The following is a 144179-nucleotide window of genomic DNA, read 5'->3' as shown; positions in this document are numbered from 1 at the left end:
TAGAATGATAGGAGAGATGCCCGCTAATGCATTCTTTCTTATTCTTAGGCAGAGGTTGTAGTGAACAAAGATGAGATCATTCATCTTCTCCATAGATAATCTATTGCACCTCTTGGAGTGTATGTGCTCAAGCATACTCCAATTACGCTCACAACCAGATGCGTTGCATGGTTGTCTTAAGATGCGAATGGCCAACTTCTGAAGATTTGATGCCATTGGGTCAAAAAAGCTCCACAAATTATCTGAGTTTGAAATGAGAAAAATAAATAAAATCAGTCTCACTCATAAACTCATTTAACAATATACAATTAAACTAAAATTAAGCCTTACAATTTATTTTTACCTGGCATCATAGTTGTCCTACTTTATTTGGCGATAGGACAAGAGAAGGTCTTCCCTTGTGCATTTGAGAATAATTGAAGCTCTCAAATAATCTATGTCCGAGTAGAACCAGCAGGTGCCATCTTATCCATGATTGAGTATAGCCCATTAAGGACCTCCACATCAGCCTTGGAAGTAGGGCTAAAATGGAATGTCGGATTCAGATAATAGGTTGTTGCATGGATGGGCCTATGAAGCCGATGATGCCATCTCCTATCAATGATATCCCAAATGGGACCATACTTCCTCTCATCTCCTCCATAGACAATTTGATGCCCTCCTTCACCCTATCCATGCCCTCATATATGTAGCCCATTGCAGGCTTTTCTCCATCCACAACTTGCAAGAGAACCACCAAGGGCTTAACAAACTGCAAAATTGAAAATATTGTGTAATTTAGAAAAATGAACAAATAAGAGAATATGATGAATAAGTAATAAAACAAAAACTTAAATTGCAGAATTTATAAAAAAATTACCTTTAGTATCTCATCACAAGGGATCCAAAAGTCTCACTCATAAAAAATGCAGTCTGTCATATCTTTTCCTGTAGGGGTGGCAGCATAGGATGAGGAAGACTACTGCTCACCAATAATCATACGCCTTAAGGCCGACTTACAACAAATCATGGACTGTGAAGTGATGAAGTTTGTGGCAAATCTTTTGATTCCTAGATGAGCTAACTCCTTCTACTCTGTGTATTGTTTCATAAGAGCCAACACCCACAAATGATTATAGACAAATTTGCACACATTTCTCGCCCTTTCTACACATCTCTTGACCCATGGGAGTTTTCCAATATCCTCCAACACGAGGTCAATGCAATGGGCGACACATGGAGTCCAAACTATAGATGGGTGCCTCTCCATCAATAGTCTACCTGCAACAACATAATTTTTTGCATAGTAATTAATGAAGTTACAAAATAGTAATTAATTTGCAAACAAAATTAATTTGTAATCAAAAGTTTACCTGCAACAACATAATTTGTTGCATTGTCGGTCACCACCTATTCCACATTCTCCTCACCCACCTCATCAATCACCTCCTCTATTTGCTCACATAGGTAGGTGACATTCTTGCAATGGGCAGAGGTATCAATGGACTTGATGAAAACGGTGCCCCCTGAAATAAAAAAATAAAGCAAGATCAATGATCATTCAATAAATCATTAAATGAAAAAATTAAGAAAATAATGACTAAATGAAACTAAAATTAATCAATCACCTATGAAGAAACAAGAAAATTAAAGAGAGTTCTATTTCTCCTATCTTTCCAACCATCAATCATGATGATGCAACCTTTAGTGCTCCATATCTGGCATTGTTCACCTAATTCTTTCTTCACATCATTCACCAATTGAGTCAAAATGGGTCCCATCAAATCAAACTCAGAAGGGGATTTGAACCCCGCCCCGCATATGGTAAGGGCATCAACCATTTCTTTCCAATAAGGAGGCCTGTCACAAATAAATTAAATGAGATAAGTTAAGTATGTATGTGAAAAAATAAAATGAAGAATCAAACATAAAACATTCACCTGGCTGTAAAGAATGGAACACTGTCGTAGACCCAAAACCTGTCAACTGTCATTTTAGCGGCATCATGGACCTCCTTGTTCCAACCCATGCTCTCAAGCGACTATTGGGACCCAAGATTAGTGTGAGGCACAAAGAAGGTATCCAACCTAGATTTACTAATTCTAGGTCCAATGCTAACACTTCCACTATCATTGGTAGTGGCACCTGCAGAAGCAAAAGCACTAGCACTAGCAATAGCATGGTGAGTGGGACGATATGGAGGCATGGAAGAAGGCCCTCCAACACAACCTAAATTTGTCCCACTCCTAATGGCCACAAGATCATCCTTTTGCTTCCTTTTGTTTTCAATTACTTCAATCGTTACATAGCACTCACATATGGCCTCAATCATTGCTTCAATGCATCGATTGAAATCATGCCCATGCACACCAGAAATATGGTATTTTAATCTATATATGCCTCCATGGAATATCGTTTTGCAAAAAAAAAAACACTTTGTCTACCCCTTTTTTTGCCCTAGAAAATCCTCATGAAATTTCCAAGCAAGGTCCTTTCTAACTGGGGGTCTAGAAGAAGACATTGTATGCTAGTTTTGTAAAACTTGAGGCAAATAAGAAAGTGAAGGTTGCTGCAATAAGAGTCATAAGACATTACAAATACAAAAAATAATAGTACTTTCATTCTCATTGTATATTTTTTTCAAAAAAACTAAGGTAGGGTTTGTAATTTTTTAAATTTTTTTTAAATGTAGGGTTTGAAATTTTGAAATGTAGGGTTTGATCAAAATTTAAAACCCTACTTTAAAAAAAATAAAATTACAAACCCTACATACTAACATACAAAACATTTTGTAAAAAAATGTAAAACTTTCAAAAGAAATAAATAGAAAATGAAATTTTTGCATACAAGAAACACAAAAAGCTCAAAAAATCAATCTTACCTCTTACAACAAGCTTGAAATGAGTTGCAAAATCCTCTTTTCCAACTGTTGATGCACCAAATCAAAGTATAATGCAGCCCCAATGTGATGAATGGATGAAATCTTGAGCTTCCTCCTTGCTGGTTTTTCTTCACTGAAACCTTGTTTCTCTTCACAACTCACTTTTCTCCTCCTATTTTACCAAATGAATGAAATGAAGTTCACCTTTAGGGGCATAGGATAATAAAACAAAAAAAAAAAACTTAAAAAAACTTTTAAAAATGTGTTTTTTGTTGCCTTTTTTCATGCCCAACGCGACCGAGTTTGCACGACGGGACTCACCGAGTTTAGGCAAAATTGTCGAGTTGGTGAGTTGGGCGAGTTTACCCCTAGACTCGGCCAAGTCTGAGTTTGCTAGACTCATGGGGGGTGACTCAGACTTGAACTATAAACCCTATACCCTAAACGCTGGGGCATAAACCTTATAACCTATATGCTTAACCCTAAAACCTAACTTTAATAATTTAATATTAAAACATAAATAGTTAGATCTTTAATCTCTAGAACCTCAACTCTCAACTCTTTATCATAAGTCATAAACCATATTCCCTACACCCTAAATCATGAATAATTTAAACACGTTAAGGGGAGAGAGAGAGAGAGAGAGAGAGAGAGAGAGAGAGAGAGAGAGAGAGAGAGAGAGAGAGAGAGAGAGAGAGAGAGAGAGAGGGGGGGAGGGAAGGGTAGAGAGGGACAAGATTTGATATGAGAGATAAATAGGCATGTATAACCTAGACCATTTATCATTGATCATAAATCCTACACCCTAAACCCTAAACACTAGGAGATGAACCTTGAACCCTATACACTAAACCATAAAACTTTACATTGATAATTAATGCTAAAACCTTAACCCCTAACAATATACTCTCAACCATCAACCCTAAACCCTCAACTCCAAGTTCTTCACATAAATCTTCTCACATTAGAGAGATAGATGGAGTGAGAGAGAGGCAAGGAAACATAAAGAGAGGGATGGAAACAGAGAGAGAGAGAGAGAGAGAGAGAGAGAGAGAGAGAGAGAGAGAGAGAGAGAGAGAGAGAGAGAGAGAGAGAGAGAGAGAGAGAGAGAGAGAGATGTGAGCACATTATAACATACTTCCACTCTTGTGAAGATGAATTTTTTAGTGTGGGGGAGACATTTTATTCCTAGAAATGTGAGTGCATTATAAATTATAGATAGACATTGAGAAAGATAGAGAATCAGAGAGAGTTAGGGAGAGAGGTGAAGCAAGAGATTTAGATAGAGAGAAAGAAGATGTTAGTAAGAGATATAGAGAGGGATGGTTAGGTAGAGGGAGAGAGATACAGATATACCTATTGTAGCATTACAAATTGTAACCCTACATAATTTACACCACCTTTTGTGCCCCTACTTTAGTGTGTCCCATATTAGCTCTCCCCCAAATATATTTTCTGCCCTTTTTACCTCAAACCCAATGTCATTTGTTTGCATTACGAACTAAACCCGTACCTTGGGTTATGCACTCTGCTTTCCCACTTGTAACATAACCTAATTTGAACATTTTGGTGCACTTCCCCTCCCTAGTGATTTTAGTTCTCAATGTCTTGATTTGACCGTTGGAGGTCGACCTAATTGGTAAATTACCTTGGGAACCCTATATAAGAGTATCCTTTTGATTAATTTTCACAACTCCATCTACACCTATCATTCATGTGTCTACATCAAGCATCTTCAAGCATTCGAGGCATCATTTCATCCCACCATATTCTTCAAGAATTTCAACATCATAGAGCGACAAATCTACATCAATCTTCTTGCAAACATGTTTGTTTGATTAGGTCATTCATATTCATTTCATGTCAAGCCATGTTATTGCATCAACACTTGTGATTACATTCAAAGAGCATTATATCATCATCCATATTCAATTATAATAGATCTGAGGTATATCGTTCAACATTTACTTTAGTATTTCCATTTCCAATTTTAATTCAATTCAAGGGTTAATTTCAAAGCTAGGGTTTGACTTAGGGAAACCCCTATTAACAATACCACTTTCTTTATTTCTATGTGTAGGTGACAAATTCAGAAGCCACAAATGAAGATTCCAACAAAGAATTTGACGATGATCAAATCCACCTTTTGCAAGAGTATAATTCAAAGGACCAGGTTGCCCAGAGCCACACTGCCCCATGAATTTCCAATGATCTTTTGGGCACATATTTGGAGTGACATTTTTCTTTCAAAACTTTCTTATTTTTCACATCTGATAGTTGGAGGACCAACTCACCCAGAGCTTTCTAGTCCTATACTTTCAAGTTGAATTTGTTGTCACATGTGCCTCTTTGTTCATTCTACTCATATTTAGCGAGTTGTGTCTACATATTGTGTCTATCGCTTGTTGTTCATGTTATTTAAAGTCAAATTTCTATCATTTACCCTATGATCTAGCCTTTAAATTACATCATTTCAATTGCATTTTCAATTAAATCAAAAGGAACCAAAACTCAATTTACATTCAACCCTTTTCCTAATAGAATGAAGGTTGGATCTCTTGGGTTCATACTCTCCCTTTTATGTCTTGTATGGAAATAAGTTAATTCATACCTAAATTTGTGAACTCTTATTTCCATACTTCGCATTTTAGTGAACCCGATGCTTCTAATATTTGGCATATTTTGTATATAGTATTTTTCAGATTTGATTTGTCATAATTTTATTGCATACATTGAGAAAACATTGATTTGGTTATTGTATAGATTTGATAAATTAAGTTTTTATCTTGCTATGCTAATTCAATTTCAAATTTAATCTAAGATCTCCATAATTGTTCCCACCCATAAAGATCATTGGGTGCTAGGGGATGATATTGTGGCTACCTTTCCTAGTGATGCCATACCTACTTTTCATTTCGATGAGCTTCCCTCTAGAGATTAAACATTGATGAGTTTTTGTACCTCCCCTAAAATATATTTATACCATGAGGAAAGAATCAATACTTGTATCAATGATGTCTCCAAAGGGGAGACAACATTAAAGAGTAGCATTGAACCATCCTCTTCTCATAAAGATACTTTAGAGAAAGGGGGCAAGGTAAACATGTTATGCATAAATCATTCTAGATCCTCCTTATTCTCCTAGAGCTTATCTTAATTACAAGGTAAGATGATGTTATGCATTTTATTCATGACCTATCTCCTAATATAACATTGAGCAAAGATGAAGCCTAGGATGATAAGGATTCTCCCTCCCAACCTAACAAAGTGGACATGAATAATGATGATAGAAAGGATAATCTTTCTACAAAGGATATAATTACCCATCTATTCATCCCTTTGGCCCTTCAACATGTCCTTACGCAACAAATTTCAAAGAAATCCATAATGAGAGTCCTCCTTAAAAATTGGAAACATGTTATGAGGTTGGCTATGGTCTTATTTCAAGACAAGGCTATAGTGGACAAGGACTTGGAAAAATGGAACAAGGAATTAAAGTCCTATGTGAAGGAAAATCGAACTCGAATGTAGAAGATTGAAATACCTACGATGACAATCAAGCAAACACAATTATCTCAAACACCTCAAGATTAGGATGTTGAAAAGAAAGCAAATGAAGTATAAAAAACATACACAAAAGAATGAAAACTCCATTTTTGATCTTTGATTTGATTGTCCCATGGTAATATGTGTGCTCATTGATGCAATAGTTGCTCGATATTGCTCCATGATGTGATTATGGTGATTGGATTCAAGATACGAGGATTGGATGGTATGACGTGGAGATGAAATTGGGCATTATGACAATATGGATGTGGTAATGGTGAGAAAAATCCTGCATTATAACGATGTATTTTAAAGAAGGTGGAGGATTTGATTGAAAAAGAGGAGGGATTAAATAGGAGAAGGGAGGAGAGGAAAGGATTGGGAAAATGCAACACTTGTCCTCAAGGATAATAAGTGGCAATCCTAGGAATGACAAGTGGAACAAGATTCCACACTTGTCCTCAACAAGTGGCTCAAGAGGGAAAGACAAGTGCCCAAAAGAGGGACACATGTCTTGGGGAGGAATGACATGTATCCTCAAGGACACATGTCTCTAATGGGAGGAAGCCAATAGGATTTAATTTCCTAAAATTAAGGAAATTAGGGAATGTGTGTGTGCACACACATGTGAGGGGAGGTTAGGATAAGGTTAGTTTCGGGGGATAAGGTTGGTTAGAACCCATGGGTTGGGTTGGAGGTTAGGTTAGAAGGGGGTTAGTTAGGTAGTTATATGTTAGGAGACATGTGACATATTGAATAATTATTTAATTATTTAAATGAGGTGAGGGAAATTAATTAATTAAAGGGATTGGAGGGGGCATTAATTAATTAGAAATTAATTAATTCAAGGATTGGAAAAGGGTGAATTAATGAATTAATTTAATTAATTCAAGGAATTGGAAGGGGGAATTAATTGATTAGATTAATTAATTCAAGGGATGGGCTTAATTAATTAAGATATTTAATATTTTTACTAACATTTTTTTGCGTAATTAAGATATGGCTCTGCAAAATTTCGGATCTGTTGGGGCTTCAAATTTACAAGTAATTTCAAGCACCCTAATAGTGAAAATGGTGGTCACTTCATGGAAATGACACATAATGGATGATTAATGATTTGAACACCTAGAGTAAAGGAGTATATGAATAAATTAATTCCAATGGACCCCATGAAAGACTAGTGTTTTTGATCAGTAGAAAAGATGATATGAACAGAGAATTAAAATGAATGAAACATGAAAATATAATAAATACCCATTTTAGAAAATCAAGTTTTCAAGCTCTAGTAAAAATATTAGATCTGTACAATGTGTTTTTGGCTATAGACCATACAAAAGACTGTAAGAAGGCTTAAAAGCCTGTTATTTCGACCTTCATGAAAGAAGATGTCGACTTGGAATGAAAATGTATGCAAATGTCAAATCTGATGAAGACCCATTTTAGAAGTGAATGTTTCCTACCACCTAAAAAAATTTTAGATTCGTATCTAAAATTTAAGGCTGCCTACCAAATGAAAACCCGAAAGATAGCTTAAAGCAAGGTTATTGACTAACTAGTTTGCATATTAATTTCAAAGGGTTTTGTCAATTTTAATGTAAAATGGTGACCTTTCACCCCAAAAGGGGTATGGTGCCCATTCAACCACATATATAAGTGGCTAAAAAATGTAGATGAAAGAAGAGGAAATAGAAGAGAAATATAATATAAACTCTGGATAATACTGTATTATTTTTGAACCATCAATTCAATCAGTTGTTTTCCTTCGCATATGTGTTGTGGATTATCTCATTTTCTGTAGGCAGTTGTTTGTGATATTATCTAAAGGAGATAAGGTTATTCATATTCTTACAGTGAAGTCTATGTTCCTATGTTATAAATTTGGATTAAATAGATCTACTCGTGGATTGTAATTGTTCCTTGTAGTTCTTCCTTGAATGGTCCCTTAAGGTTAGGGTTAAATTCATTTAGGTAGTTTATGATATAAACATTTAGCAGATCTCATAAGAAATAGTAACTGACAGATTTACCAAAGGGGGTAAGTTTAAAAACTGTCTCATAAATCATACATTAAGTCCTAGACAAATATAAGACTCTATAGCCCAAATAATAGGAAAGACATTGGTCATTCACAAATCATAACTTTTTATTACCTTTACTTTAAAGCAATAGGAATAGTTGAGTAGGAAATATTGAATAAACTAGCAATAGTGTAAATATATAATTTTCAAGTGCAAATATTGAATAGCTTTCACAAATAACCATCTTGAACTTATCTAAAAGCTACATATCCTAGGAACCTATGCCATTCTGAGACAAGGAAGAACTTAGATCAAGACACACAATCTGCTATAAAAAGCACTAGTCATCGAAAGCCACTAATGAGTAGGTATACCCGCCTAGGTCTTGCAGAGCCTAAAGTGAGAGAGTTAGTAACCAAATAGGTTCACTCTATAAGTTGGCCAAGTCAATTGGAGGGTTTGATTATAGGAGTTGGCATTTCCTTAGAACCTATCCAATCTGTTGATTTGAGATCCAACAGGATCCACGAAAAGTGGAACACAGAAAAATGCGACTGCAAATTTAAAAGGATCAAGGCAGAAGAAAAATCATCGAATCACTAAGCGCTCCCCATGGCAAGCAGAAAAACCTCAAAAAATCTCCCATAGTAATAAGGTGGGGTCTGCAAATAGATTCGAAGCCCTAAATACCTACGCCACGGGAGCAAATTCCATCCCAGTTTCTCTGAATCAAAGATGCAAGGAGGCGGTTAGAGTTCCAAGGGGACCTCCAATCAATATAGAGATCTTGAAATCTCAAAAAATAACCCATGCATCTACCACAGGAGTCTCTGGCTAGTATGGGAAACAACAGAACCCTAGACCAGCTCAAGGTATCCATAATAATGCAAAAATGGGGAAGGTCAATAGGCGGCCTCCACAAAAGTCATCTCCTCCTCGAAAATTTGTCACCACTAGTGCGAATTTGACAAAATTAGACGAAAGACGGAATAGGTTGAGTCTCTGTCAAAGCTTCCAGTGAACCCTCCTCAGGTTAGCATCCCTGAAAATAAAAGACTAAAATATGAAGGGGAGCAACAAGCAACAAGTTATTCCAAATCGAACCAAAAAATAATTATTATCAGCAATCAATACACAAATAGTCTTTGGGAAGAATATATGAGTCGGGGGCTATTTGGAAAATGGTGTGGATATGGCGCCTCCACCTCAGAAATCATCCAGTGGCTGGTATCAGCCACCAAAGGACAGGTAAGTATCACAACCTTAGAGGAGAATTATCTATTTATTCTTTGTAATTCATCATAATTAAGGGAGAATATACTTAACAATCAACCTTGTTTCTTTAAAGGTTGTATACACATAAAATTGGCTATGAGTGATTAAATAAATATTATATATTCATTTCATGTTTATTCTTCTATAAAATAGTTAATTTGAAAAGATTAATTTATTTAATTCATTTTTCATGTCTTTCTATTAATTAATTAATTTATTCTATTCCTCTAAAATAATTAAATATCTAATATTTAATTATTCCTCTAACCAGGTTAATTAAATATCTAATATTTAATTATCTTCTCCAAACAATTAAATATCTAATATTTAATAGTTATTCTCCTATCCTATAGTCTCAAATATTAAATAATCTCTAAATTATTTAAATCCCTTTTCCAACTCACCTTCCATCTCCACTTCATCTTCCCTTTGCCAACTCATCAAACATGTGGCTAAGGAAATTAATATTTCTTAAATATTAATTCATCATTTATCTTCAACTTCCAAACTTAATGAATATTGTGTACGTACACATATTTCATAACCATCTCCTATATTCTCTCCAACACCCCCTACATCTTAGGAAGGACTTGAGTCCACTTGTCCTATCATGCCTAAATCTTCTCTAACCATCCCTAGATTCCCTCAGTCAGCAACCCAGTCAAGGTGAGATGAGTGACACATGTCTTCTCCTTCTCCCTTTCTCCCAACCTTCACCTTTGCTCACAACCATCCAAATCTGTAGATCTGATCATGACTGTTGATCTAAGCCACATCATCTCATCCTCTCAAAGTCTATAAAATCAAGAGCTTAAGTTGAGAGAGAGTTAGACTTCAAGAGACTTCAAGTGAATTTTTAAGCAAATCATTTGTAAAAATTATGCATCCGTGAGTTTTTAATCTTGAAGCAAATAGCATAATCATTTTAGCATAATCATGTATTGTTGCATATCATAGTATCAGTTAACTACCAGTTATCAGTCCATTCTTCATATGCCATCTTGGAAGCTATCAATGCATTGTCTGAGAGCACACCATCTACAACCAAGAACAGTGGAGTTAGGACACAATAAGACATAAACCATGAAGGTAAAAATAATGTTTTATTTTAATATGTATTTCATGTAATTTCATTGGTTGAGTTTGGATTTCCCGTAGCATTTCCATTTGTATTTTGTGAAACTAACTTGTTCCAATGATCAGGACTTAGCCATGTACCTTAATGTTGTTGAACCCATCCCACTTAAGATATCTTCCATTGCAGAATCAAGTGATATTTCTCATAGTCAGGAGAATGCCAAACTTTCCAATCACAAAAGTGAAATAAAATAAGGAAAGAGACCTATTATTGAAAACCATTTCATGGCAACACTAGATCAATAAAAAGAGAAAACAAAGGACGTATATGATGGTGAAAACCTCTTTGAGGCACCAGAAGATGTAAAGTTTGACATTTTTCATGCATATTTTTCAGGAGAGATCTACTATCCTGATAGAACCAACAGAAGCAGTAAACATTGGCACATAAAAGGATCCTACAATACTTCATTATGTTGCCTCATCATCAAAAAAAGAGAGGAATGAATACATGAAATTCTTTAAGCAAAGGCAAATAAATGTTGCTTGGTCCTATGCAGACATGTCGGGACTTAATCTAGATCTTATCATGCATCATCTTAATGTGGATTTAAAAGCAAAACCAGTTAAGAAGAAGCTAAGAAAGATGCATCCGCACATTGCTCTTCTTGTAAAAACCGAGCTGAAGAAACTATTAGAAGTGGGTTTTATAAGACCTGTTGCTTATCCAGAATAGGTTTCAAGTATTGTACCAGTATCAAAACCAGATAAAAGCATAAGGGTCTGTACAGATTTCAGAGATCTGAATAAAGCATGTCCAAAAGATGATTTCCCGCTACCAAACATTGATATCATAGTGAACTTATCAGTAGGGCATGAGATGTTTTCATTAATGGATGGCTTCTCAAGATATAATCAAATAAGAATTGCACTTGAAGATTAAGAAAAGACAACTTTCATCTGTACATGGGGAACATATTGCTGGAATGTTATGCCATTTAGGCTTAACAATGTAGGAGCGACTTATCAAAGGGCTATGACAACAGTTTTCCATGATATGATGCATACATTTATGGAAGATTATGTCGATGACATACTTGCAAAATCTCATACAAGACGAACATTTGAACATTTTTTTTTTGATAGGTTGGAAAGATATCAATTGAGATTAAATCCAAAGAAATGTGCATTTGGGGTAACCTTTGGAAAACTCCTTGGCTACATTATATCAACTCATGGAATTGAAGTAGATCCTAAAAAAGTCAAAGCTATCATGGAGATGGAGTCACCTAGGAACATAAGTCAATTGGGATCTTTACAAGGAAGATTGCAATCAATCAGGAGATTTGTTTCTCAGTTAGCAGATAGATGTCTTCCATTTACCCATGTTCTACATAAAAATGTTCCATTCAAATGGGATCCAAAATGTGAAGAAGCTTTTTTGCAAATAAAAGAATATCTTATGAGTCCTCCAGTACTGATATCACCAACCAAAGGGAAACCATTGTTGCTCTATATCTCAGCAACAAATGTATCTTTAGGAGCCCTCCTACCCCAACATGATGATGAAGGAAAAGAAAGAGAAGTTTATTATATCAGTAGAACGCTTGTTGGCTATGAATTAAATTATTCCTCAATAGAAAAGGCATGTCTAGCAGTTGTATTTGCAACTCAAAAGCTGCGACATTATATGTTGATTCATTATGTGAAACTAATATCAAAGATAGATCCTCTCAAATATTTGTTGAGCAAGTCAACATTTATAGGGAGACTAGCCAAATGGGTTATGATACCGAGTGAATTTGATATAGAGTATGTTGACCGGAAAGCTATCAAGGGACAAGCTATCGCTAATCAATTGGTTGATGCACCTTTACAAAATAATATGCCTTTGCACATTGAATTTCCTGATGCAGATATCTTGACAGTAAGTACAAACTTTTGAGAATTGTACTTTGATGGTTCTTATACACAATATGGATCAGGCGTAGGCATCTTTTTTATCACACCTCAAGGACACACAATTCCCAAATCATATAGACTGTGGTTTCCATGCACTAATAATACTGCAGAGTATGAAGCATTGGCTATTGGGCTTAAAATGGCTATTGAATGGAATGTCAAAGAACTACATGTCTATGGTGATTCACAACTTATCATCAACCAAGTAAATGATGAATATAAAACAAAGGATGATAAGATTATGCCATACAAATAACTGGTGGAGGAGTTTAAAGGACACTTTAAAGAAATATCATTCACCCAGATTCCAAGAAATGAGAATAAAGCAACAAATGCAATGGCTACAATAGAATCTCTCTTGCAAAATAAGGAGAATCAACAATGTTTATGAATTTCTCATGGAAGATATCTTAACCCCTACCATTCAATCCTAGCATACCTACCGAATTTGCCTTATATCAGGAACTAGTCAATCCTCATATGGTCAAACTTATCAGTATTTAAAAGAACATATCCTTGACTTATCTCGCAATCAAAGAAGGAATTTTATTCACCAATCCTCTCGCTATACTATAATTTCTGATATCTTATATAAGCATGGTCTAGATGGTACTTTATTAAGATGTCTTGAATAAGAAGAATCTGCAAAAGTTCTTGATGAAGTTCATGCAAGTATTTGTGGCACACACTCAAGTGGTTTAACATTGGATAAGAAACTTCTTCGTATGGGTTACTTTTGGCCTACTATGGAGAGAGATTCATTCACATATGCTATAAAATGCAAACAATGTTAGATCCATGGGAATCTCATTCATGCGCTAGCACAAGAGTTATATCCTATGATAGGATCATGGCCATTTTCGCAATAGGGCCTTGATTTGGTAGGAAAGATAAATCCCTCATCTTCTAATGGACATAAGTTTATTCTGATACCTACTGAATATTTTACTGAATGGATTGAAGCAGTGCCTTTAACAACAGTGATAGGAAAACAAATATCATCATTTATTTTGAATTATACAATATGTCGCTATGGAGTTCCTATGACCATTATCACTAATAATGGAAGACCATTCAAAAATCAAGATGTGAAGGAGCTATGTGAACAATTTCATATCCAACATAGGTTTTCTACTCCATATTATCCAGAGGGAAATGGTCAAGTTGAGGCATCAAACAAAACTATCGTGAAAATCTTAAAGAAAACAATCAATAAAGCTGGAAAAGACTGGCACATTTAGCTAAATCCTGCTCTTTGGGCATACCGAACTAGCATCTGCACTCCAACAGGGCCAACTCCATATTGTTTGGTCTATGGATCAAAATCTATATTACCTATAGAAGTAGAGATACCTTCTCTATGAGTATCCTTGCAAGGTCTTATACCAGAAGAAGAACAATGAGTCTCTCGACTCCAGAAACTAGAACTGATTCAGGAACGTTGCCAAAATGCAACAGATCATTTGAAAGTATATCAACGAAGAATGGCAAGAAGCTATAACCACATAGTCAAGTCGTGCATTTTTCAGATTGGAGATATAGTTCTAAGGGAGAATCCAAGAAATCAACAAGATCGAGAAAAGAAGGGAAAATTTGAACCAAATTGGCTAGGACCTTTTGTCATAGTAGCAACATATGGATCAGGAGCATACAAGTTATCTACCCCTGAAGGTGATTAGTTTGAGGAACCTATCAATTCTATCCATCTCAAGAAATTCTAATATAAAGACCTGAAAAAATCAACAAAAAGCATATAAAGTCTAAAAAAAAATCAAAATATGAAAAAAAAAATGCAATAAATTTAGATAGTGAAAACTTGGTAAATAGGCGCTATCTAAGAATTAAGTTCCTCCATCTATGAGATCGCTTTGCGCACCTATCTACTCCATCCTATCGTATCTATCACTTCCATATATCGTAGCTTATCCATTCCATCTTTCGCATCCATTTGCTCTGAACCATTTAGAAAGAAATATGCAGCTTACCAACAATTATCAATCTTTGACATACTTGTTGTAGTCATTGTCTTAGATTCTATCAAAATCAATCATATCTGCATTTGTATCCCGCCATGGTTTAGATCTTGATCAATTTATACATCCATAATAATTTTGTTTCCACTGGGGGCAAAATCCTAATTCCTTTTGCTAAGGTGGTCTTTTGAATATTTGAAAATCCCAAAACATTCAGAAAACTTAGAAAAATCAAAAACACCTAGGATTTTGAAATAGATAACGAGCAACAAAGCAATGAAGATCAAGGCATTTCATCAATAACTGAATCGTGAAACTCAAGAAAATGAAGAATCGATCAGCAAGTAATAAAGGATTATCAAAGATCATTCATCAAGATGATTATATCAGTTAATGACCATAAGAACATGTGAATGACATGGAAGATTCATTGTTTATATCTTGATTTTATTGCTAATCATGTACTCTATTCGCCTCAAGGATGTCCATGACTAGAGAAGCTATGATGGGGCATGATTATTTTCTTTGATTACTGGTTGTGGTTTATCTCTTGCTATGGTATGAACTTGTCTTAGGATATGATCGGCAAAAGATCAAGGAGGACGTTCCAAGTCATGCATGAAAGGAGATAATCCTTGTCTGTTCTGCAAGCAATGCTCGGGTCAACTTGATCCATTATATCAAGTTGCTTGTATTAACTTGCTATATCAAAATCCATGTAAGGAATACTCAGGTCATCTTGAATCATTATGTCAAGTTGCTTGTATTTTCTTACAACATTTTAAAGCTCAATGATGAAATCAAAGCACTGTTACAAGATAGCATATGAAGAATGGCAGTATCATTTTTAGTTAGATCATTTCATTGGCTCATTATTCGTCTGCATTATAAGAATTCATTGTCGGTTACATTATAAGCATTTCATTTCATTAACAAATCAACGGTCATAAATAAAGATTGAGTATACTTGGACAAACAAAAACAATTTGCATTTAATCATTATAGGTGCATTCATTTTTAGAATCATTTTAATAATCATCCATTTCATTTAGTTGCATTTTATCATTGCATTAATTTGCATTCAATTAAGTGCATTTCATTCATCATGTAGTGTATCATCATTATTATTTGCATTATCATTCCATTAACGATCATTTAGTTGCATCTTTGCACTTAGATTCATAAACATTACATATAAAATAAAAAACATTTCATATAGATCATTTGCATCATCATAAGCATTAAAGCAATCATTCATTTGCATTTCCATATAGATCATTGCATCTGCATCATTTACATATCATTTAAGTTAGTAATCATTTTCATTTGCATCCAAGATCATCAAAATCAAAAATCAACAAAAGCATTTATCATTACATCATCATAAAAAAGAGTAACATGCATAAATAGCATCATCCATCTAATCATGCATCTATATAATCATCATATAAAGCATCATCATCAAATAGAGTAACATGTGTAATAAAGATCATCATCATATAGAATCCATGTCTACATATAGATCATCATAAAAACAATAAAAGTCCAAGTATACAATGATATCAAATAAATAATACAAGTGCCTCCAAATCAAGTCACTGTTGTCCTGTACCACTACCACCTAACTATGTCCGTCTCTGTGGCTATGGGTGAGAAGATCCTCCAAATGCTTGTCTCCCATGATCACCACTCCTCTGAGGAGGTCGCATGACCCCACCACTGCTAGTATCCATCAACACGGTGGTATGTTAACTACCTGCTCTCTGGCTCTCTGCAACTACCTCCTCATATCGTTGTCACCAATGGGAAGTCTCCTTCCGGGCCCGAACTAATTCTCTAACCGTGTTAGCCGAGAGAGTACTTGATCCAACTTTCTGAATATGATCAAGAAGGCCCTGAGTATCCTGTTGTCTCCTAACAGCTCTATCCCTCACAGCCATAAGAGTTTGCACCTATGCTCAAAGCTGATCAATCTATGCTCTAAGACTATCAATGGTCTCCCGCTCTGGCACATCATGCTCTAGTGCATCCTGCTTTGGCATATCATGCTCTGGTGCATCCTACTCTGGCAAATCCTGTTGTGGTGCATGAACCCCAATCCCCTCCTCACCACCACTCTGTCTAACTATTGGAATCTTCATCTGAGTAGCTCTCACAATCCATCATCTAATAAGGGGAACATGATCCTCTGGATCCTCATCATATCCACCATGAGCTGAAATAACCCTAGGGTCTGGCTAAATCTGTCTAAAATCAATGCCTCTCCCGCAACCCCCATCCAGTCCAGTCACCCTGCCTCCTCCTATCAATGGAAACCCTCTCGGTGAACTCATACCTACCCTGCCATGCACCCTCCCAATCCATCCAACATCCCTCCCACCCATAGGACGTGGTCTCCCAATCCTGCCAACCGGTCCAAACGGTCATCCACGAACTCTCAATCGACCTCCTCTCCATCCAGGTCTCCTACCACCACCACCTCCATCCCCACCCTCATCTCCACCTCCCCCAGCCTCCTGAGCAGCTCCGAGGTCTCATCTTTGTCTACGTCTCCTAACACCTAGATCATCTGAATCATCATCCTCATCTCCTGAGCTGGGAGGAGGATTTGCTGGATCAGTATTATGAGGAAATGGATGAGCTAGTATGTACTGAGCATAATCTGCAGTAACCCTAGGATCGAGAATGTGTAATCTCATATCATAAGCCACTCTCAGAGTAGCAAGAAACTCTGTGCGATCAATCTCAAATGACAAGGAAGGTCCCCAATCTTGTATATCTTTGTACCACTGAGCATATATCGTCACACCAGTAGGCATAGACTGGATGATACCAAATTGTCTAAGAATGCGACTAATCAACTATCACTCAACAATGTAAGGAGTCTGACTAATGAGATATCTACTCTGCATGATAAATGGTAATGTCCATGCCTCATCCATCCATGGCTCACAATCAACATATGGTCTCCAAGTAATGTTATCCAATGAATCAAGCACCCAACGCCAATACTCGATCTTACCCAGCTTATGCTGAGTAAGGATACCTGCATAAAAATACATATATGGTTACCTCTCTCCACGAACTCTGTGATGGATAGGCTGAGTAATAGCAATGTGCTCCCAGCACCAGATCTGCAATAAAGTGAATCTCGTAGACAAACTAGTACTCTCATTATACACCACCTGATGAAGATCATGATATAAATGTGCCAACATACAAACACCCTAAGCATATCAAGTACGATGTTGCATCATACTCAGGAGAATCTCACCCCATCCAATAGCAAAACCTCATGATCGCCTATCAGGACAAATAAATCCTCTAATCAAACCAGCAAGAATCACAGGGAGAGTCTCGTAATACATCACCATGTCCTCCCATAGGATCTCTCCTCTAGCGATGCTATCATCAGCAAAAACGGCTCTGCAAGCCTCTATCCCAACACGATCCTGAAAATCATACTGCACTAACTCGCCAGTCACTGGGATGTGCAAAATCTTATAGACATCCTCGAGCGTCACACTAATCTCACACGTGGGCAAGTGGAAAGTGTTATGCTCACTGTGCCATCTCTCGACTAATGTCGTCAATAATCCTCTATTATGCGTAATCTCAAGCATATACAACAGATGACGTAAACCACAGGCATCTATATGTCTAACCTCAGCCTGTGTCAGCTCTGGCACTAAATGACATACTGTAGGTAATTTCTGCCGACACTGGAGAACATCAAGTTTCTCCTATTTATCAAGAGAATTAGATTAATCATCACTTATCTATCTATCAAATCAAAGCAATCACTAATCTATCTATCTATCAAATCAAAGCAATCGTTAATCTATCTATCTATCAAATCAAACTGAAGCAACCTATGCTATCAAATCAAACTGAAGCAACTTAAGCTATCAAATCATTTTAAAACCTATCAATCATGGTTTTCTGTCAATCACTGAGTTCAATCAAAACTCTACTAAGCTCTTGCATCAGAAATTAAATCGGTTCTTAGAGCTACTCTATCAAAACAAATCAAATCAATCTATCCAACAACTTCAATCAATCAATCAAGTCCTTATTCATCATACATGCGCATTAAACACGTTAAATATAATCATCAAAGTGATTTTAGCTTTTGCATTTATCAAAAACATCAAATTTTGAGCATATGTGCTATCCTATTGAGCAAAAGCGCTAAACTATAGCATTTGCGCTATCTTATTGCGCAAAAGCGCTAAATAAAAGCATATGCGCTGTCTTTTTTATCAAATGCGCTAACCCTATGAACATATGTGCAAAACAAAGCAAAAGTGCTAACTTTAGTTGCAAAAGTGCAAACAACCAAAGCAGAAGCGCTATCCTATGCATATGTGCTATCATACTTAACATATGCCCTAACAAAATGATCATAAGCACTAATCTATGCATATGCGCTAAATAAAAATCAAAATGTGCTAACTTAATATCGAAAATCGTGCAAAAAATTCAAAATTGCACAAACGCGCCTAAAACATGAAAAGTTGCATGACAAGTTGAAAACAAAGCTCGGGATAAGATACATACCGGATACCCATACTCAGGAGGTCACTGATATCGTCACACACGCTCAAATCGATGGTTCTCCACAGGAATCACCATTTCGCCACCTCACCAAGAAAAATTTCTTCACAAAGCTGACAAGGATAATAATGAAGTTTAAATTAGCCCTAGTTAATTTTATATTTACTATTTGAAGAGTAATTATTGCTACTTAATGGGGCAATTTAATTTGTTTTTTACAAATTAATTTAATTGACAAATTTTTTATCAAATGTCATGAGATCAATCGTTCAAACCAAAGTTTTCAACAATTTCACGATCAATCTCCTGAGGGGGCACACAATCAGGATTTTCATTTTCATCAGGCGCATTATCAAGACTTGATTTAATCTTTGAAACAATGTTGTCTTGACATTATTTCAAAGAGGGGCAAAATTTATACACATAAAATTGGCTAAGAGTGATTAAATAAATATTATATATTTATTTAATGTTTATTCTTCTATTAAATAGTTAATTTGAAAAGATTAATTTATTTAATTCATTTTTCATGTCTTTCTATTAATTAATATTTTATTAATTCATTCATTTATTCTATTTCTCTAAAATAATTAAATATCTAATATTTAATTCTTCCTCTAACCAAGTTAATTAAATATCTAATATTTAATAGTTATTCTCCTATCCTATAGTCTCAAATATTAAATAATCTCTAAATTATTTAAATCCCTTTTCTAACTCACCTTCCATCTCCACTTCATCTTCCCTTTGCCAACTCATCAAACATGTGGCTAAGAAAATTAATATTTCTTAACTATTAATTCATCATTTATCTTCAACTTCCAAACTTAATGAATATTGTGTACGTACACATATTTCATAACCATCTCCTATATTCTCTCCAACACCCCCTACATCTTAGGAAGGACTTGAGTCCACTTGTCATGTCATGCCTAATCTTCTCTAACCATCCCTAGATTCCCTCAGTCAGCAACCCAGTCAAAGTGAGATAAGTGACACTTGTCTTCTCCTTCCCCCTTTCTCTCAACCTTCACCTTTGCTCACAACCATCTAAATCTGTAGATCTGATCATGACCGTTGATCTAAGCCACATCATCTCATCCACTCAAAGTCTATAAAATCAAGAGCTTAAGTTGAGAGAGAGTTAGACTTCAAGAGCATTTTCAAGCAAATCATTTGTAAAACTTATGCATCCGTGAGTTTTTTATCTTGAAGAAAATAACATAATCATGTAGTATTGCATATCATATTATTAGTTAACTACCAATTATCAGTCCATTCTTCATATGCCATTTTGGAAGCTATCAATGCATTGTCTGAGAGCACACCATCTGCAACCAGGAAAAGTGGAGTTAGGACACAATGAGACATAAACCATGAAGGTAAAAATAATGTTTTATTTTAATATGTATTTCATGTAGTTTCATTGGTTGAGTTTGGATTTCCTGTAGCATTTCCATTTATATTTTGTGAAACTAACTTGTTGCAAGTAGCATTCTGAGGATGAAATTCAAGTTGACACAAAGGTTACTGTTTTTCTTTTTTTAAATGGAGGCAAAATTTCTCCCCTAAAATGTTTGAGAATTGCTTAGTTCCCAGATGGGTAGAACTGCCAAATCTCCCAGTAGAACTTCTTAATGAGCACTGCCTGGTTAGAATAGAGGATTCACTGGGAGGTTTCGAAGGTTTTGAAGAAAATTATAGAGATTCTGCAACAGCCAGAATAATGGCTAAACTGCATATAAAGGAATTAAGCTTGGAACCTATTAAAATAATAACTAACCATTCGATGTATATGGTAAGACCAAAGATATATAAGGGAAGTGTGGAACAAATTGAAGTAATCTTACCATGTCCAACCCTTCCCAGCCCTAAACAACACAAAAAAGATCAAAAAATACCCTCTGAGGATATGGTAAACATCAACCTGGAAACATTGGGGGAGATGAACTCTACCATCACAGATTCAAAAGAAAAGGATATAAATTAAATGCGCAAACCAGATGCAAAACCAACACCTAGTGAATTTCCAACTCTAGAATTGGAGGAAGGGGAAATTGATTGCAGCAGTGAGGGCATATCCGATATTCCCTCACTAATGGACCAAGACATCCCGATGCCTCCCATGTGGGACCAAACCCTCTTAAATTGGAGTATGGGGGATCATTCAAAAGAAAAGATAGGTATGGATTGTTCTAAGGAAATAAAACAAATCCTGGAAAAGGATACCCAACCAGATACCAAACATAATAACGATGGCTTTGAGTCATCACCCAATAGTCCCTTTACATTAGATACAAAGGAATCAGAGGAGGAGTTTGCCATGAGGATCACAGAGGAGAATAAAATCATTTTGGAGTATGTGGGCAATGAAACAATTAATGATTTGACTAACTCCTTTATAAATGAAGTGGCGGATGATGAGGAACTTGCATATCAGAAAAGACTACTAATGTCAGGTCTCTTGAAAGGGAATATAACAAAGGCTAAAATTCTAGAAGTAGAGGCTTCTTTGGAAAAAGGAGATGAGGAGTTGGGATTAGCTAAAACAATGGATATTATTGAATCCCCACACTGTGCAAGAGAGATAAAAAGAAGAGGAAGGAAATCAATATCATAACTCATTAATAAAGCAGGCAAGACGGAGGGCCAAACTACATTGACAAATCTCTTTTATGCAGGGAAGGGGAAGGACCTTCCCAAGGAGAAATGAAGCTCTTCACATGGAATGTTAGGGGCTTGAATGCCCCTAACAAGCGGCATATTTTAAAACGTTGCATAACTAAATTTAACCCAGATATAATTATGATACAAGAGTCTAAATTAAGTAAAGATGAGTTAGAAATATTTGACAAAAAATTGGGAATAAGGAGATTGGAAAGCTCCCCTGCCAAGGGGGCTTCGGGAGGAATAGCAGTAATATGGGACCCTAGGTTAGTGGCCTTTAACCTACTTTCTAAGTCCCCTAACTGGATGTGTGGTAGGGTCAATAATATTAAGAGCAATATAAATTTTGTCTTATTCAATATCTATGGACCTATTTAGAATAAAGATAAAAAGAAAACCTGGGATGAGATAGAACAATTTCTTACCTCTGTCCCAAATCAGATATGTATCATGGGAGGTGACTTCAACGCTATTATTGATCCATCAGAAAAATGAGGGGCTTAAAAAAAGTCAACCAAGCGACCATTGATCTCAAAGAATGGATATTCAATTGTAACCTCATGGAGGTTAAAACATAAACACTCTTTCACATGGAACAATAGAAGGAAAGGTTTATGTAACATTGCAGAAAAGTTGGATAGATTTTTCATACAAGGAAATTTGGCCAACGTATCAAACACCTTTGAGGCAAAAATCCTCTCTCTCTCTCTCTCAGGTTCAGACCATTTCCTGGTCCAACTTTCTATCTCTAAAAACATTCCCTCTACTAAAAGCCCTTTTAGATTTGAACTAATGTGGCTAAGAGATGAAAACATCTTAAAATTAATAGAAAAATGGTGGAAGGAATCTGGAGTGATAGGATCTAAACCATTCATAATAGTCACTATATTAAAAATGATAAAACAAAATCTAATAGCTTGGAACAGAAATCATTTTGGCAATCTCTTTAAGAAAAAAACATAAATAGAGGAAGCTCTAAAATAAACGAATGAGGAGGTCATTAAATTAGGTATGGACAATAATCTCTACATGAAGGAGAAATCCTTATTAATAGAATATGAGGAAACTATGGCTAGAGAAGAAATCTTTTGGGAAAAAAAAGTCTAGAGAAAATTGGTTGGAGTCTGCAGATAAAAACACCAAGTTCTTCCATAATAGCACAAAGCAGAGGAGACTAGTTAATAGAATGGCTAAAATAAAAACCAAGTCTGGAGATCTCAGTTGTAACCAGGAAACCATAAGAGCAAAAGAAATTGATTGCTTTAAGAACATCTTTAACAATCAGGAAGGTTCTAGATTAACCTCAAGGAATGAAGTGCTCAAATGTATTCCGAAGATAATAAACAAGGATCAAAACCAGTTATTAAATGCTAAATTTTCTAAGATAGAAATTGAGAAATCTCTTTTCCAAAAGAATCCAGACAAGGCCCCTGGGCCGGATGGATTCCCTGCCTCCTTTTATCAGCAACGTTGGCACTTCATTGGGGATGAAGTCACAGAGGCATTAGAAGGAATTAGGAATTCAGGGAAGATCCTTAGAGAATTAAACAATGCATTCATAGTTTTGATACCAAAAAAAGACAAAGCTGAAAGTTTTGAAGAATTCAGACCTATAGCTTTATGTAATACATTATACAAACTTCTAACTAAAACCATTGCAAACAGACTCCACAACCTACTCCCCCTATTAATTAGTGAGGAACAAACAAGTTTTGTACCAAGATGCTCAATCTATGATGGAATCATTATTGCCCAAGAAGTGATACATACAATTCAAACTAATAAAGACCCAAGTATGCTCATCAAACTAAATATAAAAAAAAGCCTATGATAAGGTTGACTGGCACTTCTTATGTAAATGCCTTGAAGCTTTTGGCTTTGTTAGACAATGGATCAATCTTATATATGAGTGTATATCAACACCAAGAATGTCAATCCTCGTTAATGGGTCTCCTATTGGTTTCTTCAATATCTCCAGGTGACTGAGTCAAGGGGATCCAATCTCTCCCTTCCTCTTCATACTAATGGTTGAGTCCCTCAGAAGACTATTAAATGCTACAAGAAAACAATCATCTATTCAGGGAATTAAAATTACTAGTGGCTTGGAAGCAACTACACATCAACAGTTTGTGGACGACACCATGCTCTTCAGACATAGTGATGTTCAAGAAGCCAAAGCTATTAAACAAATTCTATAGACCTACTCATTGGTGTCAAGACAAGAAATTAACACCACAAAATCAAATATTTTCTTCTTCAATACTGAAGAGAAACTAGTAGACAAGATATGCAGAACCTTCAAATTCAATAAAGGCATAATGCCATGCATATACTTGGGCATCCCCTTGGACAAAGGTTGCAGATCCTAAAATTTGTGGGATCAAATTATATCAAAAATAAAAAATAGAATTAGCTCATGGAGCGAGAAATGGCTATCCTCAACTGGCAAGGCCATTATGATAAAATCAATACTATCTGCTAATCCCATGTACCAACTCTCTTGTATAGACCTTCCTTTAGTAAAAAAGAATAAAATAAATAAATACATTAGGACCTTCTTCTGGCAGGGAGCTAGTGAGAAATTCAGAATGCCTTTGATGGCCTAGGAAAATATCTGCAAACCTAAAGAGAAAGGGGGTTTGGGGATAAAAGATATGATTCTACAGAGAAAAGCCCTTGGGGAAAAAGTTGGTATGGAGAATGCATAACAATCCCCATTTAAAATGGGCTAGGATCATATACAACAAATATCTCCATAATAATGATCCAACCAGCATCTTTAGAGTACTCTCACTCCCCAAGGGATCCAGAATATGGAATTTCATGATGAACTGCAAGGAAATAGTATCAAAAAAGCTAACATGAAATCTAGGGAATGGCAAGAAAGCATTATTATGGTTAGACTCATGGGGAGGTTACCCTGTAATAGGCAAAGATAACAAATTTGACACTTCAAGGGTAATCCTGGAAAGACTATGGGGAGATAAGGTTGCTGACTATATTGAGGAAAAAACAGTGGAGGTTATAAAAGCCTGGAGGTGGAAATCGTTTAGAAATTTGGGTTTACCAGCCAATGAATTAAGAGAACTGGAAAAGAAACTGTTGTCCAGGAAAATTTATTTTGGTAAGGATGAGGATGGAGTAATCTGGGCAGGGGCTAAAAATGGTAGGTATAGCATAGAAGAAGGATACAACATTCTTATAAAAAAGGGGCCTGATACTGCTAAGGACATTCCATTAAAACTTTGTTGGGATAAGAGATGCCTTCCCAAAGAAGGGCTATATGCTTGGCTGGCATTACATAATAAAGTCCTAACTGCTGACATATTCAGAAAAATGGGGTATGAAGGCCCAAGCAGATGCACGCTATGTGAGAAGGAAGAAGAGTCAACCAATCATCTCTTACTTACTTGTGAATACTCTCATAATTGTTGGAGGTGGCTTAGAAAACAAATGAATTGGTACTCCCCCATCCCAGACTCAGTCATGCCTATGTTTTAGGCATGGCCCATCAAGAACAAAGGGAGCATTTATGATGGGCTTTGGGTGGTAGCTCCCTCAATGCTTGTATGGGAGATTTGGAAAGAAAGAAATAGGAGAATTTTTAGAGAAAACAAGTTGGGATGGCAGCAACTCACAAACAAGGTAGAGGCGGCCATATTAGAACTAATCAATAGTCACTCTATGAAAGACCCTAAAAACATGGAAATGACACAGTGGGATGATAAAAAACATGGAAATGACACAGTGGGATGATAAAATGAAATTAAAATGGACTGGCTTAAAGATTCCCCCATTTATTGGGGATGGTCCTATTAGAGCTATTCAAAAATGCAAACACTGTAAGTGGATGCCCCCAACTGAGGGTTGGGTTAAACTCAATTTCAATGGAGCCTCTAGAGGCAATCCAGGTGTGGCGGGCATTGGCTGATACATACATAACTCAAAGGGAGAGGAAATAGCTACTCTAGCCCATCCTTTGGGAATTAGCACAAATAATGAAGCTACTTAGAGCTCTTGAGGAAGGAATTAAATTATGTAAAATCCTGAAAGTTGACAAAATTAACATAGAGGAGACTCTGCCATCATTATCAACACCCTCAAGAAAGGGGATATGCCCAATTGGAAACTCAATTCAATCCTAAATAACATTCTTAGTATGGTCCAATCCTTCGAAGGAGTAACCTTCAACCACATATATAGGGAAGGTAACTCCAGGGCAGACCATCTTGCAAACCAAGGTGCAAATGGAAAACCTAGTATCTACATAAAACCTAGCCACACACCTCTAAGTTGATCCTCTTAACAATCAATAATAACAAGGGATTACTAATAGAACCTAAAATTGCTAATAGAAACTACAAAGTAATTCCTTTAATTAAAATAAAATTAGAATTCTCACCAAAAGAAGTATACACTACATAATTGGCAATCGGATTGTAGTTAAGTAACTACGAGGCCCCTTCTATATATAACACCAAGATAGCATTTAAACTCAACACATGTTATGATACTCATTAATGGATAATATTTACTTCACCACAAAAGTATAGTTTCGAGGAAGATGAGGTGTCAATTAATTACTATGTCGGCCTCACACCATAAGGAGTAAGAAACTGATCTTATTAACACCCTACCAAGATATGGGAAGATGCACTTATATGATCACTTTTTTGGCAGATGGGAAAGATTTGTCTTAATAATAATTATGATTTGACATCAAAGGCGTGCCCATTAATTATAGCGGTATCTAGAAATTTCACCTCTATCTTAAAAAAGCAAGACAAAGCCATCTTCATTCATGGTAGACGCTTGCTAAACTATCTAATTCCCTTTGATAACAACTTCTTAAACAAAAACCATGGATACCCCAGTAAGACTGAAAAGCCTGAAAAGACAAATGGCCTTCGTTGGGGAAATTTCAAGGGATAGGTTGAAAAGGATCATCAAATTTCCCCATGAGTTGGTGATGGATGCGATGGAACGCATCCTTGCCTGGAAATTCTTAACTAATGAAGATCGAACTAGAGCCAACAATGACATTGTGGCCATGCTCTTAGCGGTCACGATGTATATTGAAAAGGACAGAGATATTACGATAGGCATATGTAGGGCAATCTTCAAGGCTTTAATTCTGGATGAATTAGATAGGGTTATGGTCAATATCAGTGATGAGATGACCATTCCCAGACCTTCACACTATGACACTCTAATTATAAACAACAACCCAGTTCCTAGAAAGCCAATATTGGTTATTGAGGACCATGAGGCCTTCAACACCAAGGTAGAAGAGATACAAAGAAGCATTGAATTTCTCCTCAACCCATTCCACCTCCGCGCACCTAGGAAGGTGACGTGGTTTGAAGACTACCTCAAGCTACAGGGCATTGAGCTTGAAGGGGAACCCGACACCCTGGAATCTACAAAAGAATGATGATATACCCGAGGCGGGCCCTCTTTCTTTTGCATTTTTTTGGTCATATATAGTATAGCTAGGGCTTATTGTTAACTCTGCATAGTTTATAAACTCTCTTTATACTAAAATAGAGGCATATTATAGCTAGAAGAAGATCATCCCAATAGACTATTATACATAAGATGCATGTGTATTCAAACTGAGACAATTAGCAAAGTTTTAAAAATCTCAGAGCAAGGTCTGGGTAAACTCTGAATTTACAATCTGTTTAATATAGGCTAAGGTTATATAGTGTTTATTGCAGTGTGGACATATGCAGTTTGAGGCAAGTGTTTGTTATTGTGCCCTGTAACAGGCGATAATGGTGCATTTTGCAAGCGTAACCTTAATTGTTCCGATAATTCCAGTTTATGCTTAACTATATAATACTCAATGTAATTTTGTTAACCCTCTCTATAGAAATAATTCCTTGCATTAAAAATAAGAAAAATGTTATAAGCAAGTTGTTTCCTGGATAATCACTTGCAAGGGATCCAACAGGTAAGGTGGTGTATCCATAACAGGTAAGCTATTGTGACACATTTTCATACTATGTGTTCCCGTTGATATCTGAATACACTATCATATTTATAAAAAAATATAAATATTGTAACTAGGAAATCAGGAAAAACATCAAAGCAATGAACATTAGCTAACCACAAAGCTAAATTGCAATGAAATAAAATCCTATTACATTTAATGAAAGAATTGAAGATAAGATATAAAAAAGAAATGCAAACCAAAGACACTCTCCTTCAATTGACCTCCATTGTTCTTCTTTCTCCTTCAAATTTCTGGATGCCACCTACAAAGCAAATGTGTTGCAAGCAAGATAATGATGAAATTGACAGCATAAGGATACTTGAGATGTGGTTGAAAATGATGAATAAAAGAGTCCAATTTATAGAAAAATTGGGGATTGACTGTATGGACAAGATTGATTCGAGACTGAAAATAATCAATGGACAAGATTGAGTGCACAACAGAGCTGCCATTCAGGAAAGGATGAAAATAGAAGAAAGCAAATTGAAAGATATTATGAGAATAAATAATAAAATCTTAAATTATCTTCTCATGAATACCATATTAGAAAGTTGAAAATATCTCCTCACAAAAAGCAAATTTTTGGAGATGCATACCTCATTTTTGAAATTTAAAATTAAAATTAAAGAGATATTGCCAAAAAGATTAATTTTTGAAAATCAAGGAAATATATATGTTTCCAAATTTGAAAATTAGGAGGATTTATGAGAATATTTAATAATTAAAAAATATTAAATATCTCCACATAAGAGGATAAAATGGAAGAATAAAAAATTAAGAAAAGCAGGAATTAAAGATGAATTAATAAATAAAATTTATTAATTATCTTTATTTTGGAGGAAGATAAATATGATAAATTAATAAAATGATTTATTAATTTATTGCTCATATTTATGAATTAGTTAATTGAATAAAATGAATTTATTTAATTAATGGACAAAAGGGACAAATAAATAAATTTTTAAATTTTATTTATTTAGGACTTAGAAGAATTATTAGTAAAAGGGGGTTTAATTAATTAATTAAACCTAAGAGGCACTATGTGCATGATATGTTAAAAATAGGAGACACATGTGTTGACCATTTTTTAGTGTCTACATTTTTCCCCTCTTTGAGGCAATGCGATTTTGAGCATTGTTTCAAAGAAAACTGAGAAAATGATCATGCCCCAGCAAACTAAGGAATGGAGGTAGGATACCCCTCGAGAGATTGTTTATGTATGAAAGAAATATATGATCTCTTGAAAGAAGAGAAGAATGGTTAAACATAAGTGAAGAATGCTAATTGATTGTAGACAATGGATGATTGATATCAAATGAAGAAATTCTCAATTGATCAAAGAGAACAATAATTGACTTGATGAATAGATAGAAGGATTCATGAGATAGAAAAAAATGTTAGCCAAAAGAAATTCAAATGAGAAGTGAAGAATGATTAATGTGATGAAATATTGCTTTCACAAATGCAACTAATAGGTGAGATCCTTTATTTGATATGGAAAAATGGATGCAGCGCACCATGGCAATGAAGGTCAGGGCGATAATGCAATCTCTTTGCATAAGACAGACATGTTCACAAACAAGGAATAGTTCAAAAATCCTAAGACATACTTGCCCCAGAATGTTATGAAACACTCCACAAATAGAAGAGAAAACAATAAAGGACCATGAGCCATCCCAACCACTCTAAATACTTAGTGACATCATCGAGGAACATAGGAACATGGTCGAAGCCAAAAATAAATCAATAAAAATATAAGACTCGCAAATTCAAACAAGTCAAACAAACATTCTGATCTTCGTTGCCAAAGTGATAGTGTCGTGATAAAAGGATGATCATGTTGTCTAGTTTTAGGGAATGCAGTACCCCGTTTAAGACAGGACACAGTCTGGTTTCGAGTATACCACACCCTATATGAGACCCATGATAATATTGACAAGGACAAATGATATTGATGTTGATTGATTGACATGACAATTTTGATCAGTTTGAATGTTTGGTTGGATTGAAAAGTTCATCTATTAATGCATGATTTGTTAAGCGCAGTGTTGTAACATGTTATCTGTTTGTCTATGTACAAAAGGGACAATTATTGGTGAAATGAAACAAAAGCGATTGTTTTTTAATTTTTAATGTTTTGAAATTTTTAGGGTTTTTGAACATTTTGATTTTTAGGACTTTTTTTTCAGGACATTTTATGAATGTTTTTGAATTATTTGGGGACATTTTTCGATGTTTTTGGATTATTTCAGGACAATTTTGAATGTTTTTTTAATTATTTCAAGACATTTTCTAATTTTTTTAGGTTTTTTTTTAGGACTTTATTTGATTTTTTTGGATTTTTATGATTTTGCCCCCAGTGTCTAGCAATGCATTGAATATGACAGGTGAATAAATAGGCTTGTTGAAATGTTGGTGGATAGAGGGAAGACAAAGGTCTTTTATTATGGAGACAAATAGGACAAGAGACTGGATATGACAATGTAAAGCGGTGGCATGGCATGAGGGACATGTCAAGAGGTTTTTGAAACCATGTTTAAATTTTGCATCCTTATGTCAGATCAAGATCAAGGAATGAAAAAAGAGTGTATGGATAGTGATAAGATATGGATAGGATAAGCAAGACCAAGAATGGATAAGATATGTATATATGTATATATATATATGTGTGTGTGTGTGTATATATATGTACATATATATGTACATATATACATACATATATATGTATATGTATATATATATATATGTGTGTATGTATATATGTACATATATATGTACATATATACATACACACATATATATATATACATATACATATATATGTATGTATATATGTACATATATATGTACATATATATACACACACACACACACATATATATATACATATATACATACATATATATGTATATATATGTACATATATATATACATATACACATACATATATATGTATGTATATGTGTGTGTGTGTGTGTGTGTGTGTGTGTGTGTGTGTGTGTGTGTGTGTGTACATATATATATGTGTGTATGTATATATGTACATATATGTACATATATGTATGTATATATGTATATATATATATGTACATATATATACATATACATATACATATACATACACATATATATAGACATATAGATATAGATATAGATATAGATATAGATATATATACACAAATATATTTTTTATATATTTATATATATTCATAACTATATATATTGACATTTCCATTTTTGCTGCCCCTTCGTGCCTGGCGGATGATTATTTTGGTGTCTTCTTGCCCGAGTTGTTCCAATGGCAGCCTCTCATGGCTGAGTACTCCCCTCATGGGTATTAACATTATGATTGGAAGGGCATTGCTAAGGAGGATAACACTAATGATTATAAGATAAGACTAAATCTAGGCATTAAATATTCATCATTTTAAAGATAGGCCAACTTGTCAGAAAATTGTCAGAATAGGACAAGTCAGGGCCCTATTTTCTGCTACTTAAGGTCTTCATGCTAAGACTCCCTATCAAAAATAGGAATGGGTCATTTAGGGCTTGTGTAAATTGACAAGTATAATCCATGCAGGATATGGCTTGTAGGGGGGCTCGTGGTGTCTATTCTATTAACTCTCAATAGAGCTTGTGAATGTTGAAGGTTGTTATTTAAGGCAAATGAGTTCTGAAGGTTTTGTGTTCCTTATCATATAGAATGCTATCTGTTTGTATTGGGTGAGCTAAACTTCATGTTTTTCCTTAAATACAAGCACGTGATATAGCCTCAGGCATTAAAGGGAAGATATGAGGTCCTTTTATTCTGAAGTCAACGCAAACCAGACAAATCCTGCTGGGTTGATTTCGGGATACAAGACTCTATATCCTCCCCTCTGAAATTACTAACCATTTTTGTGCAGCTGGGTAGGGAGGTTAGTAGACAAATTTATGATTGTCCTATTTTCTCTTATTAGTAAATGTTGTCCACCTTGAACAAGCACAGAAGTATGCTAAGAAAGTATCTATCTCACCATGGTACATGAATGTCTTAGATGTATGATTAGTTATGCATTTTTCTGCAACATTTGAATAGGTTTCATTGATATTTATTTGCAAGATCAGGGGTGTATGATCCTTTCACATTGAGCATATATATGATAAAATAATTGCATATTCCCAGGATATTGAGGAGGAGATGGTTCTAACAAATTGTATTTGATAGATGGATATGTGTTTTGGTGTTGTGGTTTTTGCTATGTGTAGGAGGTATCAGGAAAAAGAGGAAATACATAAGGAACTAAGAGTACCAAGAGAGGTTTAATAGGCAAGCACCATGGCACTACTCTAAAGCCATATAAATAATACCACCACAATAGTCTTGGTGAAAGATTTAACACAATAGGTATTGTGTATTTATGTAATCGGTTGTACAAGCCTAACTGTAAAAACAAAGCATGTTTCACTAATGTACGGCAATATACCAACCCACCTGGAATTTTATGTAAACTTATATGCTAGGAAGAAATTCCTTGGGTGAGACTGGAGGTTTTCTTGCCTCAGTTCTTTCCTACCAGTGCCCACACTAAACCGAGGTATAAATCTTAAAATTCAATAGAAATATTGCGCCTACGGCCTATTACCTATCAAAAAAATAATAAAAAAAATTCAGATATTTAATTAATTAAATTGCTAAAGTAAATAAATTTGACTAAATTGATTAGCCAAAATTAAGTGCCTATATTTTTCCCCTCTTTGTGGTGGCATTAGAATAGCATCGATGCGAAGACAATAAGACACTTGCAAGGGAAGAAAAAAAAAGGGGGAGTGAGAAAATGCCCCAAGGAGACGAAGGAATAGTTAGGGATGCCCCCTCGAGAGGGTGCACGAGGAGAAAGGACCAAGCAACGTCATGAAAGAAACATTGCCCCAACAGACATGATGGAAATCAAGAAGCACAGAAAGAGGAGATAATGTGAATGCAGTGAAGATGAAGATGGAAACATCATGAAGCGTGAGCACCTGCAAAAACAGGACGTTATGTAGCACTTATTTTGATTTAGCAGTGTTTGTGAGTCACCAAGGTATAAGGAACTAGGGTGGAATTTCACAACCAATGCATGGACTGACACATATAAACAAACACATAGGCTAATCTAGCACCACACAGAGTTACAGAGACCCTGTAGGCAACGGTGCTAGAATAACCCCAAGCAGAAGATATGCCCCAATGTAACATGAGATAACAGAGACCTCATGAGGGTACAACAAGGAACACATCCAAAAGACACACCAAACAAAAATCAAAAGCAACAAGATCACATCCTGAGCCTTTTCATTCTCAGCGCACCATGATATAAAGGATTGTGGTGACCAAGAGGAAATAGGACCCAAGGACCTTAAAAAGATAAACAAAGATAAAAAAGAATCAAAGCCAACACAAGTGTCCCAGATATCTTTTGTCAAAAGATGATGATGATTTGATGATGTTTGGTTTCAGGAAGGATACATCATGTATAAGACAAAAATGATCAAGATGTCTGGTTTTAGGAAGGATACATCATGTATAAGACTAAGATAGATCAAAATGTCTACTTTTAGCAAGGATACATCCTGTATAAGACAAATGATGGGTGTTGGTGAGAAGGATACATCTCAGAACAACACCAGGATAAAAGATTAATGATGATTGACAAAGGGATTTGATAGGATCATGATGACCAAGATGTTCAAGGATAATTGTTTAATAACCAACTGATAGGACATGATCTTGAAGGAAAGGATTGATGGACGCCTATGTACAGTGACACCTATTTACAAGATGTACAAGAGATAAGGATGATGGAGGAAGACCGAGGGACAAGCCTAATGTTGCCCTAGTCAAGAGGAAAAGCGATGACAGATTGAGGATGATAATTGGGAATGATACATCCTGATGATGATGAGAAGACTGCGATTGAGGCCTATAGCAAGGCTGGGAACAAGACCAAGGATGCGATTCGATGATTGGATTAGCGATAAAGGATTGCAACGAGGTTGAGAACATGACAAAGAAAGCAATCAAATGATTAAATTAGCATTTGACCTTGGATAGCTAAGGAAGATGGATAAGATTTGCATGAGATGGCGGATCGTGAGGAGTAGATGGATTGATTTGGATGGACTGCCATTAGATTGCGTGAGGGTAGCCTAGAGCTAGATACCAATGACAAGGGATGAAAGAGGTGATGGAATGATATGATGGGAGGAATGATGGGGGATAGGATGAAAAGGATTTCGAAATAGAAGCACCATGGAAGTGGTTGGGAGATGCAAGGATGAGGGACGAAGGGATGGAGGATAAGATGAAAAGGATTTGGAGATGGAAGCATTGTGGATGGATTAGGTTTGGAGATAAAAGGATGAAGGATAGTTGGATGGAGGTAAATGAGGATTGGGAGAGGAACCAAGTTATGGATAAAGGGATGGATGAACAGGGAGATAAGGATTCGTGGAGGATCAAGTGATGGATGAAGAGATGGAGGAACGGGGAGATCCAAGGATAGGTGGATGGATCAGGTTACAGATGAAGGGATGGAGGAACTGGGAGGTCCAAGGATTTGGTGGATGGATGGATATGATAAGATGACCGAAAGAGGGATAGGAAGCCGAGGGAAGTGGATGGAAGATAGGGTAATGGGTGGACATGGACTATGAAGGAAAAGTGTGATAGAGAAACGAAAGCCAAGAGGTGTCCAAAGCATGTATACACAATGGCCTTTTCTTTTATCAAGATCCAAAGGAGGGTGGAGGAAGTGAAATGGATTGGATATGATTGATATGGTAGGTAAATGGAGATGGAGGAGGAAATGGCTAGATGGCCAGAAGAACTTTCCCCTAAGTACGGAGAGCAAAAGGATGAGGGGAATTATGCATGACACTTGTTTGCTAGGTTTTCATCATGGTACTTGTCCAAGGCACTCGTTTGTCAAGTTTTCACCAATGGACGATTTTTTATTTTTGGGGGGGAATTTTTTTATTTTTTGGATTTTATGATTTTTGGGAGGAAATTCATGGATGGAGCTAGATGAGGATAAGTGGATTTGGAGGATAGATGAATGGAGGACTCGAGCATCAAGTTCCATATCAAGGTATCAGGATCCCATTTGGAGTGATCACTGGATGTTGGTACAACTTTATTAGGAAGGAAGGAATTATGCAAAGGCTTGGATTAGATGGTTTTGATGGGAAGTGTGAGGGATATGGTAGTGGAAAGTGTTTGGATGGAATGTGGGAAAGTGAGCGTGATGGGGAAATGTTGTCAGGATCAACATTGGCACATGTTGTGGAGGAAGTGGAATTAGTAGAGGGGAGATGGATGTAGCATGTGGATATGATGAAGGAGTTGTGATAGGGAGCTTTGGGATATAGGTACCCAAAATAGACTTAGGAGATGAAGGAGGAGAATGTTTAGTAGGTGGACTGGAAATTTTGGATGCCATTGCAGGTATTTCTTTTGGATGCACTGCTTCTTTTTGCTTTGCTTCTTTATGCTTTAGAATCCACATTGTTTTTGCTTTTGTTTTAGTGGTCTTTGGGATTCATTGCATTTTTGTATCATCTTTTGCACTATTGGAACATGTATTTTTGAGTGGATATGGTCATCTTTATATTGTTGTGGATGTTTAGCTTTATGCATTTTTTATTTGGCATCCAAATTTATGCCAGTAACCTTGGAAGGGGTGTGCAGAGGTGTAGGGGGTGGAGGAAATATGGATGAAGTGATGGATGTAGGATGTTGGATGGAATGCGGGGATATGTGCCTTTGTTGATCCTGATTGGGAATGAAAGGAGTAGGAAAAGATGGAGGATGGTATTTTGGGATATAAGGGCCCAAAATGGATTTAGCATGTGGGGGATATATGAAGGTAAATTTTGGGTTATAGGGACCCAAAATGGATTTAGAGGACGAAGGAGGGAGATGGATAGTTTTTTTAGATTTATATGATGGGGGAGGGAGAATGGCGATAAATGATTTGGTCGAAAAATGGGGAGATGCAATGGTGTGTTTGGAAGTATGCTTTGATTTTTCATTAGTTGCACCAATATTTGTGGATGAAGTGCCTTGGGATATGTAACCGAGACCAGGAGATCCTAGATGTGCTTTAACATGGATGGGCTCCAAAATACCTTGCTCATGTAGGCCTAAGCATTTACCTTGATAGTTCATTTTTTTTAGAATTTTATTTAAAGTAGGATACTTTTTATCTGGGTAACAAGATGCGAGTCCTTTATTAGATGGAGGAGAATGGGTGGTGCATATGAGGTGTTCTTCTGCTGTGAATGAACTGCCATGGACAAATGTAAGCGAACCAAGGGGATAAAGTAATGATGGTGGGATGGTTTGGATAGGAGGAAATGGGGGATCAAGATGTGGAGTATATGTGACAGGAGGATCTTGACTTAGAAGAGGAAGTGGCAGGGGATCTTGAGATGGAGGAGATGGAATGGTAGGATCTTGACTTGGAAGAGGGGATGATAAGGGATCTTGAGATGGACGAGATGGAATGGTAGGATATTGATTTGGATTAAATGTGCTTTGAATATGCTTTGGAATAAGATCTTGGCATGAGGGGATTGGGGCGGATGGTGTGACGAGAGGTGAGTGGGTAGACTCTTCAGGGGGAATGGATGGAACGATGGAATATTCAATGACTTGGGTGGATGGACTAGATGAAAGGATGAGAGATTCTTCAATTGGGATAGATGAAGTAGATGGAAAGATGGGAGATTCATCAACTGGGAGAGATGGAGTGGATGGAAGGACGATAGGTTCTTCAAATAGGAGAGATGGAGTGGATGGAAGGATGGGAGATTTATCAGTTGGGGGAGATGAAGTGGATGGAAGGACGAGAGGTCCTTCAACTGGGAGAGATGGAGTGGATGGAAGGATGAGAGATTCATCAACTGGGAGAGATGGAGTGGATGAGAGGATGCGAGATTCATCAACTCAGAGAGATGGAGTAGATGGAAGGATGAGAGGTTTCTCAACTGGGAGAGATGGAGTGGATGAGAGGTTTCTCAACTGGGAGAGATGGAGTGGATGAAAGGATGGGGGGGCATTGGATTGAGTTTGAATGATGATAGGAGTGGGTGATGGAGATTGCGGTTGAACGACCTCAATGGATAGGATAATTTTAATGGTGTTAGGAGGAGGGTGAGGAATGAAAGGTGCAGGAGTTGGAAGTGAAGCTGGAGGATTGAGATAAGATGGGGTGGATGAAAGTGGACTGAGATAGGAGGAAGTGGATGGTGGAGGATTGAGGTGAGGTGAAGGATTGCGATGGGTGCCACGTGCTTGTTCATGAATGTTCATCACAACAACATGTGAAGGCGGTGCCTGTAGATAACTAAATCGCGATTTTTAAACAATAGGCTATGATGCTACTTGAGTTTGATATTGTGGAGCACTGACAACTTGTGGCACTGATTGGACGGGTGAGGGCACAAATGATAATGGAATTGTGTAATTCATGCCCCCAATCATAGCTTGAGTGACAAATGATGGCGGATTAGGATTAGACGAGGGATTGAGATAGGATGAAATATTAGAATCAGATGGAGAATTTAGATAAGATGGAAGATTAGAACTAGATGGAGAATTTAGATAAGATGGGAGATTAGAATTGGATGGAGAAGTGAGATAAGATGGGAGATTAGAACTAGATGGATAATTTAGATAAGATGGGAGATTAGAACTAGATGGAGAAGTGAGATAAGATGGGAGATTAGAACTGGATGGATAATTTAGATAAGATGGGAGATTAGAACTAGATGGAGAATTTAGATAAGACGGAGGACTATGATTAGGGATTGTGTAATGAATTTGGGGATAATGAGATGGTGGACTTAGATTAGTGATGTAAGCGGAAACAAATGAAGGATGACCAAATCCATCATTATAAGATTGCGACATGACTTGGACATCTATCTCATAAGGCTGATCAACCATACCCTCATCATCATCGACATAAGGTGAAGTAGAAGAAAACGAGGAATGACCATACTCATCATAGTAGAATTGAGACATGACTTGGATATTTGTATCATCAGGTTGATCAACCATATCCTCATCATCATCAACGCAGGGTGAAATGGAAGAAAATGAAGGATGACCAAACTCATCATAATGAAATTGTGACATGATGATTAGTTGATGAGTTTGATAGATATGAAAGACGAGAATGGACGATAGACCAAAGCTTAAAATGAGATGAATGACAAGATTCGACTAGAATAGGGACTGACTTTGAGGAAGTCGGGAAGAGGATGAAGTTTGATGTTTTATTTGGGAGGTTTGATTTTTGGAATGATGACCTAGGAAGAAGGCAACGATGATGTGAATCAGGAGATGAGAAATGATGATGGATGATAATGATGACGCAAGCTAGTGAGAATCGATATCTGATTAGCGATGTTCAATTGGAATGAGGGACCAAAGTTATGACTTCTAATTAAGATGATAAAAGTTTGATTATGTAAGTCAAAAACCTTAGAGGATGATAGTAACGATGCAAGATTTGGAATATATGACAAGGTAGTGACTTAGCAATTGTGATGATGAAAGTTTGATTTCGCGAGTCAAAGACCTTAGTAGACAATAGTGACGACACAAGTTTGAAATAGATGACAAGGTAATGACTTAGCAATTGTGATGACAAAAGTTTGATCATGTAAGTCAAATACCTTAGTAGATGATAGTGGCAATGTCTGATTTGAAATGAGACCAAGATGAATTGTTTTGACACTTGACCTAGGTAAAATTTGACAACGTAACGGGACAGTTGACACAAAATTGATAGATCAAAAGGACAAGTGTTGAAGGATGAGACCAAGCTAGAACCTAGTGACATGAGATTGTTTGATGTTTTGAGTTGATATTTGACAAAGATTATTTCGACACCAAACACGGAAAACACACAAGTATGATAATGAAAAGAAAATATGCTTTTCCTAGGACAGTTAAAGATGATACTTGTTGAATCCCCTAGCCATAAAATACCACATCTAATAGGATAGATAGAATCTTGAAAGCACTGACTCCACCCTCGACACACACTTCTAGAGCATGCCAGGCTTTGAATTTCTAGAGATCTAAGGATCTAGAGAAATTTTCTCTCTCTAATTGGGGGGTAAATGAGGGGTGTCTTCGACATGCGCGTATCACAATGCCCGAGCCAACAAGTAGAAGGATTAGGCCATTAAAACATTGGTTCGTCGTAAATTTTCAATGGGTCTAGTCCAACAACGATTTTGCGAAGCAAACCACTTAAGGCTCTAATTGAGCTTATCGGTGTAGAGAAGGCCTCCACATACGATGATTTCACTCAACACTTTGGTCGTTTAACCAGGTATTTGTATAGCGGCTCAAAAAACACCACTCGAGGTCGTGGTGGGAGAGATGTCATCCCCAACGTGCCCCTATTTTGAAACACTCCCTTGAGGTGATGAGGCCCCCAAGAGGTGATTCTCTAATAAAGATAAAAATGGGTGTCGTTAACCACCTTTCTCATCACCCAAGTTCTATGAAGGCAAGGGGAGAGGATAATAGGTGTAACTATTGGTCCACCCTACGAGTGCACAAGTGTGCCAAATACGAAAGACACAAGATTCATTTTAATCCCTATATAGAAGTTGTTTACTCTAAAAAGAAAACACACTCCTAAGTTATCCCTGCAAAACAAACTGTTAGAAGTTTTTCAGATTTGTCTTTGACCGCTCGTAACACCCCTACAAACAAAATGCTTAGAAGTTTCAATGTAAGTCTTTGGCCGATCAAAACGTCTTTGTTATCCTTGCCACATGTTGTAGACAAACCATTAGTAGTATAAGTCAAAATTACAACATCGATTTTTTTTTTTTTTAATTTAAAAAAAAAATTCTAAAATTGAAACCTGCTAAAAATGGAAAACTGCCAAAAATGGAAACCTGCTAGATTTAGAAACCTACTAAAAACAAAAAAAATGCTAAAATTAGAAACTTGTCAGATTTAAAAACCTGTTAAAAATGGCAACCTGCTAAAAATGGAAATATGCTAAAAATGGAAACCTGCTAAAAATAACAACCTGCTAAAAATGGAAACATGCTAAAAATAACAATCCACTAAAAACAAAAACCTGCTAAAAATAGAAACCTGCTAGATTTATAAACCTGCAAGAAATAGAAACCTACTAGATTTTATAAACTTGCAAGAAATAGAAACCTGCCAGATTTAGAAACCTGCTGGAAGTAGAAAACTACCAGATTTAGAAACCTGCTGGAAATAGAAAACTACCAGATTTAGAAACCTGCTAAAAATGACAACCTACAAATATGATTAAATTGACTCGTGAAGTGGGTCCCATCGACCATACTAGAAAATGTGCATGCGAATACTAAGGACTAAAAAGCAAGCTAATTAATCAAACAAACACAATACATCATACACCTCAAGATTATAATGATAAAACCAAACCAAGCATAAAAATGATAACATAAAATGCAAACCAAATGCCCGCTTCAATTTGATTATTCTACGATTGGATGTGTGCTAAAGACGTAGCTAGTGCTCGATATTTCTCCATGATGTAATTATGGTGATTGGATTCAAGATACGAGGATTGGATGGTATGAGGTGGGGATGAAATTGGGCATTATGACAATATGGATGTGCCAATGGTGAGAGAAATCCTACATTATAATGATGTATAGTAAAGAAGGTGGAGGATTTGATTGAAAAAGAGGATGGATTAAATAGGAGAAGGGAGGAGAGGAAAGGATTAGGAAAATTGAACACTTGTCCTCAAGGAGGACAAGTGGCAATCCTAGGAATGACAACTGGCTCCAGTTTTGGAAGGTAGATAACTTTGGATAAATATTTCTTCCTTTGTGCATCCCTCAAAACGATCCCTTTACACAGGTTGCAAGATATCACTTTTACAACTATCTTTTTCTTGCTCATAAGAGTTATCCCTCTTTAGCTTGGAATTATGCATACATTTTTTCTTAAAGGATATCCTCATAGCGATGAAGGTGTGTGTCCTTATTTTGATCTTTCTGCCTGAAGAGCTCAACATATAGGTCTATGTTGACATCTTAAGGGGGGGCATACATCATGTTCTCCTTGTTGCAGATTGTGTTGTGTATAATGCTTTACTTGGTTATCCTTTTCAAATTCAAGTTGTTGATTGCTTTGCATACAATTCTTTGCTTATTTATCATTTTTCAAATCCAAGTTGTGGATTGCGTTGCTTACAATAATTTGCTTGGTTATCCTTTTTCAAATTCAAGTTGTAGATTTCCTTGCATACAATTTGCTTGGTTATCCTTTTCAAATTCAAATTGTGGATTGCCTTGCTTGGTTATCCTTTTTCAAGTTCAAGTTGTGGGTTTCCTTGCGTATAATACTTCACCTAGTTATCCTTTTCAAATTCAAGCTATGGATTTCATTATAGGCACTAGGCTTTGCGTGGATATACTTTTTCAATTTGCATCTTTTTTTTATGAGTTGACTAGCATAACACAACTTTCTAGACCTTTCAACTATTCCTTTGGGATAGGTTGACTAACATAACGCAACTTTCTAGACCTTTCAAGGCTTATTTTTCAATTCCTTAGGGTGAGTTGACCAGTAATCCACAACGTGTTAATCATTTCAACTCCTCCTTGATTTTTAGGATGTGTGGAACTAGCATAACACAACTCGCCACTTCGACTATTCCTTCCCGCATGGATCATATAACAGAACACGACTTGTTGTCTCATGAGAATCTATGATTCTAAGGATTACCTAGCATAACACAACTTGTTGGCTTGTAAAATCCATGTTCACTCTTACCTTTTCCCATGGATCACCTAGCATAACACAACTTGCTAGCCCATGGAATCCATGCTTTTTCCTTCTCTTCCCCGTGAGACCATAAGAATAACATACCTTGCTAGTTATTAAATCACGGCTCCACACTTGATGCATGTTCCTACTCTTTCTATGTGATCACTTGTGCTCTTGTAATAGCATTCTGAGAATGATATTAGCATTTGAGGCATTTTGACTATTGAGTTCTCTTCAACTAGTTCACTTGGAGCCTTTATTTTTAGTACTAACCCTTTTTGTGTATTTTTTTTTGTCTTTGTTTGTCTTTTCAACATTTTTTTTGTCTTTTTGTCTATTTAGTGATGTCTTATCTCTTTGTGATTTGTTTTCCAGTTGCTTATATCTCTCTCTTTCTCATTATACTACTTTATCATGAGTATAGGCACAAGATCATACTCTTGCTAAAGTGGGGGCTAGATGTAGCATTGTAAATTGTAACCCTACACAATTCACACCACCTTTTGTGCCCCTATTTTAGTGTGTCCCATATTAGCTCTCCCTTAGGTCTATTTCTATCCCTTTTTACCTCAAACATGATGTCATTTGTCTGCACAGAGAACTGAACCTGTACCTCGAGCTATGCACTCTACTTTCACACTTGACTACCATGTTTTGGTGGACTAGGGTGCCTAGGGCATCCTGGTCCTCTTTAAGCATGACCTAATTTGAACATGCTGGTACACTTCTCCTCCTCAATGATTTTGATTCTCGATGTCTTAATTTGACTGTTGGAGGTCATCCTAATTGGTAAATTACCCTGGAAACCCCATATAGGAGCATCATTTTGATTCATTTTCACAACTTCATCTACACCCATCATTTGTGCATCCACATCACGCATTGTCAAACATTCAAGGCAACATTTCATCACACCATATACTCCAAGCATATCAACATCATGGAGAAACAAATCTACATCAATATTCGTGCAAACATGTGTGTTTGATTAGGTCATTCATATTCATGCCATGTCAAGCCATGTTATTGCATCAACACTCGTGATTACATTTAAAGAGCATTGCATCATCATCCGTTATTAGTTGCGGTAGATATGAGGTACATCATTCAACATTTACCTCAGTATTTCTATTTCCAATTTTAGTTCAATTCAAGGGTTAGTTCCAAACTTGGTGTTTGACCTAGGAAAACCCCTATCAACAACATCGTTTCCTTTCTTTCTATGTGCAGGTGACAGATTTAGGAGCCACATACAAAGATTATAGCATATAATTTGACAATGATCAATTCTAGCTTTTGCAGGAGTGAAATTTGGAGGACCAAGACACCTAGAGCCACACGATGCCAATAATTTATTACGAACTTCTAGGAATATATTCTAAGTGACATTTTGATTCAGAAAGTCTCTTGTTTGTCTGCATTTGATAATTGAATGACCAAGTCACCCAAAGTCTCTCGATCCTGCACTTTTGGGTCAAATTTGTTGTCACGGTTGCCTCTTTGTTCCTTCTACTCATATTAGCTTTGTATATTTACACTATGTATGTAGCTTGTTGTTCATGTTGTTTTATGTCATTTTTTCATCATTTCCCCGATATCTAGCCTTCAAATTATATCACTTTAATTGCATTTTCAACTCAATCAAAAGGGAACGAAACTCAATCTACATTCAACCCTTTTCCTAATAGATTGATGTTGGATCTCTCGGGTTTATATTCTCCCTTTAATTTCTTGTATGGAAATAAGTGAATTCATACCTGTTGGTGTAAATAAATATTCATTTTGGATATTATTACACTTTACTTAAGTTAACTTAGGATAATGCATCTCTTCGTAGTTTGGATTTGAGACACTTAGGGAAGTGTGCACATAGGGATAGAGCTTGTCGGAGAAATTCTACCTTTTGTGGTCTTATTTTGTTGTTACACTCCACATTCGGTGGGTCATCCACCTCTTGTGGAATATTATATTATTTCTCCTACCTACCCCTAGTATTTCTTACCTACCCTTGTTTCTCATTGAGCCACATGTCATAATTGTGTGCTCGTACATCCATATGGCCTTGCCTATATAAGCAGGCCTGTATTCATTGTATTGGTTAATCCAGTTGATCATTTGCATATTGATGAGAATACAGTTTGTTCTTATCATTCTATTGTCTCTCTTTTTATGCTTTTCATTGTGCCCTTGATCTTGGCAAAATCCTACATGGTATCAGAGCCATTGGGGCTTCATTGATTGGTTTTTGGAGACATCGTGGAAGGCTTCAATTTTTGGATTTGGGGATCTTCATTTTTTTTTTTTGGGGGGGGGGGGGGGGTGTCGTACAGCGATTTGGACATCACCGTTGAATACGAGAGGCCGTTTCCATGAATTTCGACTATAAAGTTGACTTATTTTGGTGAGAAATTTTTTTTCCCCATTTTGGCTATTATTGTACGGATTTCAAAAAAATTTTAATATATTTTGAAAAAAAACAGCGATCAAAAAAATTTGAAAAAATAAAAATAAAAATAAAATTATTTTTTTGGGGGTCCGCAGACCCCCCGTACCCCGCAGTATCCTACAGGTTGCAGGTTGCAGGGTCGTACCTGCGCTGTCGGAGCCGCCGCCGCCGCCGTGCACCTTCCGCTGCTACCGTGTACCTCCTGCGCCGCCCAGCCTCTACGTCGCCCAGCTCCCGTGCTGCTGGGACCCGCATTGCCAAGACCCCGCCGGCCGCCGCCCACACCTTCTGGCGACGCTTCCCTCCCATCGGCAGTTTTTAAACTGGTGACCCACGTCTGCCACATGGTAGGAGGCCACTGGCCCGTGGACACATAATCTCTGCCACGTCAGATCTGTACACCACATCTACCTGCTATGGTACGTCCGCCACATCAGTGTGCACAGTCAGCATGTCCGTACGGTACGAACGCCACACAGGGGGGAGGTGAAGTTTTGTGATGGCCAGACGGGCATCAAATTTAAGCCCATCATTTGCTGATGTTAGCACCACATCAGCAGACTTTTGAAATTTTTTGACCCCCTCTCCATTGAGCTTTTCAGTTTTGCAGTCCAACTTTGAAAGGCCATATCTTGATCATTTTTGCTCCTTTTTTGGTGCAATTTTTTTTTAAATGGGCTAAAATTTCATGATCTTCATAGTGGTGTGGTTATTTTCTAATTTTGGTGCACAAGTTTTTTAGAATTTTTGGATTCTCTCAGTTGTACCTGTCCAATCCTCAATTCTGCAACTTCAAAGGCCTTGTTTGAGCTCATACGACCTCCTTTTCAGGTGCCATTTTTTTTGAAAGTGCATGTTTTTTTCGTCTACTTTCATAATCTATGATCAGATTTCGAAGATTTTGAGTGGAAATTGTACTTTCAGATATTGGTCTTATTTGGCCTATTAGGTACTTGTAAAGTGCTTGGATCTTAGTTTCGATCTCTTGCATTATTAGTTTGAGTCTCTTTTGGCCTTATTGAGGTAGTTGTAAAATTGTAATCAAAAGCCCACTTTGCCATTTTTTGCAAGTGGCCCATTGTATACGCACTAAGTATAAAGTGCCAAATCATCACTTTTGGGGGGGGGTTCTTTGATTGAGTGAATTTGGGGGGGTGTCTTGTGTGATTGTGCCTCTCTTTGTGCTCTTTCATTTTTGTTGCAATGAGTTCTCATAAATTTCCACCTTTAACTCCACATAATTATGCATCATGGAAAATTAAAGTATGGAGTAAATTAATGGAAAAGGGTCTCACGCATTACATAGATGGAACAAGAATAGCACCACCTAGTCCTAAGGCTGATCCTAATGCTCAGTTAGAATGGCTCACTAAGAATTGCATGGCTCTTGGAACTTTGTGCAAGTATGTATCAGATGACCTCATTTTTCACATTGAGAAGTGTACAACAATCAAAGAGGCTTGGGATATGTTTCAGAAATTATATGGTCAAGTTGATGAAATTAGAGGTTATAAGATTGACAATGAGCTCACCAACTTGGATCCCAAGAGTTTTGATACAATCCAAGATTATGTCACCAAAGCAAATGAGCTAAGAGCAAAGCTTAAGGATTGTGGAATTGACAAAAAGGATGCTCAGCTGATATTCAACTTGTTGGACAAGCTTGCACCAGAATATGTAACATTTGTGTCTAGCTTCCAAACTCATCGTTTGACAGTGGGGATTTCCTATGTTATGCCTTCATTTGATGCTTTCACAAAAATGTTAATATTGGAACAATCTAAGTTGTTGAACATGAGACTTCTCAAGTCTTCAAAGTCCAAGGCTTTGGTGGCAAATCAAGGGAATCAAGGAAGTCAAGGCAAAGATTCCAACAGGAAGAAGAAGCACTCTAAGTCTAAGCCACAATAGGAAAAAGGACATTCATCCTCTCCATCACAAGGCGATTTTTCATCCTCTTCCACGAAGGGGACACCACCTAAGAAGGATAAACCAAATTGTGCATATTGCAAGAAGTATGGTCATGATGAGCATCGATGCCACACAAAGCAAGTTGATGAGTTAACTAATCTTCTTAAGAAAAACAACATCAACTTGCCATCTACCTACACAAAGAAGGATTCATCTCCTTCCTCTTCCTCACAGTCTAAGGGAAAAGGGCAAGCATTTGTGGCTATAACAGGTTCTTCACAGCAATGTATACTTGACTCGGGTGCCTCATATCACATGGGTTCTACAAAGGAGCATTTTTCTTCATTGGAGCCATCTAAGGTACCTCACATTTACATAGGTGATGATACTCAAGTAGAGGTTGAAGGGAAAGGTTCAGTTGACATGGATGATGGAACATTTGAGAATGTTCTCTATGTTCCTAACTTGTCTACCAACCTTCTCTCTATCTACCAAATCACTCACCATGGGAATGGGAAAAAGGTTGAGTTTACACCAAATTCAGTTGTGGTAAAAGAACTTGATGATGATGCCTTGGTAGAAGTGGGACAAGTCAATGACAAGTCAAGGCTTTATTCATTCTCCCACTTTGAACCAAGTTCACCTTCTAGGGCCTTGCTTACTCATTCAAATTCAGAAAGTAAGCTATGGCATGAGCGGTTTGGTCACCTCAACTACTGCTATCTTCAGCAGCTCAACACTAAAGACATGGTCACAGGTCTACCTCGAATCAGTTTTTCAGAGGGTGTATGTTCAGGTTGTTCCATGGGCAAGCATCCCGAGGAGAAGTTTGATAAGGGGAAAGCTTGGAGAGCTCTGGAAGTTCTTCAACTTGTTCACAATGATGTAGCAGGTCCATTTCCATCGCCTTCATTTAGCAAGGCCTGCTATGTCCTCACCTTCATTGATGACTACTCCCGTTTCACTTGGGTCTACTTTCTTATTCATAAGAGTGAAGTATTTGACAGATTTCAGGACTTCAAGACTCGTGTGGAGAAGCAATCAGGGAAAGTGGTCAAGATTCTTCGCACAGATAATGGAAGGGAATATGTGAACAAAAGACTTGAGGATTTTTGTACATTTGAGGGGATTGATCTTCAGCATTCTGTCGCATACACTCCACAGCAGAACGGGGTTGCAAAATGCAAGAATAGAACTCTCAAAGAAATGGCTATCTGTATGATACATGCATGTTCTCTTGATCTTGCCTTTTGGGCAGAGGCTATCAATTGTGCCACACACATCCAGAATTGGGTTCCTCACAAAGCTTTGCAAGGTATTGCTCCTTTTGAAGCTTGGGCTGGTAGGAAACCGATTGTGAGACATTTCAGAGTCTTTGGGTGTCCAGCATGGGCTCGCATACCTCCACAGAAACGCAAGGCATTGGAACCTCAGAGTCGACCTTGCATATTTGTTGGATATCCTGAGGGTGTTAAGGCATATAGATTGATGGATCCTGAGACACACGAGGTGTTCATTGAGAGGAGTGTTCACTTTGAGGAAAGCTCTCCTAGCTTCGCCTCTCTACCTCCTCCACCTTCCTCCATTGTGGATAGTGATGTTAGTGATTCAGATGATGAGACTCCTTCAACTTCGACTCGTAGGGTTACACCTCCGCAGGGTCCACTTGCAGTTGAAGAGCCTCATTCTCCACCTCCACCTAGACCTCGTTGGGCTCGACAGACACTTGAGTCCATGAGTTCTCTTGTTGGGGATCCTTTAGATACATGGAGAACTCGATCACAGCTTCAGGATCTACCTCATGCATTCATTGCTACCGCTTCCGATCCACAGACATTTAGGGAAGCATCAGGGGTTCCTGAGTGGGACCAAGCTATGGAGGAAGAGTATAGTTCCTTGATGAGGAACAACACATGGGATTTAGTCCATCTCCCTAAGGGGAGAAAGATGGTTCGATGTAAGTGGATCTATCGGGCCAAGTTTGCAGCGGATGGTAGTGTGGATAAGTATAAGGCTTGGCTTGTTGCAAAAGGTTTCTCTCAGGTTGCAGGTGTTGACTATACTGAGACCTTTGCACCTGTAGCCAAGATGAACTCAGGGTTTCATCCAGGATACTTCCTTGGTTTGCAGACTAAGGAAATCTCTCTATGGCCTTAAGCAGGCCCCCAGGGCTTGGTACGCCAAGATGGATTCCTTTCTTCTCTCCGCAGGGTTCACCAAGTGTCATTCCAATCTGAATGTCTACATTTTGCAACAGGATGACTCTCACTTGATACTTGTGCTCTATGTTGATGACTTGATCATTACAGGGAGTACCGCATCCATCATTAGTAGGGTCAAATCTGCTTTGCATGACAGATTTGCTATGACTGACTTGGGTCTTTTGCACTACTTTCTTGGGATAGAGATTTCACAATCATCTTCCGGGATTACACTATTGCAGCCCAAGTATGCTCTTGATCTACTTGCACGCTTTCATATGGCTGATTGTAAGCCTGTCCCGACTCCCTTTCTTTCAAGAGTCAAGCTTGAGGCTCAGTGTTCTTCTCCACCAGTTGATGCCACTTTGTATCGTCAGCTTGTGGGTAGTCTCATCTACTTGACTCATACACGCCTTGATATTTCATTTGCAGTTGGCATGGTTTCTCGCTTCATGTAGGAACCACATGAGCTTCATTGGAAAGCCGCCAAACGCATCCTTCATTACATCCAGGGTACACATCACTATGGGATTCACTATGCAACAGGCACAGGACTTCACTTGGTTGGTTACACAGACTTCGATTGGGCTGGCGATCTTGATGATCGTAAGTCTACTTCTGGTTACAGTTTTCACCTTGGTTTGGGCCCCATTTGTTGGCAGAGCAAGAAGCAACATGCTATTGCTCTCTCTTTGACTAAGGCTGAGTATTGAGGCACTGTTAACGCAGCAACTGAGACCATTTGGCTCCAACAGATTCTCACAGAGTTTGGATTCACCACTCCACGACCGACAGTTCTACATTGCGACAATCAAAGTGCTATTGCAATCTCGAAGAACCCGGTCTAGCACCAGCGGACCAAACACATCGAGATTCATATGCACTATATTCGAGAGCTCATTCAGGAGCAGGTCATTGATTTGCAGTATTGTCCTACAGCAGAGTAGGTTGCTGACATATTCACCAAACCTTTCACTGAGAGTAAGTTCCAGCAGTTGTGAGCTCTCTTGGGGGTGCAGGATGTGTCATTAGGGGGGGTCAGCTGACTTCTCCTTCCTCTCTTATGGGGGGGACTTTTTCCTCCTTCAGGTTTTGTCCTTCTTCTTTGAGAGTCTTTTGTACATTCATCTCTCTTTTGGGGGGGAGTTTTTTCCCACTGGGTTTTCTCCCTTTCTCCGTTTGTGAGAGATTGCATTGCATAGTTTTGCTTGCATTAGCATATTGTACATGGGTACCTATCATGGCCTAGTAGTCGGGACCCATCTTGCATTGTTGACTTGAGTCTTCATTCCCCTAAGTTGCACTTAAGGGGGGGTGTTGGTGTAAATAAATATTCATTTTGGATATTATTACACTTTACTTAAGTTAACTTAGGATAATGCATCTCTTCGTAGTTTGGATTTGAGACACTTAGGGAAGTGTGCACATAGGGATAGAGCTTGTAGGAGAAATTCCACCTTTTGTGGTCTTATTTTGCTATTACACTCCACATTCGGTGGGTCATCCACCTCTTGTGGAATATTATATTATTTCTCCTACCTACCCCTAGTATTTCTTACCTACCCTTGTTTCTCATTGAGCCACATGTCATAATTGTGTGCTCGTACATCCATATGGCCTTGCCTATATAAGCAGGCCTATATTCATTGTATTGGTTAATCTAGTTGATCATTTGCATATTGATGAGAATACAGTTTGTTCTTATCATTCTATTGTCTCTCTTTTTATGCTTTTCATTGTGCCCTTGATCTTGGCAAAATCCTACAATACCTAAATTTGTGAGCTCCTATTTCCATACTTCACACCTATGAGAATATAGTAGAAAAGCAAGGAAGGAGATAGAGAGAGAGTTAGATATTTAAAAATAGGGAGACAGAGATAAATGTGAAAAAAGAGTACAAAGGGGAGGAGGGAGAGAGGGAGAGGTATGAGAGAGATATAGATATTTGGAGGGAGGGAAAGGAATAAAGAGATATAGGAGGAGGGATGAAGGAATAGAGGGAGATATTGATGTTGGGAGAAGTAGAGAGAGTTGGGAAGGAGAGGGAGGGAGAGAGATCTAGAAAGTTATATTCATGAACATGATGCATTTGGTGTATGGCAAATGCAAGTGCATGTTGTGGAGCTCATAACTTGAGCACATTTTTGGCATCCACAAAACTCACTCTTTTTGGCTTGCACTAAATGTGAGCATGTCTTGGATTAGAATTAGGCTTGGATAAAATACTTGTAGGCTTATATTGTTTATTTTCCTCCTTTTCACACAATTTTTCTCCATTCCCATTTCTCAACTTGCATGTCATTAGTTTTAAACATTGCATAATGGGTTTTATTAAAATTACGACCATAATTTCACACGTCTTCTAAGTTCTCTAATCATTTTTTTTTTCGATTTGAAGTACATTAAAATATATTTTTTGAATTTCTTTCACCAATGTTTCCATAGTTCTCAAAGACATGTGTTGACTTTTCTTAATAGCTTTTGACCAACTTTCCAATTTTTTTTAAAAATATATAATATTGCTCTACACTTCATTCTTTACACATTGGGGAATTTTATTATTTTTTAATTATTATTTTGTTTCAAATTATATGATGTACACACTCAATGATGTGATTTTTCAGGATGCATCCTGTAGACACATAAAAATAATTAAATTAATATTTAATTAATTCCCCTATGTCGCATAATTAATTTAATTAATCATGTTAGTCCTTTATTATTCCTAAATTAATTAAATTAATATTTAATTAATTATCACCTTCCATCCCTATATATTTATTAATTAATTGTACATGTGTCATTTCCTTTAAATTTTGGTTTATTTTAATAAATCAAACACAACCTTTAAACAATATCTCAATCTCCCTCCTAATCCCAATTAATTAAATTAATTCACAATTAATATCGTGATTCCTACAAACCCACCTTTTAAAATGTTACACAAGTCCACACGTGACTCCACATGTGACTCCCCTCATAAATTACTTGCATGCATGCACAAGTCACTTCCTCTCCACCTCACCTTTGACCCATGGGTGCTCACACATGTGTGAGAATGCTCTTCCCCATGGAGCCACCCTACACCTTTCCCTTTTAGTCTACATGTCATAACCCCCCTTCCTATTGCCCTTACACTTTGCTAAAAGTGTTTCCACTTGTCAGCATCATGGTCTTTACAAGATTTTCTCACACGTGTGAGCACATCTTGCCCTCTTCCCCACGACAAGTGCTCTTCCCAGGAGGTATTCACACATGTGTGAGCACACTTTTCCCTCTTCCCAAAGTCTACCCCTTGTGACACTTTTCACAAAGCTACGAGTCAAATCCAACTCATCTCCTCACCTTCAATCTCAACCCTTCATTTAGCTTCCGATCTTGACCATCCATTTCGAATCCCCAAATCCTATAAATTAGAGTCCCCTTGCTTTGAAAATCATCCACTTCCATTGCATTCTTAGGTTGTCAATTTGATTACATAAGTCATCTATCCATCGATCCACATCCCTCTTACCATGTCAAAATCAACATCCATTCATCTATCATTTCTTATGCAAATATGAGAGCAATCCACATTCTTTATTCTCAACTATCTCCAAAACTTCATTTGACAATTTTGCATGCAATGAGATTGTGAAGAGGAGGAGGACAAGGAAGAACAAATGGCATTGGGAGCAATATGAGGGAAATGTATTTCATGTATTTGCTTATTTACCGTATTTGGTAATCTTCCTTGATATGTTGTTAAATGAATTAAATCCATAGGTTTATGGTTAGACTTAACTATGGATTTATATTGATTACTAACACACCATTTTAATAAACGTCATTTTGGCACACTCGATTATATATATGTATGTATGTGTATATGTATATATGTATATATACATATATATACATACATATATATATATATACATATATACATATGTTTACATATACATATACATATACATACACACACATACACACATACACATACACATACACATACACATACACATACACATACACATACACATACATATTGTATATGTATATGTATATATATGTATGTACACACACACACACACACACACACATATATACACACAAAAGAGCTCAGGGAGATATCTCACTTTGACTAGTTATTATAGGGAAGAGAGAGTCGAGGAATATCTCTTAGGGTTTCTATTCCTTTGTTGTAATGAATAGTAGATATGCAAAATATGATGCCACAATCAACTATGCTAGGAGATGAGAAATGAAGCACACATAAACCCAAAATGCAGATTTTGTCTAAACTGAAACTAAGATACATAAAGTAAGTCTGAAAAAATGGACTCAGAGGTGCACCTGATGCAGATTGGGTAGGACCGAGGCATTGGGCGCCTTGGTCCTTCTGTTGACAGAAGGTTGGATTTTTGAATTTGAGGTCCTAAGGGTCTGAGATGCAGATTTGGCACAAAAAACTACAAAACCTTGGGGAATAGGGCACCACGCGCCTGTCTCTATGAGCCGAGATCAAATTCTGGCACTAAGACTGTCTCTATGTCCTCCGTTGGCCTCAAAATTCGTGCATCCACCTAATTTTTGTACCTACATCTGCAACTTGAAAAAGGGTGTCTAGGTGGCTATATAGGGTTTTTCCTTAGTAAAACCCCTTTCTTTGGTGATTTCCACCTCCACAAATAGCCGATAATATATTGAAAATGTGTGTGCAAGAATTTTGTGTGTATGCAAGATACTAAATGAGAGAAATAAAGAATTTAGAGTTATACCCTACGCTTTGGAGAGCAAACCCTAAATGCTTGTAAATGTAAATGTAAATGCAAATGCAAATGCTTCAAATCACAAATGAATTAGAGATCTAAAGCATGGATGTAAATTTGAAAATGAAGCTCATACAAAGACATGAAAATAACATGAAACCATACCAAACCCTAAGGGAGAGGTACAAGCCAATCAGTAGTTGGTGATCTCCTATTATTCTTCAATATCTTCAAAGCTCCTAATTGTTGTTGAAGATGATTGATGAAGGCTTGATAAATATTTGATGAATGTGTTGATTTGTTGTTGTAGACTTCACATAACCTACACTTTCACTTCATAAGAGGCTCCTTCAATCTCTAGATCTTAGATCCTTAGATTTATGTATGAGACCCTAACTTTGTTTTGAGTTAAAGGCCAACCTAGAAATAATATTTGCTGCCAATCTCTTGGATTTGAATATTAAAATACCGCTAAAACATGCTCCCGAAATTCGGGGAGAAAAATTTGGGACCAAGTAGGTACCAACTTGGTCCGAACACACGGTTCGACCAACTTTTTGCCAAATTTTAGGGGAAGCAATATATTGTGAATTTAGAACAAATTTCAAGAGTATATGGGAATTTGAGATGTCTAGATATGCGAAATCGAGACTTGAAGGTCGAAATAGGACATAATTAGGCTACTTGATGAAATGATTTATTGAGAGAATAAAATAAAAAGGGCACATCTAATGTAAAAGGGCCCAATTTTATGATGTGTAGAGGGATAAAACAAGACTTTAGATTTAATTAAATGAATTAATTAAATATTTAAAGTGAATTTTAAATGCAAGATGCAAACACACTAAGGTGGGTGCTAACCTAAGTGTGGAACTATATGTGTGTGTGTGTGTGTGTGTGTGTGTGTGTACACACATACACATACACATACGCATACACATATATTTGTGTGTGTGTGTGTGTGTGCACACGCACATACACATATATATACACATACGCACACACATACACATGCACATGCACATATACATATACATATACATACACAATTAATTAAATATTTAAAGGGAATTTTAAATGCAAGATGCAAACACACTAAGGTGGGTGCTAACCTAAGTGTGGAACTATATATATGTGTGTGTGTGTGTGTGTGTGTGTGTGTGTGTGTGTGTGCGTGCACACACACACACACACACACACACACACACACACATCTGTGTGTGTGGGGGTAAAAGCACAAAATTGTGTCACGTTTCAGGCCAACTTATCAGCACAAGTGAATTTAAGTAATTCTAACTAAAAATTAATTTTAGTCAAACATATGGTCTATATAGATTCATTATAGCTAAGTTATATATGGGCCACAACTTTTCCAATTGGAAATGTCTACTAAATGTATATATAATACCACTTTGACTCTAATTACCAAAAAATAAAAAAACTCGATGTTTCAACAATTCCTACTCTTATAAATAATATTTTTTTTAAATGTAAAAATACCCTTTTATAAATCTATAAGTGATTTTTCCTAAATATATATATTTTAATATTTTAATTAGTTTTTATGTTTTATATTTTATTTTTATTGAAAGTAGGTCATCATCACTAAAATATAAGATTGATTATCTTGTCAAGGAAAAATATTAGAATTTATTTAATTTTTTTGAAAAAAATATGATACAGTAGAGAAAAGAATCTATGTCAAGATTACATAATTCTTTTCTAATTTGGATAAATAATTAAGAAAAAATGTGGCGGCAATTAGAAAGAGTTATATTTCATCGCACACAACTTTTCAAATTTATTAAAAAATATACTATAAAAATTAGTAAAAAATATATCCGTGCACTAAAGTTTCAAGTTATCAATATAAACAAAACAAATGAAGAAAAAAGGGTTAAATTTACTAAATAAAGTGTGGTGGCTTGTGTAACTTCAATTTGAGCATTTTATCAACAACTAAATTATAGTGTTTACTTTATAAAAAACTACATTCAAATAATTTTTTAAAGTTTTGTTAAAATTACAAACATAAAATAGACAAAATAATATTTATTTTATTAGTTTACATTATTTCAAAATTCAAAACATATATTTCACTTTCTATTGATTTAATTTAAAAAGTTGAATCAACATTGACCATTTCCTTTATAAAAGTGTCACACACACACACACACACACACACACACACACACACACACACACACACACACACACACACAGACACACACACACACACACACACACACACACATACATACATACATACATACATGTCAACACCTCATTGGCATGCCACGATACAAAGGAGGGATATATGGGAAAGGGGCACCCACCATGGAAGGTGGCGCACCCTACTTCAAAGGAGGGTGAAACAGTGGTAAAAGCTGCCACTTTTTCCTTTCTCTATTACTATGGTAAGCGCTATAAGAGGTAAGCGTTATGTGTCATTGACCCCCCCCCCCCCCCCCCAGTTTAAAGGGAAGGATGCATTATGGAGATTGATACATTTGACCAAGCATCAACCCATTTAATAATGCAAATGCATAAGTGTAAGCACAACCATACTCATAGAAAATAAATATGGGTAAATAACTATGTGGTATTTAGAGTTAGAAGCCTAATTTTTTAGGTAAATGATTAATGATAACTAATCATATATTTGATTAAGTATAATATTAGGGATGATTCATAGCAATATTTTATTGGATTGTTATGTGTCAACCTTATAGTTAGAGAGTAGCCACATAGTCTCAGTGGTGGCGATGGAAGAGAGAGAGAGTGGTGGCAATTCAGAGAACTTAATTATAGCATTGAGTTTCTCAAACTTTTGTATTAATAGAGGAGCTTTCTTGGAGCATATCTCATCTCATCAAATCTCATCTTTTTGTCTTCATAATCTCTTTTCATTTTGCTTATTGTTCATTGTTTTCATTAATCTTCATTGGTGAGAGGAAAATAATAGTTTTCATATAGTGAGAGAATAGAATAGTTATTATCATTAAGAGTTTGGGAATTCTTATGTTAGTGGATTAGTTGTGAAGCCAACATGTTTGTGGAAAGGAATCAATATTTGCGTGGAAGCCATAAACCAGGCACGAGGATTCTATCTTTTCTTTTATATTGAGATATGTATGTATATAGAGCAAGTTATTATAGAAGCTTAGTTAAAGCAATGATTGAAATTGAGTTACTTGTAGGATATGCATTCTTGAGTTGTTAGAAACTTGATAAGTTTTTTGTGGTGAGATTTACGTATATATATGTAATAGCTAGGATAGTGCTATGCTATGATATGTATCTTTAATATGTAGGAATGATTGATTTGATTAATCCTGGGTTTAGGATAATCTGTGGATGGGAATAACCCAGTGAGTCATTCTATTATCAACCTTATAGGAATGTTATGGAAATAGAATAAATGGTCAGTTTACCAAATAGAGCAATGAAATGGGTGGACATACGACTCACAGTCAAAGTACTGGGTGATGAATTCTTTGGCCTAAGTAGTGTAGGTTGTCACTATCTATATTGTCGATTCACTGTGATCCAAGTTTACATACTCGACAGGGAACATCATACATGTAGGTTGTAGCCAATGTACGGTAGCTCTAGTTATGTAGGACACAACACTATGCTCATAAGGCTATTATTTTGAGGTCACCAAGCCAATCTCTTCGTCGAAGGGTCAAGTCTCTTCTATTAGAAGAGGCATGGGGGACTGTAAAGTCTTGGTTGGGTGGAAAAGTGCTTGACTGATGCTCTTGCTCATGTAGTTGGTGAACGATATTTAAGGATGTATGCCAACAAGGATATCTGGACCATTTGTATTACTTATGTTTCATTAAGCTCATAGATGCTTTGTATATATTCAAATATTCCTAAAGTAAATGGAAATTTGAAAAGGAAAAATGTAAATACTTTCATAAGATTATGAAAATTATATTTGTATATTATTTATAATGAAATGGATAAATTGAAATGGGATTTATTTCAAAGATGCATCTTGTTTATGAAATGGGAAAGGAAAATATTTATTACTTGTATGTTGGAAATTTATTTCATTCACTTCTGGGTTAAAACTTAGTAAAATGTATGGGTAGAACAATAGGTATGTTACAAATTCGCCCACTGTTTGCAGAAACCAAAGGCCTTTAAGCATTTACATAATAACCTCCAATCCACCTTATCATAAGCCTTCTTAATAGCTAACTTGATAAGCATACTTATAGACTTATTCTATTGGATGGAATGAATGGTTTCTTGAGCAATAATAACTCCCTCCATGATTGATCTTCTTGGAGCAAATCCAGATTGCTCCTTAAATATAATATATGGAAGTGTATAGGCTTTAATCTATTAGCCATAGCCTTGGACATGATTTTATAGACGGTATTGCTGAGAGAAATAGGTTTGTAGTCATCTAAACTCAACCGCCTCCTTTTTGGGAATGAGTGCAATAGTATTATTGAATTCCCTAAAAAATCTACTTGAGTTCCTAGTAGCCTCAATAGCCTCCATTAACTCCTCCCCCAAGGTATACCGACATTTTTTAAAGCCTACAAGGAAACCATCTGGTCTAGGTGCCTTATCTAGATGAAGTTAGAATAAGGTGACCTTGATCTCATCAATTGTGAATTTATTTACTAACATATAATTCTAATCCTAAGTAATAAGTTAAGGGATAATATCAATGAAGGATTGTTGATTTTGCCAATCAAATCCTTCCCAATTGTTAAGAATCTATGTGGAAAATTGGATTGAGTGCTTAACAATCTCCTCTGGATCCTCTATGATGTTTCCATCTTTTTTCAAACTTATGATTCTATTGATATTTCTCCTCTGTTTAATTGAATTATAAAAAAAAATTGTATTCTTATCCCCTTCTGCCAACCAAGTTTCCTTGTATTTTTTGCCTTCAAAATATTTCCTCTTTGGTCAAAACATCCTCATACTTTGATAACAGTTCTCTCTCATTGATGAATCTATCCTAAGTCCATCATAGGTAATGACTCGAAGATTCTAGTTCAAATTCTAAATCTTTTTTAGTTGCAAATATATCTTTAAAGTTTTTTATATTCTATTTGAGAAGCCTATGTTTGATTGCTTTGAGTTTTGCCATGAAACAAAAAAGTTTAGAACCCAAAAAATAATCTTCTAAGCACCATCCTTCCATCAATTCAAAAAATGGATGTCTTTCATACACATGTTTTCAAATTTAAAGGGGCATCCCACCAATTTCTTATCTCCTATGATAATAAGTTGAACTAGAAAATGACCCGAGCCAAAGCAAGGCTGAATGGATGCCTTGAGTTCAAAGGGGAAGGTGGAAAGATCCCCTTGGAATAAAAATCCATCTAACTTTTCAACTTTGTTGTTGAATCCCATCCTCCTATTATTCTAGGTGAAAACTCTTGCCCTAGACTCACTATCCATTAGTTTATTTCTATATACCTACTCCTTAAAACCCTATTGAGATTCATTGGTCCTTTGTGTAGACATGTAAAAATTTCCACTAAAGTGTCCTCATGATTAATCTTAAATTCTTCTAGTGATTAAATCGATATCATTGTATATTAATTAATATTTTTTTTCGCTTGATTCATTAAACTCTTTTATTTAAATTTATTAGTAAACCTATTATCCATTTACTCCCTACCATTTCATAAATTACTAACCTTCCTCATTTCATATCCTTGTCACTTTTCATTTTACTTATATCCTTCCACCTCCCCTAATCGCATCCACTTGGAGAATGTGGGACAAATGATAGCCTCTAACTAACTTCTTTATCCCACATTTCTCCCACAATGAGTTTTCTTCATGAGGACACCTATAAAACCTTTGCCCCTCTTATAAGTCTCTCTCTCACTTCTTGAAACTAAGGCGTCGTAATGTCATATTTTTTTTTTTTGCATACTTAATCTTTGTGAATCATTCATCATTTGCATCAATCAACCTATGTCGTTCTTTCGTAGCCTCTTGTGCAAATTGCTTAAAAACTTGAGAGCGAAGCCAAGATTTTGGTTGATAAAGAAACAATGGAGTTAGATAGCTGATGAATGCATTTAGTTTTATTTATTTTGTATTGTTCTTCATTTGTATTCATTTAAAGAATGCTCCATTGCATGATGTTGAATTTACATCCTCGAGTCTTTGGCTCATAACAGGGATTTTGAGACCAAGAAACAAATTTTGTATCCCTCATCTACACTCTGACCACCCCCTCTTTTATCTGTCGAGCATAGAATTGCATTTAAGTCTCCATCCATGAATCTACACTGACGAGGGTAGTAAGATAAGAAAAGGTCCAATTCCACCCAAACATCCCTCTTAGCAATGTTTGATATCGATCCATACACATTAACCAAAAGGAATTTTAAATTCAAGAATAAACTATTAATACTGCCTCCAATCCAATTTTTCCCATTGGCTAGTCTGTCAAAGGAGACCCCTCCAAACTTCCATAGAATGAAAATGCCCCCAAATGCTCCATCTGCCTACACCCATTCTGATTTCTAGTTGCCAAGTTTCCTAAGAAACATAGACATCTCCTCGTTGGTTAGATTTGTCTCTTGTAGTAAAATAATATTTGCTTTTGAAGCAAAAATCCAATGCTTGACCATGGTCTACTAACATTCTAGGTTAGGAGCATCATGGCCCTTGAGGAAGGGTGTTGCACTTCCTTGATTTCAAAAGTGATGTGTGTTTTGCCTGATCCTCCGCTTCCTCATCTTTGGATCTCAATTCTAATAGATATTTTCTACCCTTCCTTTTTCTCGAGGACATACCACAATTTGGTTTATCTTTATTGGCCAAGTTCTGAAGAGGACCACTTTTGCCAACATTCTCCCCTATTGTAGGAGTTTACTCACTCCCAAACAAAGCATCTTGATCTACCTTCTCCAACTCATCCAATTCTAAGATTTGTCTAATCACCTTTTTTTTTTCTTTAAAATTGTCCTCATCCTCTTGTTCCAAAGTTTGGGTGATGCCAAGGAATTCATTAATTGCCTCTAATTCACTCCCCCTAGAGTTGTTATCATCTTCTCCAAAAATTTGGAAGCTACCATTTTCTATAGAGTTCCTCCCATACAACTTTGTTTATTTATCTTGATACATGGAAGCCACATCCACATTCACTAGAATTTATTGATTGGGTTCATTCCATCTAGCAAGCAGTCTGCAGTCAATATCTCCTTAGATGGCTACAACTTAACTTTTTAAATAATAATAGTTCATCTTCACTTATTTTTTCACCATCATCATTGAGTTCTATATGATTCTCCAAAGGGCAATCAAATCCCATTTCCTGCTTGGAATTTGGGATTATTGGTTTAGAATTTATTCATTCTCCTTCCTCCATCTCTGGTAATACTAGATCTAATCGTGGATTTTGTTTTTCTATCTTATTTTTATCGAAAGGATCAGGGGAGGGGAGCTTCATCCTAATGTCCTTATCCTCTTCAAATTCCTTTCAACAACTAGCATGATATCCATACCCAAGTATACACCTGTCGCCCTTTTCATTCAAATCTACTTCAATCTTTTGTTTCCATTTTCTTTCTCCATAATGATTTCCAGATTATCTAGATATTTAGTTCACCATCTATATCAACAATGATTTTGGCTTCCACACTTGGCTTTCCATGAATTAAATCCTCTTCTATCCCTATAAAAGAACCAAGGGCATCACCAATCATCGCTAGAGCCTCCAAACTCTAGTATTTAGTTGGTAGATTCTTCAACTTAATCCATCTCGAAAATCTTTTAGGTTTATGATTAATCAGATCAAAGTTGGGCTCCCAATTTATCCGATAGAAGCATGAGCCTTCATAGAAAATGGGTTTCCCATACAAAATTTCCTTTTTAAGGCATTCATCTATACAAACTTTCAAGAAGCCATTTTCTAGGGTTCAAACACTTACCCGACCTTCGAATTGTGTCAACCACCATTCTGCAATATCTTCCCATTAGTCAATTTCTCCTGTCTATTTCATAAAGAGTCCACAGTCTTCAAGATACAGTCCCCACACTAGTTTTTAAAATTTTCACTGGAATAACCATTGATTTGAAGTTATTGTCATCCGGAGCAAACCACCCTTGCCTTTTTATTTTCAAAGATCTCTAATTCCCCCGTGTCTTATTCTTCTGAAAAGTAACTTGAGGACCTTCATTAACGACCCTGTTAAGCAATTCTCTCCTTTTGCCATTTGAGACACTATGACTGATTGGTTTTTTATCCCAATCTACAATAGTTTCTTCCTGCTTATGGTTGGATTAAATGTTTTTGGATCCTTAGTTTTGCTGAAATCCTCTATTTTTCCCACTTTGTTTCTGCCTATCCTTCCATTGTCTATGTGGCTGATTTTGGCTCGATCCAAGTGGGATCAAGTTTGTAACCGCAACAAACTTTGCAATTTTTGAAAAAACTCCCCTATGTTTTTTGCAAAATCTTCTGACATTAGTTTTTTCATCACCTCAACCTGCCTTTTTTCGCTCCATCAGAGTAGATCCTCCAATCTCAATCTCACGAAAGTGTCATAATATCTTTTATTAATTAAATAAATATTTCTATTTATTTAATTAATTCATTAGCATCTTCCTCTATTAATTAAATAAATATTTTTATTTATTTAGTTAATTCATTAAGCCTCTTCTTTCTAGTTTAAACGAATATTTATTATTTATTTAATCTCATCCCTCTTTCCCAAATTAAATAAATATTTTATTTATTTAATTTATGTGGCATTTCTTCTATTAATTAAATAAATACTTTTATTTAATTAATTAATACATTTGTCTTTTTTCTTCTTACCCACATGATAACATGTCCCCCTAAATTACCTACTCCTTAGTCTTAGCCCTTCATTTCAATTTAACCTCTTAATACTATTCATTCTTGTCCTTCAATCTCCCTTCATCTCTACCTACCCTCAAATTATATTCATTCCCTTTCATCTATGTGATCCTAGCCATTCAGAATCTCACGTCTTAATCTAAACCCTTGATTCTCTTTGAGGTTTCTATAAAGAGTATTCTTACTTCCATTTTGAGGATCCATAATCAAGCAATCATACTTACATTTTGTCAAAATAATTCTAGAATACTTCATCATAAACATGCATCATCACAACCAAATCCATTCCTCGTTGAGCTATTGTGTAGTGCAACACAAATATGAGAGCAACGTCCATCCATGCAAGATCATAGAGGATAGGAGAATAATGGAGACAAGTCTATTGGGCATGTGAATGTATATTGGTTTATTTCAGTAGTATTTACATGCTTGATAGATTCTTCATTGATTTTGTGTTGAATTAGTATGTAGATCTAGGGTTTAGTGGTTGTCTTTATTAGGGTTTACAAATAGGTTCAAATTTGACATAAATAGGTTGAGCCCCATAATGCACGGAACACAAAATATGCATTTTGACACCTTTACATTGCTCTCAAATAATGCTTTTTGTAAGAATACATTCATTTTTGGTGAAGTCAATTGGTGTTGAGCTAAAAAGAGTTGAGAGAGGTTATTTTAGAGGTATCCCACACCCACCTATATATTAATCCAAAAGATTTATACATGGCACAAACTCCAAGAATGGCTTTGTCATAATTTGAGAATTTTTCTCTTGAGGCTCTTGAGAGATGCCTCAAAATAATGTAGCCTAGAAGGATCAATAGACTCGAGGAATGAATCAACGTCTCTAATAACATTCACCCACACACCCAAACATGTTGGTATTGTTGATTCAACTACATGATGCACATAATATTAAACATTTCTATTGACACCTTTCATTACACCTAAATGATACTTTTTGCAAGATTGGATTTTTTTTTGGAAATGATTAAATAGCATTGATATGACAAGAATTGAGACAAGTTATTATAGAGGGACCCCAAATCCACTTTTAGGTTCAAATAAAACATTTATAGGTGCCATAACGTTTATGAATTACTCCATCATACAATGACAATTTTTTGCTCTTGGGCCTCTTAAGAGACTACCTAAGAATAATGTAGTTTGGAAGGATTAGAAGATTGGTGGAATGAACTATTTCTCCCCTATAATTCACCTACCCACCCAAACATGTTGGCATAGTCTATTTGGCCCCACAATTCTCAAACCATGAAATATTTCTATTGCACCTTTATACTACTCTTAAATGACACTTTTTTGCAAGAATAGCTTTTTCTTGGCATGATCATAAGGTATCAAGCTTTAACAAAAATGAGAGGTTACTATGGAGGGACTCATCATGCACTTATAGGTCTAGAAGGATGATGCAAAAGCATTTATGGTGTAAAATCAATCTTGCATCACCCCAAAAAATTATATTTTTCTTTTGTTTTGTTGACTTATGTAGTTGTTTTGGAACCCACGATGATACTTTGAAGGCGTTAGACGATCAAGAATTTAACAAGGCTAAAATTTTCACCTTTTATTTATAGTAAGTGGTCCTAAAAAAGCATGTATGGACCTAGAATACTTAACCCAAGGAAAGGAATTCGAAAATGAAGTGAATGGTGAAAGAATCATCTCAATATCTTGTACTATTTGAAATATATTAAATTTTTCACCCTAGGAATTTTTTCCTATGAAATTTCAATCTCAAATTTGAAGCCCTTATGAGTAGGTTGTAAAAGATCATAAAATATACTAAAAGATCTTTAAATCATTTTGATGTTGTAGATCTATTCACAAGCTTCCAATGATATATTACAATGGTAAATCAATCACTTGAGTCAAAAGTTAAGGCCTAGGAAGTTGTGTTACCAAAATTTAGATATCTAATGAAATATCTGCCTAGGTGAGAAAATGAATGGTTACACTTTATAGAAAATTCTAAGGTGGTTATTGATGACAAATAAAAAGGGGAATTAAGATTATAGAAGACAATTCCCATCTAGCGTAGATTGTGGATCTAAATTATAGAGTTTTCTTAGAGAGTTGATTTTCTTTATATTGAGTTAAGCTTATGTGGTTGTAGAATTGTATTTTATGAATTTGTATTTTCATTTTATCGAAGAGATTGAAAGTGGGTTGTTTCCCTTCTTGCATTTTTTATGTTGATATCCATTGTAGTGTTGTATGTGAGTGCTAAGTAGAGTAGCCCTTCGTCAAGTGGTATTATAGCAAGAGTTCTTGAGTGTGCAAATAGATCATCAAAATGAGATGATTTGCACTAGGACTTATGGTTGTTTTGTGAGAAAAGTGATCAAAATTCCTCCATGAAGAAACTATGGTGGTAAAAGAAACACTATTGTAATAGAAGAGGGTTTTAGAGCCCACATAGATAAGTTTAAGCACTATGAGTGGAGATGCATAGAGTGTTAAAGGTCATCTCCAAGATGCAATAGAGACCTCGAGAATGCCATATTTTTAAATGCCATCTCCAAAATTGGAAAAATGCCAAATATTGAATTTTTGACATTTTTAAGAAATCTTAACCCAAAAGATTTAATTGATTAGATCAATGATATAGAGAAGTAATTTGAGTACAAGGAAGTGGAAGATCGTGAGAGAGTCAAATTTGCAAAGACCAAGCTAAAAGCTCATGCTAGTATCTAGTGGAAGGAAGTACAACTAGACACAAATAAAAGAGGAAAATCAAAGTTAACAAGATGAGATCAATTGATGGTAAAGTTGAAGAGAAAATTCATTCATGTTGATTATGAGTTAGAGTTGTTGAAGAAGATGCAAGGTTTGTTCAAGTCTATCAAAGAGTACACAAAAGAGTTCTATAGGGTCATAATCAAAATAGGCCATTCTAAGGCCAACAAGGAGAAGGTAGCCTATTATATAAATGGGTTGCAACCAAATATTCAAGAGGAGTTAAATTTGATTAGGATGACTATTATTGAAGATGCTTATCAGTTGGCCCTAAAGTTGGAAGAGAAGTTGAATAGAAGATTTGAATGCAAGAAAAGAGGAAGAGGTCATGATTGAGGGATTGGTGGAAGATCACATAGAGGATGAAATGAAGAACAAAAGAAGAATGAGGAAGCTAGCAATAGTCAAAACCGGAAAGAAGATAATTCCTATTGCCCTCATGAGAAATAAATGGTAACCAAAGAGGAAAATGAAGATTTGGACAAGGAATTGGAAGAGGAGGTTTTCATGGAACTCATTATTGGTATGTGGCAACTAGTCATGTTGTTGGGCTTAAATTTTGGTGATTTTGTCAGTCGCATTTCACCCCTTGATTAATTATGGGGGAGTGTAGGGGCAAAGCCCCTACTATGGGGCTCAAGGGGAGGAATCCTCTAGTAGGGGCCCAGGGGTGGAGCCCACAATAGGGTTTAGGGACAACACCCCGAGTCAGGGGCTTTGGGGCATCACCCTGAAACAAAAATTGCTGATTATTTAATAGAGGAGTTGGCTATTATTTTTTGGTATGTAAATCGACCTTTGTAAATCGCTTAAAAGGCTTGATAAATAAGTGGGTGTAGAATGTGAAATATCGTTATATTGTAATTTTCTCTTTGCTGGATAACATAAAGAAAGTGGTCAAGTGTTTCTTAATGGATGTAGCCCACATTGGGTGAACTATGTTAAATTTTCATGTTATTGTGGATCATTATTTTTCCTCTTTTACTCTATATTATATTTAATATTGTTTATTGCTCCAGTTTTCTCAAACCTTAACCCAACATAAGGGTAACATATGCTTACCATAAGGAGCTAACCATGTTGACCACAAAGAGCCAAATCCAAATCACAAATGCTCCATAACAAGACATTATACACTATATCAATAGAGGTATGTGCTCCTTAAAAAGGTAATGTTTGACACAAAAAATAAATATACATCTAAACATGTCGTATTATGATACATATAACGATCATCGATTTTAGAGACATAAGGTGGGAGGTTTAGGTGTCTCATAACAAGGACATAATGTCATAAATGTATCACGAGAAATAAAGTACTCAAATTAGGATATTAACATATTCAACCATTCATATTAAACACATGGAATAATTATTTTAAATTCTAATGTAAGTAATATAAAGACATTTCACATAAATATACATATAAGAAAGCTCTCCATTAATTAGAGTTGGGTCTCATGTAGGCTTTATAGAGAAATTTCACATAAAGATGCCTCTAAGCAAGATCTCCATCACTATTACATAAATTAAAAACAAAGCGAAAACACAAATGAATTACACTAAAGCTATTATCAAGAATGAAATCCTCTTATAGAACAATAAAGCAACATCAACAAAGCCCAAATTATGACTCTTCTCCACTAGAATCAACATCTAGATCCCATTATTCCTTTATTTTCATTAGCTAAAGTCACTTCCATATATCCAAAGATCCATTCTCACAAATTTCTTTACTCCCACCAATCAATTTGTTAATACACTAATTATATACAACTTATCTCTTAAAACATCTTGAAAATAAAGACCTTAATATACCACTCTAATATTACACAAAACCAAAAAAAATCTTCATTATCACTAACTTTAACACATCTTAAAATATTATTACAATTTTCCTCAAAATTTAATCATATAACCTGTTTATTTATTTATAAAAAATGCCATAAAAAAATATTAATAATTACTTAAAAAATACTGTAAACCTTCATATAAATTAAACCCATCCCATCATATAAAACGAAACATATTCTCAAGAACTCAAGTTCAAGCACCAATCTCTTTGGTGGAACGACCACTCCAAATTTCACTATTTGCCGAAATAGTCTTCAGAATTAAAAAAACAAAACAAAAAATAACCGATAAAAATTAAAAAACCCATCAATCAAACATTCATTTTGGTTTACAGGTTGAAAAAACCCACACGAACAACCCCAAGCCTATATTAAAAAGACAATGGCAGACATGCTTGGTGAGTGTTTTCCCTGTCAGTAAGAAAATCTTTATACACAATGTATGTATATAAATTTTCTATACACACAACAAATAAATTGGGCAGTTGGGTTTTAAAAGTAGTTTAATGGAACTTAAGCATCGTTGATAGACACTATAAGATCATGCAAGCTGCAGCTGCTTCTTCTCCACGCTTCTTCCTCCTCCGCTCCGCATAGTTTTCATCATCTGCCCTTCACATTTCATTCGCCTTATTCACATATCATGGTTGAATATGAAGCTAGGCGTGTTTTTCTGGCACCAATTTTCTGATTATATTAATGGGGGTTAGCAGAGTAATATAAGGAAGGATTTGGGTTTTTCTAGTTTCGGCTTTACCTCATGGTAAGCTCTCTCCCACGTCATGCAATATCATCAGGTTCATCTGCTGGATCTAGGTTCCTAGATTGTTCTAGGGCTTCATATTCGAGGTTAAATTTTGTCAATTCTGGTTATGGGTGTTGATGTTTAATATTTGTTGTTTATTGTAATTAGTGAGGTTTAGGGGTTTTAGTTTGTATAAGGGTTTTAGGATTTAAGTTAGGTTGAAAGCTGAATTCTTGAAATGTAATTTTTAATTATTTATTTTGGTTTTTAATTTAAGCTAGTTTATTAGTCGGTTGCTGCATCTGCATTCTGATCATCCAAACTTAGTGGTTTTGCAATTGTAGTTTTTGTACATTGTATGCTAATTGATTTTTCATGTAGGTTTAATATGGGGTCGTTATTAGGATGATGAAGGATTGAAGGCGAAGCTGGGCCGTGGGAAATTAATAGGTGGGCGCTGAGATGCCTGATTGTTTAATTGGTTTCTTCCAGTTGGCAAGTTGGTATTAATTGTTTTTACTTTTATCCAATGTATGGTGAATGTATAAGTGTGGATGTGGTAGCTTGCTGGAAAAGTTTTTCTATCTCGAGCAAAAGAAAGCTTTTTACTCCACTTTTGTGGATTTTGAAGTGGTGTGAATGATATTGATGCTTCTCGCTGAAGATTGAAGTTCGGTTGATTTTGTTTATAATTTCCCCTATATTCTTTGTTTTTGTCTTTTCACAGAGCCCCAATACGTAGTCCACTGCCAACATTGTTGTTTCAATCTGAAGGTTGGATCTTCTTCTATTGATTTGATCAGAAAATTCCTTTGTTATTATTCTTACCTTTTCAAGGTGGTCCATCTCGGAGTCCACTTCCAAGGTCTTCTTAGAGCTGATCCAGTGTCACTATGAGCTGGCTCAAGAGGGTGATTTAGGAAAAACAGTTGTTAGTTGTTGATTGTGGGGATTTTCTGCATCTGTTTATTTGCTGTTTCACTGAGAGTGATTCAAGTTAAATGCTGAATTTGATTTATTTTTCAACAGTTGTTTGCTTGGCTGACATAAGGGATGTTTTCTAGTAGCTTATTTTAGGTGAATTTTGCTTGGAGCTGCAATTTATTCCAATGGATTGTAATTCAGTATACCGATTATGATGTGGAAATCGCTTTTGTCTTTTGTGGGTTAGCATGCCGGGGGCAGCTAGTTCAATCACACTGCCAAATTTGAGGTCCCGAAGTGCTTGAAAATGCACTTGTAATAACATCTATGGTTTGGCATTTGGAGCTTGATAGCTTGTAGAGCTGGCTTCATTACTGCTATTTGAGATTGATCCGGATAGCTCAATATGAAAGGTGGAATTGAACAGGACGACGAAGAGTTTGAAATGCTTTTGGAGGAAATTCCTAGTGCAACGTCTGGTCCTTCACATCTAGAGGAGGTTCAGAGAGCTGATGTGTCTCCGAAAGGAGAAGGCATTTCACCTCAGCAGAATACAAGGAATTCATCTACCCCAGAAGCCTATGATACCTTTTATCAAGGTTATCAGGGAGTAAAGAATATATCTGCATCGCCAAAAGGCAACAATATCTCCATTTCCCCGAGAGCATCCAGTTGCTTTCCCGCTTTTTATGGTGGCTTAACCTTTGATGGTCCTGGTTGTGGAAGTTCCTCACAAATTCAACCAGAGCAGCAGCAAACTAAAGTGCAAGGAAAAATACATCAAGAGACCAATACCGAGAAAGAACAATTGCAATCTAATGCTCCTATTCATCTCAATGGGATTACCTTGCCAACCAAGCAAGTGTTCGCTGATGATCAGTCTCTGACAAGTGCATTTGTAAAGCTAAACTTTAAAGAGGATATGGTGTTGGGTCAGGGTGTGCAGGCATCTGGAAAGTCTGCAGATGGAAGATTTTGTGGACCTCCTTCGGCAAATGGGCAGGAGACGAGATGCTCTCCTAAAATATACTCCCATTTTGATGTTGGAAGTGCATCAGTTTCTGGTCAATTCAATGGCATTGGTTCCTTGAACTCCATGGCTTCTCCATCAAATGCATCTTTCTCAAATATGTATGGTGTGAAATATCCTTCTCAATATAGAAATGTGGCTGCATATTTCCAAGCCACAGCAGATGATATATCAAACATAGCAATGAAAAAAGGTTTCACACCTAATGTTAATGGTGCAAACAATTATAGGAATAATCCGGGTTGGCCATCAGATGATTTGTGTACAGAACCATATGATATACAGCGACCATATCCATTATATTCTGCACCAACTCCTGCAGCACCCGAAATGCAAAGCTTTCATGTTTTGCCAAATGCATCTATGTCGGGGGCAGAAATGATTTCTCCAATTTCTGGTCTGCAACAACAATACTACATGGATTCCCAGATTGCAACATACTTGCAACCCCAACAATGTGGGCCTCCTATAGCCACACTTCAGCCACAATTAAATAGAATGCATTTGACATGGCAGCATATGGAGGAGGAGAGATACAGGAGAGTTCACCAGCAGTACTTGTTGTTGCAACAAGTTCATGCTCAGGCAATCAGTGGCATGCCTAATCAACCAGGTGCTGGTATTGTGGGTGGTTCCTTGGACCGTAGCTTCAGGCAACAAGGCATGCAGCCTTCAATGGCAATTTCCCAACTCGAACAACCCTTTTACAAATACCATCAGCAAGGTTTGCCTACTGTTGAAGGAGATTGGAATGGCCATTTGATTCCTGGAATTGCAGGTACACCAGCCATTAATTTTGCAGACTTTCCTTTGCAGACTGGAAATGTGTGTCGGTACCATGCTCAAGGTTTTTGTAGTAGAGGCGAAAGTTGCCCCTTTTCTCATGATCAGGCTCAAACAGTAGCTACCGGGAGAAGCCTTGCATCTGGTTCAACATTAAACAAGGATCCATCAGGGGTTTCAAGTTTTAATGGAGAGGATAAGTCAGCCTTCCCTGAAAAGATTTTGACCAGAACTCGATCTCGAGGAGTAAGTGCTGTAAGGACCATTAATCTGTGTCCACCAGGAGGGAGGAAAGATTCCCCAAGCAATGGTAATAGCAGTGGAAGGTCATTGTCTGATGGGCATCAGACATCTGCTTTGTGTTCTGGGTCTTTTCAGTTAGATAATCAAGGGCATTCTAGAGAGCTTTCGCCAGAGGGTATAGAGTGTGAACTTATCACTAGGACGTTAGCTGGTTCTCAACAGCAGCAGCAGCAACAGTTTAAGTACACTTCCTTAGAAGAGGTAGAAGGTCGGATATATATTATAGCTAGAGATCAACATGGCTGTCGTTTTCTTCAAAGAAAGTTTGATGAGGGAAATGCTGAAGATGTGCAGAAGATTTTTATCGAGATCATTGATCACATAATCGAGCTTATGACAGATCCTTTTGGAAATTATCTTGTTCAAAAACTTTTGGAAGTGTGCAATGAAGATCAAAGAATGCAAATACTTCATGCAATTACCAGTAATCAAGGAGAGCTTGTCAATATATCACTCAATATGCACGGGTGAGTTTCCTTTATTGAAAACACTTTTGAGTTGAGTTTTGGTCCAAGCAAATAATAAATGGGGTGTATGGTGGAAATAATTGTTTGAAGTTCAAATATTGATTTACATATTTTGTAAATGGTGATCCAGTACTCGGGCTGTACAGAAGTTGATTGAGACACTGAAGACTACAGAGCAGGTTTCCATGGTTATATCATCTCTTAAACCAGGTGTTGTGATTCTGATAAAGGACTTAAATGGCAATCATGTTGTACAACGTTGCCTGCAGTGCCTCATCAATGAAGACAGCCAGGTAAAAACCCAATGCCTTTGTAAAAGATCTTCAATCTCTGAATTGCTATAGTTGGATAAGAATTTTCTTAATGATATATTTTCATTATGCTTTCGCAATTTCACTGTTTACTTGCTTTCAATGCTAAATATTTGCAGTGGGTTAGTTAACTTAGTTGTGACCTAAAATTCAAACACAATTATATTTCAGTATAATTGTATGTTTGTATGTATGTACAAGTATGGAGTATTTCCCTTTACTGATTTCAACATCAAAATCATTTTCATGATAAGACTGGCTCCCTTGTTTTCCTTAGAACAGTTTTACAAGGTATAAGACCATTGTTCTAGTTAATATGTTTGTGATATGATTATCATGTTGTGGAGGTGTGATTGGTACAGTGATAAAATTGTTAAGCAGGGAAATAAAGTACTGTAATCTATCAAGTTATTAACCAACCAAGTTTTTGAGATGGAGGAATTTATGCATTAAATATGTGTATAAATATGAAAGTATTATGTTGACTATGAAAAATTATAAATGAAGTTGAGACTTATTACAACACCAATAATATTATATTAAGTCTCATGGTGTTCACGTCGATTAAATACTTGAAAAAAAGTGATAAACTTAGTTCCTGGTAGTCTAACATTCACATGGGCCAAGAGAGGAGACGACTGGGAGGAAGTATTTTTGTATGAAATTCAGCATCTCTAATTGCTTTTGAGTTCATTTGTGAACATTTTCTTCTGAAAACATGGGGTTTATAGTGGCAGCATCAAGTGACTTAGTGACGCTCCATGGCTTTGCTCTCCTTTGCTCCCTCATGAGCTCTTATAAATCTTCAGACAAGCATGTGAAGAATGGCAGGTGTAGGTTGCTGAGAGTTGTTTGTGGCCAGAACACATAAGGAATGTAGGAGAATATGGAAAAAAATGCTGAAAGGAAAATTACAAGGAGGAAAATAATAATTGAAGGAAAAAGTGCTGAACGAATTAAAATTGGTTGAAACAAATTGTGTTCCAAGAGTAGCCATCATATTTACTTGAAAAACTCTTCAATGCATTTGGTACAATGTTTGGCCTATTCAATATGACAATTCCCCTTGCCAAGTGTGAAACACATCTTATAGACACGAAGCACTATATCCAAGATCAAACATATTTAACTGGAAAGTTCTTAGTTTTCCAAGCTTGTTATAACCATTTATCAAGGCCGGTGCACCTTGATATATGCATATGTAATAGTAAGAATACATCTCTTCAAAATTGTGTTGTGATGGTTTATATACTGTTTTTGAGTGAACTTTTGGGTAAGCAGTATTCTTTAATTACTTTTGGGTAAGCAGTATCCTTTAAATGAGAAATTTGAAGTGCTAATTGGAAAATGTGCTATCTGTTGGCATCTCACTATATATTATAGCCACAACATGCTCTCAAGTTTGTTAAACAACATCTCTTTTTTGCATTTTGGGAGGCCTGGTATTAATATAAGTTCTTGAAGAGTGCAACATATAAGAGGCAATTTTAAAGAGTTTTTTCATTCCCTAAAAATACTAATCTCAGATAGTGTTATTTTTTGCTTCGAAATTTCTATGATCTGTTTTTTTTGAAGCTTTGTGTTTTTGTATTTTTTCAAATAAAGCTTTTTTTTTTCAGAAAGAACATTTGGCACTTCTTTACAGTGCTGTATTGTAGCAGCAAAAATCTTTTGGGCAAAAAATGGCAAACCAAAAGTATAAGATTTTTTCAAAAATTAGGAAAAAATAGGATAGATCAGATTTTCAAAAAAATAGAAAATAGAAAAAGATAAGAGAAAAACCACTTTTTTAAATTTTAAGGAATTTTAATAGCATAGATATATAGAGAACAAATAACATGATAGTTTAGTCTATGAGTGTTGTGGAATATAGATTTTTTTCATTTATGTCCATATTGCTGATTACATTGGATTGCACATGCATGATAATTAGATATTAATCTATGTTACACCAAGTTTTTGGGATGGGGATGGCAAGGCATAGGGTAATGTGTTTCTAGGACAGATTTTTGGGAAGTTCATTTTTTAGGGGATGATAGAGGTCCTATTAAAAAATAGGGAGAAATTAAAAATATAGGAAAATTTCAAATATTCATATGATATAAGTCATTCATCATATATATTATAGAACCCTAATAGATAACATAACAATTGAATTGAGATTTCATGAGTCAACAAAGAAATTAACAAAATTTAATTATTTTAATTGTCAATGTGTGTGTGTGTGTAATAAAAAGGACAACAAAATGTCCAAAGGCTGTAAGTTTCAACTATAAAATGACAAAACATAGAAAATATGCCACTGCCCCTAATCAGCTTTTCTAACTCTGCATCAAAATTGAATTTCAAATCTGCATCACTACCACTATGATGGGCAGCCTCATATAATGGAACTCCAACCAATTCCTTCTGTGTCTCCTCCTCATCAACCTGTGTGACATCTTTAGAATCAACATCCTAACATGACACTTTGGAATCTATTGATTTTGAAGTTGCAAGGCACTATGCATGGCCACCAACTTTTCCAAATTTTCAATCACCTAGAGATAAAGTTTATTCTTCTTAATTGACTATATGAAGTTGTAAGTGGAGTCTAGGGGCAGCATCCCTAATGCACTCTTCATTGTGATACAGGGCAAGTTTGAGGGGCCTGCCACCAAGTCCAAATTAAAGCCTTTTGAGTCCACACAAACCTTCAGGGTGTATGCCATTTTTGCCTAATCTTATTGATTTTAAGTCAACGATGTAACATAGGGGGGATGCATCATTGGGATACAGAGGGTTGAACAAAAATGCAAAGTTGTAAATGAAGAAAAAGTATATTTTATTTATTTTGCAAAAATACATTTTTTTTGGTTGAATTAGTTTTTTGCGTTGATTCTACTTGTGCCATCAGCTCTCGTCAACCCCCTCATAATTTTGACTCTTCGTAATGTGGTAGCCAATTATTTTAGATTGTGTGAACTTGTGGCACATCTTGTTTTCTTACGATGCAATATTCCTGCCACACTAGGAGTAATATGTAGTTAATTGATCCACACATTGATTTGTTTCGTGAAATTGTTGATCACAAGTTGAAATGATGCAAATAATTATGATTCTAGATTGGAGGAGCATACTTCTTTATATATTTGCATTCTTTGCATCGTGGGCATATGATTATGCTAATGAATCGATCACTTGCTCACCTTTGACACATTGATGTTTTTTCCCTCACACTTCAATTTATTGACACAATGTGTCACCCTCCACACATAATCTCTAGAGACAGCCAAACTATATCATGTGAGAAGTGGGTTAAACCCTAAACCCCTAAAAATCTCGAGTTGAACAAAAAATTTGGTAAAGAAAGCATTGAAAAATTGGTCAGCGACATTTGCACTGCATTCCAAATGCAATCTGATTGCAATTTAAGCGTGAAAAAATGATCAAACATTGCTGATTCTGATTTCTTTAGAATTTTTTTTTTGTGGGGGGGGGGGGGGTGTGGGGAATATTGGAACTGCAGTGATTTGTGATTAATCATGATTTTTTTTCCAGATTTTTGCTTCTATGTGCTATATTCTTGTAAGTAGTTAGAGGGCAATTTGGTTTAGTTAGAGTTACCAAGTAACCATGTTTTGATTTAGCTGTTGAAACATACTTGTATAAGTCAATTACTATCATTTTGAAAAGGTTAGTCTATAGATTTAAATTTATGTACACTCTTTTTAGAATATGAAATCATCATTTTCTTGCTATCTGTTGCTGTTATTTTCATTTGTAGCTTTATCATATTCTTTTCTAATTTTGGGCATTGAACAAGATCACTGTAAACAACCGATATCCATTCCCTCACTTTGATGACATGCTAGAACAACTTCAAGGTGCAAATTGTTTCTCCAAGATTGATCTAGAGAGTGGCTATCATCAGGTCAGAGTTAAGTCAGATGACACGTGGAAGACATTTTTCAAGATCAAACCGCCTCTTTTTGAGTGGCTAATGATGCCTGTGTGCTGATAAATGCTCCTGCCACTTTCATGTAATTGATGAACGATGTCTTTGAGAATGGCCTTGACAAATTTGTTAGCATCTATTTAAATTAGATGATATCCCTGTCTTTCCTTAGATTTTGAAGGTTATATCTCCACTCTCCAGCGTTTGGAACATGTTCCTTGCATATTTCAGCAAAACAAATTATAAGCCAACCTGCCCAAGTGTTCTTTTGCACAGACATCAATCTACTAATTGAAAATGAAAATGATAGAGAAATTACATCATCTGGCTGGGGTGATTTTCATAATATGGAACATGTTGAAGGAAAGAAACACCTGTATATTTGTAAGTGAAGACAAAGATGAGAGCACTTTGTCAAGAATAATCAAATCTCAGATCAGATCTTTGGCTCAATTCCTGTTAAGTGAGGTTCATGATAAATGTTAATCCTCTGTCATGGAGGGCCTTTAGATTGTTGAAAATTGGAAGCATTATTTTCACTACAAATCACTGCTCGTCCAAGTTAAAAGATTAAAAGAAAAGTGAGTGGGTTCCACTTACCTTGAATATTTTTAAAGTAGAATTTCTTTAATCTGTAAACAATGGCCTAGGAACTGGTAGCAACAGAGGAATGATTCAGGACTAATTGGGGAAGTTATTGTCTGTTTTCACCAGAACATAGGACAGAAAATATGTATAAATATGTGAAGATATTTGCTTTATATCTGCTTGTTAGTTGAGGTGACCGTTAGTTGAGAATGGCTCTCCCACTCTTTCCCCTTTGTGGACTAAGAAAGCACAAATGTTTGCTCCCTCCCAACTATGGATAGTTGGATGGTTGCCCTTGATCTGCAAGGAAGAGCAGTGAGTGAGCTGTAGAACATAAGTCTTCTTACCAATTTAAGGCTTCTTGGCCAACTCCAGTAATCTCTTCTACCAATTGGTACAAACTTTCCCGGATATGCCCTATTCTGACCTTCACTCCCTTTGTTTAAGGGCTGATGGGAATATCTCTATTGAATGATAGGGAGAGAAATCCTACTGGGCCAGGGCAGAATCTGGCCTGACTTGGACTTGGTGTTTGTGCTCATTCTGAACTAGTTTGAGTTTTGTCAGGGTTCTGGCTGAACCTGATAACAGAAAGATAAATCTATTCTTTTATTTCATTGAGATATTTACAAATCTGAAAATACTTGATTATTTTTGCATAGAAAATGGTGGTAAGGGGGAGTTCAAGGATCCAAAAAGGGATTTGTGGCTGGTCGAAAGGTTGTCATAAGTCCATGGCCCAAAAAATCTGCAAGTTTTGTTGGTGTAATTAATTATTCATGCTGGATATTATTACACCTTACTTAAGTTTACTTAGGTACATGCATATCATAGTAGTTTGGGTATGAGACACTTGGGTGTTTGTGCCACATCGGGATAGTGTGTGTAGGAGAATTTCCACATTTTGTGGTCTTATCTTGTTGTTACATTCCACATTCGGTGGGTGATCCACCTCATTTGGAATATTATATCGTTTCTCCTACCTACCACACCTATTTCCTACCTACCCTTGTTTCTCATTGAGCCACATGTCATGTTTGTGTGCTCTTATATCCATATAGCCTTGCTTTTATAAGCAGGCTCATCTACATTGTATGTAATTTTGATTGATTGATGATCCAGTTGATCAGTATTTTCATCTTGATAGAATATAGTTTATTCCTATCAATATTTTGTCTCTCTATTGTACTTTTCATTGAGCTCTTGATCTTGGCAAAATCTCACAAGTTTAATAGGGAAAAAAAGTTTAGAAAAGTTTATAGAAAGTAAAAATACCTTAAGCAACCAGCGAAAGAAAGTTGAAGCTCTCCTAAGGCAGAAAATGAACCAATCTCAATACTTGACGCTAACATGGTGATGATAAGGTTGCTTTCTAGGTGGACACTCCTTGGTGTCACATGCAAGGGCCACATCTGTGTATGGTGGAAAGCAAAATCTGGTGACTCCTTCTATTGCCACCACATCCATGTTAGATTAGTGCTAGTGTTTCTTCTTTACCGTCTTTGTATCCCAAACACTAGAAACTCACAGGTTTATTTCGTAGCTTTGTCATGTCCCCAAATAATTGCTGTTGATTTGAAGTAGAAAATAAAGTGTTTTTAAACACTATTAAGTAATAATAGTATTAAATATTCTTATAAGGATATCAAATAAATTAATAAATGTTTAATATTTTAGTTTTTGGGAGGCCGACATTCCCCAAAACTATCATTTTCTTTTCATTGTTGGCCGACCTATTTCGTGAGCTGACCTTTGGCTGACTTGGAGCACTCTTTTGTTTAAGTGCCTATTTAAGGGGTGTTGGAGTCTCATTTTAATCACCACTATTTTGAGAAGTTTTGTTGTTAAGCATGAATAGCTTCTTGGGGTGACAATCTCAGGAGCAGTACCAAGTGGGACGATACCCTTACTTGTAGAGTTGTTATATTGCAATATTGTTATCTCAACTATCCGCCACATCTGAGCACATCCATCACCTGTCCGGACAAGGTTCTAAAGAGGAAGAGAGTGCCTACATAGAAGGGGGAATTGCAATTCAGGGATAACCAAGCGCGTAGTTGAAACAATGGTGCCACTTCAAGGTGCCTAATCACATTTCATCAAGCACCCGATAATGGACACACAAAGGGGCATTATTGCAGGCTTAGCAATAACTTCATATTCTGGGTTCATATAGAAATCAAGTTTCTTATAGTGATATTAGATCTTGGCATCCTGCCAGCCTGTGTTTATTTCATGAGTGATAGAGATCTGAGGTATTGACAGAGAGAAAAGAAAGGCTGTGATGGGTGACAAAGAAGAAGCAAATCCTCAAGAATTCATTTAGGAGACCAAATAATTCCAGACCAGTATGAGGGATACCATGCTGGAAATGATCCAACTTCTAAGAGGATTGAACCAACAACTGAGTACTGAGAGACCTATACAAAATGGAGCAGCTTTGGTGGTGAGAAGGCCTCAACAAATACAAAAACTTTTAGGGCCAAATTTCTGGAAAAAGGAGCAGCAAGTAGAGAGGAGACAATAAGGCTTCATGATGAATACAATGCCTTAAGTGTCACCATACATAGAGACATGACCTTCACAAAATTTTATGAGATGAAGATAAGGAGTGGGTGTAGGAGTAGAAGGTATGAAGAGAGGAAAGACATTCAACACCATTTAGGAAAGATCACCACTACTACTATTGATGGATTTGGAAGGTCCTTAACAAGGGCTTGGTTGTAGAAATTAGACACATATTTCTCCTTGAATCCAATGTTTGAAGATGAGGCTATCAAAATTTTCACCTTTCTTTTGAAGGAGTGGCTCATGAATGGTGGTATCACGGCATGGTAACCCAAGGGCATGATTCAATCACCACCTTGGAAGACTTCAGCCAAAGGTGACAGAGAGGTTTGATAGAGGGGATCCAAAAACTCATTTTAGAAGGGTATCATTAGGCACAATTGAAGCAAGAGGGTAAGGTGGAAGGCTATTGTAGTAGATTTTTAGAGGCTTGTGGTGATGATTTCCAACGTGACAAAAATAAGTCTCATAGTCTTCTTCGTGGAAGGCCTAGTTGAATCCCTTAAAGGTTTAAGGGCATTTGATCCGAGCTCATTGCAAGAAGTCATCAAAAGTGCTCTAAATTTTGAAGATTTAGTGACTAAGGACAAATTTTATTCTATGCGAGCATCGCCTATTCTATCAAAGAGACATGTTTAGAAGAGCACTTCCAAGGATTTACCTCCTAAACCAAACTAAGGAGAGGTGCTGAGAATAAATTTCGAAGGAAAAAGCTATGTGTCACATGTAGAGATCCATAATAACCAAGGCATAGTTGTTTGGGGAAAGGACAAATTCACTATATAGAGGTTAGTCAATGAATAGCTCTTTGATGCACTGTATGTTATTCTCAAATGTTTCAGTTTATTTTTTGGGGACTCCTTCTCCCTTCTCTAAGTCAATGCTTATTGTTTGGATGGATTCCTCGCTTTGTTAGTGAGGTCTTTGTATGCTTTGTCATGGAGTGGTGGGTGTTTTGCTTTCTCCTTCCACTCTCCCTTCATATGTTCTTTGATGAAAGTTTTCCTCTCCTCTCAATTATGACTTTGGTTGATGCTTTTGCTTTTGCTCCTTGGCAGGCTTTTGGACTTTTTGTTAGAAATCCTTCTGTGTCTTCGGTAATTCTCCTTAGTCTCCTTCATCGTTCTCCTTGCTCTCTTAGTCGAAGGGATCTTCTCACTGATCATTTTGTGGCTTTGTGATGCTCAGAATATGTTTTTTTCCTTGATTGGGCTGTAGAGCATTAATTCTCGTGGGTACGTCTCCTACTAGTGTTATATACCTCCTGCTTTTGGATCCTCTCTTCCTATCGTTGCAGTATTTGTTGTCTGTGCTATTCTTGATCCCTCTTGGCTTGAAGGTCTTGTAGGATGACAAAATGGCATGCAATGAGTCTTGGTAATTTGTGCAGCAAACGATCAACCTCTTCGTTGACGGTTAGGTTGTCCTGGATGGCATCTTGAGGGGCCTCTCTTCTAAGAGCTTCCCTCCGAACATGCTCCTTTAATGAGATGTCGCACAACTTCACTAGGTCTTGTGTTAGCTAGTCTTCCTGTTCCTTGTTGGCTTGTACAGGTTTGTCTATGGGCTGTCCTTTTACATTGTTATTATTCCTACCCATAAGTTATACTTTGCTAGGGTTCAAGGAGGTGATGATGCCAAATGTTTACTTCGTAATTCTACTTGATGATTAACATGGAGCAAGCGGAATAACAAAATAAAATAATATAATAATCATTCACAACAATATTTCTAGAAAGATATGTCATATTCATTCATTCATCAGATATGCAATAATTACAGCCAACTTACAGGAGTTCATACATGTGGTCCTTGATTATGTGTACAATAAGAACTATATAGCAAAGCTGACGATGGTTGAGAACGCTAACTGTCAGCAAGTAACAACTAACAACAGATTGTCAAGAACTAACTTCTTAATTACAAAACAACTTATTTTATTTATTTACTGACTACACTTGGTCCTCAACATGGACTTTCATTGCTTCAAGTATAAAAGGTTCTTGAACATTTAATCTTCTCTTCTCTTGGATTTGGTGTCTTTATTTGACTTTATCGTATGGGTGTTGGAATTGTTGTCCTTACTAAAGCTTTCTTTGGAGTCTCTCAATATTGTACAAACTTCCTCTGTATCGAGTTTCTAATTTTGATTGTTGTCTCCACCTGCAAGACAATTCCCACCTTAATCTTAGTGTTTCTTGTTTAAGTTGATTTACATTGCAAGGTTATAATCCCAACTTAATGCTTGTTATCCCTAAACTCATTCTTCCGAATCATCCCGAGGTGACTTAATATTGAAGTTGAACTAGACTATGAGTTTTGATGTGCAACCATACCTTCAATTCGAATTATTGGATTCAAGACAAGTTTCAGTCACCTTTTTATTTATTGCTTTGAGATTGTACAATCTTCTTTCTTTCAATTTGCTTGCTTGCAAGGTTGCTTGTATGCATGCCATTTTATGTCTGTCTACATTTGTTTAGATAATTTCCATTGTAAAAAGCTGTTACATTTCCTAGAGCAATAATCTTTTCTTATGCTTGGATACATGAATGGCATGGCTAGCTTGCAACTCTCTCTTTTTCTGACAAAAAAGGCATGTGCGTCAGGTGTAATTCTTGCTAAGAATAGTGGCTCCATCAATCCAATACTGAATTTTGAGGACAATTTGCAATCTCTATGAGATATATTTCAACCTAGTGTAATGGTGAGTCAAACACTGCTGCCTTATTCTTGGTCATCTGCGAATTGCAAGATCTTCTTCTTTTGGTACAATAGTGTTGCACACTGTTGTGCTGAAGATACCTCCTGAGCACTGTCAATGGCACCGCCTTCTCCCACCCATCCCTAAACAATCTTGCAGTCTTGCCCTATCAATAGGATTCAGGATTTGTTTGCTCTTTGCTCTCATATGTTCAGAATTTCAGATCCATTAATGACTCTAGGGTGGACCCTTGAATGGTTTCATTTCAGATAGGGCTTTAAAGTTTAAACCATAATTCTCAAGGAATTCTCACTTATGTATCTTTTCTTTTACCAATTGCATGGATCTTCTAACTGCCTTCACTCTTCAGAATTTGTTTTTTGTTTGTACCTTACTTTAAATATATATTTAGATACCCATGCATAGATATTCTTGTATACATTACATATTCTATTTATTTGTCCATATATATATACATTTATATTCCTGTTTTCTAGCTCTAATCTCTTTATATATACATGCACATATATTATCATCTACTATCACCCTTACTGACATCTCATATCATCATCCCTTTTCAAAGTGGGACATGATAAGACATATACATCAAAAGAGTGTAGGGACATACCTGTAGGATGTGTCCCTTCTTAAATATGAGCTTGTTTGGTGGCACAAGGATGTTGGAGAAACCTAATGGATGTTACACAGCTAATTGCCAATGGTATCCTGCCTGTCTGGTACTGAAAACTGTGCTGATCTTGCCCCAAAAGTGCTGAAGTATCCTTCCAACATTAGTATTGGGATTATCTGCTTGTCCAGTCCTCAAGATAACCTTTGCTAAAGAATCTTGCAATTGGGTGGGTTGGGTGGAGCAATTTTTTAAAAACTGGATTGAAATAAAATGTGCACCAAAAGAATTAGAGAAGATATTGAGCATTCAAATTTTGTAGGACATTTGCTATTTCTGTAACAAGTCTTAGATTTTAACAATTGATTTTCAATGTGTCAATGTACTTGTCATCGGCAAGTGAAAAAGAAGGTAGTGTTTTGCATATATAGGGCCATTAAACTCTGATGAAATCGAAGTGCATTGGTTAGTTCGTTGCATTGTCGCCAATGGTGGTGCCATACTCATTTATTTGATTAATTATTTGGGCCTTTTGAAAGTATCCTGAGTAATCTTTACTGTATATTGCTGAAGCAATAATTAGCCGCTTCTTGATGTTGTCCGATTCTTCTTTGAGTTGCCTGGTAGCAGTGATGCAAGTGACCCAACTTAAAGAGTATGAGAAGTATTTTGTAACAGTGCCTTGGGCTTTTTGGAAACTGGTTTTCAATATCCTTGAGCTCATCCGTCGTTGTGGAAATCTTGTGGGTAAGTGGTGTCAATAATTCATTTTGATATCCCTAAATACGTGGACCAATATCTTGGATCTATGTCCCTATAACTAGGGAACCGGTTATGGCCCATTTTGATTTCTTTTCATGGCTAAAATGGCTTCTATAGAATAGAAACTGAGTTTTTATGTTTTATTGCCTGAAAATTGCGTTGTTGTTGGTTCTTAACATCAGGATGCAAATTTATGACAACTTTCCTAACAGCTAGAACTAAACATTGTATGACATTGCATTTACTTCATTTGCTTTTTCTTCTGGTTGCTTTTTATTAATTCATCCACTTTTACCATTTTAGAGAATTTATTCTTCGTACAACCAGATCTTCATCATGTATTTTTCTATAATAACTGGATGACTAATTGATGATTTTCCATCTTTCCTTATTTATTTTATATGTTAGCCTATCCTACAACATTATCTATCTACTATAATACATGCATGCATTTATAGTTGTTCTTAAATGAATGTAGGACTTCAACCTTGCCCATTGACATATACATTCCTCATATGTCCTCTTAATCACTGTACATAATTTTTTTTGCTCAATTTCATGTCTCCAAAATGTGATCGATGATGACACATGGAACAAGCCACAGCATCATCAACTTTCCATTTTTCTTGACCTTACTGTCATATTGTAGCACTTTATCATTTGTCATAAGTGTTTTATTTTTATTAGCTACTGATAACCTTATTAATCCAACTTTTGCAATACTATCAATCGTTGTTTGACCGAAGCTTCTTAATTTAATTGCTATACTATTGGCAACCTCAAATTATATACTATATACTCCATGTGTAAAGCTATATCCAATCTATAGACTAATCGAGACAATACGTTGTAAGTCTTTTTATAGATCATGGTAAGCCCATAGTATTGCAGGTATCTTCACATCCCAATCTTGTACCATGTTATTACAAATCTTAGTCAATATCCTTTATAACACTTTTTAAAAAGCTTTTGCAGTGCCATTCACCTGTGGATGAGATGGAGTGCTCCAATTATGAATAAACACAAAGTCTCGTAAAATCTCTTGAATTGTCTCATTAGTAAAGTGTTTGCCTTGGTCACTTGTTATGCTTAGAAAGCAACTAAATTTTGTTATTATTTCTCATGTATAAAGCTGGTTATTATTCTTGCTGTACAGTCTCTAGTGGTAACTGCTTCTACCCAATTTGTTAAATGCTCTATACTATAGTTAGAATAAACCTTTTTTGAGTCTTCTTTGTGGCAAGTTGTATGGGGCCTATGAAATCAAATCATTTCTAGGTTGTGTATGTGAAGGCAGCAAGAAATGCAAGAGAATGGGCATGGCTATAGAATGGAAAGGCTCAATTCAACTATTGAATGACATGCAAGAAATAGAGATTTGGGGATTCTTGGGTGTGCTTGACCATGGCAAATTGGAATTGTAGAGGAACTTACCTTGGAGGAGAGGTCATGGGGTTGGGGTTCGAAGCAAAGGGAAAAACAATTATCATTCTCACAGAAATACATCAAAATTATGCTTACAAAGTATCAAGTTTTGAAGGATGTAGGAAAACATCAATTTGGAATGAATGGATTGATATTGGCAAGGGGCATGAGGGACTAAACAATGCTAATTAGAGAAACATGGTGTGGAACTATAAAAGTGAAGAAAGAAGACCCAAATAAGCAAATACATATGGCTGAAAATAATGGAAAATGAGTTAACAATCAGGCTAGCGGCTTGCTACTTTTCATCAAGACATTCAAAGACATTTAAGAAAAGGAACTTAGACTATGAAGATTCTTATGTGTCGCTAAATAGTGACATGTCAGTATTCAAGACTTTTGGGGCAAGTCTTGATAGTAGGGGACTTTAATGTGAGGACAACAAACAATTAAGCTCTCAATTTGAGAAATGTGGGTGGAGGACAAAACAACCCATTATGGCTCTAGGAAGATGAAAAAATTGCAATTAGTATAGTACATCTATTATGTGGTAAGTGGGGCAGATAGATGTTTCATGCTGATTTCATAGTCTACATATATTGTATGATAACTTCCTGCTAAATCTGTCATTGGTACACTTGTGTCTACTCTTGTAGAGCGTTTGCCTAGTGGGTTCCTTCATGCTGTGGACAATTGTTTCTAGTATGTCCCTTAGTACATCACATAATGCACCGAATCTTCTAGCATCTTCTTTGGTTAAGATTTTCTATTTCAATCTTAATTGCACCAACTCTTGTTTATTTTTTCTCCATTTCTGCCTTTATTGGTGTCTTTCTTTTTTTACAAGGTTGAGCTTCTGTTCTAGAAGCTAGATCTAATGCTTCTACAAAAGTATTGAACGCTATTCCATCCATGGCGGCGCTTAAATAAGACATCAATCTAGGTTTTGTTTTGTCATCAATAATTCTTCCAGCTTACTGCAGTCTTGAATCTAGTATCATATTCTTTGTAATCATTACTTTCCCTCTAGATCAATTTCATCTTTTTGACACTTTCATTAAAAATGTCTATAAAATGGAAGCCATTTTTGAATTCTGCTTTCAATTCATTCCAAGCAAGAGTATGATTTGGGTGAATCTTCATATACAATTTGAGAGTATTGTCCTTAAGGTCTTACAAATAAAAGAGTGTCACTGGTGGATCTATAATTCCCATTCTCCTCTAGTAAGATTCTAACACATAAGTTTTCTTGAACATCCCTAGTATCCTTCATAAACATTAAGAGTTTAGTCCTATTCGTTACCATTGGTGGAGAATTAGTATTGTTGCAGTTCTTGTTGTTGTTAGTACTATTGGTTACCTAAGTATTTCCATGTGGCCATTGCCACTGTAACATACAACATAAGTGGGGTCCACCATGGGATCCTACAAGCAAACCGTGTAAAAATTATAGAAACTCCAAGTCTCCACTTATTTTCTAACCCCAAAAGGTTTATCTTCCTTGATCTTCATGAATAAAGTTGAGGAGTTGCTGAGATTTAACCTGCTCTAAATCATCCATCAACAACATTCCAGCCATGATTTCCTTTAGAGGCCTATTTGGCTAAACAGTTAGCTACTTTGTTCCATTCTCTAGGAATATGGATGAAAGAGGTCACCTCAAAATTAGAGGCATAGGATCTGATTGGCAACCAAAGCCAATCTCTAGAAAACTTCTTGGAAATTCTTGTTGTTGAGCAAGGAAATTTGAATCATAGAGTTTGTTTCACACAACTTTTCTCCACTCCATAGCATAAGCTCTTTGCAATGTCTCTAGCATTGCCCAAGCTTCCATTTGATTATTGGAATGAAATCCCATACAAGTGGAGAAAAGAAAAAGAACAAAGCCTTCACCATCTTGTTGAACAACACCAAGTCTAGTTACAAAGCCTTCACCATATTCGATGAGAAGAAGAATTAATTGAGATAGTTACAAAGCTAACCAAATGTATAATTCAGATAGACAAAATTGATTGATTAGTTGAACTCGAAGTGAGTGAGAGTTGGAGACGTGAAAGTGATGATTTAATTAGTATTAAATAAGTCGATGAGAAGAAGAATTAATTGAGATAGTTACAAAGTTAACCAACTGTATAATTCAGATACACAAAATTGATTGATTAGTTGAACTCGAAGTGAGTGAGAGTTGGAGATGTGAAAGTGATGACTTAATTAGTATTAAATAAGTAGGGATTATTTAATTGTGCATGAGAGAGATAAATAAATAAAATAAAGATTTTTCATTTTATTTATTACATTGAAGGCGTATTACACTCACATAATAGATGCACAAATATGTGTTTTTTTTTAAGCATGTTCTGCCTAGGGGGCAATACCCATTATATTTCCAAGAGAAAAACTTTACAAAGGTTGAAGGAGATGCCACTCCTTATACTAACATCCATAGGGGATCAGTTATAAAGATACTTGATCCCATTACCTATGACCACCATCCTATCTCCTACTCCTTCTGGAAAGAGATCATCATTTTCCTGAAGGAAGGCTACAAACCTATCCATACTGTTTTCCCTCATTATGCCAGGCTTGAAAATGGACCAATCCTTCTGCATCTTCTTCTTTTTCCCTACTGATTGCAGATTGAAGTATCCCAGCATACACCCATCTGCGGGAATGGAGACAATCCCATCCAAAGCTCTCATCACCTCCAAGTAAATCCCTTCCTCCACCATCCTGCGCAGAATGCCATTTGTCGACAGAGCTTGGCCCAGCACCTGAATGATCAGTTGGAACAAATCTTCCATCAGCCTTCCGTCGTGGACATGACCCCCAGACCAGTAATCGGGTCCAAGAATGTCAACCATGGTCTCTTTCTCCTGTTCATTGGCTTTTATGAAAAGTCGCTCTACCTGCTCCTCGGGCGATTCCTCCAAACCAACCACCTTGCTGCACTTACAGACGATGCCTAAATGCTCTGCCATTATCCCTTATGCTAAAACAAGGTTGAATATGAGTCCATAAATAGACCTCCCCTCTGCCCGAGCATCAACGACACCCAAATCTATAAAGCTTGGGACAATTTGACTGTCAGTTGCCTTGTTCCCAAGCATACTTCCTTGTGTAAAAAGTAAATGAAACTGTCCACATGATTTCCTCGCTTACGAGAGAACTCCAATCTGGGATTCCATCACCCTCTGCTTATGGCCGTCAAAAGTTGCTAAACTTATCCAATTCCAGACTTTGGAATTGAAAACAAATCAAAGGATATGATCTCATTTAGTCCAATCGGCATCATGTCGTCCCTGCCAAAATCTTTGGCAAGATCCTCCTCAATCCCCATGTTCGCTAGATAGTCTGCTGCTTTGTTGCCTTCTTGATACATATGTGGAATATGGTAATCACCTAGAGAATTCAAAAGCAAATTAATCCTCGGGATCCAGCTCTGCAACCGCCAGTTTTGGAATACGGAATTGATCACTCCATTAAGGATGACCTGAGAGTCACCTTCAATTACGAGTTTGACAATCCCATTATTAACACACCACCGAAGCCCTGCCTTCTGCATGGAGATCTTTGCCACATTGTTGGTAACTACTCCTACCGGACCCGATATGGCACGCACCACCTCACCAACTTCGTTTCTGATGATAGCTACCAGACCACTCCGACCCGGATTCCCCCTACTTGCACCATCGAAGTTTAATTCATCCACCCTGATGGCGGGGCCTGCCACTTAGCATTTTTTCTTTTTTCTTTTCTGTCATTTAATCTATAATCACCACTGTGCTTAAAAGTCCAAAGTTTCTCCATTTCGAAGTCCCACTTCGATCGGAATTTATAATTCTTCCCTTGAATTCTTCCGTTTACAAATTCCTTTATTGCACCTTTAATTTTTGCCTTTAGGAACTGCACTTCCAATGCTTCTTCCTTGAAAATCCTTCTGTTGCGTTCCTTCCAAACATGGCAGACCAACAAAGAGGGACCAACCAACCAGAGCATTCCCCATTTAGAGTGTCTCCCTTTAATTGGCCAAGAAATGAGAAAATCCTTTAAAGTTTGATTTTTGGCAATGAAGCATTGCAACATTTCTAGGAGCCAATCCCAACAATCACTGGCGTATGGGCACCTATAGAGAAGATGATCGGCCGATTCCTCCTCCTGCTTGCACATGATACACCAATTTGGCCCCGAAATCCCGATCGATTTCAATCTACTACTAGTAAGGATCCTGCCGTGAATAGCAATCCATAGGAAAGCCCCCGCTTTCGGTAAAGTCCACTGACCCCAGCACAAGATCGAGGGCCAATCACTATTCCTCTCTCTCTTCCTCTGAAGCTCGTAGCCAAGATTACTCTATACTTGCCCGATTTGGATGCACTCCAAAGCAAGCTGTTTACCTCGTTTGTGGGAAACACCTTTTTGCTCTGAAGGATATCTGAGAGCCGTCTGTGATTGATTTGATGCCAATCCCCCACACTCCTCCACGACAGAGAGTAGGAAGAATTGGGTAGTGTTTGAAAATAATCTGCCACCCACGGGCCTACAGATGATTCAATTTGGTTGACCCAGTCTTTGTCTTCGAATAAATCTGCTAATGGCTCGTCCCCATTCCAAGAATTGCGCCAAAACCTCGCTCTTTTGCCATTGCCAGTCTTCCAAGTTAGGTGCTCTGTGATGAGCTTGCGACTCTCCCAAATGAACCTCCAAAACGACGAACCTCGGACTGAATTGGCCACCGTCAAGATTCTGTCAGGGGAATTTGAATCTAAATATTTAGCAACCAATATTCTGCACCAAAGTTTCTTGGGGAATCTATACATTTTCCATGCTAGCTTAGCGCCTAAAGCCAGATTTTGCAAATTCATCTTTCTTAAGCCTGCCCCACCTTCTTCCTTGATCATACATGCAGTGTCCCAATTAATCAAAGGAATCTTCCCGTCCTCCTTAGAACCTTCCCACAGGAATTTCTTAAGCAAACCGTCAAGAGACGAGGAGGCTCTACCTGATAACCGGTAGCATGACATGTAATAAGTGGGTACCGCCGATAAAACTGACTTAATCATTTGAATTCTCCCGGCTTGAGAAAGCCATCTGTTTTTCTAGGAGGCCGCTTTGAGGTGGCATCTATTGATAATCGCTTCCCACAACTTGTTGTCGACTCTTCCAGCAAAGAGAGGGACGCCAAGATAAGTTATGGGGAACTCAACTGGCTCAAACTCCAGAATTTCTGAAATTCTAGAACGGAGTCTTTTGCTGGTGTTTAAAAAGAACACCATGGGGAACTCACTCGACACAAATATGTGTTGATAAAAACTAGAATCATTAAATTTGATGGGTTTGTGACATTTAATTGCATGAAAAGCAAAAAATATATTTTATTTATTTTCTCCTTTCAACTCCCACTCACTTTGAGTTTAACTATTAATTAATTCTATCTATCTGCATTATACTAATAGTTAACTTCGTAATTATGTCAATCTAATATTATAATAATATTAATAATAATATAAAGATATGATAATATAATAATAATAAATTAATAATAGTCAATAGATTTTTTTCCTTTGGTGAAGAGTTTGATAGAAATATAAAGAAATAAAAATATAGCAATATATAATATAATAATATAATATTTTTTAAGTGGAATAATTAACAAATATGATATCTTTCGATGTACTTTACATATATTTGTTTAAAAATAGGTATACTAGTTTTAGAAGAATTTTATTTCGAAAATTGAATAATTAAATATTAAAAAATTCATTTAATTGTAGAAGACTTAGTTAACTAATTAAATTATTTAATTAATGAGAAAGGAATTAATTAAATAATTAAAATTATTTAATTAATGAGAAAGGAATTAATTAAATAATTAAAATTATTTAATTAATGAGAAAGGAAGAAAAAGAATAAAATAATAAAGATTATTTAACTATTGTGCAAGAATGAGTTAATTAATAATAATAAAATATTTAATTAATTTGAAATTTGATTTTAGAAGAATATTGTTAGCTTAATTAAATAATACAATTGTTTAATTAATTTAGAGGAATAATTATTAAGGACAATTTTAGGTGTCTATAGTTACGCATTAAAATGTGTGGTATGGTGCAAGGTTCAAATGAAGAGAACATGCCTTGTGATGAAGGCATATGATGCGAGGCTTGTGAATCAAGAAACCATCTCCTTGACTCAAGACTTTTAGATGCAAGAACTACTTTACTTTTATATAGTCCATTTTTTTTTTGCTTGGTAATAGTTGATTTTATTGAGGAAGCAGGTTTTGAGCTGGCCCAAACCAGTTGGGGCTACATCCACGGAGTCCCTCCCCATAGAGACCGACCATAAAGAAGATTAGTGATTACATTGCTGGTTTAACACCCCCTCCTCTTGAGAGCAAAGTACCCTGCTTATACTCTCATCCCTGACCCTTCTATCCTTCTTCCTTTTAACCTCAATCCACCCTTCCTCCCTTGCATTTTCCAGTAACTTCAAGTTGGAACCTCCCAACATTTCCTTCCTCCCTTCCTCCAGGCGAGGCATAACAAATTGATTGGTAGCAATTTCCTTTGTGACTAACCCCATCTTAGAAACATCTTTCACCGCAACCTCCCGAACCCCAGCCTTACTCTGCTCTGCCTCCCAAATCTTTGAAGGATCTGAATTGTCCCTGATCTCTGTCTCCTTTACATTGATATCATTGAGCCTACCATTCAAAGCTTGGGGGTTGTTGTCATTCGCCACCACCTTCTCCACCGTGTAATGATGAGGAGCCTCCTCCTTCCACCATGAAGCTGGTCGCACTACTCTGTGCTTGTCACAATCAGCAGCAATGTGCCCAATATTAAAATATCTCCTGCATCTAAACGAGACCCTTTCAAAGTCCACCGGCTGAACCCAACTACCTCTTGAAGATTTTAGAGAGATCTCCGAAGGAAGTTCCTTGGAAACATCTGTGCAACAAATTAAGAGAGTCATCACCAGTCATCAGAAAATTACCTAAAGAGTTACCAACAACCTCAAAGCAGGAATCAAACCAAAACTGCATTGGAAGATTAGGGAGTCTAACCCAGAGACGGATCCTGTCAAAAGATTCCGAAAGTGGATTAAAAGCCGGATGCCATGGTTTCAGCATCAATGGACAACTATCCTCCCTAGAACACTGACATTTGCTGAGGATTTTGTTCCTATCTATCATGTTTTCAAAAACTACCACAAAAAGTCCTCTAGCATGCAGATAAATCTGCACACAACTTTCTACAATGGGTTCCCAATGCACCGAAATCCATTTATGCAGTTCATCTAAACTTGGCCACAAGCCTCTGAAACGCCCTATAAGCCCCAGCCCAGAAAAAACCCTTTCGCGGTGACCCATCTCCTTCTCCACCTCCTCTGTCATATTAACTATGACAGGCTTAACTGTCTTTGGTCCATTCAAAGTTGAAGGCCCAGCCAAAGTCTCGGCTTTGTGAGACAAAAACTCCCCTTGCATCTCGGACAAAACCATCTTCCCATTCAGCCCATACCAGCTCTTTTCCCCCTTAGCACATCTTTTCTCTACGACAAAACCATTTGGAGGTCGTTTCCCCAGACCTTGCCTCGCATCAAAACCCCCATCTCCGCTTAAACTCCAACCCCAGTCCACCACTTCTCACACGACTGGATGCAGCAGCAATAGCATTACGACAACACCCATTCCTTGCAACATAAGCCCAGGAGATCCAATCTCTGCGCAAAGGACCATCCACAGGCCTCACAGCGGCATTGCAATATTTTTTAACTTGGCACTTTTATATTCTCCATTACCTAATACTATTGTCCTTGATTGTTTAGATGATGATGGTGTAGAATAAGAGAATGAACTAGAAGACATCGAAGGCAATGAAATATTGTGACCTTGAAGGAGATGCTTCAACTCTTCTAATTTTTTTGGTAACATTTATGTTCATCATGCCCTCGTTTTTTGCAATATGCACATGTGGGTCTCTCTTTCTTACGTTTCTTCTTTTTAGAAGAGGTGGGAGGTTTATTAGATGCTATCTCAATTTTGGGTTTCATCTTTCCTTTGCCTTTGGGTGTTCGTACTAACAATTGTTGACTCTTGGGAAGTGCAAAAGGTAAGTTTGCTCTATAGTCAAATATTCACAAAGTGTCTCAAAAGAAGGCATGTTAAATGCTTCACCTAAGGCATCCATGGTGAAATAAAAGGTAGAAGAAAAGATTGCAAATGGTCCTTTTAACTTAATCAAGATAATACATTCCTTATCAGTAGACAAAATCAAGATAATACATTCCTTATCAAAATTATCTTTCCATAATGAGCCAATTAAGATCTCAATGATTTGAACTTAACCATATAATTCTCAATGGAAGGAAATGTATTAGTAGAAAGAGATGCCAATTATGCCTCTATTTGCAAAGCACAAAATTTATTAATTGTAGCAAACAATCTTTGTATTTCTCCCAAACCTGCTTTGGTGTATTGCACTCCTCAATGTACAACAAGTAATTGTTAGAAACATGCAATGTTGTTCTTGTGATAAAACTTTTCATACTTTGTACTAGTTCAAGCTTAATATCATCTTGGAAAGGAGCAACTAATGCATTTTGACTTCGCATGTGTGGTGATTGTGAGGAGTAATTAGCTCAAATGAATTTGAATCTATTATGTGAGCAACATGCATCAAGAGAAAAATAGACAATACATTGCAAAAATATGCTATGAAAGCTTCCAGATCTGAATCAATATTGAAAATGAAGCCCCCCCAAAAAGACAAAACTTCTTCAAGTGTCAAGATGTCCAAGATATCAATCAGAGTGCAACACTTGCAACAAACTAAATTAAAGGTATTTGGGGCTAAATTTGGAAGAAGTGCATGAATAGTTTTGAAAAGCTCCTCAACACCTTTGTGCCACAAGAATCATGAAAATCATATGAACGAGCATAAAATTATGAGCTTAGAGGTCTAAAAAGGGATCTGGACTTCAATCAGCAATAAAATGTACCATAGAAAAAATTGATATTGAGATCTACACCATTGGAAAGTACATAAAACTAGCTTTCCAACAACTATAAGAAGTAAAAAATTCAATGCCTAGGTAGAAAGTTATAGCTCTTGGAAAAAAATAGCATCATATGCAAGCAAGAAGGGGTTGGGGTATTGTGTACATGGTCCTTCTGAGATGTTGGCTTCAGTGGTTGAAAATGGTAGGGCATTGGAGATCTCGATAGTGAGCTTAATCAAGCTGCTACTGGTGGCATTGTAGTGATAAATGCAAATGGAGTGATGGATTTGTTTGCTCAAGCAACAATTTTTTGTGCACCACTGGTGGTGGGTTTGCAATTGCTCACCTTTTAGTCCTCATTGGTTGATACAACTTGCATAGTTGGTAAGAACCAGTCGTATAACCATGTGCCAAATTTGCAAGCGCTAACTTGACACAAGATTAAAAAGCAATTTGAAAATAGAAATTGTACTTGCTTGACATAATAGTCATGCAATTCAATGTTAGATTGATGCAAGAGGTACTTGATTATGCAGAAATTATGTTTGTCAAAAGAATATTCGTTGTAGATGTTGATTGTACACTTGCAAAGTTGTAAAGTTCATACAAATGGTATATATCTATACAGCTATACAGACAAAATCTACATATTTTTTTAAGCCCCAACAAAAAATGGTCGAAAATTTTCAATCACCAAAATTTAAAGTGCCATATATGAAAATAGGGGTTTTTGGGCCCTTTAGATTCAATAGTGAGGTCCTTTTTGCATCAAAATGCACTCAGGATAGGGTCATGCTCAAATCAAGGATTTACAAATTGGGATCTTTGATGCCATGTAAGAGTTGATAGTTGGCTCTAACACCCTAGGATCACTTGCCAAACCAAAGATAGCCTTCTGCAATACTGTAGAGCAACATGATAGATAGATTGCTTGATTATTGTGCTATAATGGAACAATAATCAATAATGGATGAATAATAGTACTTACTTAGTGTACATGACACCTTGCTTATATAGTCAAGGTTGAGAGATAGGACAAGACAATATTGTTACAAGTGTTTTAATATTTTGTCATGAGACAACTAGAGATAAGATCACATATGTATTGGAGACCTCTAGAAAAGATTCCTAATGTCTTAAGTAAACTTAACATGTGAACATGCATGAATGGGACTTAACTAATGACTTGGTGCATTGTTCACAACTTCACACTACAAAGGGGGAACCGGATAGGAAATGCCTCGGTACACACAACATGAATTGCCTCTCGTCAATACTGTTACCATGGTTGGGCTGTCTAAACCCTCAAATTTATTTCTAGAATTAATGGAATTCTTTAAAGTTTAAACATTGTTTCATTGGTCTTGTCAATAGTGCTCCAAGTATCCTTGCTTTCACTTGCAATTGACCAGTTTGATACAATTGTTTTAGTCCATTGAAGAACTCTTGACATATTCTTTTATCCATTTGTTTTGTCGTGGGTAAATCATAGCTATTCTTAGCCTCAAAAATTTCCTTTGGGTTCACTAGATTACATGTTGATTGCATTCTTGATAATTCTCAATGATTTCATTTATTTTCTCTTTCTAGTCCTTCGTCTTTGGATTTTGCTCTCATACCACTTGAGGATGTGCTCTCTATTAGATCTCTTTGTTGGTACTTGTAACTCCTCTTTAGTTCAGGGTAGCAACAAACAATGTAAATTGGGTGGTCGACAAACATGCACCATGCATTCCTGTTCCACATGATACTTTGCCCACATCTTTGATGACAGTTTTGATGTACACAAACTTCCTTTGAGTGAAGTTGGTTGTAGCTGTGTCGAATTAAACTCCCTTCCCATTAGTTTATGAACATTTGCCTTTCATCATATCATTCAATATATGATATTGGCTAGCCTTATTGAACAAGGAATAATTATTATAATAAATCTGGTTTATATCCCCATTCTTTGGCAGTGGTGGTGCAATCAAATTTGTGCCCTGAATCTCTTTTATGATTTCTAAGGTCATAACTACTAACTTCCATGCCAATGTTTCTTGTATTTCTAACTCTGCACAACTGATCTATAAAGTTACTCAACCCAACCACATCAACTGGTTTGTCTATTTTCTCTTCATGTACTGCAGACTTTAACCACATTGCTGGTGTGTACCACATTATACACCAAGCACTGCTTGGAAAAACTGGTCTTGTATCATAATCATATCCTTCTTCATTAACCAATAGTTGCATAATTTTTTTATATAGATTTCAAAATCACCCTCAGTCACTTGTCTTACATCATGGTCTTCATAGTTTGTGCTCATCTGTGGATCTCCATGTCATCTCTTAAAGTGTTCATAGTTTCCATGGTCTCCTTCTCTCTTCTACATCCATTTGTTGTTAGAGGTTGAGTTTCCATCAACATATCAGGAGGAGTTATGCTAAATGAATTTATCTTAGTTTTCAATGAAGTTGCAGCTTAACTTTTAGTCAGAGTATCACACATTGATTTCAAAGTGTGGAGACATGGCCCTTGTTGTTACTATGGTTGTTTATCATTATCTTCCTTTGTATGTTCATAATAATTGTTATCCCTCAGGACTGGACTTCAAATATGCATTTGCTTTTTCTATTCTTGCATGCCTAATATGTGCTCTGCAACTTGTAATGACCTCCATAATATTAAAATAAGAAATTACACATATTGAGCCGACTTGTTCAAAAGATATATTAATAGAGACAATAATTTTCATATTGGACATGAAATGTCTGATACATTACATTAGGAAAATAATTCCTTTACAAATAGACCATAAGGTCGAATACGTATTTTTGACAAGACGTACATTAATGATTAAATCTATTTAGTACTCCTTCCTGTAGGATCTCACAAAGGCGGGAACATCACTAGAGTGTTTTACCACCCCAACCATGAAGCTTACACTTGATTGGTATTCTTCGATTGAAGAATTCTCGACCCTACATGAAGGGCCTGGCATACTGAAACTGCACGTGTGATGGATTCAACATGAATATTTAACATTCTAATGCATAAAAAGATGCTAGTGTATGATGATATGGTATATTAACTATTAATTAATGATTAACAAGCTTTGGCCAAAGCATCTTTTAAGCCGTTATTGGTAGATAGGTTAAAAGTCGAAACCTATCATTTTGCTGTTACTCGTCCAAACATAATTTACTCTTAAAAGAAAACTAATTTAGATTCACGACTTCTAAAAAAATGACATAGTTTAACCCTTACTAAAAGATAATAAGTTTTCCATTATGGCCTGGACATGTCATCATTAACACCAAAACCAGACTATTAACAATAAAACCATAATTTAGCTTTTTTCATAAAAAATATTTTTTTTGAAAAAAATAAAATAAACTCAAAATATATACATAAATATATTTTAAAATAACTTTATATGAATAATCTATTTCATGTAAGAGAAGTCAAGATAGCATTTATATCCTTGCTAGTTAGGTAAAGAAGATATTTATCTTAAAATAGAGACATAGTCTTGTAATACACCATTCCTTTCTAATACTCTCCAATCTTTATCAAGAAAGAGATTAACATACATTATAATCTTTCCTAGAATATTAATCCTTTATAGATATTATAAGGTGTTTAATAAATCTATATCAACCCTTTTTATTAAGCCTCTATGCATTTATGACTATAGAAGCTTGCAAAAGGCATGTACATTATCGTGTGTAATTGTTGTGACCATTTCACACATCGCCCCATTTGAAATGGGGACCCCCTCTTTTTTTTGCTCGTTTTTCGCTCGCTTTTCGCTTCGCTTCTAGGGTTTTGTTAGTCAGTCAATTGTCTGGATTTAGGGTCAAGCCTTAGGGTTTTAATTGCCGTCTTTTCAGGACAGAATTCAGTCAGTTTTGAGAGCTTTTGAGCTTCCTTTTGTAGGATGCAATTTTGAATGCAATGATTTCACCAAAATGGTCTATTTTCAATTGGAATTTTTTTGAGTGCAGAGCTTAAATTTGTCTAAGTGTTGAAGATGAAGTGTGAATTTTTATCCAAATGAGTAATTTTGACCAAATTTTGACTTTTTTGATTTTTGATCCCGGGCATGGGGAATGATTTGTTTTCGCCTTGTGAAGTGAGTAAACTTGTGAAATCATGTTATTTTGGCCTGTAGGAGCAAAATCGCTCTTGTCCCTCAGTGAAGGACCGGAGCTCGTTTTCAAATATCTTACTGTCCCTGCAGAGTCAAAATGAATTTCGAATTGGAAGTGATGAGGAAGGGCGTGATCTTTCCGTTGAATATAAATTGAAGAATTTCACGAACACGGAAATGCCCCAGGGAGCAAAATCACTCCTGTCCCTTAGTGAAGGACCGGAGCTACAAATCAAATATTGCTTCGTCCTTGCAGGGTTTTTAATGATTTGACGATTTGAAGAGGTCCAAGGAGATATGTTTTACCAAATGAATATAACTTGAGGTGCCGTTGTGAATAAGAATGACTCAAAATGTAAAGATCGCTCCTGTCCCTCAGTCAGGGACCAGGGCGAAGTTCTTTGTAGTTCCCGTCCCTCTCAAAGGGACCAGAGCGAAGTTCTTCATAAGGCAAAATTCCGGCAGAAATCAAGCAAGTTATAAGTTTGAAGGCAAGAAAGGAGGTGAGTTGAACCCGTTGAAGATAAATTGAAGATTATGAAACGTCAACAAGGGACCTAAATACCTAAGTTCGCTCCTGTCCCTCAGGGAGGGACCAGAGCGATTTTTACTTTAGATGATTTTCTTGCTCAATTTGAATGGACCCCAAGGCATGGGTGAATGGAATGGAACATTACGAATCCGTTGAAGATAGTTTTCGAAGATGATAAAGTGAAATGAAGCCCACAAGGCCAGGATCGCTCCTGTCCCTCTCCAAGGGACCAGGGCGATATAATGATTATACTATCGTTCCTCCAAATTCAAGACTTTCTAAGACGAAGAACAAGGTGGCAAGGACGTCTTAAGGCATCTCCATCAAGCACAAAGCATCAAGGGTCGTCAACATTGAACGAATTACATCAAGACCCCCAGTTCGCTCATGTCCCTCAGGAAGGGACCAGAGCGATATTGAATATATTGGCCAATTCATGCAAAAATCACGTTAAGTCAAGACTTTACAAGGTCGTAAAAGGTTCAAGGCGTCCTTTGAAGGTCATATACCAAGGTGTTGAACGTTAAAATGCTACCAATTTGTACAAAAGGCCTATATCGCTCCTGTCCTTTGGACAAGGACCAAAGCGATTTTTACTAAAACACTCATGTCCCGTCAAAACCAAGACAAGGCAAGGATAGGCAATATCAAGGACGCTATTTCGAAGGCAATGAACAAAGAACCAAGATCAAAAGTTTGCAAATTTGAGCCAAGACACATGGATCGCTCCTGTCCCTCTCCAAGGGACAAGGGCGATGATCCTTCCAATGTTTAAATGTCTTGTGGAATTCAAGCGAAATGAGCATGGAATGAAAGAATAGCATTGTTTGTCCTTCACAAAGATGATTGAGGCTCGAATTTACAAAGGTCAAGGAGGAATTATGAGGATCGCTCCTGTCCCTCTCCAAGGGACCAGGGCGATATTTGCCAAAACACCTATTATCCTTCGAAGATCATAACAAAACAAGTTGCAAAGGGTCTAAAACGCCATTTGGAAGGCAATGAACGAAGAGTTAGAATCAAAAACGATGAATTTCAAGCTAGAAGACAAGGATCGCTCCTGTCCCTCTCCAAGGGACCAGGGCGATATCACATTTAAAGACATTCCTTCGCACAAACAAGTCAATCAAACTCGAAGGACCCAGCTAAAATGTCGATTTGAACGTGGAGATGAAGACTTTGGACGTCAAAAATGCAAAGATCAAGACCAAATTGATGGATCGCTCCTGTCCCTCAGTCAGGGACCAGGGCGATGAGGTATGTATATTTCATTTTCAAATTTTGGCGCCCAAAACAAATATTTTTGAATTTATTTTAAATGCTAAAATTCGATATGTTTTGAAAATTCAATTAAATGGCATTTAAATATTGCGCTTGGTATTATTTTATTATTTTGCCTTGTAAAAATCGAAGTCTATTAATTAAAAATGAAGGCATTTAATAATTAATTGTTAAATTATTAATAAAAATTAAATATTGCGCTTGGTATATAAAGGTCGGCTTTGTTATTTGTTTAAAAAATCGTTTAAATTGCCTTATTATTTACCAAGTTGGCCTATATGGGGGTGAGAGGTAAGCGCTATAAAAGGAGGGTGAAAATCTTCATTTTCACATTATCATTTTTTGCCATTTCACATGCGATTTGGAAGACAAAGGGAGAAGTGCGAAATTGAGTTCAAGTGCGAATTTCATTTCAAGTTAGGGGGTGCGAATTCATATCCAAAGGGAAGGCGCAAACATCATCCAAGGAGGTGCGAACTTGGTTTTCACTTGAGCGAATTGATAAAGGATCGATCATTTAAAAGAGATCACGTCAAGGACATACCAAAGGTGGCGAATTTGCCAAGGCATTAGAGAGTACGTCAAAGACTTGAAGGGTGGCGATATTGATAAGGAGGACATTTATTTGAAGATCACGTTGAAATATCAATTTTGCCTAGGCAAATTTTATTCATTTTGCATTCTAGAGTTAGCTCTCTATTGAGGTATGGCGATTTTTGCTTTATTGCTTTAATTTTGAACGTTAATCGTCATAGTCTAAATTTTGAATTTTGAATTTTGAATTCCTAGCCCAATCGTTTTATTTTAGGAAATGATAATTCAAGGACTTATCATGAAGTTTCCTAAAATATTCTCTAATCCATGTCATTTATTGCAAGATCTAGTTTCTCATTATGAAATGTTGTGTAGGTATGGCAACCCCAAAGGCGGGAGCATCGACCAGTCGTTCAGCTCTCATGAAAGAAGATCAGAAGACCGAAGAAGTGGAGACTAAGATCGTGTCCAAGTGGAGCAACATTGGAGATACAAACTTAGGCAACTTCAGCACTAAGAAGTTTCGAGAGGTCCCTTACATTGGCAAACCATCACCTGTCGCCCGGAGAATAATCGAGAGTGGCATCATTAAGGCGGCCGGCTTTCCTCTAGCTGTTCAGTGCCATGAGTTGATGATCGAGTGTGCTCGTCACTATGATCCACAGTCCAGAACGATCGTGTCCAAAGAGGGAAACACTTTGGCGTACCTTTCAGAGGAAGCTATAAGTGAAGCTTTCCATCTTCCAGAACACAGGGACATGATATACAAGAGCATAGAAGGAGCCAGATCAATGTACGAAGATGATCCAGATGCTTGTCTAAGCATTATCAATAAGAACTGGCTACTTAAGAGCCGTCCCCGTCTGAGCAAGGTCCCGAACACACCGCACAGGATTGATTTCCAGGAGGAGTACAGAGATTTAATTACTATGCTCAACCGAGTTACAGGAGCCCCTCACGCCTTCTATTTTGAGAAGTGGATGTTCTACTTCATCCAGGTGATTGTTCAAGGGAAAGGTACGATACATTGGGCTAGGATGATTAGCCATTGCTTAGACGTACACTTGAGGAGACTCAAGGCTACTAAGTCCTTCCACATGAGTTCATACGTCATCTATGCCTTGATTAGGAGTGTTGAGTACGCAGGACTACCTCACAGAGGAGTGATTGGAAGAGGACCCGGCGAGGTCAAAGCTTGTGATTCCTATGCCTACTTGCATCATCCGCCAGGGAGCAACTACAAGCTAGTTAATGATACCTTCACGATGAACATCACAAGGACGTTGCAAGGTGGGATTCACAACAGATTATCTCAAGATGCACAGGAATTAATCAAGAGGTACGGTGCTTGGTTTATTCAGTTTCCGAAGTTCACTTATATTAGAGTGCATGGATGTCCTTTACCTCCATACATGTTGCCGAGATATCCGACAGACAGAATTGTGTTACTTGAAGTAACAAGACAGTTGGCAGCATATGCGAAGGCATTCAGACACAGACATCAGAATGGAGTTCCAGTACCTATCATTTTGGGTAATTCAGTTGAGGTATGTCCTAATGCTTTAGCCATGGATGACGCAGAGAAGGAGTTAGCCTTGTATTCTTTTTCATCTTTTGCTTTGAGAGAAAGCTTTGATCCACATGGACATTTAGAGGAGACGGTCGGCAGAAGGTTTAGGCATGAGTACCAAATAGAAGATTTTATGATGAATCTCCTAGATGATCTTGAAGTGAAACGGAAAATGCATTCTAGATTGCCTTTGGATTTCATCAGGAAATGCAGGATTTATAGTGGCCGACCAAGCTCAGGACAGTGGCAGGCATATCCAGTCATCCTATGATCGAGAAAGCAAATCCATAAGGTTAGATTGGAATGAGCCCAAGGTCGTGGATCTAGATACTTTGATGGCTCCAGTCTTGTCTTGTACTCGCAGATGGGTTGACATACAACATCAGAAGTTGAGAGAACAAGGCATAGCTATGTCTTTCACGTTGGAAGAGAAACCTGCCGAAGGTGGAGCTAGTGTGAGTGAAGGCAATCCTAATCCTAGAAATTCAGGTGAAGGAAACCTTCGATGTGCCAGTGAGGGCAATCTCCATCTAAGAGGTTCGAAGAGGAAAGAGAGACCTGGAAAGAGAGAATCTTCCAAGAAGAAACAAGAGGCTAACAGAGATAGATCATCCGGTACATCTTCTAGACCAGAGAAGAGAACAATTCAAGTGGAAGATTCCATGGAGTCTATGGTACAGAATGACAGGCAGGAAGGAGGACAGGCACAGCATGGTTCACCAGATGGATCTCTCCAGGACTATGAGTTAGATGAAGATAAAGAAGACAATGCGATGACATCTCCTCCCAGACAAGAAGAAATAGTGCATAAAGAAATACAAGTTCAAGAGACAAGATCGGCCATCCCAGATTGGTTGAAGGAAAGATTAACCAAGGTGATTGTAGTAGAGGACGAAGATAGTGCAATTGATTTAGAGAGCCTTGTTGGACGTTCACACGAAGTAACAGAGAAGAGAAAGGCTACCAAGATGTCCAAAATGATTCGAGATGAGACTGGATCCAGAAAACTGCAGATAGCTACACCGGCAGTAGACAAATATGAAGGTGAGATCTTAGCAGAGGAATATGATATACAGACATTTGAGCTAGGACCATCTACAGCAGAGCAGACTTTAGATGACGCCACCGATTCATTTGAGGCATTGAAAGACAAGCTTAGAGAAGAAATGGAGAAGAACAGAAAGCTTGAGAGAGAGGTCGGTGCATGGAGGACTTATTTCAGTCACATCAATGAACCTTTGGGACGTCAGGATCCAGCTAGATCACCAGTGCAAGCACTTCCACTTCAATCAATCAGTGAGGCAGAAAGATTCAGGAACATGGTCCAACGTACAAGTAATTGGATGGATAGGTCTCATACAGTGGCCATAGAATTTGTAACAAGGATGATGAAGATTATTCATCAAGCTATCCAAGTTCTTGAGATAATCCACAATTTGATGATAACAGTAGCTGCATTTGCCCATACCAAAGATGTCATCATTCCTGTCTTGAAGGTAATTAGACACACATCAAGGAAAGTTTTAGCGCAAGAGAAGATCTTGGATGGAGAATCTCACAGTTTGTTTCAGTGGTCAACCTTACTCCATATGAAGAGTGTTTTCTTCGAGGACATCAGTGTTAGATGTGGCCAAGTTGAGGAGGTGATCAATCCGATCCAGGACAGAGTATTTGAGGTACTTCGTACCATTCTTGGCAGAAGGATCGAGGTCGAGACAGATGTGGATATGCAGGAATTAGAGGATAGAATCAAGGTCATCTTTTGCAAGGACGCTAATGTTACAGATGAACAATATGATCAGATGTTTGCCACCATGCTCTTGATTGAAAGAACAAAGGAACTTGAATCTACTTGGGACGCAGCTCTTCTAGATGCATTCGATCAGGTCATCCACTTGGAAGAGAGTATGAAGAATCTTCCCGAGATTCCAATTGCAGAAATCGAAGGAATCGTGACAAGATTTATTGCATATGCCAAAAAAGAACATTGGAAAGGGAATAAGATTCTAGATGAAAGGTTGTTATAGATGACATGGCATCTTATTTGTCATTGGTTTATGTCTCCTAGATTTTTGTGCCAAATTTAATATTTGGCTATGTATTTAATATTGTTCAGTAAAAAGGAGGCCATTTGTAACAAACCCTAATTAGGGTTTAGGTGTCATGATCTTGACCGTTGATCTACTTTCGATCTGGACCTTTCATTGTAATTGGGGATGCTATTTATACCCCCATTTTTCATTTCATTTGGAAATGGTTAGATATCAGAGAGTTTATTGTATTAGAGAGATTAGAGTTAGAAGCAATTTTATTTTGTAGCAAGATTGAGTTTTGAAGAGAGGAATTCAAGCAATTGTTGTACATGATGACTTGGAAATCAATAAAATATTGAAGTTATGGTGTTTCGTTGCAACTTTCTTGGTTATCTTCATGGTTGTTTAATCTACTTGAATCATGCTCAATCAAAGTAGTGTGTTAATTTGAAGGATATAGTGTGAGACTTGATTTTTGGTAGGATTCGCTTTCCATACCACTAGCTTCTTGCTGATTGTAGGAACGCCTTGCGTGGTCGACTGGAGAATACTTTGAGTCCCTTAATCTTCAATCGTTATTGTATCTTGGATATGTACCTTCGTGGTAGTGTCTTTGATCTTTGATGCATTGAATATCATTTTGTTACCTTAGAAGATCGCATCAATTTCAATAGAGTTGTTACCTTATGGCAAAATTGAAATTGGTTGAATCTTGCCAAGTCTTGTCTACACGACGTCATTCTTAGGGTTAGATTAGACTAGACCTCTTTCAAACCCTACTCTTTTGTTATTTTGAAAAGTTTCTTTAGTTTTAGTAAAATCTTGAACTTTCGGAATGCGTAAGACCCCTTGAAGGAAACAGCAAATCACATCATACCGCTAGAAGCTTGTCCACACGTAGAGACCCTACTAACCAGAACCTTGGAGTCATCCTAACTGATCCTTTATGCGAATCTTCAGCAGTTAGAGGCTTTTTCTCAAGAGAGGATAAGATGCCTATTGGTATTTTATTCTGTGTATGATGGTGTATAAAATACACGTCAACAGTAATCTAACTATTTTATTAAATGTAACAATCAGTTTCCAATCTGATCAGTTACTTTAACCATGTACATCCAGCTTGAGCCAAAGTAGGAGCTTTGAATAGAAAATGATAATTATGAAAACTAAAACCTTTCCTAAAATTCTCCTTGTTTCAAATTGATATTTTTGCAATAGGGTAAGGACACCTATATAAAAATAGAATTAAAATGAATACTAAGATCTGCTCAACATGCATGCAAAATGTGGAAGCATAGACATTCGACTTGTAGTCGTAACCCATTAATTCCAACAACTACAATTAGCAAGAGATCTGACATTGTTGAAGAGTGAAACAATTCAAAAACCATGGTAGATATTACTGGATTTTACATGCCTGTGAAGAGATTCATGGAAAGAAGAAAATACAAACGTATCAAGACTTCAATGGTGGAAGAAAGCAATAAAAGAAATAGAAGATTTGCATTTTCCCCTACCTGTGCCGAAATGGGAGCTTAGGAATAGAACAAAGACATCCATCAAAGGTTATGGGATCGTTGACAAAAGTTGGTGTTGAAACTGCTCGGAAAGACATGCTTACAAAATATGAAAACATGACAAGTATTCAAAGTTCAAACTGTTGACAAGAGGAGATAATGGGAGAGCAACAAATAAGTATAAAATGGATTTTTTGAAAAGGCTTCAGAAATTTATCAGAAAGCATAACAAGCAAGAGTCTGCCATACTTTTGCAAACCTTACCCAAACTACCGACTCATGCCAAAATGGTATTCCTAAACAAAGTATGGGTATTTAAAATACATTGCATGCAAAAAGTGAAAGCACAAACAAGGCGCACAAACATATGGAATGCATGCAGGGTATGCACATAATGGATTTGGTGATAAAGCTTTCGTAGCATTCATGCAAATGTAAAATAGAGGGTCTTTGGTTGATCTGTAGATCAATGTAAGATTGTATCTTATCACCAAGTCATGGAAAGAAAGCAAGAGTATTTACAGGTTGGAGGGACCAAGTCTTGAGCGTTTTCCAATCAAAAACTCATGATATGACCATCTACACGAAATACGTTGTTCAAACAATATTCTAATACCCATGGATCATGGAAATAAAATGCAGATTGTTAATCATATATGACTGACAATGCAAACCATTGATATATTCATGCAACAAAGTAAACAAATTACAGAAACTAAGCAAACACTTATCTTAATGATTGTTTTCAATCTTTGGTATAGTCCATAATTTGTCCTGCAATGGTGATCTTCTCCTAGATTTTCAGCTTCTGCGTACTCTTTGCCTCCCCTCTTCTTTTTCCCACCTTCATATTTTTATTTCTCCAAAAAAATGCCCAATTTACGAAGACACAAAATGCCCCCCATTATACTCGCTCGCCTCCTCAAAAGAGTCTTCTTTGAACGTTTTCATGCCCCACTAAGAGTGGATACGTCTTTCTTCCCTGACTATCTTTAGCCTGGATACACTTCATTCAAATAGTAGGGGGCTAGAGTAACGCTAAAATAGTTCTAGAATCGAGCTAGAATAACTTAATGGCATCAGTGCCCTACTATTCTAAGGATCCGTGAATTAATTAACCTGCTAGAGATAGCTAGAATAAGCTAGAATAACCACCCTGCTTCACTTCCCTGGTGAATAGTAGGAGCCGACCCACCCCTCAGTGTGCATTCATAGGGCCCCCATGCTGCTCGATTCTAGAACAACTATTTGCCCCCGCCCAATCGAGATACCTCCCCCCAATTCTAAGTTTAGCCACTCCATTAATTTGTAACCAATGTTATTAACTTTTTAATATTTAAGAAAGTTCTCTCTTTTATCAAAAGATAATTTTTAACATATAAGAGAATAAAATAGAATGATTTAAAAAATTTCTATTCTTTTAATAATAAAAATAATCTATACTTTCTTCATACAACCATGAAAAGGAATACACCATTCACACACAAAGACACTGAATAATGTCTAAGTTTTTGTGTGTTCCATCACAACCGTACGATTTCAACAAGCTAGGATCTTTCTCTCCTGACAATGTTCTCTCCCTTGTGGTGTGTTGACCTATCTGTCACACTCATAAAAACAACACTAACACATTAGTCCTTGTTATAATCCCTAAAATAAAATCCAATATTATACATGTCAATATATCTTTCATCAACATAATTAACTTTAATTGTTTTAAATCAACATAATCAAATGAAATATATTTAGTCCAAAAAAAATGTGTTGTGACACAACTCAACTATGGTGAAAAGTGGGAAATATGTCAGGTATAATTTGTGTAAAATGAGTATGGAATTCACTATATGGATTGTGTTTACACCTTACCAGTCATGTTTGGATTTTCTCAGCTGAGTGCAGCCCAGTTGTATATTTGTATATAATTCCTTGTAGTATACCATTTAATATATCTTAAGAACCAGAGAGGCATCTCATAATTTTGTTCCATTACAAATAACTTTTGCAAGGCAAATTCTGCCACTGCCTATAGGACTTTATCAGAAGCTTTCCTACACAACTATACCTCCGACTCCTACATTACTTGGATTGTCTTTAGAGGCTGTCAAAATTGAGTTTTTCCAGTTCCTCCTAGGTGGCTCCCATCTTTCTTAGCGTCTTTCATTTTCACCAGGACCAACTCTTTTATCTAGATGTATATATTATAAAATTCATTATATATAAAAGATCTATGTTAGAAATATGATTTGTTTTGCACATCCAAAAAAAACTACCCAAATGCAGTGTTATTAAAATTAAAGTTCTTCGCATAAACCAAATTCTATAGGAACAATAGGAAGGAGTGCAAAATAATGAATGTACGAGGGGTGATTAGAGAGCGAAAGAAACTTTGGAAAGTCTAAAGAGCCCTTCGAATGTCAATGCAGACCATTTGCAAGACAAAATGGAGATGGTGAATAAGATGGGAAAAGTCTAAACTGTCATGACATCTGAGGCCGTTAAGAAACTTGTAATGGCTATTGAGCTGCTGCAAAATAGTTACTCTGTAGCTCACTGTTGAACTGATCAACCATGATTGAGAGGATCAAGTGACTGCCTGCAGTATATTCTCCTTCATGCTGGAAAAAGACTTGATGAGATTTTTGTGAGACATTTTAGTAGATCCCTTGCTTTAAAGGCATTTCCTGTGATGAGTCAAGGAGAATGTGTCATCAATTATGTAACTATTAAGGAAATAATACAGATCCTGAAAGTTTCTTTCCTGTCACATCATTTGTTTGCGGATAAACTGTTTTTGAAAAATATATGCAGAAGCAAAACAAGAGATATTTATGTCCGATTGTTTGAGCTCTTGTTTGCTCAGTGGTGAGTCAAGTGAAATCCTGGAATCCATAGAGTTAGCATAAATGGTGCTATATTTGAAAAACAGACCACTTACCCCTTGGCAATCTATGTGCTTTGATTTTTTATTTCATGGTAATGCATATGTGCCAAACTTATAGATGCATAGTAACATGTAAATTTCAAATCTATCATTAACATATTTTTAGTAATTAAGTATTTTTATATTTTATAGACTGAAGGGTGCAAAGGTTTTTTGGACAAATGGATGCTTATCAGATTTTCTTTTACATGCTCACTCTTTCCTAGACCATTTTTAATGTGATGTTTGAAGTGAAAAAATAATGATTATATTTTTGTGTCTGATTTCATTTTCCAATTTTTGTGTCTAAGCATGGGTATGTATGAGATTGGCTTTGTAATTTGGGATACGACAATTATTTGTTTGCCACCATGGTGTATTTCCTTTTCCAAGAAGATCATGTTCGAAAAGAAATACACTTTTCTTCTTTTCTGTCAAGAATCAAGATGAACAAATTTACATACATGGAAAAGTTTAGAACATGATGATGATGATTTGTAGATATGCAAAATATTTTTCCATACCAACTTTATCATTTGAAGATATGAAAACATATTTATCTTATTCACAAGCAGTGGAATCAAGGATTTGTTATTGAATAATATGACCATAAGGAGCCTTCATTAACATCATTGGCCGCCCAAGTGGTTTGGGATGGCATATCGATATATATTTGAAAATCCAAACATGTGGCAGGAAGAACACAAAATTGATCAACACTTGCAAATGGAATAGATATTCTTATTTCCAATCATAAGCACAGAGAAATGAAGCTTTTATTATAATTCTTTAAGTTTGTAAAATTTATTGAAGTAATTAATGTTTATTTAATAGTAATTTTGTAATGTTAGCTAGTTTATCAACTTTCTATTTCTGCACTTTAGTTGACGATTGTTTCGTTGTTTTGTTTAGAAACATTGTTATGTAATTTCCTTTATATGGAGTCTTTCATCTCCATTTCTGAAATATCAATTTACCATTTCGTTGTATCAGAGCTGGTAAACCTTTTTTTTTGGCAATTTTTTTTTTTAAATTTGTGGTTAAGCCCGAAAACTTATTTTCAAAAGTTCTATTTTTGATTTTTTTTCTAAATAAAATTAAGGTATTTATGACAATTTTTTTTTATAAGGCAAATTGAAGCAACTTGTAGAAGGATTTCGAAAATTCGTAGAGAATTTCTGAAGTGTGAAATCATGTTTTATTTCGTGTTGTTTTTTTGAAGAATCGCGTGGGTTTCATTGCGGGCGCCTTTTCTTTCTGTGGAACACGAAAATCTTTCAGGGCCATGCCATTTTTTCTAGTTGCATTCTTTTTCTTTTTGCCGCATTTTTTTTTGCTGCTGCAAAGATTGTATTTTCCTCCTACCGCAGTGGTTTTGCTGTTTTCCACACGTTTTGGATTTCTCTTTGGTGCATGACGTTTTTACAGACATTTTTGTCAGCGTGCATGTGTTTTTCCATGTGCGAAGAAAGTTCTCTACAAGTTCTATTTTCGCATTGACGGGTTCTGCTCATTTTTCTGCAATAAGGGTTTGTTGCCAGTGTGCAGTTCTTCCTGCGACTCTTCATTGTTTTGACAAGAGTCTTTTGTTTTCTGTGAAGAAGGGTTTTCTGATTCGACAAGGGTTTCCTTGTCAAGTGTTATTTCCTGACAAGGGCTAGGGTTTTCAGAATTTGTGACTTCGTTTTTTGGGCATGTGACAGAAGTTTTAACTGCTAGGGTTTCTCAAACTGGCTGTTGTTTTTGACTGATTTTTGGATAAAATTAGTTTTTTTGCTCTAGGATCCGTGCCTTGGGCTACATGCCAAAGTTTTGACCAAAATAATCAAATTTGTTTCATTGCTATTGTTTTACCTCATTTTTTGTGCATTGGAATATGGGAGGGATGGTGTTGTTGACCAACATCATGTTGGAAAGCAGTTAGCGTTTCAACGACAAAAATTACAACAAGTGGAAACAACTCATGCTGACCATATTTGAATACTAGTGTCTAGACCAGATTGTTCTAGGTAAAACTGCTTGTCCCTCGGTGACAGGAAAAGACTAGGACAATTTCGATGAGTGCAATCGAGAAGCGGTTATGCTCATTAAGTTGTCAATCACCAATGACATGCTTGCAAAAGTGTTGTTTGGCAAGATAGCTGCGGAGATTTGGATGCATCTGAAGGATCTTCATGAAACGTCAAACAGGGTAGAGCATTCTTTTTAAAGAATATGTTAGTTTTAATCATGATGAATGATAAGATGTCATTGCAAGAGCATCTTACGAAGATCAAGGATATTCGTGATCAACTGGAGGCTATTGGTCGCAAGATGGAAGAAGAGGATATGGTGGTTATAACGTTGAAAAGCTTATCATGATCCTACAAACACTTAATTGAAATGTTCAACATTACATCCATGAATGTTGACCTGAAGTTGGCTGACCTATGCAATAAGTTTTTGTAGCAGGATGCATGGAAACAACAGTTTGGGAGCTGTACCGAACCATCCATTGCAAAACAAGCGTTTATTGCCAAAGCCAAAGATAAAGGCAAAGGCAAAGGCAAGTCCTTTCAGCCAAAAGGACAAAACAAAACTGAGGACAAGTCCAAGAAAGTTATCATGTGTCATTATTGTGGAAAGCTTGGCCACATGAAGAAACAGGGCAAAAAATGGTTGATTGATGAAAAATCCAACCAGGGAGGGTCTTAGCGGAAGGCCAATGTTGCAAAGCATACTAAGCAGGAGTCTGCCTTTTATGCATTTATGGCCAAAAGACCAAGTTAAATCATTTGCTTGGTACATTGATTCTAGAGCTCCTCGACATTTCATACACAAAAGAGATTGGTTTACAGAGTACAAGGCTTTCTCCAATTCTGTGATCTTAGGAGGTGTTTAAGAGTATACAGTTGTCAGCAAGGGCAATGTTCAGATTACTTCTGGTGGGAGGAATCTCATATTTCTTAATGCATACTATGTTTCGGGCATGAAGTTCAATCTTCTTTTGGTTAGTCAGATGATGCGACATTGTCCGAAGTTGGATGTCGTCTTCAGTGCACACAAGTGCCACATTGTTGATAAGGAGTACAAGAAGACAATTGCAGTTGGCCTCTCATGGATTGTACAGGCTAGTTGATATTGGTGAGTCTCAGAAGATTGCAATGGCTGCAAAGAGTTCTTCCATCAACACTCTTTGGCATCAATGGTATGGGCATCTCAACCTATCTTATCTCTCTTAGTTACCTAAGATTCAACAACAACCACATGGTGTATGTAGAGCTTGCCAAGCAAGGAAGAAGCATCAAACTCCATTCTCAATTGGACAAAGTTGGTTCATGTAGATGTTAGTGGACCAATGAGTACGACATCGATCACTGATGTTAGGTATCTTCTTTTGTTTGTCGATGATTTTAGTAGAAAAATGTGGGTGTTTCTTCTCAAAGCAAGATCATATGTGCTTAATGAATTTCAAAAGTTTAAAGCATTAGTTGAAAAAGAGTTAGGACATCAAATCACAACTCTCAGTTTAGATAGTGGGGGTGAATTTTGTTCCATCGAATTCACAAACTTTTGCGCTAAACACGGTATCAAGTGTCAATTTACCACACCCGATACCCCTCATCGGAATGGTGTTGTTGAGCGGAGGAACCGAACCATAACAAAGATGGCTTGGTGTATGCTAGAAAACAAGAATGTGCCTAAGAAATTTTGCAGTATACCTTCTAAATCGGTCTCCCACACAGGCCATTAAGAAGATGACTATTGAGGAAGCTTGGTTTGTGAGGAAACCAAAACTCAACCACTTCAAAGTTTTTGGTTTGATAGCATATGTTTGCATTCTAGCTGCCAAGAGAACTAAACTGGATTCCAAAAGTCAAAAGTTGATGCTTACAAGCTACAATGACAATCATAAGGCCTATTGGCTGATTGATGTGGACATTGATCTACTCACATTTATTAGAGATGTGCTTTTTGATGAAGAAGTTGGGTCTTTTTTGCTGAAAGGAGGGATTTTGATGATTCTGAACTTGAAGTTGTGGAATCTCCTAGGCATGGCATTGTTCCACCAGAGTTTCCTCAAGATAATTTGGATCAACATCTAGATGATTTTATTCTAGTCAGCCCAAGTCATGTTGATACATTTGATTTGGAAGTAGATGGTTTTGCTCTCCGTCCTAAGTTGTGGGAAAAGCTTATCGGTGATGTTCGGGATGATTAGCTTGTTGAGGGTAGATCTTCTAGAGGAAAGAACAAGAAGAACACAAGCAATTTTAAAACAATGCGAGACACGCAATGGATTTCAAAGAATTGATGTTGTTCAATTAATCAAGGAGACAAAGCTCCTTTAAATAGAGTTACAAAGACGATGTTTCTAAAAGAAACAATCGTTCACTAGAGGCGAAATTAGAAACAACTTAAATGACCATTAATAACACAAAGAGAAAGATATTATTCTAATACCCTCCCTTAATGGTCATCATTCTAATTACCAAGAGAAATAACAGAGAAGGCTGCCCCCTTCTTCTCAGAACATGCTGCAACAGAAGACAAGAGCCTGCCACTAACTTTGCCACTTGAGATGAGTCTGCCACCAACCCTCCCAGAAATTGCAGAACTTCTAGAGATACCCAAAACAACACCAACCGTCCAACCTGATGTTGGAGAACTGTTCCTCCCTGTAACTAGAGACACACTAAGAACAGTTGTCACGATTTTGAGGAAAAAATCGGCAAACCCTCCAAACTATTGCAGATGAGCAAGATGCCCGAAAAATAGACTGCAAACAAGAGACTAGTGCTGATGTTCGCACAACAACTCCAGGTGCGATTAAAAACAGACTGCAGCAAAGTACAATTTTTGAGGAAAAAATCATAAACCCTCATGATTTTTTTTTTTTACAGGGACAAAAAATATTTAAAAACCCACAGATAATTTTTAGGACAAAATTATTAAAACCCACAGATTTTTTTAAGGGAAAAAATATTGAAACCCATCAGAATTTTTTTTTAAGGTAAAAAAGTATTAAAAACTGAAACAAACATCGATGGCCATAAGCCATCTTTGCATTTTTTGAGGCACGAAAAACGAGGTACTGAGAAGATGCTAAGCGCACAAAACTTGACTGCCTTCCAACATCAAGTTGGTCAATGATGCCATCTTGCACGTTTCCGAATACACGGAAAACGAAAAAACTGAGAAGAGGCGTTGGCACAGAATTCAATAAATTCGAATCCCAATGCAAAAACAGAGGCAGATGCAGGTACAAACTTAAAAAAAATGAAGTACGACGGGCACGAATTTCAAGAAAAAAATTCTGGCTGACCCAGAAAAATCCGAAGACAACCCAAAAATCCTTGTGAAAAAACCCAGAACGAATCTGCTGTCGGAATTTGGATCCGTTGGCTCGAAAATCGAGGCACCCAGAAAATTCTGATGACGACCCAGTTGAGGTCTCGAAAAACCCACCACGAATCTGTACTCAGAAATTTTTTTCGACCGAATCTGGAGGGTCAAAGCCCTAGCCGAAAATGCAGATTTCCGTACAAAAATGGCAGAAAAATCTGCAGGCGGGAAAAAATGCGACGCGTGGTTGCGCGAAATGCAGGAGAGACGGGTCGCGGGAGAGGGCAGAAAATAGCCAGAAAACCCTAGTAGCAATTTCGAATAAACAAATAAATTTTTCAAAAAAACTGTTAAAAATTCATGACGAATTTTTAATTGAAAAATTATTTCGAAAATAACCAAGGCTCTGATACCATAAAACAATGCGAGACACGCAATGGATTTCAAAGAATTGATGTTGTTCAATTAATCAAGGAGACAAAGCTCCTTTAAATAGAGTTACAAAGACGATGTTTCTAAAAGAAACAATCGTTCACTAGAGGCGAAATTAGAAACAACTTAAATGACCATTAATAACACAAAGAGAAAGATATTATTCTAATAAATTTTGCTCTTATGGCCAACATTCAGAGTGTATATGAGCCCAGACTTATTCATAGGTGAAAGGTAAACTTGAATGGGAATAGGCTATGGAAGTTGAACATCATAGTCTTCTAAAGAATAACACTTGGGTTTTGTTAGATCTTCCATCCGGGAAGAAACTCATTGGCTGCAAATGGGTCTATAAAGTGAAGTACAAAGCTGATGGAACACTTGATAAATACAAAGCTTGGTTGGTGGTTAAAGGCTTCTCACAGAAAGAAGGCATTGATTATGTGAAAACCTTTGCTCTTACAATAAAGATGAGCACCATCCAGTTGGTTCTAGCCATTGCAACACAGCCTGGTTGGAAAGTCCATCAAATGGATGTGAAGTTTACCTTTCTTAATGGTGATTTGGAGGAAGAGATCTACATGATGCGGCCTCAAGGTTTCAAGGTTGCAGGCAAAGAACACCAGGTATGCAAACTAGTGAAGGTTCTTTATGGCTTGAAGCAGGCCCCTAGGGCATGGTATAATAGTATATCAAGATTGATCAGTACTTGGTTGAACAGGGCTTTCAGAGAAGTCCTTTAGATCCTAACTTGTATGTCAAAAGTGCTAGTAATGGCATCATTTTTCTTGTCATCTATGTGGATGATATCATCATTATTGGTAATGCAGCACAATTGCTTGAGCAAATCAAACTGAATTTGTGTCAAGCATTTGATATGATAGATTTGGGACTTTTGCATTATCGTCTCAGTGTAGAGGTTTGGTAGGCAGGTGGTAGCATATTCATTTCTCAGTCGAAGTATGCCAGGAGTTTGTTGAATAAGTTTAGGATGACAAATTGCAAACCTTCATCTACACTAGTGGAGAAAAGGTTGAACTATCAGCCAAATCAGATCCACCTGTGGTCAATGAGTTGGCATCTAGGCAACTAGTTGGCAGTCTCATCTATCATACATCCACTAGACCTGATCTTAGTTATGTTGTGAGCTATATATCTCGTTTCATGACAGCCCCTAAAGCAGAACATTGGGTTGCAACGAAGTGTGTACTTTGATATGTGAAAGGGACACTTGACTTTGGCATTCTGTATAGCAGAAGCAAAAACCCTCGATTGATTGGTTTTATAGACTAAGATTGGGCTGGTTTTTTTGATGACAGGAAGTCAACTTTTGGGTATGTCTTCAGTCTTGGTACCGGTGCAGTCAAATGGACCAGTAAGAAGTAGCAGGCAGTAGCTCTTTCCTTGATAGAAGCAGAGTATCAGGGAACTATTGAAGCAGCATGTGAGGTAGTATGGTTATGGAGGATGCTTTTTGACATGAAAATGTCTCAAGCACCTTCACCCTTGTTTTGTGACAATCAAGGGGTGCTGAAACTTGCCAAGAATCCAATCTTCCCTGAGCGATTCAAACACGTAGAGCTTCTTTGTCATTTCATCCTACAGCTTGTTGAAGATGGAACTATGGTCTTGCAGTATGTTCCAACTCAGGACGAGACTGCAAACATTCTCACCAAGTCTCGTTGCCTAGACAAGTTTGTATAATTTAGGAGGCAAGTTGTTGTAGTTGATAGGATGACCATTAAGGGAGGATATTAAAGTTATTAATGTTTACTTAATGGTCATTTTGTAATATTAGTTCGTTTAGCAACTTTCTATTTCTGCACTTTATTTCACAATTGTTTCGTTTAGAAACATTGTTATGTAATTTCCTTTATATGGAGTCTTTTGTCTCCATTTGTGAATATCAATTTGCCATTTCAAAATTCTTACCATAAATGCTCAACTCTAATAATTGTCTGGCCATGTACAAGTTAGAGGAGTTGTTGTCTTAAGTGCACATGATCGGCTTAAATTAGAGAATTAGTTGATTGTAGAGTCCCTTGAATTTGATTTTCAAGGTTCATTTGGCATGACTAGTGCAGATGTTTGGGAGTTAAAAGTAACTTAAAGTGGTTGTACTTAGAATGTTGATTTAGAAATTTAGTATTTAAAAATAGTTTTGAAATTGCAAATTTGATTATTGTTTTCTCTCTCTATTTCATTATTTAATGATGGCATTTTCTAGTTTCATTAATAAAATTATAAAAGTGAATGTAGAAAATTATTTCAAGATTTTCCAGGAAGTATTTAGCTCAGTGCCAAATACTATTGGTAGGCCTTTTAGGGACCATTTCATACATTGTGAGAGCTTTGGGTTGTTACGTTTACGAGTTGGACTTAATCTTTTACATTTGATCTTGGGCTTTTGCTGGGTATTCAAAGTGGTATTGTCTTTATGCCGATCCTCTGAATTGAAGAGAATCACTCCTAGTTAATTGAAGAAAATGTGCTAAGCTGCTGTATCCGTAAATTTCTAATCCCATTACGATAGATGTTGTTTCAACTTTATTAAATTGGGACAAGAAAGAAAAGGTGGTGACAGTATCAATTCTCTTTCCAGTCTCCTCTTAATCTCTTTTATGAGTAATTATGTTCTCTAGCCTATTAAGATATTATCAAATTAGTGAGATAGATTGGAGAAATTGTTACAATGGATCTATAAATATCTGGGGTAAAAAATATCTAGAAGCAATAGCTGAAGACTGCCAGATTTACTTGAAGATGGATGCAATTTAAGTCTTTAACGTTTTTGTGTAATGAGGGCTTGTTGTTGTTATTGCACATAAAGGAAATTTGAGATGTGATATTAGTAATTTTTTATGCAAATTCTACCATGATTTCTTTTGAATATTGTTTTTCTATGGTATTACTATTTTAATAGCTTGAATGTTGTGAATGTTCTGTGTAATGTGATATTGCCATTGAATTAAAATTTCTTTTCTATGTTGCCAGTTTCTTTTTGATGCTGCAGCAGCACATTGTGTTGAGATTGCAACCCATCGCCATGGATGCTGTGTGTTGCAACGATGTGTTGATTTTTCAACTGGAGCCCAGCGGAATCGTTTGGTAGCTGAAATAGCTGCCAATGCATTGGTCCTTTCGCAGGATCCTTTTGGGTAATTGTTCTGCATTAATCTTTATCAGGCTGGTTTTATGCAGCATTCATTAAGTTATTTTAAAAGATTGGATTATTTTAAGACTTATGCTTTTGTAGTATCTAGATTCTATATCTTGTTTTGCATTTGAAACTAGAGCATTGTCTTTGCTGTAATGCATAATAAGCTTCTTTCAAATTCACTAATTTTTTTGTTAAAAGGTTGGATTGTTTCAAGGCTTGTTTTTCTGTAATATCTTTATCTTTTTATGCATTTGAAAATAGAGTATTGCCTTGCTGTAATACTCAAATTTGGAAATCTTCCTGACATTCAATATTAGTGTTTGGGCTCAGTGTATTTGGTAACCTAAGCATACATTGAGAAATATGTCTATTGGCTTTTTGTTGTGCAGATGTAATTTGGGAACTTTAGGTTATGAAACAGTGATTTAGAATCTAGATAGCTATTATGCATTTCCAGAAAGATGTGAACCCCGATTTCTTTGTTTTTTATTGCTTATGGTATCTTGCTTGGATGCTAAGATGAATGTGTCATGATGGCACAAGCTGCAAAGATATTCACAATTGGATATGCTAAATCATTTTTTGTTCTTTTCTGCAGAAACTATGTTGTACAATATATTTTGGATCTTAAAATTCCATGGGCAACTGAAGATGTAATGGATCAACTTGAAGGGCACTATGCACACCTTTCTATGCAGAAATTCAGCAGTAATGTAGTTGAAAAATGTCTTAAACTTTCTGAAGAAGAGAAACGTGCAGATATTATTCGAGAACTTATCAGTACTTCTCGTTTAGGGCAGCTTTTACAAGATCCATATGCTAATTATGTTGTCCAATCTGCCCTTAATGCCTCGAAGGTTCCCCTCAAACCTTTTAATTTCTTTCCTCTGGACCATACCAATTGAATCAGGAAACAATTTTCTGATACTATTTTGTAGACTTGGTATAGATTCTGTTCTTTATTCAGTTTGATTATTCACGAGGAATCTAATAATTTCCTCTGTTTCTGGATCCAGGGGGCTCTTCATTCTGCTTTTGTTGAAGCCATCCGACCACATTTACCAGCATTGCGAAGTAGTCCATTTGGGAAGAGAATCCTTTCACGTACCAATTTAAAGAAATAATATTTGCATTTTAAGATGTCATCATGTCCTGCCTTGACGTCTTTTAAACAACTCTGGTACCCATTGGTGTTTTGTACGGTGCCACTGTTTTTGTAGATCTAGTTTACAACTCTTGTTGAAGTGACCATTTTTGGCATGTAAAAATCAAGTGTTTGATATTTAACAATCTAATAATAGATGATGTGAGCTACGGAATTGTATTTGATAGATTGAAGGGGAAAAATTGCCTGTCCCAGCTCACTATTGTACAACAGTCTAAACTCTTCATTTGCTCCTCAAATGAATACATTGCCAACTAATAGGCCCCTTATTATTAGATTTTTGCCACCTGTCCTTTGTGTTGGTACCAGGCAATGGGGCCATTTAGTCTTCTCTCATCTATGGTTCTGTGAAGGAGAAGAATTTTAAAATTTATAAAAGGTGGCTATAGGTGTCAAGCATACATAAAGATTAAGTTTTCTGTCAAGTAAAACATTGAGCTGCTGGCTTGCCAGGAAAACGGAAGTTTCAGCCAAACAAATGTATGTCATATGAGAGGCCTTCTACTAGGTTGATTGTAGATTGGCAAAATTGATATGGAATTTCTGTAGCCAGGTTTGTATGAGTATAACTTTATCTGGCTGGTTATAAAAGAAGCTATTTTCAGACTTATTCTTGTTACGTCCTGGATATTTCATTGCTGGGGCTGTACTGTTGTACTGTAGAACTATAACTTATAAATTTGAATGTCTGGTAGTTTTTTTTTTGTATTGCCCTTAGATGACATCTTCATCTTATTGTGTGGAAGGAACACCAGGAAATGACAAAGTAATAAAATATAGGAGCAGCTATAGAATATGGTCTTCTTTATTCAGGAGGATAGGTTTGAGTGTTACAAGAGCTCTTAACAATATATAAAGATTCTTAACATTGTTGCCTAATTGTATTTTGGTTCTCAAGTTATGCATTTAATCATAAGATCAAAATGAGGTCCAAGTAAATAAGTTGATTCGAGACACAGCAAGAAACTAGGTGACATGGAAATTCAGTGCATGACTTCTTCCATGTAGTAAAAAATGTTGAAAAAATACAAAATGCATAGAATTGAAGTACATGGAGAAGTAGTAGTAGCTTTTCTCCCAGAGCTTAAATCTGATCTTGTGATGCATGTGTCTTTTCATTTACAATCCTAAATGTAATCCACTGATTGCACTCATTGCAAGAATGGAAATTATGGCTGTATTTCACGAGGAGTGATGCATGGTTAATACGTTCATGCATGTTAAATGCTGCCCAAAGGTCATGCCTAAGGAAATTTAATTGTGGATTTTTTAAAATTAAATAAAAAATTCTAGTAGCCTGCCCAATAATAGAATGATGGTCAAATGGGTTGATAATGCCGATTGATATTAATAAGATTGAAGAGAATTTGTTAAGTTAGAAATCTTACCTACAAATACTGCATGCTTTTTCATTCATGCTGGTTAAATTGTTGGTAAAGGGGGCATGTCTCAGTCAATTACTAATAAGCACAGTGACTAGCTCTAGAATACGTTACATATGCAGAGTGAGAGACTAACACATCCACAATGGCTAACTATCACTTGTTTGTAGTGCATCTCATATAAAAAGAATGCCTGTGCATTGCGGGTCACTTTCTGTTACCCAGTCTTCTACACCAAGAAGCAAGTGCGAACATGATTTGATGTATCACATACTACACTGAGTGTCTGTCCTCATCCCAACAAGGTCAAGTATACCATTTACACATCAAGATATGCCCAAAATTATACTACGAGGTTGGTCGAATTATTACCTACCTATTCTTCATTAGAAACTCCCTTCCCTTCAACCTATCAAATGACTAAACAACCAAGGACATCCATCATTGGCATGCCACTAAGCCCAAGGCCCGCATGCTCCTAGTGAAATTCGTTTCTGCATGCTCCTAGTGAAATTCTTTTTGCTATCTGTGGTACAACTAACATCTCCATTGATGTGTTTTTGTGACACTATGCAATGCAGAATAAAATACCAAGTTTTGTACCCTCTTGAACAAAATTTTCTCGGATGCTAAATTATATGATCATTTGAGACGACTCCAAGGTTTCTATTGTTAGGTCTTGATGTGTGGGTAACTCAATGGTTAATGTGATTTTGCTAGGCACACAAAGGGACTCACGTTTTTGTTCTAGGATTGATCGACTTAAGGTCGAATAGCTTTAGGAATGCAATCACCACAATTTTGATTAACTAATGATTTAACAATATGAGTGCTTGATCCTAATCCTAACAAGGTTTTATTAATAAAATGCAAAAGAGGTAAGGTTTAAGAATCTAATTCTAACACTATCAATGCAAGAAATTGATAACAACTTAGTGAAACCAAACCACACTTTGCTTCACCATTAGGAACAATTACGCAAAGATGGTGCAAATCTTCAAAGGTATATAAAAGATTTTCTCATCACTTATGCACACCAACGTTATGAATGATCAACGTACAATGATTGAAGTTAAGTTCTAATTAAGTCCACTTTGACAACACATTGCAATTTGCAATCAAAAAACTTCAAGTGGTATGAACATAAGTTTCACCATCAATTATTAACAATATCTTCCATGCAACTATGAAACTTTTTACTTCAGCAAATTTACTTTAACTTGAGAAATAAAGAACCATACAAATACTCCATAATGCCAAATAGAATCACCCAAGTTAATAATTTATTTCAATTCTGGCAGCATCAAAGTATCAATTCTCCAAACCTCTCATATTAAATACAAATGAAATGACTTGAGCTTATATAAAGCTCTTATTGCAAATGAAGGGCCAACATTGATCTAAAATCAATGGCCAAGATCAAACCACCTAAGCCCTGATTAGGGTTTACAACAAAATCATCACATGCAATGCAACAAAAGTGGAACATAATCCTCATCACCAACTACAAGGAGTAAAAGACAATGAGACAACTAGATGACACTCAATCATCTTAGCAAACTATCTTCTAGAATTTGGTTGCCTTGATCACTTTCTTTGATGGCATATTCGATGAATCTGGACATCAACAATTCAAGCTCCTCCATTGTGACACTTGGCAAGGCATCTTGCTGAAACTCTATCACATCCAAGATTTTTGAACAAGCATCAAAGATGTTTTCCCAGACAGCTTCTTGCTTATGAAAATTGTTGATGTAGATCACGAGGGAAAGAAAATCATCCAATTGATTTCTTTTGATGGATTCTACCTCTCAAAAGTAAACAACCTTTAGTTTTTCTTTCAATTCTGCTAAGTCCAAACCACTTGTGGTAGTGACTTCTTGACCCAATAATTCCTTAATTGATGTAAGGGCCCTTGATTGTATTTCCCTAATTGATCCTTCCATCTCAATTTAATCTTCCTTAGCTCTATCAAATTCCGATTTCTTCATCACCAAAGAACAATACCAATGATCAAAATCAGATCTATCTCCTTCCTCAATTACTTTTTCTTGAATCAAGGTTGTCATAGGAATTTTCTTCACTATAAGATGTGGAATTGCCTTACCTTGGACCATTTGAAAATCTTCCCACACTCCATCCAATCTGTATATTCTATTCATGCATATTGCAGTCTTATTTTATACTTGAATGAGTCTAGTTAGGAATTCATCAACTTGCCTGTCTCATAACTATCAAATGATTCTTGAGGAATAGATGTTGGTGGAACAAATGTATGATCCTCTTGCCTCATTGGGTTCATCAAACATTGTAGCTTTTCAACCTCATATATTCCAATTCCATCCTTTCTTTTTTCTCTCCAACTTTATGAAACCTTGCCTCAATTGTCCTGGTGGTATCACAAATTTCTTGTAAGTCTTGTTTCTTTGTTGATGGCCCAAGGTCAAAGTGTCTTGGTCTCATAGTCCACAAGAGTGATTTCTTCCCTCGACTTATCAACTATTGGGACTGCCACTTGTAAGATGTGTGATCAAAATACCGTCTCTAGTAATTTGAGAGAATTTCTTAGCTTTCTTTTGCTCCTTAGCTTTGCCAATTTGAGCTAGGAAATAATCTATATCTTCAATTGGTTAAACTTCCTCCACTATTTTCTTCTTTAAGTTGTTTTTCAACCAATTAGGAGTTCTGGGTAGTTCCATTCCGTCTTCAAGTTGTTTATCCTCATTAATTCCTCTCAAAGCTGAAATGATTTCCTTATCCACCTCTTCATTAGTATTGGGATCATTGGATTCTCCCAAATTCTCTTCTATCTCAGTCTCAAGATGACATCTAGTTGGAGAAGCTAAACCCTGTCCTTGATTTTTATGATTTACTGATGGCGATGATATATGCTCATCCTAATTCCTCTGAGGTAGCATCTCTATTTTTGGTTCCCATATTGATTCACTTCCTATATTGTGTATCAATCACTTTAATGGGTGAAGTACTCATGGTGGACTGGGGAGATTGGACTTTTGCTTCTTATGCCTTGATTCTTGACTAGGAACCTCCTAGTTCTTTGCTTGTGAACTTTTAGCTATATCGTTCGTCTTTTTAGAAACCGGAATTTCCCCCTTGCTATTTATCTCTTCATTGCTTTTCATCATTTCATCTTCATTAAAGGAAGATTCATCATCTTCCATTTTTCCATATGTTAAAGGGGTACTCTATTTCCTCAACTTGTTGATTTGTTGATCTACCCATTCTCTTGAGTAACCAATTACTTCTCTTATCAATGTATTTAAGTCTGTCTTTTTCGGCTGTGACCAACTAGGTGCGGGGATAGGTTTATCCTTCTCTTTCTCAAATTTAGGATGTATATGATTCCCACCATCCTTCACTTGATTAGGAATTGGAAAGAGACTGCATTTCCTCATGAAGTCCACATACATACTTGACCACATCTTCCTCCTAACTCCAAATTCATTAGTGAGATTCACCCAATAGTCCTCTAGATCAATTCTATGATTGTATTTATTTCCTTTAGCTGCGAGGATCTTATGAAAAGAATCAAAGTGTCCTAAACTTCTATGTTCCAAGTTGATAGAATTGCAATTCGAGATTAGTTGTTTCTGCCACCAAAGCTGTATGGCATATCTCTGACATTTTCCCAAGTGTTATAAGAAAGTTAACACCGGGTATATGCTTCTCATTCTGAATGAAGTCAAATGCAGACAATTGTCTCACTACCTAAAGCAACACCAATTTATATGTTGGACACCTTTGAAGCTTATAAGGATTATTTGAGCATCCTTGAATCCTTATGTAGGTGAAAGTTGAGAATTGGATAAACCATGGTCCATATTTTTCTATGAATGTCATCATCTCCTTGGAAAATCTTCTATGTAATCCTCATTGTAACAAACGAGTGAGATACATTGCTAACATACAATTCACTCTTCTATATTGTCCTTTCTCATACAATTGCAGTTGAGGATATCAATTGTATACCTTGAGTTGACCTCTCTTACTTCCCACTTCACCTTTGCATATCAGCCCACTATACTTTATATGCCTAGCCAACATACATACCATGTAGGAACTCATAAAATGTTTTTGTTCTTTATAATTTCCTTGGCTAAATATCCAAGTTGTCACTTATTATCTTTGCCCAATTTATCATTACCAACCTGATTGCAATGTCCTCCATAAAGTCGAACATCCATTTTTCAAATAATGCACCTTGAGGAGCCCCCACAATCCTATTCAATAAGAATATCATGTCACCATATTCTTCCTTGAAATTTATACTTGTGAGTTTGTTCGGTATCTTGGAATGATGTCTCCTTGGTTTGCTAACCCATTCACTATTGATGAGAGCCATACATGCATCCAATTTCTTCTCGAACATTACTTGAGATTCTTCCTTAGTCCGAGTTATCATTCCTTGATGATGAGGAATCCCAAACATTTCCCTTATTGAATCTTCATTGAGAAATGCAAGTACTATTCAGTTAGGTATCTTTATAGTCCTTGATTGTGGATCATAATGTCTAGCACACTCAACCATCAATTCATTGCACTACAGTGCTAGTGGAAAACTTGTTGCTTGATATATCCCATTCCTCATCATATTGGCTGTCAAAGAGGATGTCATTTGATCCTTTGTTCCATACATCCTTTGCTTGATCTTAACCATATTTAGTTGCTCAAAGTAGGTATCCCCAATTTCCTTCCACTTGGACGACATTTGGGATTCCGGATAGAATCCTTCCAACTCTTCATTTGAATCTTCCTAGTAACTACTCTTGATTTTGATCCCAACATGTTCCTGTATGAAGCTTGAAATCAATAGCCTTGAAGAACAATCAAAATGCTACAATGAGATTAATCAATTTCAAGACTTCGAAAGCTCTGTTTTTTTTGTTTTTTTTGAATTCAAAATTCAATCCTAAGATCAAAGTTCAACATTTTAAATGTCATTTCAATGAAGGAAACATGCTTTACAAAATCTGAAAATGAAAATTCTCACAAGTCTCCCTTGGAAAGTTTCTGATTTTAACTCAGAATGTTGAATGTTTGTCCCAAAATTTTAATTTCTCTCCCTTGGTATAGTAGGATCTGGGCTTTGATCTTTGATCAACTCTCTTGAATATCCTCTTAAAATGATTTCTCTTATATAATTCCTCTTTCAGTGCTCAATTCCTTATGTTGATGATCTATCTTCTTCCCTTTATGTGAACTTTCTTACTTCTTCCTTATGCGAACTTGGAGCAATTTTCCCTCTTGAGCGAACTTGTTTCAATCCTCTTGAAGCGAATTAGCAACAACCTTGTTTGCCACGGTTTTGAAACAATTTTCCTTGACGTAATCTGCTATGTATTTCTTCTGAGTGCAAACTTAGTAGAGCAAGTTTGAATTCATTTTTGAAATAGTATGTTTATCCTTTGATATATATGTCTTTCTTTCAAGGATCACATCCCTCTACCTTTCTTTCTTAGCCGACTTGTTTTAAAAAAAACATTTTCTATTTTCTTTAATCGAAATTTAAATTTGTTTTGTAATTTCTGGTGAAGCCGACATTCTCCTCCCAACGATTTTCTTTGCAATATTTATCAATGTAGAAGCACTAAGTTTTGAAATTGTACTTGCAAGAGTGGGAAATCGATATGAATAGGGACTATTTAGTCCATAAGAAAATTCCTTTTGTTACTTCATTTCACCAAATGAAATGGTGGAGAATCGATGCTCATTGAGACAAGTTATTTCTTATAGAAAATTTGTTTTACCTACAACTTGATTTGTATAGATTTGTATAGATTTGATTGAATTTTGTAGTTTTATTTTTGAGTGGAAGTCCGATAGGTATAAGGACAAATTAGTTCTTATGAATATTTGTTGTTTCTTTGGAATATCTACGTCAAGTTGAAAATCGATTGGTACAGGGACTTGTAATGGTGTAAATTTGGAATTAGGGATTCAATAAATAAAACTACTGACTAACCAAATTAACCATACATTTAAAGAAGTGGGTAGAACCAATAGATCTAGCCTCAATTTGATTAGAAAAAGCGCTGAGAATGCTGATCACATTTACCCAATTGTGTGGGGGTGTGTGTGATCTCCTTCTTTCTAAGTTGAATTGTAATGATTATGAAATTAGGGTAAAATGAGGGATTATTGAAGTGATCTGATTGAAACAATAAGCTATAGATGAGCCACCAACTTGGATTTGAGCAAACTGAGATGTCTAAAACCCATCCTCCAAAGTTTGACATGATTTTTTGGGACCAAGTAGCACAGATTCACCCTAGTCTTTTCAATTTCTTATCGTCGAAAGCCCACCTATTTGTCACTGTTGACATTGCCGGATTTCTTGAATATAACTTTGCACCTGTTTTCTACACACAAAAAGAGGGGGAAAGATGTTGGGAATAGGAGTTTACCTTATGTCAAACGTCGGTTTTGGAAGTAACCATGAATTGAAATAATGCAAATATTGAAATAAATGTTTAAAGAAATATACCTCAAATATGGAATTGATGATGATGATGCAATGCTCTTTGAATGTAATCACAAGTGTTGAATGTAATGGCATGACAAACACATGAACATTAAAAACCCTAATCACACAAACATACTTGCATGAACATTGACATAACTTTTCTCCACAATAGTTGATGATGAATACACGGCCTTGAAACTTAAAAGATGCTTGATAATGAATGCTTCACAGATGCACAAATACTCTAATTGACATTCTTCCAAGTCTAAAATGAATTGATAGGATGTCTTTATATAGGGTTCCCTAGGTAATTTATTGATCAGGGGAACCTCCAACAATCATTTATAGTCTTGAGGATCAAATGTTGGCAGGGAGATAGGGCTCCTACCCCATTTCAAATTGGGGCCCCTTTGAGAGGGACCAAGGAATTTTGGGGTGTCTTGCTCCAGACTAGCGCGTTCCATACCCTGGTCCTTTTGCAAAGAGGACAAAAACAAGTAGCCAAGGGGTGGGTATCTCATTGTGAGATCCACATAAGGGTGTACATGACATCAAGTTTGGAAAATCAGACCTGAATTGACCTAAAGAGGGCATGAGGATAAGACACACTAAAGTGGGAGCACAAACATGAGGTGTAAATTGGACTGCTGACAAGACAATTCATGATGCCACAAGACCATTTAATCTCTTATTTTTATCCTTACATTTTTCCTTGAGGAATTCACTCAATGAAAGATTGTATCACTTGTTGCTTATTAGTGGAAGTTTGACAAGGATAGGGATTGATTTAGTCCCTATAGAAAATTTGCCTTACCAATAGCATGATTTGTCTTTCGGGAATCCGACTTGGATAGGGACAAAATTAGTCCCTATAAAATTCTCTCTGTCCTTATGAATCTTCATCAAGACTTTAAGTGGAAAATCGATAGTCATAGGGACTATTTGATTTGCTTTTATAGTTGATTGATCCCTATAACTTTGTCCAAATTTTGCAAGTTTAGCCCTTGAGTGGAGATTTGACCTTAGTAGGGACTTTTTGTCTTAGCTTTCAACGTAACACCTCATAGGTAAGTTGATTTTCATGGTTGGAGTTGAGAATCGAACCTCATAGGGACTTTTTGATCCCTATTATGTCCTTAAGAAAATTTCATTTGGATCTAGTCTATATCAAGGTGAAGGATCGATTTCTATAGGGACAAGTTAGTCACTATGAATTTTATCATAGTGAAGCTCCGTTTTCTTAAGGACTTTTTGATTCATATCGTTCCTTAGACTAGTTTCTCTTCCTCTCATCTTCCATCTGGAGTGGAAATTCAAATCCGATATGGGCAAATTGGTCTTTCCTCACTAAGTTCATATAATGTTGCAATGATTTTATAGCTATCGCTCAAGTCCAAAGGAAGGATGGAAATTTGATTCTCATGAATATCTTTTGCGTTTTGACATTGCAAACCCTACAAAACCTAGGACATATTTACATTTGCAACTTAGAGAATTCGAGATTGAATCATACCCGAAGGGAAAAATTCACTTTTGGAGCTCAAAATTGATACTCGGCCACCCTAACCCTAGGAACTAACTGCTGGATATTGATGGACATTGCTGCTGCTAAGGATATGTTGTTGTCATTGATGTCAACATATTATTGTGATTTGCTCTGGTGTTTGATTGGGAAGATCTTATGATCTGGTTTTGTAGTTTTGGTGCTTTGCTGAGTTCAACATTTCCTCCGGTATATTCCAGTGTGATCAGATATTGAGCTAATATTTTGGGATATTGCTTGGGATGGTCTTGTGTTGTGCTTTCAATTTGCTTATCTTTGTTGTTACTGCAGTTTATCAGATCTGTATTTGTGATTAAGTTTGTAAATTTGGTGAAGACCGATTCACCCCCCGACTCCCAGTCTTCCTTCATTGTTGCTGCCAACACTAACATGACCAGACATCAGAAAAGATTACTCCCCATTTGCAATGGGGCGATGTGTGAAAATCTCACAACATCTCGTTGACATAGTATGCTCCTTGACTAGTATCAATCTCAAGTGTCGCTCCTTGACTATTGTCAATCTCGAGTGTACACTCTTCGAGCTTTGATAAGCTTATCTTTAAATAGGTCATAGGATTTCCATTAGTGATCATCTAAAATGGAGAAGGGTAGCCTACGTATTAGAGGTATACAACCTCTACCTATTCCCTTGTAGGGCCCTTTCTCCACCTATAGTCGTAAAACTTAGCGCCTATACCCTGCTCAACACTATAACTAGAAGAGAGGTTACTAATTTAGAACAAGTAGATCAAAATTGATTGATCTAGGAGTATATACACAAAGATGTATAGGTTTAGGGTTAAATTTCACAAGCACATATAATCACTTGGATCCAATACATGATAACCTCCATTTAATAAACAAACAAACTAACTATAAGGTAGTCGACCCCTTTGCTTCATTCAACTCATTTAAAAACACATTATGTATTAAATACAAGTTATCAAGTTTTCATATCTCTTTCATACCATCTAATACCCATTTCAATCTCGTTTGAAGCCTAGTTGAGAGATAGGGTCAAACCAATTAGGAACAACCCCATAACTTGGGAGTTATCCCCCCTAGACCCTTCCCTTGTAGACTTGAGGTCTCAGGGTCATCCTTCACCCAAGAACAACCTACACACCTACTTCCAAGTGAATCAAAGTCATATGCAATTCTCCTCACAGGGTTTCTCAAGAAACACATACACATATGTTCCCATAATTGAGGTTTCATTAATGTTTCCCCTCAATTAATAACACTAAGTTTGCAATTTAGCAACATGTGCTATAATAGTCACTTTCAAGGATATATCAAGGACCCAAATCAAATTCCCCCTTTTTATTATTCAAAAATCATCAATTGAACATCCCAAGGTTCTTTTCATCAACATAGGGCTAGGCTTATTACTCATCATGGATTTACCTAGGTTTACCCAAACACATAGAATCATTTCCATTCAAGATTCACGTAATAGAACCAATATAGGGGTTCTCATTCTCAAGGGGTTGATCTATTCTTGTATTCATATATTCAAATATCATTCTAAAATAATATATCATGCATTATTATTGCATGAAGAAATGATGATAAAATGACATCATGGGAACTTATTACACCTATTTCCACTACAATAGATTTTTCCATGCTTAGTTGACCACATAATTATGTCTAATAATTTTCCAGTAGTTAATAGTGCTCAATGACAAGCAGGTAATTTTGACACCATTCCCAATTTAACAAGCCTAAAATACAACAATCTCATCTAAGGGCATTGAGATTTTCTAATTAGACCTTACCACGATTAATATTCCTCAATTTAGTGTGGGCATCTGAAACCCATTACAATGACCTATTGAGGATATCATGCCATGTTTGGTACCTTGATAATAATACCGCATAGTATATAACATAAGGTTATATTTAGGCTTAAAACATGATGTCATGTATAGAATGTGATTTGGTTGACTTACATGTGTATTGGTTCACATGGACCCATTATATTAAATTATTTTTGTATACGGTGAAAAGTGATGATAAACTATTGTAAAACCATAAAGATCCAACCACAAACAATCTAGGTCCTACAATGAAACATTCACCAATACCAATAGAGATACCTAAGATCATGCAAAATAAAAATAAAAAGCAATATTACCATTCACATGTCAAGTAGGGTTTCAATCTCCATTGATCTTGTTTGATATATTTGCTCTCAAATTTTATGGGTGCACAAGAGCTCAACAAATAATGGATTGTGGTTGATAGCTTGATCACAAGAAGTCTTGATTGCATATAAGTGTTTAGACTCATCAATTAGGGTTGAAAAGGAAGAGGGCATCCTCTTATATAGAGAACAATGTAAGAAATGGAGGGATAAGATTAAGAGGTGTAAATATAAATGGTCGGCAAGGATTAAAGGGTAGATAGAGGAAATAATTAAATGATAAAGGGGGTAGGTAAGAGAAGAATTAAGAGATGAATGACATGTGTCATGGGTAGAAAAGGCTAATGAATTAATTAAATAAATAAAGATTTATTTAATTAATAGAGGAAGTGGGATCAATTAAATGAATAAAATATTTATTTAATTTAGGAAAAGGATTATTTAAATAAATAAAAGTATTCATTTAAATGAGGAAAGGCTTAGAAGAGGATAAATGAATTAATCAAATAAATAAAGATTCATTTAATTAATAGAAGACTTAGGATAAAATAACAAACAAATAAAAATATTTATTTAATTAGACATGACAATTTTAGGTGTCTACATTTTGCCCCTCTTTGAGACAATGTAGCTTGCCGTGTTGGCTCAAAGAAGATAAGATGAATTGTTAGACAAAATGTACCACTGAGAGGGGGGTGAATCATTGGTTTTCAAACTTTTCCCTTTAACTATCCTAAGTATATGTACCGGTTAATATACTCAAGCCAAGATAACCTACCAGTATGCTAAGGAGAGATTACTCAATGCAATCACACACAAGGGGACATCACATAACACCAGTATATATGAGGAAAACCCAATATGGGAAAAACCTCGGTTTGAAATGGTGTTGGAGTCTACTACTCCAATCCAACCTCACAATGAATCTCTGATTACAATATTTAGGGCACCAACCCAAGGAGCACCAACCCGTGATTTAGGGCACCAACCCAAGGAGCACCAGCCCCTGATTTAGGGCACCAACCCAAGGAGCTACAACCCCTGCACCGAGCTCCAACTCAGTGGTCTTCAATAAATATAATCATTTACAAGTTAATAGCCTTGTTACAAATGGATTTTGTAACACTTATGTAAATCTCTTTGCTGGATCTTCTATCTAGTTCACTATCGATTCTCTGCTAACCCTCACATTGTTGCATCCTTACTCTTTGTTGCACTCTTGCTGCTTCCACCTTTTCTCCTTCTCTATCAGTTCTTCTCTCTATCGGTTCTGCACTTCTCTCTGCTATACCGCTGCTCTCCACTGGTACTACACTGCCGGTTTGACCTCTGCTGGTTCACTGCTCTGTCAGACTCAATGGCTGTCTGCCGGTAGCTTCACTAATATTGATTGAACACTTCAACCTTGTTCTTCCTCACACCCAGTCTCTTCTTCTTCTTCTTCTTCTTGATTAACACTTGTTTGATTTCACTCCTTCAACAACAATACTCTCTCATCCAGCAACAACCCTCATCGATTTTGGCTTGCATATTTATAAACTAGTTTTCCTGCCAAAAGCCAATTCAAATTTTGGGCGGTTAGGATTTCCTCATCGACCTCGAGGAAAACAAAATCCAATCAAATCTCATTCAATCTGATTGCCTAGATTGATGAACTATAACTCTCCAATCAACCCCACCATTATCGTACCTTCTAAAACACACCTATTTTTAGCATCCCGCTCTTAACCTGTCAACGGATTTCTTGGTCAATCTCCAAGAATAGTTTTGCGGTTTTCTTCACCTACCTTGAACTTCTCAAACAACCTATGTTGGATGTTTGTTGTCCATCTGAACTCGAGCCGCAAACCCCTACAACACATCCCATGAATCATGCAGTCAACATAAATGTCGACCTATCCCAAGCTACCTCGCCGCTTGATACTTCACTGACTCAACACACTGACCTGTGCATACATGCCACTTCACCTCCACATGGCCCCTGTGTCGGCATCCACCTCTGCTAGGTCATCTGTGTCGGTATGGATGGGATTACCGACCAACTCCATTATCGAGTTCATCTACCGGCTTACTAACCCTGCCGGTTAAACCCTTAACCGGTCGGTCATCAATCTTGCACTCTTCTTCTCTTCTGGTGGAAAACTCAACCAGTCAACAATCTTGCTAACCTTATGCACATCCTCATTAGATGGGAGTCTTCCACATCTGCACCTTGTCCATATTACTGGTGGACATCCTTATTGGTAAACACCCTTGATGACACCAAGTCATCAAACTTCAACTGATTCCATCCGAGGCATCTGCATGCTGGTTGTACCCTCTATTTGCAGTTGCTCAGCCTTGCCTTCTTCATCATCAGTCTGAACATCATCTCAACCGATTTGTCAAAGTGAAAAACCCATCACTCTTCATCTGTCCCAACAACTCATCATGCCTTCTCTGTCGGTCCAGTGCATATCCCTGATTTCATGCACTTGAGGCATCTTTGTGATTTACTGGTAGATCCTGTGTGAGCCTTCAACCACCTACCTTTAACTCTTCTTCCTTATCTCATAGAACTATGATGCACACTATGCATAATGGGAGATAAGCTCCACTTATTAGTGATAGTGGATCCTTGTCATTTGCATCCTGCAATGCGCTCATGTGGCTTCCTTGTTTGTGCAACATATCTTCAAACATGCACATTTGATCTGGTGTGGGCACATTTACTGTCAGTCATCTCTTCACATGGTGACTGCATCTTTATCCGGTGGGAGCCCTGCTGTTTTGCATCCACATAGCATACTGATGACCTGTACATCCTTCTCTAGTGTTGATGTGATTTAGGTAACATTTCGCCTCTTCATCACAAACAACAACTCAACATCCTGCTCATCTTTCTTGTACACTGGTCATAAGATTTCCAGTTGGCAACCACTCACTGTCAACACAACACTTACCAGTTGACACCCTTTCCTTACCAGTGATAGACTGTACCAGTAACCTATCCATTTCATCAAAACAAGTTAGGCACTAACTTGTGTACTGGTGGCTCCAATGGTCATTGTACCGAATGACATTCTCTCCCTTATCGGTGACCTGCAACACTAGTTGATATCAATGACTGCACATCAACTATACTCCCATACCGGTTGTCCTTCTATACCGGTTGACATTAGTGACAACACAATGCCAACATGAATTGATAAAAAGTTTCCCCATGAAGGGAATGATATGCCCCCTCGAGAGATTGGATGAAAATGTCTGAAAAGATCGCATACAATCTCTCAACAAGAAAGAAAGGCTAGAAAGAATTAACAAGATATGGTGGCAAGGTCACGCAAGAAAAAGACCGACTCAAGAGGAATCAATAGAATCATGTGTCTGTCTTAAAAGGCCAAAATTGATAGTTTTTGGATGAACATACGTTATCAATTGGATAAGCTGTTAGGAGGATTCACTCAAACAGGTTCCCTAGGGAAGAAAACTAAAAACAAGGCTAGAATTGACAATTCTATGATAAACACATGTTGCCAATTGGATAAGCTGATGAGAGGATTCACTCAATAGGTGCACTAAAACATGTAGGTTTTCTAAGCTGAGAATAGGATAAGTCGTAGAGTTGATAAAATCCGGCGAGTACTCTAGCAAGATAGGATATAGTGCAATGTGACAAACATATACACTAGGATGCAGTACCATGTGATAGACGTAAGCACTAGGACAAAGCCTGATGAGCAACACCATGTGATGGACATAGGTACCACTAGGATAGGATAGGATAAAAATAAAAAGCACTATGTGATGAACATGAGTACCACTAGGAATGACATGATTGATTTGATTGGATGCAGGAGTACTTACCCCATATTGAGTTTATAGAGCGATTCTCTATGACATAGAGATTACGAATAGATTTGACTCCTGAGGACCGCATCGTGATCAAGGCGATGGGATTGAGACACATTATGTATATGCCTGAGATTTGGGCAAACACAAGAATTTTGATTGCTTTGGTGAAAATATGGTCTTGCAGGGTTTGGAAGAGGAGGTAGATGAGATGATTCAGGGGTTGGTCCTTCGGGAGCTTAGATTCCTTCGAGGCCAGCTGGCTTCGAGGGAGGGTCTTCATCATAGCTCTCTTAGATCCATTTTGCATCAGTTTTTATATGATGATATAGACACCTAGAGGTGGTTTTGTAGCCCTATGAGATTTTGACATCATTGTATCATGACAATTTTTTTTTTTTGATATATATATGAGATGATCCATCCTTATGACAACTATATTCATGTGTTCCTATGTGATGTTCTATATGCTTTATGATGATTTTATGATGCTTATGATATGGATGCAAATATGTACATGATGGAATGCAATATATTTTTGTTCCTTTATGTTTTCATGATGCAAATTTGAATGTACTAAATGTAGATGGATGTATGATAATGATATGATATGATTATTTATAGGATGAGATGCATGATGTGTTATTATTTTGGCATTTTATGTTTTATATGAGAATGTAGATACTAACCAATGATATATGCAATATGTGATGTGATTGTGATATCTATATGTATGCATGAAATAAGATATGCTAACATGTGATGATGCAGGTGCAAACTACATGAAATGAAGATATTTTTGGCGTGTCATTATACTTAGTCATATGATAGCGGGCTACATGAACTCAGGGAAGGGCGATGGAGGTCAATCACGAAAGGGGGATCGAAGATAGAAGACATGGAAGTGAAAGAGCTTCTTGTTCTTTATCATCATCAAGCTTTATTATGGAAAATAGGTTATGACAATCGAGGTATAGGTTCGACCTAGAAAGTCATTGTACCCGTTTGCATGGAGATTAGATAGTCACAAATAAGGAATGACCCAGTTCACACTAGACACAGTGTCCTCATATCCTTGGACAAGTCATATCATTACTAAGAGACAATCCACAAATAACAAAACAGTAGGTGAACATATTCCATCCTTGCCTTTCTAGTCAAAGACATCCTAGAGATATAATCTCTAGTTAGAGACATCCCAGAAAAGCTAAAAGACTTGTCACCAAAAGATAAAATCAAAAGAATACCAAGAATTGACACCAAAAGATAAAATCAAAAGAATACCAAGAATTGACACCAACACACAATGAAATCTTCAAGTTATTTGTGTTTCTTGCCACATATGTTAACATGTTTGATTTGGTCACAATGTTGTCATCCTGATAAAGGATAGATCATGCTGAAAACCATGTTGCTGCCAAAGTTTGCTGAAAGATTTGATTTGTTGAAAGCCCATTGCTGCTTGTGTCTCATCTGAAATTGACTGAATCCATGAAACTGATAATTTATTGTGAAGAAGATCGAAACTTTATTGCGGATTGGCAATGCATATGACTTCTTATTGTGGATTGTGCGCGAAAAGGAGGAATGAAAAGATGATGCTCCTCAAAACATGTGATGCTCAAGGTACCACTTCCATCACTAGATTTAGGATTTTAGCCCCAGTTGTAGATTGGACCTGATTTATTATGGAAGGATAGGGTGAAAAGGGAGGTTTATTATGAATGGCTAACTAATCTTAGGTAGATCAATAACAAGCTATGATGGGAATGGGTAAATTTATTATGGATGGATAGGCTATGAGTGTGTGCAAAGTGAAAGGATGAGATTGAATCATAAGGAGGGAGGAACAATGTCTCTACACATGGCACCAGTAACCCAATTTTCACCATGGTACTTGCCCAGGGCGCCACCGAAGTGGTTTTCACCGTTAGACAAATTTATCTCTCTTTACTTTTTTTCGATTTTTCAATTTTTTTGTGTCACAAGGTGCTTGTTTTCTAGATTTTCACCAAGTAACGATTTTTTTTTTATGATTTGTTTTTGTATTTTGATATTTTTGTGATTTTTTTTGTATTTTTGATAATGGGATATTCTGAAAAACTATGTGTAAAACCTATGAAGGTGCATGTTGTTGATAGGATCCTCCAAAGATTCTCCATCTAGTGTTGAGAGCTGATATGCACTTGATCCATAGATTGTTGTGATGACATAAGGGCCAAGCTAGTTTGGTTCAAACTTGCCTTTCTTTTCTCTATCTTTCTGATTCTTAGGATTTTCTCTGAGAACTAAGTCATCCACATCAAATGTGCAAGGCTTCACCTTGTGCCTTGACTGAATGATATGTTGCTCCTTGATTTTCTTCCTTGATGAAGGAACTATGGTAGAATTATTAATGTGTGGACTACGTTTGCCCATATGCGTGTCACCTAAAGAAGTTTGGGCATCCCTGATAACAAAGTCCCTCAATAAAGTTCCATTAAACGTCCATTGATGTGATGTATTGCCAAAAGGGAATGGATGTGTGGAACAAGTGGATGAGTTATGAAGGCTTATGATTGTGAAAAGAAGTGAAAGTAGGATGGCATGATGGAGACTCAGGATCAACAAGTACTCTTTTTGACTTGAAATTATAGAACTTTTGCCCCCAATTATTTTGATATTATGGGAGATCAACTCTTGTTCTTTTTTCTTCATAGGATTTTTATCCTTGACTTTGATTTTTGCAGAGTCCAATAGCTTTTGATTTTGATTTGGACTGAAGGACTTTTCTTTATTTTTGACTTTTAGATTTTTCTTTTCAAGGCTTGATTTTTGATCCCCAATGAGTAAGGGCTTTTGTGATTCTTGTTGATCCAAGTGTAGGAGAGGAGTAGAAATGAAATGAGTAGATGAAATGGTAAGGCTATAGGAGTTCTCAAGAGGGTTGGCGATATATTCAACAGATTCTTTGTTGGAACCACTCTTAGGAGTATTGATATCAAGAGCTTCTTGCACCACTAGAGGAGATTCGTATTCAAACTTAGTAGCCAAAGCACTAGGTGGTCCACACCCAATTCCTTGATATTGAAAATTATTTGTAGGTTGTTCCTGTTGACTAAATGTCTTAGGAGATATTGGGAGTTGATCAACATGAAAGATATAATCACCACATCCCATGCCTTTAACCTTGAATTTTTATTTGATCTCTACTTGCTTTGATGTAGAAGCTTTCAAGGATTCTAGATCCACATATGTTGATGAAGGAATAGCCTCTCGGTTGACTGGAACTATTATTTTTGGTCTCGGACGTAGGCTATTACAATATATGAACGAACTTGGATCACCTTTTATTGTTACTTCAACTCCATTGTACGGGAATTTGATACATTAATGATGTGTTGATGGTACTGCTCTCATTTCATGTTCTACGACCATCCTAAAAGTATGTTGTATGTGAGATCTAAATCAAGGACTTGACAAACCACATCCTTCGTGACTGGCCCAATTCTTAAAGGTAAGGTGACTATTCCCTTGGATGAGTGTTCTTCGTCATCATATGCTTTAATGGTGATCTTGTTCTTTGAATTCTTAATTTGTTCAAAATATCCCAATTGTTTAATAGTGTTCAATGTACAAATATTTAGACCTTCTGCTCCATCTATCAAGACTCATTTGATATGGTTTTGTGGAGAAAGGCCTCAATATAGATGGGTGCATTGTGTGGTTGGCATATGGAGACATCATCGACTTCTGTGAATGTAAGGTAATGTTGAGTGGAAAGGTATCCCACCATGGCTTGAAACTGGTCCATATTCAGACCAGTGGGTACAAAGGTCTCTCTCAATGCTTTGTAAATGATGGCCTTATGCGAATGAGATATGCACAAAAGATCAAGGATGGAAATGAGGGCAGGTGTCTTCCCTAACTGATCTACAAGGTCATATTCATTTTTGGTACATGGTGAGGCCGTGGTCTTGGATGGAACATCCTTGCAAGGTAACTTTACCTTGATGGGTTGTGACATTACATTCAAAGGTTTCATCTTTAGAGGATGAGGAAGATGGTCCAATGCCTTTTAAAACAACTTTACTCCTCTAGATAGAACCTTCAAGAGTTTTGTCCTTTATGATAATGGTAGAAACATAATTGTTCATTGAAATATGGTTAACAACCGAGTCATAATCATAGGACATCTTAGTATAATTGGCTTGGTTATCTGTTTTGGCTTTTTCTTTATCATGTTTATGAAATGTTTCCTTAAACATCACATGTTCCTCATTGGAGGTATGACCATCAACTTCTATGTCACCTTTGTCAATAAGATCTTGTATGACATCCTTTAATCTATGACAATTACTAGTTTTGTGTCCTTTGCTCTTGTGATATTCACAATATTCATCGTCATTCCACCATGCAGGTTTCACTTTTGGTTCATAAGGTGGATTATTTGGTAGTGTTATGAGCTTATTTGCAACCAATTTCTTGAATGTTGTCTAAAGTGGCTCTCCCAATGGTGTATTTTCTTTGAGGCTTTGATGGTCTTTGAGTGTTCACTTGATTGCTTGTATTGGATGAACTTGCAATGGGGAAAGTTACTTTTGGTTTTACAACATTTGCATCTACTACCCCATCATTAACTGTGTTCTTATTCTTGTTCCAAAAGTGGGGTTTGTCTTTCCCATTTGAGTCCTCTTTTTTCTCTTTGAATATCTTAATGACACCTTGTTCAATAAGGACTTTCTTTGTTGCCAATCCTTTCTCAATGACCTCCTTAAAGGTAGATAAACAAGCCTTTCTTAGCTCATATCCAATATCCTTGTTGACGTTTTGAGTGAAAATTTCTACCATTTGTTTTTGTGGGATATCACAAAAGCATCAACTAGCAAGACCTCTCCATCGTTGTAAAGATGAAGCAAAATATTCCCCATTTTTTCGCTTAGTATTGCACAAGGTAGTTACTGACACACCTATTTCGATGTTATGTGAGAAGTGTTGTATGAAAGCCTCTGCTAGATCACTCCATGATTTGATTCCAGGTGGAAGTTGGGAGAACTATTTCATAGCTTGTCCACCTAAACTTTGTGGGAACAATCTCATCAGGTATGTTTCTTCTCCTGCTACCTCAATGGAAGCTGTGAAAAATTCTCTTATGTGTGCCTTAGGATCCCCTTTGCCTCTATATTTGTCAAACTTTGGCGTCACAAAATATGGAGGTACTGGAATACTTCTATCAAATGGGTAAGGACATATGTCTTTCATTGTGTACTGTTGCTTTGGTGTATTCATGTTTTCCATTTTCTTTTGCAAATCCTTGATTTGTTGTTGCAAGTCATCCTTGGGTGCTGTCTTTTCTCTTTGAGCTAGTCCCATGCCTGAGCCACTAGGTGGAGGAGGAGGGATATAATGAATGTATGGATGGTATTGATCATATATGTGTTCTTATGGAGGAGGGATATAGTTATATCTTGGATGCAGACCACTTGGTATGGTGTTGTAATGAGGAGCACTAGGTTTAGGACTATACATGTCATGACTATGAGGATGGGAGGTATCATAAGAGTGATCTTGAGTGTTTCCCCAAAATCTTACACGGGGTCTCCTCGTGTCATGTTGTTGAATGTTTGCTTGGGTGTAATTGTATGCATTGGTATGATCTTGGGTATCATCATGAGCATGCGTACTGGTAATTCTCCTCCATGGGAAATGACAACTGTGAGGTTGTTCATGAGAGTTCCTAGTAAAATTGGCATGAGCATAGGTATTGAAAACTTCTTGTTTTTGAAATAAGGATGAATGTGACTTCGACACGAAATGCTCTCTCCTATTACCACCATTATGTCCTCTAGGATTTGCATTTGTTTGATTTCCTTGATTTGGGTCCTCTTCTATAATTTGTGACACATAAAAATCATGAGGTAGTTTCATTCCACTTTGCGCCATGACTTGAAACAAGTATTGTCTATCTCTTCTCATGATTTCTTCAACCAATGTATTGAACCTTGGATCTATGATGTTCTCTTCAATGTCTGTGGAAGTGACATATACATTTTCATTATCATTGGTGTTCTAATTATTATTGTCTGGTATATTACTACGATTGTTAAATGGATTGTAAAATTCATCTCCAACAAACTCATAGGTACTCATATTGAGAGAACTTAGAGATACTTTGAATTCTCTTCTAGACCTTTGGGAACAGGTTTCAACCATGAACATGACCTTGGCTAAAATAAAATATGGAAGGACACGTGAAGACTATGGAAGGCCAAGAAAGGATATGAGATGGAAGAACTTAGATTGTCTTGCAATGTCCAAAATGTAGGTTCAAGATATGTAGAATCTAAAGTGAGGTGTGGCTTCCAAAGAGAAGATAGATCTATTGATGAGGTAAGTTGACCTTGACTAAAGATAACCAAATGGGACCCTAAGACAATAGATTTGATGCGGGAACCACTTAATGATGTGTTATAGAAAGATTAAAAGATAAGATGAGGACAACAAAGCAACCTTTTGACTCTAGTTTGGAAAATATGTATGAGGGATTGAAAGTGAAAGGAAATGATGGACAAATGTGTGACCAATACTAGTTGACTGAAAATGATGAATCCCTATAGGAAATGCTTTAGAAGCTCTTTAAATCTCAAAACTGAAGCCCGTTTTTGTCTTTTCAATTTTTGCAAAATGTTGTTCTAAAATGGAGATGCAAAACTATTTTACGCAGACTTGATTTCTCAACTCAGACACAACTTTAGGTGACATAGATGTGATTATGAAAATGTTTTGCAATTCTGTCCAATTATGAAGTTGTTGAATGTGACCAAATCTCAATGTTGAGTGTTTTTGTGGAAAGAAGACATAACAAACAATGAAAACACAATGTCTGAAAGTGTGTTTGTCTGATTTGAAACAAAAACATGCAAGCACAAATCCTAACGCTAGCCAAGACAATAGTTGTTGGATCTCACTTGGTTTCCCAACTACTCTTATTCAAAGTGGATACTTAGATGCTTGACCCCACTACCTCCACTCCACATCACTCACTTCTCTAGGGCTTCCAAGCACCAGTCCCCATGAAAACTCCCCATGGCGAACTTTGTATCTCTACTAAGAACCGTAAGAATGTGAGACGACATCAGAGGTCCAACCTCCTATACCAACAACTAGAAGGTTTTTGGCTTCTAAAACAAGGGATTTTTAGTAAGGGCATCCGTTTGAGTGGCCATAATCAGTAGCGTGTTACGCTCCATTAAGGAAGGCCTCCCGGTCTTGTAGAGGTTACACTCCATAAGGTTTTACATGTCACATGAACATTGGGTGAGTCATAACATCATTATGGAAACATGTAACACTCGTTTCTTGCAACTTTCATCACAAACACTTTTATTTATAGTGGTTTAGAAGAGCTTGACTTTAGCTTGTTACCACTTGGGTCGTTCCCTCTCACTTTGCCTTATAGGCTACTCGGGAGGAAGACCCTCCTAACTAAATAGAAGATGATAACAATTTATCTTACACCTAAGGTCCAATGTAAGGCGAGGGGAGAGGATATTTTTGTTATCAACTCTAGGGTTATAAACATAAAATGTGCAAAACGCACCAAACACTTCAAACAAGTTCGTTAGCCCCAAATGAAAAGGAGGTGTGACCCTAATAAGACTAAAAATACAAAGACACACAACTAGATTACCCCTACAACAAATCATTAGTAGTTTTGATAGATTACCTCCACCTGCAAGCACACTAATTAGGTAAATTTTAGAAATCCAAATCCATGTGAAAGGGGGGGAATACGTTTTTTGACAAATCCAAAGATATGATTTTCCACGAGTTCTTTTGCATTAAAATTAAAATAATAAAGAACATATCACTTGTATAATTTCAAGACATTTGCAGAAATGTAAGAAAATCCAATTTTTTTGCCAATTTGCTCCCAAAATAATTTTTTTTAATGAAAAATCATTAAAAATTAATAAAGAATTCAAACTTGATTAAAAAAATTTGAATTTTGGACCGAGCACTCCTAATATTGTTCCCAACTTGCAAAAATAATTTGATCTAAAAATTCCATCCATTTGTGAGATCTAATCAAATCTCTCCAAAATCTTAATCTGGTATCCAAAACCCTAGCTGCATAAGGTTATTCTCCAAATTGTTTTACAAAACAACAAAATAGGTTTAGAAATACCTGAAAAAAAACATAGATCTAACAAAAATCCATGTCCCACCGAGCGTGCCAAAATGTATACGGTGAAAAGTGATGATAAACTATTACCATAAAGATCCAACCACAAACAATCTAGGTCCTATAATGAAACATTCACCAATACCAATAGAGATACCTAAGATCATGCAAATAAAAAAAATAAAGAAATATTGTCATTCACATGTCAAGTAGGGTTTCAATATCCATTGTCTCCTATCTCCATTGATCTTGTTTGATATATTTGCTCTCAGATTTTATGTGTACACAAGAGCTCAACAAAGAACAGATTGTGGTTGATAGCTTGATCGCATGAAGGATTGATTGCATATAAGTGTTTAGATGCATTGATTAGGGTTGAAAAGGAAGAGGGCATCCTCTTTTATAGTGAACACTGTAAGAAATGGAGAGATAAGATTAAGAGGTGTAAAGATAAATGATCGGCTAGAATTAAAAGGTAGGTAGAGGAAATAATTAAATGATAAAGGGGGTAGGTAAGAGAAGAATTAAGAGATGGATGACATGTGTCATGGGTAGAAAAGGCTAATAAATTAATTAAATAAACAAGGGTTTATTTAATTAATAATGGAAGTGGGATCAATTAAATAAATAAAATATTTATTTAATTTAAGAAAATGATTTATTTAAATAAATAAAAGTATTTATTTAAATGAGGAAAGGCTTAGAAGAGGACTAATGAATTAATCAAATGAATAAAGATTTATTTAATTAATAGAAGGCTTTTAATTATTTAATTAGACATGACAATTTTAGGTGTCTATAAGTTTCTTACACCCTAATCATATTTTTTAAGTCTTTTCAATGTTAATATTATTGATAACAACATAAATGATTATTATCTTATCTTGTTATGATGACATTAACAAATTCTTAGGGTTAGTTCTAGATGCATGTTTGACTCAACTTACATTAATGCCAACTTCATATTCAACCTTATCAAATGAAAGTCAAGTTTCATTGTTTCCCACTTTCCTAATAGGGTTCATCTATGCGATCTTCAAAAAGGATCATGTTTAATAACAAGCATGGAAATCGAACCCAATTCCCATATATCTCATCTTAGGAGTACACCATCCTTTTTGAGTTTCCCATAAGGGATGAAATGCTACATGTACTAATGCCTAACATTGTATTCAAAATAAAATGAATTTAACCATATCAAATCAATAGACATCAATCATAATAACTTCACAATGCAACCATTATGCAAAGAACCCCATAAGTGAAGTCTTACTCTAATGTGATTTGGTGATATCAATTATCCTAACCATATAAATTTATAACATCCTATATATTTGAAACAAAACATATCAAGCTACCAATGATCTTTAAAATATAATTTTTGAACACCATGACTTGTATTTAAAATTTCACTCATCGATGTTATATGATATGTAATAAAACAATCCACTTCTTGAGTATCTACCACATAATAGTTTTAGTTATTAGGTGCACTGCTTATAAGTAATAATCATTATAAAATGGATGTATGACAACAATGATACAATTTGTAATAATTGTTTCAAAACATAGTATATCTTCAACCTTCAGTCATAACTCAGACATAAGCATATAAAATGTTTCCAAGCCTTCTAAGGACCTATGCTTAGGATCATACAATTTTTTTATAGACTTATGGATGAAGTAGGCCTTAGTTGGAACATAACATAGAGGATAACAAGAAACTTTGTGTACCTCTTTAATATATCAACCTCTTGATGGTGATAATTAATCCTACTATACATAATTGAATGTGATTCATTTACCATATACCTCTTATCGGTTATAATCTTTAAAGGATGGTGTAAAGATCTCTTTGTGCTATTTTTGTAGCATTTGGAGTTTAATTGGGGCACTAGTAATAATGGAATCATAAGAACACTCTCACCCATGCTTGCTTCAATGTTTCTTTCTTAACATTATAGTAATCAACAATGGAACACTAAATTGGAAGAATAGTAACAGTAAAGGAAATGGTAGGTTTACCAAATTTTATAAAGCAATTCATCTGCCTATTGTTCAATCAATATGTTTGATTACCCAATTAATATCCCTAATTTTTAAATTTTTTTAATTATCTCATGCCCCCTTTCTATGGTTTGTAGAGCTTAAACTTTGGTTCCTACACGCCATAATACATATTAATTCTCGTTAATGTTGGTTGAAGATTTCCTCCTTTGATCGCATTGTTTGAAAGAATAATAGGTTCTTTATTGGAATAGGTTAACTAATTCATGTCATTGTTCATTTGTAGGCTTTTATGGGTAATAGATATTAGAAATTCAAGTTTTATACATTTAAAGGGGGCTCTTCGAGTAGGTCTTCCATTTGGAGCTTCGACATCTCTAACGTATTGGATATATGTTCAAGCGAATCTTAAGAAATGATAGAGAAAGAGGGGGTGTGGTATGCAAGTGTATAATATATTTTACTTATTTTTTAATAAGTAATTATTCTATGTGTAGACACCTAAAATTGTCATGTCTAATTAAATAAATATCTTTATTTAATTAATTACTTTAGCCTAATTCTTCTATTAATTAAATAAAACTTTATTTATTTAATTAATTCATTTATCCTCTTCTAGCCTTATTTCTCATTTAAATAAATATTTATTTATTTAAATTATCCTTTTCCCTAAATTAAATGAATATTTTATTTATTTAATTATCCCACTTCCTCTATTAATTAAATAAATCTCCATTTATTTAATTAATTCATTAACCTTTTCTACCTATGACACATGTCATTCATCTCTTAATTCCTACACTACCTACCCTTTCATTATTTTCTTATTTTCTCTACTTACCCTTTAATCATAGCCGACCATTTATCTTTTACACCTCTCAATCTTATCCCTCCATTTCATATAGTGTCTTCTATATAAGAGGATACTTCCTTCATTATCAACCCGAATCAATCTATTATGATCAATTGACGACCCAACTACGCTTTCGAACTTTCATATGCGATCAAGCCTACTTGCAACCACATTTCCGTTCTTTGTTGAGCTCTTGTGCACATATAAAATCTGAGAGCAAATATATCAAGCAAGATCAATGGAGATAGGAAGAATGGAGATCCAAACCCTATTGGACATGTGATGGTATAATCTTTGTGATTTCATTTGATTTGCATTGTCTTAGGTAATCTTCATATGTTATGGTGGATCTTTGTTGTTGTTAGGCTAGGGTTTTGTGGTTGAATTCATTTAGCCTTTCAATATTGTTGTTATCCATTTTCACCATATACACTATG

At 36.4% G+C, this 144179-nt stretch overlaps 1 protein-coding gene across 6 annotated transcripts; it reads left to right on the top strand.

Moving 5' to 3' along the window:
- Positions 1–66816: 66816 nt before the first annotated feature.
- On the top strand, positions 66817–118044 carry LOC131054391 (uncharacterized). 6 transcript variants are annotated; one of them, XM_057988904.2, is made up of 8 exons: positions 66817–66942; positions 67671–67739; positions 68017–68063; positions 68461–70796; positions 70927–71089; positions 115997–116160; positions 116761–117019; positions 117179–118044. In XM_057988904.2, the coding sequence occupies exons 4-8, from the start codon at positions 68620–68622 to the stop codon at positions 117284–117286; spliced, it is 2871 nt and encodes a 956-aa protein (XP_057844887.1). In that variant the 5' UTR covers positions 66817–66942; positions 67671–67739; positions 68017–68063; positions 68461–68619; the 3' UTR covers positions 117287–118044. The 6 variants fall into 6 exon arrangements, with proteins under 6 accessions (XP_057844887.1, XP_057844889.1, XP_057844891.1 ...); XM_057988908.1 differs by lacking the exon at positions 66817–66942 and adding an exon at positions 66949–67307 and having other exon boundaries at positions 67694–67739; XM_057988901.1 differs by lacking the exon at positions 66817–66942 and adding an exon at positions 66949–67307.
- Positions 118045–144179: the final 26135 nt, after the last annotated feature.

Source organism: Cryptomeria japonica, chromosome 3 (assembly GCF_030272615.1).
Source record: "Cryptomeria japonica chromosome 3, Sugi_1.0, whole genome shotgun sequence".
NCBI classification, from domain to species: Eukaryota; Viridiplantae; Streptophyta; class Pinopsida; order Cupressales; family Cupressaceae; genus Cryptomeria; species Cryptomeria japonica.
Note: the sequence above shows the minus strand (reverse complement) of the source record. Positions and strands in the feature narration are given on the sequence as shown.

Excerpts from the sequence above, each read along its gene's own strand:
- LOC131054391 (XM_057988906.2), top strand. The coding sequence starts at position 68,620 with ATGAAAGGTGGAATTGAACAGGACGACGAAGAGTTTGAAATGCTTTTG. Across the intron at positions 71,090-115,996 it reads TCATCAATGAAGACAGCCAG|TTTCTTTTTGATGCTGCAGC; the intron begins GTAAAAACCCAA and ends CTATGTTGCCAG. Across the intron at positions 117,020-117,178 it reads CTGCCCTTAATGCCTCGAAG|GGGGCTCTTCATTCTGCTTT; the intron begins GTTCCCCTCAAA and ends TTCTGGATCCAG.